Source organism: Argopecten irradians, chromosome 14 (genome assembly GCF_041381155.1).
Source record: "Argopecten irradians isolate NY chromosome 14, Ai_NY, whole genome shotgun sequence".
In the NCBI taxonomy this organism is placed as follows: Eukaryota; Metazoa; Mollusca; class Bivalvia; order Pectinida; family Pectinidae; genus Argopecten; species Argopecten irradians.
In genome coordinates, this window is record NC_091147.1 from 38,229,748 (window position 1) to 38,351,643 (window position 121,896).

Below are 121,896 nucleotides of genomic sequence, written 5' to 3' on the forward strand. Positions count from 1 at the left end.
ATGTTGTGTCTTCTTGTATAGTGGAACTGTTGCCTTTTTATAGTGCTATATCTTCAATGGGATAGCACTTTATTGTGTTTTCCGCGATATCACATCGACAGGGAACTTAACAGTTACCAAATTACGTGCAAAGAACTAGTGCATTTCGCATTGGTAGAGGGATTGCGTGGATGCAGTTTTAAATTAATATTGCCATTTAAACAAAATGTTGTTACAGCATTTTGTGACCCTCAGGTAGAATATCCCTTTCCTTCACACGAAAGAGTCTTAACTATAGTCTATACGCTGGACACAATCTTTATCTATTATAAACAAACGGTTTCTAGTTCTCAAATAATAAAAAGGCAAACTTTACTCATCACAAAAATGGAATTTATAAACATTGTCAACATATGGTGCCTTAAATGTTCGGGTATTGTTTCAGAGGTATTTATGGAACAGGTCCGGTAAGTACAAAAAGGTGACAATTAACATTTATGGTAGCGACAAACACTATAAGCTGATCACATCTTAATCCCATCAAACACGAGTTTCAGAGAGTACAATGCAGTTTCCGGGTTCAACAAGCTAGAGGACATTGTTTCCATATTTTTTTTAGAATTCGTGACTTAGAAAATGTCAAAGGGACTGATGAATACTTAGAATGTGTCACCAGTGTATTAGATATAATGACTTCATGATTTCATTTGTAACGCAATGGTTGTTCTATTTTCTACTCGTGTCAAAAATGAAAACAGGAGTTTCCACCCATTAGATAAATGACACCAAATTGTGTAACATAAACTATGATGAGCATATTTAAACATTGACAAGTGTGCTCTTGTTTGGTGTCTTTTGAAGCATGCGTCATTGAGATAGCACTAGGGGACAGGATTACAAGGAGATGGTAATATTTAAGCATTAAATTGCCTTCTTGGGGGATTTATGGTCCTACAATTCTCCCAGGATTGCAGACGATTTGAATAACGTGCGTTAGTGCGTTACGATTAATTTGTTATTCAGGTAGCGTACAAGTACGCACAAAAATGCGCATTTCGTCATGAAGTCGTTCAGAACGACGTCACATTACATATTAAACATATCACTACACCAATGGGAGTTATAGGAGAATTATGATCTCATAAATTCTCTTTTCGGTTGATAATGTTATATAGTGTCAGTCCCGAGCAAATGGAAATATTAATATACCAGTCTTCCAAAACATATAGACATTCACACACCGCAATATGTTGCTCACTTGGGACAGTATCCTTAAATAAACTTAAATAACTCTTATATCCCTTACATGACCCTTAAATGACCCTCAAAGGTTAATAGGCCATTTTACTAGCAAACCAAAGCAAACTCAACTACTGTATGTAACAAGCCTTATATATATATAACATTATCTCAATTTATTATATAATTCCCCTCCGTGCTTAGTTTAGTAATATATTTGAGGTATGCATATTTGAAATTGCAATACAGTATCACTTTGAATGGCAAAGACAAATTACAAATGCCAAGCTATTGCTTACAGATATAACTTATTGTTTATTGTTTGTTGTATGGATATCTGCGACATAGCAATTCTGAGCTGCACGTTTCGTGTGATATTTCCAATGAAGGAAGTCCACTTAACACATGAATCTTGTTAATATGAACATTCTCTGACATGAAAATAGCCCCGCAGCTACGCCAAACCATATGGTTGGCCTTTAACGAATCAAAAAAGTCTCCTCAATTGAAGCAAGTTGGCTCTTTGAGAGCAAGAAGCATGACAAATCCTTTCAGAATTACCAATTAGGAATAAGCCCAAGGTTCTTTATGAGCAGGCTCTTTGCAAACTGCTTCAAATTTAATCTATCAAATGTTGGCGACAAATTAGTTGCAACCTCAAGGACTATTAAGAACGTAACCTTTTGTATTAAGTAGTTATCTCGATATTCTGCTCATTCTAGCGAAATGAGAATGTCCATTATTCGACTTTTTGTCCACCCACGGCACATGACATCACCTTGTGTTTCAGTGACCTGCTTTGTGGTTATCTACGATATAGGGAACTTAGGGAACAACCAGCTAAATAAAAATTATATTTTCAGAATGGATCCTGTGTATAGTGGCTTTATATACAGAAGACTTAAGTAAAATTTTGACCCGGCAACTTGTTGGCTGATTAACTCTATTTCGTTTCATGGCATTTTTTATCCCTATATAACAATTATATGAAGTTGAAAATCCGGATTGAAATTTCGGTTGAAAATATTATTTTGGTAATGCATAGTAAAACCATTAGAATTTCAGGATTTTTCAGTACAAAATGCACCTTATTTTAAAATTGCTACCCTGGTTGGAATTTCAGCTGAATGATTTTGGTTTTAATAGTTTGACGTCAGGATTAAACAGCCAAGGTCATTTAAGGACATGTCAGATTTGTTGGTGAATAAAAACTACCGGCAAGTGGTCAAAATCTGACAAAAATTAACGTTCACATTAACGTAAATCTATTTTAATTATATAAGTCAGATATATATACATACTTTTCTGTCCTCTTATACCATGAAACAAATTATTTGTATCTGAGGTTAGGTATTTCATACTTCCGAAGTACATTGAGATGGCAATGTTTAGTCTCTCTCTCTCTATATATATACATATATGTGCATGTGTTCCTATCATAATCTATTTTTCAACCATTTTACTCGAAAATATACGCATATTTGGCACATTAAAAACTAATTTGAGCTTTATTGATAATATACAACGTCGAAGACTTTTTTTTTAATTTCAATTTCTCAAAATAGGGAAGAAACTTTTACTCCCCGCTATAGACTATCAGTGTGTTAATACGGCTATGCTGACCAATTATCTGTTATACAATTAATCCCGGGATTTCTACATGGTACATAGTACCATTTATTATGGAATATCGTCACCGACAGATACAGTTGACTACACACATATAAAATTATTGTACAAATAATGGTCTTGTGTAACATAACAACAAAAGAAAGACAATTGTAGGCCTTATTTAAACCATACAAAATCAAATTTTACTAACTGATATGGCGTGTGTCCATTACAATTTTGACTGAATAAGCATTACCAGTTTCGTTTATACTTTTAAACACAAAGCATTGTGATATGTATTCGCCATGGCTTTATCCTCTATATAGTCTATTAATCATAGTGCGATATGGAGTTTTTCTCTGCATCTTGGCTATGTTTTTTATAGTAACGTTCTATTGATAGCCAGGGTCATTTAAGGACGGCCTCTCATGTGTGTCAGTATAATGTGACTGGGTGGGGTGTGTTGCTTGGTGTCTTCGGCGGCATGCTTCAGGGATGTAGCACTATAAAAAGGGCATCAGTTCCACTTCCACAGAAGACACAACATGAATATACCGCAGTCTCCCAAAACACGCACCTCGCACAACACACCGCATACATGGGAGGCCGTCCTTACATGACCATAGCTGTTAATAGGACGTTAATTAATCAAACAAACAAACAAAAAGTGTGACGAGTGTGTTTTAGATATAGATATAGATATATAAGATTTCCAGTACAGGAACTACTAATAGTTCCTCTTCACCGGACCCAAAGTTTTTGTTATTAATTATATCACATTCCGGTTATAGAAGCCTTGTAGTTAAATAGGATATCTTGATTTTTCCACTTTTTATCCAGTCTGTTTTTTAAACAGTTAATGTTTGGAGCCGATACAACTTCCTCAGCAAGACTGTTCCATAGCTTTACTGTTCTCATAGCAAAAGTGTTCCTTCGTAGTAGTGTCCTCGATTGCTCTGGAAATATCATTCTTGTGTTCCCTATTCTACTATGTCTTGTTACAACATTATCCCACAATTTAAAAATGAGCATGCCTCTCCATCATAGATTCCGTTTGTTATTTTATATAACTCTTTCTGTGTATGGTAAATTATGTAATCCTTGAAGGCTTTTAGGTGCTCTTCGCTGTACCGCTTCGAGTCTATGTCCTTGATCTTGTTCGGAGTCCAAACCGAGCTTGCATAGTCTAATTGTGATCTCGCCAGACTTTTATCCAGTGGGATGGATGATTTTGAATTCATAAAATTAAAAGTTCTCCGTAATATACCGAAAATCTGATTGGCCTTCTTGATCTTTTCACTTATATAATAATCAAACGTTAGAGTGGAGTCAATAGATACACCGATATCTTTTTCCATGTCTGTACTTGCAAGGTCTTCACCATGAAGTTTTGGGAGACTGTGGTCCCCACAAGTAATGCACTGAGAAATAACTGACATTTGCGGTGTGTGTTTGTCTTTACCACTAGTATAAAACATTCCTATCACAGGGAACTGTCACATGTTTTTCTCTACAACAAATATCAGAGGGAACTGCTATTCATGATTGTCTGAACTCATGTGTGTGTGTTGAATCTTTGCATATTACAGAGTTAGCTCCCTTGCGGGTAGGTATCGATTGTTACGTCATTATTTCGTGAGCGCAATTCACGTCCTTTTCTCAGAAACATATGACGTTACGCTCCCAAACACATGACGTCACAATCAATACCTACCCGCAAGTGCAGATAACTCTGTAATATGCAAATTCGGAATAGCAACCACAAGGAAAGGTGACAAATCAATCTGGATTCTAGCCAGATTTTTTTACTGTTCATCAAATTATTGAATTTATTATCTCCATTTCATCTTGTTTTATATGATATTTATAAAGCGTGCGATAGTGTGTGGCACAGGGGACAATGTTAAAATATCAAATCATGGTACGCTGGGAAAAATTTTAAAACGTTATGTCTAAAATCGCCAACAACAAGCTTTTTGTGGTAGATATTTCTTTAAAAGTACAAATTCCGAAATTCCGCAAAGGTCAGTTTTAGGTCCATTTCTATTCATTCTGTATTATGTATAAAATCGCATCAATAAGTTTTTTGTGGTAGATCTTTCTTTAAAAGTACAAATGCTGGAATTCCACAAAGGTCAGTTTTAGGTCCATTTCTATTCATTCTGTATTATTTATATGACTGTTTTTATTCTTTTCGAGTGTGTGTGTGTTGAATATTTTCTCTATATAATAATTCTTATTTTGTTATCTGATGATAGTAGGCTTTTCAAATCGCCTTTCGTCTGTGGTCCATTCGTCTTTCCGTCCGTCAGTTAAAAACTCACATTACAGCTATTTCTCGAATTCCATATAAAGGTTCCCTTGGTAGTGCCCATTGCATTATGCGACTGACCAGTTAACAAGATGGCCGACTGAAACGGGACAAGTTTATACTTATAAGTCAAAAACTTGGTAATGAATTTTCGGTACTTTCGAATTTAAATTAATCAAATTTCAAATGATTTTTCATCTTTAGTGGTTGCAATGTATTTTTGAGTCTTCTACAACGTCATTTACACGCATTTTACTAGAGATCATTGATAAACCAGCTTGGTGACATCTTGCGTTATGTTATATATAGCTTCAACATTAAATTGTCAAAAATATCTGTACAATTTTGGTAAGAAATTCCAAAAATGAAAGATTATTATCAAACATATTTAATTGGATTAATTGCACTCCTAATACAGCCACAAACTTTTTAAGGATCAGCTGAACATTTTCTCAGTCCCATTTCTTATGTACTATGGGTTCAATTTCAGTTTTAAAATGATGACAATAGGAGCTAGCTACAAGACCTAATTCAAGCAGAACTGAATCTGTGGTTAAAATATATATTGATTTATTCTAAACCGAAGTCACTGTAATTTCGTGAGAAGAATGTCTCAATTTATGATTGTCAAATCCAAAAGTATCATTCCATTTTTTCTTCCAGAAGAAATACCATTATTCTGCCAAAAGCCTTTACAAATATGTATTTGCCCGTGAGGGAAGTTCTGAATTCTGTCCATTGGTCGAGACACACCATAGTCTATAAAAGTGTTAGTTTCTGCTCTCGTTTAGCGCTCAGCATTGTAACGATTGGTTACAGTGGTTTGCCTGTTCTCAGTACAATATTTTTATTTAGTTAGTGTCCTCAGTACGCTACAGGTAGGGCGTTAGAATTGTGTACCTACCTCCCATATTGCAGGATTCGTAAAAGACGACTGCATTTAGGATCTTGTCTTTTCTCTTCTACCTAACTGACTTTATTCTTCCTAACGCCTACGTTGACACCGCCTCACTTTTGGCATTTTGTCGAACGGTCGCCCCTGTGAGAAAGGCTCTGGGTTCTGTCCCCTGGCCGAGACACACCAAAGTCTATAAAAGTGGTAGTTTCTGCACCTGCTTAGCGCTCAGCATACAGGGAGTAGGATGACTGGTTCGCCCGTTGTCAGTATAATGTGACCGGATGGGATATGTTGCTTGGTATCTTCGGCGAAATGCTTCAGTGATATAGCACATAAAAAGGGCAACAGTTCCAATATACAAGAAGACACAACACGAACATACCGCAATCTCCCAAAAACGCACGTCGCACTACATACTCGCTACACTCCGCATACATAGGATGCCGTCATTACATGACACTGACTGTTAATCAATCAAACAAACAATCAAATGTTTCAGTGAGAAAACACTTTTAAAAGCCAAGAGTGCAAGGAGACAGAACACGACCTTACCACAGCCTCCTAAAATATAATGCAGCCATTTTTACAACACAACATAATTGAACATATGTGAGGCCGTCCTGGTATCACCCTGGCTGTTAATAGGACGTTATACATAATAAATTAAATAAAACCAAATCTAATTTTAATCAAAGTAGAGTATAGCACTTGTATAATATTTTGCTTTCTTCGTTGCCGCATTTTGTACTGAATCAAAAAATGGATTATTTTATCTGCTTGACTTGATTTTTTTATACAATAATCAGTGAACGCCTTATCCTGTGATATTTTAAGACTCTTTTATATGTTGATATAAAGGATAGGTATATTCTACCAGAGGGTCACAAAATGTTGTAAAACCCGAGACTTGCAGAGGGTTCTACAACATTTTGTGATTCCGAGGGTAGAATATCCCTATCCTTCACATCCACATATGAAAGAGTATTTATCTCTCATATCTCAACATTTTAATGCAATTTTATTACTACGATTTTCTGCCATTTTGAAATCAAGTACATAGAAAATGGGACCGCAAGTCAATTCTCGGTACATGAAAATTGCGTGATATTTTCAACTCAATTTCCGTTGTTTGTATCTTTTGAAGTAAATCCAACCTAGTTTCTGAAAATAATTGTTAAAATTGTACCCCAAAAATAGCTATATTGCTGACGCTGTGACGTCACAAAGCTTTATTGCATGGGTAGTCATGAGTGTATTGCCCTTGACCAGCCAGTATTACACGTGAAGGTATGAGAGAATATGAGTTATTGCATTTGTTGTTTTATTAACCGGGTCACAAGTACCTGTTTAGAACAATATTTTTCAGCCTTAATCATACCCATTGTGTAATCTGCACTTAAGGTGTAATAAAATTCCATGAAAAAATGACATTATCAAAAGTATTATCTCTCCAATTTGCGTTTATGTGACAGGAATGAGTCCCAAGTCGTATTAGGTCCGTGTGCCGGATATCAAACCAGCATAGCGAGGGATCAGTGGTTTTGACGGGGGATCTGATACCATACTTGAACCAGACTTGTTCAATTCCAACGTTATGTCACCCCGTCGACTGCAACGAAATGACGGAACTGTTTTGTGATGGAAGAAGTAAGCCATGTCCGCGTTGTTCAATTATTTAATCTGCATATTCCAGTATTTGTTATCGATTATGAGTTTGTACCAAACACCGCTAACTTTATTTCTGTCCTTTCAGTAGAAACATTTGCGCCGTTTCAGTATAATGTGACAGGGTGCGGTGTTTTTGATTGGTGTTATCGGCGGCATGCTTCAGTGAGATAGCACTATAAAAAAGATCGAAAGTTATTCTATCACAAGAAGACACAAAAGAGATACACCGCTAAAACACTAATCACAGATTTCACACGCTAAACGCACCATATACACGGGAAGTCCTCTTTCAGTGAAAATGACACTGCGTGTTAATAGGACGTTAATTTAATCAAACAAACCACACATGAAGCACGTTGCACGTTAAGTGACCGTAACTCATAACAGAACGTTTTACCCAACCACACATACACTAAGCTTTGCTCCGGAAGCTTGTCATCAATTTTGTTGTACTTACCATTTAGTTATAATATCATTATTTTTTATTATGTCTAAATGTCTAAAACACTATTATCGGTTTAAATGGAAAGATTAAAATAATAAAAGATTACGAGATCTGGATGATGGAGCATTTGCTGTATTCAATAAAGGATACTTCAAAAATTAAATTCGATACAAAATAGTTCAATCATATATGGAATTAACCCTTCATGGTACTTTTTAACACAGAACTATAACAACTTACAGGTAAAATTGAACTAGTATATATATCAAAATTACACTTTCGAATGATAATTCTATAATGTGGTTCTAACACAAATCAGCTAATCATTCAGATGCACAATATTTCGGATGTGGAAGGACGTTTCACTATATTACATTAATGAAATCTTTCCAATCCCCCGTCATATTAATGTTAATGAACCTGAGTTTGCTTGTTGTCGAAAAAATGATATTGGCTCGCAGGGAATCTTCCGAATTCTGCCTAGAAAGTCGAGCGGAAGCAGCTCTCCAGGAACATATAAAATGTTACAATTTCATCACGAACAAAAAACTAACCACATACATATATGTATATTCTTTAATTTGATACACGGTAGCGTGGTGAGAGTTTCTCTGGAGACGAACTATTTCTCCCTCTCATTTCCGCAGTTGTTAGGCAACGAGCAAAATCAGTCGATAAAATGAAATTAAGCCTTGTAAAAGAGTCAAAATGTCTTTGCATTTGAATCAAGGGATGCGACAACAGCGACTGGTTTTGTTCCGGAGTGTAGATTACGCTATGTACATAGTAAAATTTCAAATGACTCAACAAATCATGTGTGACAATGCTTGTGGAAGGATATAAAAAAAAATGTTTCGATATGCTGACGTTTTGTTTATGTCTTTTATGTATATTGCTCTGACAATAATGATGTATGATGTAGGCTTGGATTGCATGCGCCACTACATGCATATGTCTTGTAATCACGTTTAAAATACAATATTCGTTATCGTCATATTGGCGTATTGTGGCATAAGCATCCATAGAAAAACTAATCGAGCTAAGATGACTTTACGGAGACGCCGTCATGTCTTGTTATTTTCGAGTATATCTGCTGACAAAAACCCGACGTAAACATGTGTAATGCTATTTAAGAAAGGATTCATTTGTTAGTTTTGACATTTTCTATCTATAACACTATATCTACTTTAATTCTGTAAAAAAAACATCGTGTTTTTACAGACGTTTTAATGTCGTCTTATAATCCTACTCTGTTTCAAGTGCATTGTCTCCAAATGCGAAAATCAATCTAGTCATTGTCCCATCTATATGTTATGTAACTCAATTTAGGTTTTAATAATTTCTTATATAATTTGTTTGGTCTTCATACACAGATGCAAGAGCTTTGCAGACAAATTGCATAAAGCGCATTAGTGCACTATAAAATGATTGTCTAAAAAACTTTGACAGATCTTTGCAGACACTTTCTATATAGCGTGTTAGTGCACCATTAAATGATCTTCTACATAATGTACAAAACTGTGTCAGAGCTTTGCAGACAATGTCCCTATAGCGCGCTAGTGCACTATAAAATGGTTGTATACAAAACTATGGCAGACTGTTGCAGAATATTTACATATAGCACGCGAGTGCACTACAAAATGATTTTCTACAATACTATGGCAGAGCTTTGCATACAATTTCCATATAGCGCGCTAGTGCATTATAAAATGATTTTCTACAAAAGTATGGCAGACAGTTGCAGACAATTTTCATATTTGGTTTGGTTTGTTTAGTTTTACGTCCTATTAACAGCCAGGGTCATGTAAGGACGTGCCAGGTTTGTTGGTGGAGGAAAGCCGGAGTACCCGGAGAAAAACCACCGGCCAGCGGTCAGTACCTGGCAACTGCCCCACATGGGATTCGAACCCGCATCCCAGAGGTGGAGGGCTTGTGGTAATATGTCGGGACATCTTAACCACTCGGCCACCGCGGCCCTCCAATTTTCAAATAGCGCGCTAGTGCACAATAAAATGATTTTCTACAAAACTATGGCAGAGCTTTGCACATAATGTCCATATAGCCCACTAGTGCACCATGAAATAGTTGTCTACAAAACTGTCTGAACTTTGCAGATAATTTCCATATAGCGCGCTAGTGCACTATAAAATGAATGTCTAAAAAACTATGCCAGGGCTTCGTAGAGATTTTTTATATAGCGCCTATGCACTATGAAATGAACAAAACTATGGCAGATCTTTGCATACCATTTCTATATAGCGCCTATGCACTATGAAATGAACAAAACTATGGCAGATCTTTGCATACCATTTCTATATAGCGCGCAAGTGCACTATGAAATTATTTTCTACAAAACTATGGTAGACCGTTGCAGACAATTTTAATATAACGCTCTAGTGCATTATAAAACGATTATTTGTATAGTTTTGATGAGTGTGTCTTCTGTATGCTTGTACAATTCGGATCATTTGAGGACACTCCGCCTGTATGCTTGTACAACTTAGGTCATTTATGGACGGTCTCCCTGTATGCGTATACACTTCAGGTCATTTGAGGACGGTATCCCCTGTATGCGTGATTTTCCCTTAATGATCTTTGATTTGGTCGGGCCGTAATCAAAATAACATTCGAATAAAATCAAACCATGCCATGTTCCAAAAACAGATCGCATGTTAATTTTATTTGCATACCTAGACGAGGAAAATTGTCTGCGGGCGTATTACTGCTGGTGTCTATGTTATAAACCATACTTTACAAAGGATACCCTAACACATGTAGCGTGCATGGTATAAATATAGGTACAGTAGTTAAATCGTGTTAAATTACACGCGATGCTACCACGCATTGCTCTTTCTTTTGGCTTCTCGCATAACGCGAGGAGTATTTTATGTATAGGGTAGCGTTCGTGATGCGCTGAATTATTCAGAAGTGCTAGCAGAAATACAGACTGATAGCTCAATTTGTATGTAATGACAAGACACAAAATGTTAAGTGGTGTCGTTCTGCTGGCGCATTCCCACGGATTTAATAGATTTATGTCTCCGTAATGACGTCGTCGATATTTCTTGGCAGTTCGACAGCGACACTCCAAGACTTGATCAGTTTGAAAAAAAAAATCCGTTCACCCAATCAATAAATCAAGAAGCTTTGAAAAGTAACTTGCTTCCGAGACACCATAAAAATGGCCAAGCAATAGCCCATCAAGTGTTTTCTTACAATAAGCCATGTCGGGTCGGCTGTGAAGGCACTGACGAAGATGTCCTAATGATATTAATATCCTGCCCTTGCTTTTAGCGTCATGTCTTGCCAAGCACAACACTGACGGCAGTCATTACAGAAGCATACGTCTAACGTAATCTCCTTCGGACATTGAACTACGTCACATGTTGGCATCAAAGGCTTAATCATGTGTCCTGTGATTCCGGGGCGTTCAACAACCTCTGATTTCTGATGCTACAATTCCTAATAAATCGTCGTACAATGCCGGAAGTTTAAGACCTGTGTCATGATTACGGTTTTGACGTCAGCTGTATGAGAATGGCTTGATACAGAAATACGTTATATAAAATACGGGATTTCTAAGTATGAATAACACTTATTGTAGCAATAAATTCATTTTGATGTCATGACTTGACGTCAGCGAACAATGACGTAACGTCTGGATTCAAGGACATAAACTTGAATTTCGATTTATTTTGACACTAAACTTCTTCAAAATGTAAAATATCTTAAATTCATTAATTTTGCTATTTTATAAAAGTTTTTGAAGTTTTGATAGTTGGACACCAAGACTTGTAAAAACTTTTAAAAAAATCTCTTTGACACATTTCATTATATCTCATATGAACGCTTTCTAAGATCCTATATGTATATGTTGCTGTGTATATATACTCAAGAAGTTCCGATCACTTACGATGTAAAAAAAAAAACCCTGGACTATCTCACAGTTAAACTGGAGGCAACAGAACTGAACAGGTGATTTAGTCCTTTGATGTACACCAAAAGAGCCATATAACGGTACATTGTGGTTGACTGTGTGGCTTTGAAGTACGGCGTCACCCTCTCTATAGTCTTCAAAGGAAATCGTTGCAGGCCTGTGTTTAGTTCAGTTTTCCCCTGAGCTTTCTTCAGTTTTACTATGAAATAGTCCAGGGGTGTAGAGATCGTAAGTGATTAGAACCCCTGGAGTATCGAGGATGTTTCAATATATACGAAACCTTTAATGTCTTTAGATACAAGGCAAACGGTATAAATCAGTAAGACAGTAGCGACTGTAAAGAAATTTTATCATACAATTTGTTAGTGGACATTAATTTCGTGAACATCAAATAATTCATTAGATCAGATTTTCGTAAGTACAAAAGCATCTCCTGAATACATTGAAAGTCTATTGTTAAAACAGTTAGTGATAACTATTTCTAAATCTTATTCAGTTAAAGGCATTGTCAGAATTTATTTATTATGGATAGGCTACGTTGGCACAAGTTTTCAACCTCTGGTTCCGAGTTGCAAGGGTAATCTGGTTTTCCTCGAATAGCAAACATTATCTCCATGGCGACAACAACTGATGTTGAACAAAATGAAGCCTACTCTGTTAGCAACTCTAAGAACGGATAAAGCATACTATAGCCCAGCTTAGTGTAGTCATGTAATTAAATTCCACGTATTTCGTAAATCGCGGAACTTAATCGTCTTGAAACAATCTTAACAGCCGTTACTGGATTAATAGCAAGAATAAAACTTTTTAATTGTCGTTATCAAATGAAGTCGCAGTGAAAGTGGATTTATAGTATCAGTGGGGACAAACGGTGACGTAAAAAGTAGAAAATGTGCTATAACGAATGTAACTTATTTTGTGGTTTGGTGTTCTTATTGTAAAAACTTTTTTTTCAAAAGAGTGTAGGTCTTTTTTCAAAATCTACGCCGTGTATAACTGACATTCTTGAGCAGATTCTCAGTTTCCACGTTATCGAAGGTAGCCGAAAAAATGCACGTTTTTTAAAATAAATCGTCCTTCGATTATATAAAGAATACTAATGCGAGCTTAATTTAACCGCAAAATGGATAGGCGAACAAAAGTTAAAATACTATAAAAGGGTCAATTTCCAAATGTATTCTTAAAAGAACTGCCCTGCAGGTATGGCGTAAGATATCGTAAAAGGCGACTAAATTTAGAATCTTTTCTTTCTTCTAATGTCTTCCTTGTCGCTACCTCACTTTTAGCCTTCTGTTGAGCGTTCGCCCCTGTGAGGAAGGCTCTGGGTTCTGTCCCTTGGTCGAGACACACCAAAGTCTATAAAAGTGGTAGTTTATAATCCTGCTTAGTGCTCAGCATTAAGGGAGTGGGACGACTGGTTCGCCCGTTGTCAGTTTAATGTCACAAGGTAAGGTGTGTTCCTTAATGTCTTCGGTAACATGCTTCAATGATATAGCAGCATAAAAAGGGGCAAGAGTTTCACTTTACAAAATGACACAACTCTAATATACAACAGTCTCCCAAAATACGCACCACACACTTGGGAGGCCGTCCTTAAATGGCCGTGACTGTTAAACGGACGCTGATTTGATAAAATAAACAAACAAACAAATGTAAAAAAAAAGTTAAATTCGCTTTATTAAGCTTTTTAAAAGCCGTGATTTCAGTGATATATTTCCAGCGCAACTGATTAATTTGTATAAACGAATAGTAAAAAACTATTTGTTATCCGTGTTGTTTAATTTACTGCTGACATGTAAGGATCATATAAAGCGGGTTTACGACTTATTTGCGTAATTACGCCTTTATAACGAGCATTACGCGGTATAATGCGATTTTTTTTAGTCTTTCGTAAAAATACATCACATTTTCTTACATAATGCGGGGCTGAAATATCTCACGTGTTCGTGGATCACGTGACCATGAATCCCTTCAATGTTTATATAACACGGGCTTAATTACCGAAACATTAAAACATAGATTACATGTATATTACGTCTCGTATACTTTAATTTAAGTAGGTGAGGATATTGAAAATCTAATCATCGGTCTGAGAATTACTGGTTTATATCTGTCAAAAAAGAGGAAAATATGATGAACATTGAAATTGTGTTATCGTAATGATGTTTTTGTTATATTACAAAAGTATACTACTCTCAATACGTCTAAAAATAAGAATTTATTAGTTATTTTTATGACACATTTATATTGCTCTAGAAGATGAACTCCATACATGACATTATAAAATAATTCTTTGTTTCTCGCTGTCGAGTAAATAGGATTACATTTCTAAGAGGAGTAGTAATACGCTTTCAGCAACTCTGTATTAGGCACATAACGGCACAGTGTCTATAATACAGTCATATATCATCCCCATATAAATACAGACATGCAGGTCGATAGCACATTATTTTCATGCTTTATAATGACATAACAATAACCCATAGCATTTCCAAGCTTACGTAATTTTTTGTTATTCTATTTTTTTGTTTTATTCAATATTCCATTTCAGCTTAAGGAACAGAGAAGTCGCATGTAGTTATGTTGTATTAATAAAATTGGATATCTGGGAAAGCGCTATCAGAGACAGCCTATTATATGTATAGAAAGCATAGAGTAACTTGATGCATCAAATGAAAAGAGTTGTAATTAATTAATTAGCTAATAGTAATGTTCAGATACGTTCAGATACCTACAAAAATATGTGTGGTGTACGGCTGCCTGCGCAGAGGTTGACATTTGGTCAGTCCACCCATTAGCACAACTTTGAAGCCCAATCCCTTAAGAATGCTACAAACAAAATATGCTTGACATGCATTCATAACTTTTGGAGAATTCGTTTATAGCAATACAAACGAATTGGATCCTTTTCGACCTGCTCCGGGAAGCATTTCAACTCTGTGAACAATTTTGAAAAACTCTGTGAACAATTTTGAAAATGATCCCATAAGGTTGCTACCATCCTAATTCGGTCATATTCCGTCAAATTCCGACATGTGGTTTTAAATTTTAATTCAATTTTGTAAGTTGGTGACCAACGGAACGCCAGACGCCATGGTATGTCATATGCTCAGACACCTGTCACGATGGTTAAATCAACACGATATAAAACTATACTATGTCCCCACGGAAGGTTGGTCCCAGCAACTTCAAATTTTGCTCTTCTCAATCAAATTTTTCTTTTGTTTGATTGAAGTATATTGTAGTGAGATTCTATGCCAACTTGATGTTTTAGTGTATCGTCTGATACATATAATTCGTATTTTGATATAATGGTGTTAATGAAATGTTTCCAGGTTGAAGTGACCATTTATATGTATGAATATACAAGATTGAAAAAAGAACAAGAACCTATTGTTCTTTGTGTTGGCGGTAGCTAAACCCAATTCGAGTTTTGCAACATAGCGATGTTTCTCCAATTCACAGAAACTAAACAGAAGTTTTCTTCTAACTAGGAGTACAACATAATGCCGTCAGCTTGACCAGATGAGTTACCGTTCTCAGTTTCAAAGTTTTAAAACCAGAGATATTATTTTCTTGAAAAAATCTCTATTGCGTTACTTGTCTTTTATTTGATATTTAGATGTTGCCTTGTTGCATTTATCAAACCGTTCAATGACATATTTTATCTGAACCATATATGTGATATTTTTTACTATGGATATGCATGACTTAACGCTGGTGAAAAAGAAAAATGTAGATTTACATTCATATCACCTATTATCGGATATTGACGAAATACTTTTGTATAAATGAGTTTAATTCACGGTTCATCAGTTGCCTATCAAGCAGTCTTGGTAACGACCGTGACTTTACATTGTGTTTTGTGTATGCTACGACATTTGCTACAATAGTGTATAGGGCACGTGCGTTTGCGAGCACGAGGCGTGGCTACAGACTGCCTGGCGATCGGTCAATATATGCATGTATCTATAATAGAACTACAAATATCTTAATAACATCCACGTTTTATGCAGTATTACATATTACCAAATGCATGTGTAGAAACTGATGAATTTTTTTTTATCTTGAATAAAACCAGACAAAGCTAATAACATGTAAATACAACAGGAATACGGCTTTGGTCAACATTGAAGAGGAGGATGTTGAAGATAGTACGCGGTCTCTATAATACTCACGTCAACAGAACTTAATTTAAGTTAACCAAATTCATTGAGAGGTTGATATTACACGAAACGAATGGATATAGAAGTCAATCTGATAGGGTTAATTACGTTTTCAGGATTCCTGGATTTTCAGGCCCTGATAAAGAGGTCGTAAGATGAGAGAAGAAGAAAATACCAACTAATTAAAGTTTGCTGGGTTATCTAATGGGACAGTTGATTAGCTGGTATATTGTGCGAAGTATTGCTTTTTTGACTTTGAAACTGAGGTTTTATGGCTTAAATTGGAAAGTGTAGTATGCCATTAATATGAAAGACCAAACATACAAAAGTAATAAGAATGTCTTAGTGTGTTTAACGCTTGGTTTCCACGCATTTACGGTTAATGTGCATTATCTACAAAAGACAAAATATGCATTTTTTTCGGGTCGTATGAGTTTTGAGTTTTGCGTTAATATTAAATTAATCATTTCAAGTGACTCGAAGTTTCAGTTATTAAAAGATGCATCCCTTTCTGATTCGTATTTCAATCTAATAATTAATAATAAATACAAAATATATTTATAGTACATGTAATTTCTAACTTATACAGCAACTTGCTTCACAATTGTGAGTATTAGCGCAAATTTCATAAATTGATATCTAGTTCAGGGGACATTAACATTATATATTTTAGTTACGGAGAACGAAAACTGAAGCTGATTACGCATTTTTTATCTGAAAGCAAAACAGAAACCTGTATGGTATCGCTTTACTTGGTCAAATGTTGATTAATGGTCTATGTGATACATGCTTAATATATAAGGTTCTGATCTCTAGATTTTAAAAGAAGGAAACACATACTTAAAGCGCACGTTTTGTTATCAAAGACTGAAGAGAAATATTTGCATCAGTTTTCACAATAGGCACAATATATAAAAACACGCATACCCGATATATGCATGCACGACACATACAACATTTTATTCCGGCAGTCCGGTCGGTCTTTTTATCTATATCGCTATATCTATATGTCTTTTAGCAGCTAATTCTTTTTCAGACGACATTTCCTCTGTGTTATGTGGTTTTTGTGGTGTGATATTTTTTTGAGACTGCGGTACGTATCTCTGTGGAGTCTTCTATTAATGAAAGTCTTGCACAGTTTATACGCCCCTTTCATTCAATTAAACAACACTTAATCGACTGCTGAACGCTGATGATGTCTTTGTTTCGGAGGAGACGACGATATGTTGTTGTTTTTACCCCGGGCATCCTATGTAACTGTGGGACATTTGCCCTTTTAGAGTGGGAGTCGGACGACTGGTTTGCCCTCTTTCAGTATAATGAGAACGGGTTGAGTGTACTGGGTTGTTGTATCTGGGGACATGCTTCAGTTGGACTTATATAAAGGGCAAAAAGTCTCGCTATTATGAGATGACATAATACGAAATACCACAGCCTCTCAAATATTAATATATATTCCACACCTTAGACATTTCACACATGGGAGGCCGTCCTTAAATTATCCCGTTAATAGAACGCTATGTTAAAGCTTATCAGCCGAATAACCAATCAAATTAATCTTATCAGTGAATCAAAGAAACATTGTCAAGCCCTGTTCGTTTCGATATGGCCCTTAAACTTTTAAGTCATCGAAAAATAAAATTGCAAAAAATTTCACATCCACAAACTTGAACATTCACTATTTTTTCACAAACTTGAACATTCACTATTTTGGATGTGCTAAAATGTTTATTGCGTGTATTTTAAAATATGAATACTAATTCATTGATTTATTTTTGTTCCCTTGGCGACCCCATATAGATTGGTTTTCTTCACTAAATCAGTATAAAACCTTTGCGTGTATCTTGTTGTCCAGATGCTTCGCCTAAGGGAGAGCACACAAGATCATGTTTCTGTGAACATCTCTCCTTAATTGGATATACAATTGATATCAACTCAATTTAATGAGACAAACGCTAAATGAAAGATGTAGTGATTTTTCGATTTTGCCGCCACTAATGATAGAAAGTACAACTTTAAAAAAAAACCCAAATAACGGGTGTTGGTTGTAATCATTGATGTTGATTCAAACAGAAGAACCTGATTCATTGGTGAAGGTTGTTTGTTCGGAGAACACTCATTATCTGTGTAAAGGTTTATACCAAGTCATTTGGGCCATCAGGCTTTCCAATAGCTTTCTAGGAAATAGATATCGTACTCACTAATATTGTCCATCAGACACCTTAGGTCTTGTCGCTGTTAATGCTAAGGAATCGAGTCCATTTATCTAGCGATCCTATAGACCTGTCCAAAGTACACCACCCTCTAAATCACACGGCGGAGATATCAGAGAGGCCTGAATCAAGATATAAGGACATCCAAACTTGGCACTAACCATTCCTCAAAGTCGTTCTACGTCAAGACTCTGTCTAATTAAGCTTGGGTATGTGAAACAAACTTCCGCCCCATATTAGAATGGAAGAGGCATGGATGGTCACTTGTCTTCAACGACTGAATACCAGTTCTACTAAATACTGTCTTGTGCTTGAATTGAAGTCGAATGTGAGTTTATAAATAGTGTGTGTTCATACAGTGAGTATATGTAGTGTTGGATCACAAAATTGTTCTTTATAGTCCCTCTTGTATGTCAATTGAACAACTTCACGACTACGGCAGGATATGATATCGCCAAAAGGGAGCATTTCATCCATTATCGGGGTCATTCGGCGTTTCCAATATTCACACAGTACAGAGTTTCACTGCAATATGTGTGCTCATGACTCATTGATTGTTGGACTACCACTTACGTAGGCATTTCGTTGAAAGAGTCGTGTTTGTGCGGAGCAATGATGACAACACAGGAAGCATGGTCGCTCTCCGTCCTGGGTACTCTTGTTTTGTGTTTTGTCCTATGTGGAACTGTGGAGGGAACTACTTCCGATCTGTGTCCAGTTCCCTTGGGATGTACGATATGGGGAGAACTCCCTGGCACGACAGTTCAATTGGAACTACAACAAATATCTCATGTAAGTAAAGTTAATGTAAAATTAAATGTCATACTTGCATGACAACATATAACACACATGTATTTTGAGTTCATAGTGAAATTTGCATTTTGAGATATTTCTCAATTTTATGTATATTGAGTACATATAAGTAATATAACGAAACCGTAAAACGTTAACAGATGCTCATTGTATTTACAGTTTTAAAGATTCATAGAGAAATGTTAATTTTGAAATGTTTCGTAAGGAACACATATTTTAATATGTATGTATAATGAGTTGTTTTCTGATCTATAAACAAGTCTTTGAATTCTTGTCCGTGCTTCTGTAAGAGTAACTAAAAGGTAAACAAATAAACAGGAAATAAACAAATCTCAAAACATAAACACCGAAATTGCATTCGCCATCCAATCATGGTAATCGTGTTTGAATTACAGGTAAATATTTAAATTACTCAAAACCAATAATATTGCACTTTTGTCATTGAGTAAAACTAAAGTTTGCAATGATGCAATGAAATTTCCAAGACGTTTAACCATACTCAGAGGCGATTAATATAATGTTTTACTCTCTTTGGGGTGAGACAGGAGAATCTCAGCCCGAGGGATAATATTCTTAAGTTGTCACACACGAGGCTTTACCGAGTGTATGACAGCTTCAGAATCTTATCCCGAGCGTTGCGATCTCTTGTCTTATTCCAAATAGGCTAAATGATTCTTTTTTCTCCTATGTGAAGATATGTAATGATCTTGCTTAGCTTGTCTTTAACTTAGGGTAAGATCGAAAAACCTCACACTGGTAAATTTACGGATATCGCTGTCCGGGGTAAGAGAATAGAAAGTCCCTACCGTCCAAATTGCATGAGATCGAAAAGGCGCCTAAGTTTGAGATTTATTCTTACGCTGAAAGACGAATGATTATTATGGATATTCTTTCCTTAATTGAATCTGAAACCTTTCATTTGAAGGAAGTATCTGAGACCATAAGCAGTTATATAGCATCAGGCTTATTTTAAGGATACATGCTGCAGCAAAAAAAAAGTATTATATGATTTTCCGTTTTCTGAGAATTCTGTTTTAAATACCCATTTTGTGATATTTTCATCACATTAATCAAGTTCTATCCGGTTTTCTGTTGAAAGGGATTAAAAGCTAAACAAAATAAAATTCATTCTTAGAGACTTTAATGACCAATTTTATTGTGTTTCTTCCGTTTCAATGGTGTACATTATTGTTTTCAACACGGTATGTGAAAATCGTTTACGGTTTATTGTGGCATGGTGTTAGTACCATCAATTGATTGTATGTTTTGGGAGATCGTATCTAGAATATAAAACAACAACGAAAACTATAATAATATAACAAAACTGTTACCAAAGCAAATCATTTATTAAACTTGCCAGTCCGTATCTATAGTGGGATGATCTGATGCTTCATTGTTCTTTAAAACTTTCCACAGCATGGAATGTAAGTGTGAGAGATAATGTAAATGGATCTCCAATATCATTTCAATCCAAAAGTTATAACAATATAGCTATCCATCTTTTGTTAAGTTCAGATGTTTTTTAATCGAGAGTTAAAGACATTACGTGTAATCTAGCACTAAAGACGTAAAGTGCAGCATTACACATTTCTTAGAATGAAAACGCCAAAGTGTTCCAAATGAAACAATCGTTTTAGAATAAACAGAAACAATTTATGGAAAATCTTTGATTATATTCAAGATTCTTAGAAACGAATATGTTATTTTCATTTCCTCGTTTGACACAGTATCAAACTACTCTGAAAATGATTTTGGATTTCAAATCATATTTTACCGCCTTATCTATAGCTAGATGTTTTAAATAGATTCAAACAATAGCAACGATGTTTCCGAGAAGGGAAAATTATTCCTTATTTTTCAAATCATATGAACAAAAGAAATTAATACATTTTTATAATAAAATTTCAAATGCAATTACACCTAGGACCAGCAAATTCAACCAGCTTTGTAGAGTTTTCATGATAATAACATTAATTTCATTTTGTTTTTCAATTTTTTCTCTTTTCCTTCTATCATTCCATATGTTTTTCCTTTCTGCAATTTTCGTTTTTTCCCATAAAAACACAATACTAGTAAATGTAATTTTTATGCTCTATTATCAAGTATTTGAAAATGTACACATGTATCTTTACGCTTTTCTTAGAATCGAATAAAAATGTTTTCTGCTCTATGGAGATTTGTTTGCATAAATAGTTAAAGATGCTCCACCGCCGACAGATCATAAATGATATTCATTATTTGAACAATAATTGATGTTTAATCGTGCATATATATGCCTAATTAACACAAAAAATAACATAAAATAATTTATTTTGCCTTTGGTGCATGCGCAATCATTATTTCATTCTATATAAAATAACAAAAACCGAAATTCACCACGAAAATCGATAGCCAATTGTAAAACAATGTAACAAAGCAAAACTAGTTAAAATATGTAGTCCAACAAATGTATCCTGGGAGTATAGTCATGAAGTTTTACGATAATGGTATCTAACGGTTTCTTATATTTGGATATGGATACGGAGAATAACAAAATCCGAAAGGATCCGAGGGTTTCACAACATATTGTGATCCGATGATAGACTAAACGTACCCATATATATACAAACAATACTACAGCCTCCAAAAACATAGTCAAGGAGGCTGGTCTTAAATGGCCATAGCTGTTTATGACAAACCATATTCTATTATTTTGGCTCTTTCTTAGCGTTCAGAATTACGAGAGTAGGAAGACTGGTTCGCCCATTGTCAGTATAATGTGACCGGGTGGGATGTGTTGCTTAGCGTCTTCGATGCCGTGCTTCATATAGATCAACATAGCACTATAAAATGGCAAGAGTTCTACGAATATTCCGCAGTCTCCCAAAACACTCATCTTGCACTTCACACACGCAATGTACCTAATAGCACGAGAATCGTCCTTAAAGGCCCACTACCTTTCCGAAACGTTCACCCTAATGACTCATAGACTCCAAACATATAAAACATTTTATCACACATCTGATGGTGATATAATGAAATATTCCATATACTAGATATTGATATCTCTAGACAGCTTTAGGCATAGCTTGAAAACGACGTATACTATATGCGCTCTATCTATTTTTGTGACCTTTAGATATTGAATTCAGCAAAAATTCGGCGTCAAATACAATATGGAAACATTGCGTGCGAAACTCCATGATTCTTCCGCTGAAATCAATACGCCGCTTTATATACAATTGTGAATTTATGGCGGTATTCCTGTATTCCATGCTTTATTGTGTTGATTTCAGTATACATCAGAACAGCTGGTATATGTCTTTCAACTTTCAACATGTAACCGTGTTTGTATCCCCTAAATAACTCTGACAGAAGTAAGAATAAATTATAATTTTGAATTCATATGAATGAAAAATTATTACTGACAATAACTTTGTTAGACACCGTTGTATAAGCCGCAACATTTTACATTGTGCCATGGAACAGCGTCTTGCTCGCAAATTCGTAGCCTATATTAGTTGTGTAGGTCGGTGGTGTTTTCCGGGTACTCCGATATTCCGCCATTCGAAATACTGGACGGTCTTCGATAACCCTACCTCTTGATCGTATGTTTATAAATAAACCTCTATCTACTTTAAGTGACCTCTTTTAGTTTGTCGTTTTTGCTGTAGCTGTGCTCGTTTAGTTTATCATATTTCCTTTTTAACTTGGGTTACAATTATGTTCGCCTGCATCCTCGATATTCCAGGGCTTCCGATCACTTACGATCTCTTCACCCCTGGACTATCTCATAGTGAAATTGAAGGCAGTTTAGCGGAAAACATTTGACCAATCACAGGAAATCAAAAATTTCCTTTGAATACTATAGAGAGAGCAACGACTAACATCAAAGCCACGCAGTCAACCACAGTATACCGTTATACGGCTCTTTTGTTGTGATATACACATCCATCAGAATAAGTGTCTTATTGGAATACACAATTTGTGGATGGCGTCTTGATACCAGTCGGTTTTACTGTGATATGCCTGAAAAGCCCATGGTTGTGACATGTGTGTAGATGTTCAAACTTGATCGCTGTCCGCCATTACACATTGTGGTCGAACTTCTGATATGCCGAACCCTGTCCCTTGCTCGTAGAGTAATGTAGAGTAATGCAACTTTTGTCTAGAACTGCTCAAATCGCTCTGACAGCAGTGTGCTTACCTTATTAGGTGAATTGTCTTACCTAAAAATTATTCTTAGTGGTTATGTAGTTTTTTTGTTTAACGTGCGTAACTTTGGCTCTCGGGTACATCCATATTTTACCTGCTTAATCGTATTGATCAACGATTTGAGATTTCAACGATGTTAATTAAAATACTAAACAATGACGTGGAATTTGTCAATATCTTATGTTATATGTTTCATAAGAAATGTAGAACAATACATTTATGCCATATTTTGCTTCTTAGTTATGTAAAAGAATTAGCTTGAGTGAATTGTACCTTTAATACCTCAAAATCAAAATCATGGTTTTACATATTATAGCCTGTCGACTATATGACTCTTTCAAAGGCTACTAAGATAATTCGCGAAAACAAACCATCGCGAATAAAACTTACAAACAATTAACCGCGAAATTTTACATTCGCGAAATTTAACAACTACACAGTATCGCGTGTAAGCCATTAACTGAAGCAGTCACCAATTACATTGTACGTCTGTGTTAACAGTCTACCGGTTTTATGGTGGTGAATTACTGTTTAGGTGGTGTGAAAATTCACGATATAGTCATAATATATAGTATAGTCTGACTGCAAACCTTGGTCACATTGTATAGAATCGAAAAGTGTATTAATCAGACTATATCTTTATCTCGTTTTTGAACCTTTACTGAAAATCCGATTGTAAGAATAATTTCCTCTAAGTGCGTCATAATGTCTATGGTTTATGAATTAGTTGAACTTTTCATGACTTTCATGGGAAATCTAGCATAGATCAGCCAAATTATATCGTTAAATATTTTTAGACGCATATTTAGTCTTGGCTTTGCTAACCTCCCTATGCTGTCATACCGTCTAGAATGAAGTATGGTTCCTTGGGGGTAACTAGATCGTATTATGACTGTAGCTGATTATCATGTCCGATGTTGTATATAGCGCGTGGGTCAACTGGTTCATATTCCGGTTCGACAGGTTCGTTCTGTTTAATCCAGATCGTGTTTGTTTTATGGGGCGATGTCAAGTGAAACGGTAGGAAGAAAAAAGTAAGATAGGAAGAAAGGAAATGATAATATTCTAAATTTAGTCGTCTCTTACGATCATACAGTAGGGACAACAGGCACAATTCTAACACCCTACATGCAGGGAAGTTCTTATTAATGATGTGTTTCCTGTAATGTTTTTCATGTTTAACGCTGATTTTCGAGGAAAATAGCGGGTTGGTCCATCGACTGTAGTGTGTGAATAAACAAGATGCCTTTCTTTTAACATTAAAGAAGTATTTTGCAGTGACCCACTGCAGCGTCCTGGGATGTTCTTCTGCTACCGTCTCCATCATTTCGAGATTAGCAAGATATTGTGCTTTCTTCATACTTACAAATTATATGCTTGTTTTAGATAAACTTCAATGAAGGCTAGTCTTCATCATCATTAGTGGTTGACTCGAAAAATAGAAACATAATGATCATAGTTTTCTATCATAACCATACCAAACTGCTTTTATCAAATATTCCATTTTTAAGTAAAAATAAAATGTAACCTATTTCTTATTACTTGTCAACTTGTTCACAGGTTGTCGATGATTTCGCCAATACATTTCAGTAAGGTCGCTTATACACTTTAGTCGTTCGTTTCTGTTTGAAATAAAAACGAGTTCATCGCAGCCTTGGATATTATAATCACATGCACTACTTAATGGATAACTTCGCGAAAGAGTGTCATCATAAAATTAATAAAACTAAGCTGTCATAAAGCAGTTATCAGGCAGAAAATGGAATACTGCTCTACTTTCCCCTTGTAATCTCGTATTTTCATGACAGAAGTTCAATAATAATAAAAATGATGTGAGTTAAGATTGTAATCTAATTTTGAAATTTCGTTCAAACCTCACTATGTTGAAGGATGAAATAGATTATAAAAGCACATTAATCCCTAACGGCAAACATTTTTTCTAGGCAAAGCCGAAACGAAATAGACCTTTTTACGCCTACATTTACTTTGATAGAAAGTGCTTGCTAATCTCTTATAAAAAGCATCGATAGACATACATAGCTGAATTGCTTTGCTCTCTTGACATTATCGCATTTTTGCTTCCATATGAGAGTTCACTTCTTTCAGGAATAGACATAAGAGTAAATGAAATAAAAGAAAATAGTCTATAACTATATATGTTTTTGTATTCATCTGTTGTCTTATTTATGTCACCGTACTGGAATCAGCTTGTCTGTATGTGTCTGACTAAGGATATTTTATACGGACAACTCCTCCTCCTAAATTACTGGATTAATGTCAATTAAACTTGGCAGTAATAATGGCGACCATATACAGTGTGCATTGTTTTTTCAGATATATTTTTTTATATTTAGATTTCTTGCGAAATTATAGTTGTCATGACAACAAGATCACTATAGACAGTAGAAGAAATGTCCAGAAAACTCCTTCTAAACTACTGGGTAAATTTGAATAAATCTTGGAAGCAATATCTGGGAACATGTGTTTTAATCTGTTAATGAATTTTATTCAAACTTGGTCAATTGGTATAACATATGTCTCTAATTTGCCACATCATATACTTCAATAGCTGTTACATATCTGGGGAACATTTGGTTGCCTTGTTCTGAAATAAGGGGTAACGCGGAAATGGGTTGTAGTTATGGTTTGTTTTTTTGTGACAGGAAAACAATAAATGGTCACACAATTAGTTCAATGTATTTCTAAGTTTTGTTAATTTTCAAAATTTTAACCGCGGTAAAATTTGAGCTCGCAAAAGCTTGTATGTATGCAGTTAGAGGTGTAGATGTTAACTTTGACTGATGAGGACAAAGACTATATTTGCACCTCTCCTCGAAAAAGGAAATTGGTCCAGAGACCAATCAGTTTAAGTGGAACGTCTTGCCATAATAAATAGACTAGAGTCTTAAAGCTAATTAATTATGAGGAAAGGAAATCGACTTTTAAGTAAAACGTATCTACTGAAGAGAAAAACAAAACGAAAGATTGATAGTAAATCGACTTCTAAGCAAACATGCTAATTTACGAAAAGGAAATAAACATTGCTTCCTTTCTGTACAGAGCATGCTCACCATTGAGTCTACATGTAAATGCAAATACTTCTACAACGAATCTCTGGGGACAAAGACAATCACTTACTTCGTTATATACATAGGACAGACACATTACTACATTATAACCATGGATTCTTGTTCGTTATAAACGTGTTTTAATGTATTGTTTAAAGAAAACCCTGTGAAATTTACAATGGTTCTCACATTTACAGCACGAATATTATTCAAAAATATACTTTTCCCAGTTCGCATGAAGTATGAATTTTCACAGAGTTTATGTCTTATTGTGGCTGTAATAATTCAGTCCGAAGACTTGATGTTAGAATTGCGCTCGCTGCCTTACAACAAGAAGGCGGCTAAATTTGATATCTTATTTCTCCATCCTAACATCCCCGTAGCACCGCTTACGTTGAGCGCACCAAAGTCTATAAAAGTGGTAGTTATGCTCCTGCTTAGCACTCAAAGAGTGGGACGACTGGTTTGCCCGTTGCCAGTAAAATATGACTGGGTGGAGTGTGTTGTGTGTTGTCTTCGCGGGGATGCTTCATGGAGAAAGCATTGTAAAAAAAGTTCCACTAATACAAGACGACACAGCACGAATAATCATCACGGTCCCTCAAAACACATGTCTCCCGGAAGTTTACGAGGTTGTTTTATTATTTTTGCCGTAGGAACGTGTCTCTGTAGGTCTAACAATAAGTTTGTCTGAAATTTCAGGGATTTGGATTATTTTCTCAAGTTTATATATTATCACTTGGGTACCAATTTATTTCTCTGTATTTAACCGAATCCTTTGGTAGTTCCTGTCGCATCTGTTGAATCATTGGAAACAACAGCTACTAACGTATAAGCTTCTTCAACTGGCGTACAGTATATCTTTCAGCTAATTATCATTTAAATTGTCTCCAGCATGTCTCGTTCATTCAATCCAATTAGTCTGCTGGCGATAATTGAATTTTCTGTTTCAAAACGAATAAAGTCAAATTAATTCTCTAAAGCTTTGGAAACTTCGGTATACTTTGTAACCAAACAATCACCCCAAGACAAAATCAATATAAGAAACAAATATTTGACAATAAATTCAGCGTGTGTACGATTTCTAAAAATAAATAGCTTTCCACAAAAAGGTGTATGCTTGATAAAAATACGTGACTCTAGTAAACCAGGCGGCTTCGATTTGAAATAAATACAGCGAAGAAAATCGTAAGCATGATTAAATTTTGTTTGTTTGATTATTTAACGTCCTATTAACAGCTATGGTCATGTAAAGACGGCCTCCCATGTATGCTGTGTGTTGCGTGTATGTTGTGCGAGGTGCGTGTTTTGGGAGACTGCGGTATATTCGTGTTGTGTCTTCTTGTATAGTGGAACTGTTGCCGTTTCTGATCGTTAATCTAGTCCAGCAGCCAATTAGAATTTAGCGGGAGCCATAGTACATTTTATTACTTCACAATATGGTATCTGTGAACTCAATGGTCATGAATTTCGTGATAAATTGACTATTTACGGGCAGTTTATTTTATCTAGACATACCAAATAGAGATACTATTTTTTACCCTCAAAATGATCGCAAATGAAAAACAGTGTCATTAAGTAAGAAAGTACGCGACATTTATTATTTTGAAATGAATAGTCAAACATGTAAGGTGCGTGGCAGAAGTCTTTAAATAACTTCATCTTGTCCGTTTATCGTTTTAAGTCGAACCACAGTTATCTTTTTCAAGTTGAACCTAGTTTACTCGAAATCATATAGCTCAAAAACCATACTGATTATAAATATGTATTGCATCAAAACTAAACACGATATATATGAAGCATTTTTTAAACGTTGATATTTTATGGGATTTAATGTTGATTATTTATTTATTTTACAGGTATGTAACTCTACAAGTGAATGCGGTTCTGATGATGAGGCGGAAGTGAAATACATCGACATACCCGAAGGGGTGCCTATCAGGTAATAGAATGACGAACGAGAAGTTTAAATTTTAATTTAATGCTTTAGAATTATTTTCATACCGTTGGTTTGAACTGTTTTTAATCGGCGTCGAAACAAACAAGATTCAATTACGACCGTTCTGGTTTCGTTTAGCAATTATTAACGTTAACGTCCTTTTGATATTAACAGCCAAAGTCATGTAAGGACGTGCCGGAGAAAAACCACCGATCAGCACCTGGCAACTTCCCTACAAAAAATTCCAAGTTATTTGGTGTGGTTGAAGCTTTGTTTTGGGAGGCCGTCCTTAAATGACCCTGGTTCTTAAAGATGCTCCATCGCCGACAGAGCATAAATAATATTCATCACTTGAACAATAATTGGTGTTTAATCGTGTATACATGTGTCTAATTAATACAAAAAAAATAATATAGAATAATTTTTTTTTTTGGTGCATGCGCAATCAGTACTTCATTCCATATAGGATATAGTGCCACGTAATTTTTTCGGGTTGCAATTACTTTTTTAATTTTAACTTGAAGTAAAATTAGAAGCTCAAACTTTCCAATGGTGGTAATGGTGAGAAATAAGTAACTTTTGTAACTGAAGAAAAATATTTAAATCGTCTACTACTGTTTTTGATAGTGAAAAAATACCATTTGTCAGCGGTGGAGCATCTTTGATAAACCAAACCAAAGGTTGCTATTTGTTGTGATGTCATCACTTTGTAAGCTTATTTTACGTCGTTGTGCATACACAAAAGTTGCCGTTACACTCACAAAAAGATGACGTAACAATAAATACCTACCCGGAAGGACAAGAATCTCTGAGATATGCAAATGCATGGTATATAGATGAACAAAAGACCGTCATCCACTCTGCGGGAGTCGTCATTGACATTATTGTCCGATCTAGGCCAGTCTACTTTTCCATTCACTATAATTCCATTCAAGTGCCACATTTCTCTATCTATAGTGGTTCTTTGTTATGAAAATATGATGTCAATCGAGACATTCCGTTTTACCCCTATATAGACAAGAGAAAAATATGACTTTGCCAGTTTCATCTCGATAACAAGCGATGTGATCTGACTCGCAACATTCAACTCTGAATGAGGTTAAAAAGAGACACCGTGTCCCGCATCATGTATCGACCTCCAAGAATAGCATTATATGTGCTAGATTTTAATGCATATTTGGTATCAGAAGTCTTACGCAGGAATGTTATATGACCGGCCTCAATCTAAAGCATTAATGCATACCAGGTTTGAATTTCGCCTTTTACGCTAATAAAAATTTTCAAATGCATTTAAGCATTCAAGGTGGGTGTTCTCGGGGTTTACCAATTTCTAGTGTAATGCGAGAGAGTAGGTTTTCGTGTGAAATATCTATTTCAAACCAGACCAACAGACAATAAACGACATGTGATGGCTGACAACGACAAATTGAAACTTTTGTACCTTGTAGGGCTTACATGCAGTTTAGCTTTAATTTAAAGATGCTCCACCGCTGACAAATGGCATTTTTTCTCTATCAAAAACAGGACCAGACGATTTTTCTTCAGATACAAAAGTTACTTACTTCATACGATTATCACCATTAAAAAAGTTTTCAAATTTTACTTCAATATAAAAATATTAAAAATAATTAATTGCATCACGAAAAAAATCCGTGGCACTACTACATGTATGTCCTATATGGAATGCAGTAATGATTGCGTATGCACCGAAAGCAAAATAAATTATTTTAAATCATTTTTTATGTCAATTAGTCATAAATATACGATGAAACACCAATTATTGTTAAAATGATGGGTATCATTAATGCCCTGTCGGCGGTGGACCATCTTTGTTTAGTGATATGGAGACAAAATACAAAGATCAGAGTGCACTTACAATGAAGCTCTCAAGTTCTGAACGTTATATCTTCTTTTGTGTTAATGAAATTAATTAAAATCAACTATTATAAAAAAAGTTGATTGTAATTCAATCGAAAACTGTAATATTCACATCTTCTTGGTTTTTTGGGTTTTTTTTTTTCAAAGAAACTGTTACGCTGTTCTAAAAGCAAATTAGACCTAACGCTCCAAATTCGACAACACGTTCACACTATCACATGAAAACATACATTCTTAATCCAATGAATGTGGTTGATATGAACGTGGCAAATCAAATTTGTTGTTATCAATTTAAATACCCATTTCTGAGTTAGTAGGTAGTTACAATGGCTGACCATGATGTGTTTCTTTGACAATGTGTCAGTTATAAGTTAATTGGTAAATACAATGTATAGATAAAGTCTTTGTAACATGGCCCTGCAGGTAGGGCGTTAGAATTGTCCTTAATGTCCCATGATCGTTTTGCATGATTGGAAAAGGCGACCAAATTAAGTATTCTTATATTTTCTCTTGTTCCTAACTGAGTTTGCTCTTCTTAGCGTCTTCCTTGACACCTCCCCACTTTTGGCCTTCTGTTGAGCGCTCACCCCTATGAGGCAAGCTCTGTCCCCTGGCCGAGACACACCGAAGTCTATAAAAGTGGTAGTTTCTGCTCCTGCTTAGCGCTCAGCATACAGAAAGTTGGACGACTGGTTCGCTCATTTGTCAGTATAATGTGACCGGGTTTAGTGTGTTGCTTGGTGTCTTCGGCAAAAGGGCAACAGTTCCGCTATACAATAAGACACAACACAAATATACCACAGTCTCCAAAATCACGCAGCTTGCACCTCATACACACTACATACCGCAAACATGGAAGGCCGTCCTTATATAACCTGAGCTGTTAATTGGACGTTAATTAACCAAACAAATCTTAGAAATAAAAGCAAAATGGAATTCGGAAGAAAATTATTTAAGAATATACTTGCATATACCTGGTGGAGTGTTTTAGATTACGTTTGTTCCGATTTCTCTCTTTCCGTTGAGAGCCTAGCAGACATTCAGCTTCTCTTTCCGTTGAGAGCCAAGCAGACATTCAGCTTCTCTCTTTCCGTTGAGAGCCTAGCAGACAGTCAGCTTCTCTCTTTCCGTTGAGAGCCTAGCAGACAGTCAGCTTCTCTCTTTCCGTTGAGAGCCTAGCAGACATTCAGCTTCTCTCTTTCCGTTGAGAGCCTAGCAAACATCTAGCTTCTCTCTTTCCGTTGAGAGCCTAGCAGACAACAAGTTTCTCTGTTTTCGTTAAGAGATTAGCTTTCCCAAAACATTATATTCATTCGTCGGTAACATGAAAACTCAGTTCTTTTCTATGTCGACAGCGCTTGTAGTATAATACATGTATATTATTATTTGATATTTTAACAGTTTTCTCTTGTAAGTTGTATATTAATTGGCAAAATATTCTTAATTTTCATAATAAAAGGACATACTGATTAATTTAGAAAATTTTGGCATATATCAATCAAGCTTTCTTGAGCTAATTTCACTTTTCTGATACAGTTTTTATGTCAATGTTTCATTTTTCTTTTTCAGAATATATCGAAACGTGTCAGAAAATGACAACTTGGCACTGTGGGAAGTTCCAAAAGACGTATTCGATTCATGTGAAATACCTTCCAGCAAAAATACTAACGGAAGTACACAGTCCACAAATTATACGGCAATGAAATGGTCAGATGATTTCAACCTTGATATTGGAGCGCATTTCTTTATAGGTAATTTGTTTCTCGACAATGTTTTAAAATGTATTTTAGAATATAGAATGTGTTGAATGTTCAATAGCTGTTGATGTCAACTTCAATCAGAAGACAGACAGCATAACTAGATATGGACAAATAATAAAGAATGTGTTGAATATATATGAATGTGCTTCTAGCAACCTAGATATATGTACTTTGTGTCTTAGAATAATTGAACTAGCAGCCCGGCGTATTGGTTGTACTGTTCTTAAGTAAGTTCTGAATACTTCTCGCTTGATAAACTCATTACAATTCATAGATTTTATACGAATTTTCATTAATAAAATGGTAACATTCGGGAAAAATATTCGTTCTGTACTGGGACGCGGCCACTTACCGCGATGTACCAGTTATCGTGATTTCTGCTCACCTCGATCTACCGCACAATTTTTTGAAAATTTTTTAAAATGTTCATTTGCAACCGATATTGCAAATAAATCTACGTTTTCCTTTTGAAATCAAAGTTTGCAACACTCTAAAATAATGGCCTGAACCGGAGACTAAGATCGAAATCAAGACTTTCAATTATTTTTTCGCAGAAAAGTGGAAAAAAAATTAGGGTCGGAGGGGGGGAGGAATTAGGGTCGGTCGGGTAACCCTTAACAGGCATGTGTTTTGGCCTTTTCAAAAAGGCTAATCATTGAGGAAAAATATTCATACTGGAAATGCAATAAGACATCACCTTCCATACAAGGGCGTGTTTTTATTATCCTCTATTTTATTCATTGTCATTTAAAACCTAATAAATACCGTCGAGTTGGGTATTTTATCGAATATGATGTTTTCGCAATTTTGCAGGGATATCATCGCGAAAATTCCATCCGCGAATTATTTGGAAATTGTTGAACGATACATATCCTGAAAGTCAGATTGCAAAAATGAAGTTCTCATTTTATTATTAAATCGCAAACATTGGTATAAATGATAGACTATATGATATGAAATAGAAATATACATCACATGTATACTCACCGAAACACTGACTTTTTCAATGTACACAATGTATAGTGATTTTAAGATAACACAGGGCGTCACATCCTCGAAACTCAAGAATATACCAGCTATCTTATAGTAATAATGGCCGGAAGGGCGTTAGAATTGCACCTGCTGGGCTATTGCATGATCGTAAAAGGCGACTAAATTTAGGATCTTATCTTTTCTCTTCTTCCTAACTGACTTTACCTTTCCTAATGCCTCCCTTGGCACCGCCTCACTTTTGGCCTTGAGTTGAGCGTTCGCTCCTGTGAGAAAGGCTCTGGGTTCTGTCCACTGGCCTTGACACAAAGTCTATAAAAGTGGTAGTTTCTGCTCCTGCTTAGCTCCCAGCATACAGGGAGTGGGACGACTGGTTCGCCCGTTGTCAGTATAATGTGACGGGGTAGGATGTATTGCTTGTTGTCTTCGGCGGCATACTTCAGTGATATAGCGCTATAAAAGGGCAACAGTTTTACTATACAATAAGACACAACATGAATATACCACATCCTCCCAAAACACGCATCTCGCACAACATACACGCAACGCACTGCATACATGGGAGACCGTCCTTGCATGACCATAGCTGTTAATAGGACGTTAATTAATCAAACAAACAAACAAACAAATAAAGTAATAATGGAGGCAACAGAACAGAACAAGTCGTTTAGTAATTTGATGTACATCAAAGGAGCCGCATAACGGTACTATGTAGTTGACTGTGTGGTTTTGAAGTTGGGCTTCGCTCTCTCTGCAGTCTTCAAAGGAAATTTTTACAGGCCTGTGACTGGTTCAAATTTGTTCTCCTGAGCTGCCTTCAATTTTACTAGCAGATCGCCCAGGGGTGGATATAAGTTATAGTAACCGAGGATGGGGGTTTTATTGGTTTCAGTAAAACAACAAGACCCTCATTTAAACTCTTACTCAACCCCATTCATCTTCCTGGGATCTTTGATCTGCTTCTTTCCCTTTTCTTTCAATGTGCTTCCCATTTTAACGACCTGGTCGAGACCAAAGCAACAGTCACACGACGACTGTTCAACTTCCCTAATGCAGTAGAATTATCAATTTAGACTCCGTTACGTTTAAGCCTAGCAAAACCAAACAAATAAAAAGACTTCCTGCTTGTAGTTTCACAATGTACTTAAAGTTAGATTTATTTCTCTGTTTTCTGTCTCTCTCACCATTTTGTCTGTGCTTACAAATTTACTGACTGGTTTGAAGTCTGAATAGCCATTCTGTGATCAATATAACCGTTTGAAAGACGCCACCAATAGTTTGTAGATTCGTCTTGTACTACTTAAATTAAATGTGATGGAAAATTCAACTTTATTTTGCCTTTGAAAAAATTTCCATCGATGATCAACTAATGAGTCACTTGTTCTGACATAAAGACTTCTATATCCATGAAAATGTCTCCATGCTTAAGAGCTAGTGTTCCAATGATATAAATAAACCCCATTTATATAGTCTTAATATTCCACTGGGCTTATTTTGCCTGAGTGTTCATAACTGCTTCAATAAAGACATTATTTCATTATATATGTAACGGAATGAAACTTTATTCAATGGACATATAAAAGTTTTCCTTTCACAGAAGGACTCTCACGTCAATTTACATTGATTATTCTAATTTTGTACACAACATTTCACCACTTTCACATTAATTTCAGATATATTCATCATTTAGTCTTTGTTACATTTCATCCATTCATATCCTTTCAAAATAGATTGATATATAATGACTTTAATTACTGTATAATTAATTTCCAAATTTTCCACTAAATACGTCAAGGGAGACAACTCTCATATAAAATGACTAAAAGGAAGACTACTTAGTTCCACATATTAAGTTACACAATGGAATGAAACTCATACAATTTTATTTCACAGCCTCCATTATTGATTAAAACTCCGAACCTCTGAGCGTTAGACTAGCAAGCACGCGCAATGTTTTCCATAAGCATTGCCTCTTGTAGGGTTCGAACTCGGGACCGTTTGCTTATTAGTGCAATCTACTGACTCTTTACAACGGTTCCAGGCTCTCTCTCCAGGAACGACCACATCCTAGAGATCCCAGATGTTAATAGCAATGGAGGCAAAACTGTGCATCATCCTCGAGCTCTTATGTAGCTGCCAATATAATAAAGCACAGGAGTAATTATTCATTAAGATTTACGAGTCGCATGCAGAAATGATCCTGTTCTAGCTGACAGATAGGCTTATGTTGCGTTTAGTATTCACAAAGGTTTCCCTTTTCCACTCTGTTGGTATTTTTCTGATTAACCTAACCTTACTTTACTAGTAAGCCTGAAAGATGGCGCCCTCGAACTCGAAACACAGAGGTGAAAGTTCACTCGGTCACCATGATCACCTGTCTGTGGTGAACGATAACATGTGTTAATAAAACAACTGTTAATGTCAACTTTAATTTTAAAACAGACAGCATAACTACATTTGTGTGAATGATGAAGTGTTATGATACCACAAGACATGTATAAACAAAAATAATAATGGTGCTCTAAAAAATCACCAAATAGGAAGGCTCTGTGTGCGGAAACAGATGAGATAGAAAGTTTCGTACATCAGAAGAATCGATTAACTTTGAAGATGGACGTCGACCTCTACATAATCTTTTAAAGGAATTCATGTAGGCCTGTGATTAATCTTTTTTCCCCTGTGATGCCTTCAGTTTTGCTATGGCAGTCCAGGGGTGGATATTACGACGGTGATAGTAGCCACTAGAATATCGGGGATGCCCGAAACATTTTGAAACTGTTAGTAGAACAAAAAAGATACATGGTAACCAACAGGAATATACGAATTTTTAGTCTTTTCACGAACCGCATTTGTTTGTATTATACACTAGGGAATAAACAAATATCTTCATTACCCAGGGGTACAATATAGTTACTCTAATTGAACGAAAATCAAAAGTGGAGAATCGGAGCTAAATATTGTTTTCATGCACGAAACATGTTTATTGCTAAAATTACTACGCCTACCATTCAAATAAAAACTTTAAGGTATATCTGTTTTGACATTTCGTGTTTGTGTCAATTACCATAATACCATAGACATTGCCATTCCCACTGTTCATCCTTCGTTGGCCGTTAGTTATCACTTTCCTTGTTAACACAAGAATCATTTTGATTTTTAAAACATGTAGCCTTAAAATTGCTATTTGAAATTTGCATCTGTGCTTTTATTGCCATCTGCCATTCGTTTTCAATCACCATTTCAATCGGTCGGCCATAATACATAGGCAATTAGCCACTAATAACCCTTGTGATAATCTCTCGATAATCTCACGAGGCTATCGGAAGGTAAAGCATTGACTGATATATGCGAGATCTCGAATGTAATTTCAAGTCTATATAGCATTATATATATATATATCAAAAGTGTCATGAATTGAACTAGTGTCTAAGTTAAACTGGCATACTATACAACCTTTGGTTTTCGGAGGAGAGGGGGGTATTTTCTCGATTCCGCGGAAATTCGATCAGTAAAAAGATGGGAAATATGTAATTGTATAAATCTATATTGCTTAATTATATGTTTCTTCTTTTATATATTTTTTCATTAAATTGAAAAAAAAAATTCTTGCTCTAGGTGGAACTGCGAAGTCTTTAGACAAGGAATAGCTGACGCTACTGCTGTAAAATTAGTCCGATGAACTGGTAAAATATAAAATTATGGCATATAACAAAATTTGTCTATCTGATGCCGTTAATACATATCCGACATTAGTAGCTATATAGTTAATGCTGGTGCCTTCACACAATGGAAATGAAGATGATAGCAGTCTCCGTTTTATAACTCAATACGCAGTCTTTAAGATCTGCCTTTACGGTGGCAACATCTACTCTTTCCAAAAGGTTTTTCGTGTTATTGACGTCGTAATATGTTTAGCAGTATGCCGGAAATCAATGTAGTCTATTAGTATATTAGGATTTCCATAGAATATTGACTGATATTAAGGCCAACAATATTATTATGATTAATTTAATCTTATACTTAGGCCTGACAAATAGACAGGGATATCCAAACCCGAGGGCTTGCAGAATGTTAACGGCCAAAAACCTTTTTTATGAATGTGGAGATATACATGTAATTTCCAAATTTTTCACCAATGCTTAATAGAAAAACATGAGATTTCTGTTGCTTTCCAGCATCATACCATCATCAGATGAACGTCGTTTTGCGTCGAAATCGACAATGCACGCCGCGATTAAGCCATCTGTATTGATGGCGTCATGTAATTGCTCACAATATAATTTCTAGTGCGTGTGAACTGTCTAACACACCATGTGCTTTTCTCTAGCAACCACGGAATATCCTTGTGATGTATGGGAGAAATAAACGTCCTCAGTGTAGTTAACATTTTCCATTCTCTAGAAAGCTCTGGATTTTGTGGGGGAACATCCAGATTCTAACATAAAACCCAGAGGTTGATGATTATGCAGGCTAGTGATAATGTGTCGGAATATGTATTTTTTGTGCAAAAATATGTTTATTTCCAAGACATATCTTTAAAGAAATAACTGTCAGGGGTGGAACCCAGAATTCAGTAATCGTACAAAATTATGTTTATCATTCACTCATTCTTTCTGTCCTCCATATATCTTATTTGTCGCTGTACTATCTTCTTGTGCTATCGAGATAAGTTATAACGTTAAAATTTTACACAAAACTTTTTGCGTCGGAAGCGAATTGTGGCTTTAATGAGGTAACATTATAAAGAAGTTCACATTATCACAACGAGATAAATCAAATATACTGCAGTCTCACAAAACACGGACCCACAACACTCTTTAATATCACAAATAGGGGAGACACAACTTTCCTTGAATTAATTTCCTGAATTAATAGTAAAACCTTAAATAAAATGAAAACCTTCATCTTTAAGTTATGTCACATAAGTACAAAATGGCCTTTTTTATGAAAGGATAAATACTAAAAGAACACTAGAACATGAGCATTTTCTTGTTTCTGCTTTATGGTAGGGGAAATACTTCTTCAGTTCCCTTTGATGGAACACTTGCACGTGAAAATTCTCTTGTTTCTGCTCTTGCGGCATTTCTTTCATATGTTTTATAATCTTTATCGATTGAAGATATATATAAGCTACGAATTATGTGCTTCAACTGTATTTGAGGACATATGGAACCATGCACATGCCACTAAGTATGTGTTTGAGATATTGATTCTATGAAGCTAACGAACTTTGACTAGATCTTCAGACTAATTGCAGACACCCAGTCACGGTGATATCATTACACGAACAATCGGATGTCTATAACTCTCCATATGTTTTTACAGTCAAGACGAGATGACTTTAAGTCTACCATATCTTGGTCCGGAGCATCTGATATCGATATCTTTAATGAAAGAAATATCATCAACCCTACGTCAATACAGAAATACAGACGCCAGACGGATGTTAAGCTGCTTGTTTAGAGGAGCAACACTTTACTTTACTACATTCTTTCAACTACATTGTCGTCTTATCGTGACATTTTTTAAAATCCTGATATGTTTTCCTCTAGCAAAAGATTTTTTTTTCTTTTCAAACTAAATCTGGCTTTCTGATTGGCCAACCTATGAAAGTAAAATCCGAGAATAGCACATAAAAACGGCGTTATCGTGACGTTATAATGGAGACAATTATCCTTTGGAAAACCAATGGATTATACGTTTAAACGTATTTTATTTTATCATAGGGTTTTGAATAATATTTATATGTACTGAAGTCACTATTGTAGCGGTTTCACAAAGTTTGCAAACAAAATTTCTATCATACCTTGATGAAATTTAAAGATAGTGGCATCCATGCTAAAATACATTATTATTCATATACTTCAATCTTCCTTCCTCTTGCCTGACCATGCCATCCTACATACTTTTAACAAAATATGCTAAATGTAAAAAAACTGTATAATATTCTACCACTCTGACTATTTTCTTCCTTCGTTCCTCTCGCCTAACCATGTCATCCTATTTCATAAAGGCAATCTTTACGTATCCTCTTTCACTCTGTTCTGTCAATCTTACCCTCTTCTACAGACCATTTTCCCTAAGGCTTTTCTTACTTTTTTATCCTATCTTACTGTCGTCCAAATCACCCTTCATCTTCCACTCTCTTCTGGCTATGCTCACTCTTTTTTTAGGAGTTTCCATCATCTTCCATTTTCTACGAACTGGTTCCTTTTCGTCTGAGAATTTCTATCCACTTGTTCTTTTTCCCACCTTTAAGTCTCGTCTGTCATTTCCACTCTCTTCTGACCTTTTTCCTTCTGATCTTCCGATATATACATCCTTCATCTTCCAGTCTCTTCTAACCATTTCCATCCTCATCTTTTCTTGCCATTTTCATTATCTTCCACTTTTAATGGATCATTTCATTCTCTTCTACAACACTCTCTTCCGAGCATTTCTATCCTCTTCCACTTTGCCTGACCATTTTTTACCACCAAGTTTTGTCATTTTCACTCTCTTCTGGCCCTTCCCATTATCTTCTTGTGATCTTTAAACATATCTTAGTCTTTTTCTATTGTTAGTAGTGTATCTTTGATGTCCGTTGACCAAACAGATATGTCAGAAAATGACGTGTGATTACAATAATTAGATCATTTGAGAAAGTCTGCCTCCTAAAGTACAACCTAGTTAATTCCTATCAGTGTCTTTATTGGAAAACCATTGAAAACACCAAAACACATTAATTGTTTTTTTCAATAACAACATTATCAAGTAATTGTGGTGTGTTTTCTCCTTTCGAAAGAGGTTTACTTGTCATCTCATATGAAATGTTCAATCTTGCATTAAAACAACCAGTGAAGACGTTAAATCTGATCAAAATACATATATGTAGATTGAATGTCATTTGATTGAAAAATTTAGGAAGTCAAGGGTACAGATAAAAAAGATTTTGCGGTCCTCTACTCTAATAAATTTCCTTAATCAACAACAGTACTTTTGTACTATTATCACCGCAGTCGGGAAGAGATATCTGACTACGAGTTCCAAAATGATGTACTTAGTATCAGTTATGAATATTAATATTTCGTACTTCATAACCATCCTCTAGGTGTCTTAGTTTTCAGCACGATTTGAATTATTATCATCATAATGTAATTATGTAACACTCCAGACTGGTATCCCCACTCTCTGTTCTATTACTATGTAAATCCACGTTAGGTTTGTACAGTACTGTTTTCTCATTTATGAACTGCTATGTTTATACTGAAGGAAATGTATAACACTAATTCAATTGCCACCAAAATTCAATTATCAGCGGAGCATTAATATATAAGGGAAACATGTACTGCAAATGGTAAGCATGACTCATGAGACTCCGGCAGAGAGATCATGAAGTGCAGTATGAAAAGTATATCCATTTTCATCGAATATATTAGCGTTAGGTTAATAGACACCAAAGAAAGTGGAGAGTAATCTTGAGAAAAATACTGACATATGAACCACAACTTCTCAGAACCGATACACCGTTGTATAAATTCTATTTGGAATCGTAGTTGGTTGGAAATATAATACGACGGATAACGAAATCAGATGTGTAGGTGTACTTCTACCATTATCCCTCAATTAAACCATGTAACCACTTTCTTTAAGCCAAGAGCCAAAGCGAAGACTCTGACAACGGAAAAGCAAACACAGCCAAACACAGCTACACGAGATAAAACATTTAGTGCAAGAATATTTTGGAAATAAAACTTTATGGCAATTGCAAACCATTAGGGCTTTTGCAGAATTGTTTTCCATTTCAAAAGCGGAAATTTACACAAGGGAGGATATACGCGAAGGCGCATGGTTGCGAAAATTGCCCTCCGCGCGTAATATTTTGTGATGTGTTTAAAAACTTTACGAAGGAAGTCGGACTAGTTACACCTTCAGATTTATTTTATTCGGCAATCAAGCACGCATCCTCGATACTCCAGGGGTTACTACTATCTCATAGCAAAACTGGAGACAGCAGAACATAACCAGTGTTCAATCTACAATTATTTTTCGTTGGCCCTTTTCAATGGTTTTTGTGAAAACAATGGGTCCCACAGTGTTATAGATACCCATTCCCAGATATTTCATGGGTCCTTTTAAAATTCTGTGAGTCCAGATCTCGGGATGCGCACGTAGATTTATCACTGCATAACAGGTTGTTTAGTGATTTGGTATACATCAGAAGAATCATAAAACGGCACACTGTAGTTGACTTTGTGGCTTTGAAGTAGGGCGTCGGTCTCTTTGTAGTCTTCAAAGGAAATCTTTGCACGCCTTCGATTGGTCAGAATTTTTCTCCTGGACTGATTTTAGGTTTACTATGATATAGTCTAGGGGTGGATATAACGTCAGTAATAGTAACCCCTGGAGTATCGCGGATGTCAATCACGTAACATCAAAATAAATTATTATTTACAAAATGTTCTAACATAATCATAATAAATATTAAAATTAAAATAATAACTGATATATGTATATTTAATGAGACACCAACTTGTACTTATAAAGCAAACTGTTTTGTAATCTGAACTATATTCCGGCCTATATTAGATTCCAATGTTTATCGACAACAAGCTTCTAAATGCATCACCTAATGCAATTGTTTTTAATCCACGTTGACTAAAATCCATTACTGAAATGCGATTGCTTATAATCAACGTCAACGTTTAATGCAGCTTCCCAGACGGGACCATTTTCATACACTGTAATCAAATTGTAAAGCGTGCTGTTGAATTGTTTAGCAGATGTATACATACGTAGATGTATCGTATTCGTCGCGATGTTCTTAATCTCTTTAAGACACGAGAGCTTTTCTTAACATTAGAGATGACATCCGCTCCCTGTTACTACCAGTAAACACACCAGAACAGGCCACGTAATGATGGTATCAGTGTGTTAAATGTTGATAAAATATATGGGAGAGAACGATCAAAGTCTCAACTCGATGTGCATCCGTTAGAAACCGTCTTTGTAATTCAATGCTGATTAGCACGAAAAGACGCCATAAAATAAATAACAACTCTGCAACTCTGAGAAAATCCCATTCACATTTTCCCCTACACTATCAATATAACGTAACTTATAAGGTAAATTTTATGTTAAATTCCGTGTTAATGACGATTTCAAATGCTCTTGATTCATGGAAATAAGCTCATGAAAAATTTCCAAAGAGCAAATATTGCACCCGAAAAATTTAGCAATTGCACAGTAAACAAATCAATTGTGTTGATGTGGAAATGTACCACAGAGGGACTAACAACCCTAGTTTTTCTAAATAATATCAATTTGAATATCAATTTCTAAATATGTTTATTGATAAAAAATAGGATTAGACATCAGGCATAGTCTATCTTAGTCTTCTCCTAGGTGGTACAAACAAAACAGATATGAAACATATATACATGATATGGTTTACGAAAATAGGGGAAGGTGACTCCCTAATAAAGTTGGGTATAATAATCAATTATATCTATTCCGTCTTTGCATATTACAGAGTTAGCTCCCTGGCGGGTAGGTATCGATTGTTACGTCATTATTATTTTGTGAGCGCAATTTACGTCGTTTTCGCCGAAACGTATGGCGTTACGCTCCCAAACACATGACGTCACAATCAATACCTACCCGCAAGGACAGATAATTCTGTAATATGCGAATACAGAATTGTAACTCTATAAATCAGCATTTTATTATGTCACCTGAGACGAAATCTCAAGTGACCTATTCTAATCGCCTTTTGTCCGTCGTCGTGCGTCCGTGCGTCGTGCGTCGTATGTCCGTAAACAATTTACATTTTCGACTTCTTCTCCAAAACTGCAGAAGCAATTTCAATTAAATTTTGCACAAACCTTCTAAGGCATAAGGCCAATCAAAATTGTGAATTATATGGTCCCCACCCTCCCAGGGGGCTGTGGGAGGGGCCAAAAGGGGTAAAATTGAGTAAAATTTCAAAAATCTTCTTCTCTACTCACAGATATTGTAGAATCAAATACTCTTCATAGATAGAAAGGTCTTAAGGTCCTTTACAAAAATTGTGAACTATATGACCCTGGGGTCTCTAGTTTCCCCCTGGGGAGGGGGTTAAGTTTACTATAGTTTATATTGGGAAAACACATTTTTGCGCATTATTTGGTCATTTGTAATAGGAAATGAGTCAAATGTTGTCAGAATTATCAGTATGAGATGGCCATGTAATCCTATTAATTAATTATCTATGACTGACCCCTAAGGGCCTTAGGGACGGGGTCAAAAGGGGTCAAATACATTGTAGGCTAAAACTTCAAAAATCTTCTTCTGAAATTCTGGAAATGGTAGAATAAAATACTTTTCATAAATAGAAAGGTCTTAAGGTCCTTTACAAAAATTGTGAATTATATGACCCTGGGGTCTCACGTTTCCCCCTGGGGAGGGGGTCAAGTTTACTATAGTTTATATAGGGAAAACACATTTCTGAGCATTTTTTGCTCAATTTTCATTGGAAACGAGTCAAACTTGGTTAGAATTATTAGCCAGAGATAGCATTTTAACATCATATCCATATTGGTCCAGGCCGACCCCCTGGGGGCAGAGGGGCGGGGCCAAAAAGGGACAAATAGGCTAAAACTTCAAAAATCTTCTAAAATTCTGGATATAGTAGAATCAAATAATTATAGATGGAAAGGTCTTAAAGTGTTTTATAAAAATTGTGAATTATATGACCTTGGGGTCTCACGTTACCCCCTGGGGTTTGGTTTGTTTATTTTTACGTCCTATTAACAGCCAGGGTCATGTAAGGACGTGCCAGGTTTGTTGGTGGAGGAAAGCCGGAGTACCCGGAGAAAAACCACCGGCCAGCGGTCAGTACCTGGCAACTGCCCCACATGGGATTCGAACCCGCTTCCCAGAGATGGAGGGATTGTGTGGTAATATGTCGGGACATCTTAACCACTTGGCCACCCTGGGGAGGGGTCAAGTTTACTTTAGTTTATATAGGAAAAACATATTTGTGAACATTATTTGCCCAAATTTCGTAGGAAATTAGTCAAACTTGATTAGAATTATTAGCCTAAGATATAGCATTTTAACATCCATATCCGTCCTTAAAATTTCAAAAGATACCTCTAAGTTCACAGGTTTGATGGACGCAAATACTCTTCATAGTCTAAAAAGTCAAATTTATAAATCACTGACCAACTTCAAGGCCCAGCATATAGTGTTTATATGTCTTTAATTTGTTTCATTATTTGTTTCATTATATATTCTAACTCAGGTGACCGTTAAGGCCCATGGGCCTCTTGTTTTTATTTAATATGTCAACCGAATTATAGTGCCATGATTCTAAATACTGTATACTTGATAGTATGTCTATTTCGTGATTTTGTTACTGTTCGCCACAACAGACTGTGGCAATCTCAGTGATAGTAGGATTTATGTTGCATTGCTACCCATTATTTAGAAACATCTGCCATACTGAAATACAGCCCAAAACAGTAGTTGTATTACTAGAAAGTGCCGGAATGCTAAACTGTGAAAACTGATAGAGGTTTGCGCAAAAGGATATTTCTGTGCCTGTAAATGTCGTTTTTTTATTTAAACATATTTTATTGTGTAATATTTTTATACAATGGGATTGGGCACAAATTTTCCAACTTATATGAAGCCCTCTCCCTACAGAATTATAATTAATTATATAACAAAGAATACAAAAATCGTAAAAATATACATATTTACATATTTACAAGATTTTAGAGAGAGAGAGAGAGAGAGAGAGAGAGAGAGAGAGAGAGAGAGAGAGAGAGAGAGAGAGTTTATTTTAATAATTGTATATAATTACTTAAAATAAACTATCCCTCTCTCTCTCTCCCTCTCTCTCTCTCTCTCTCTAAAATATTGTAAATATGTATAAAAATGTCATTGAGGCTGTTCATAACGCTTAAGGATAATTACATTTCAAAGTGTTTCTCATTGTGTTGGTTTTATTTGTGCAAGCGTTGAAGGTATAATGTTACAAGATGATGAAAAGATGCAGTACATACTCAACGTCTTCTCTGAAACCTCATAAGTCCTGTAATTGAACTCTGAAAATTAAAAATTTATCTCCATAAAGAACACTTGTGGGAATTGCCTGAGGCTTCATGTCTTTTAATTACATTTTAATTTTTTTCTTTCTTTCGATATATTTTTTTTATTTTTATTTTTCTTTAAGAAATCAAACAAATGATTGTTGATGAGGGAGTATTCTGTTTTCTTGGTTATTTAAAGAATATGGATTAATTAAAGCAAATATGCCGTATATTCTTCAGTTATTTTCTAATTAAAAAAGTACTACTTTTGTCACACTAGTAATTGTGCATGTTTCAGTTGTAATTTAATCAATTGAAAGTGCTTTTGTAATCTAAAATAAAAAAAAATGTATCGTTTTTATTAATTTCTGAATGTAGTTTATATTGCAATAATAAGAGTGTGGTTAAATTAGGCCTATTTGTTCGCGAATTGTTCACGCTAGAAATTGAACGAACCAAATAAGTGCTGAGAGTAACGTAACCTTGAGTTACAAAAACATAAGGCCTTCTTTAAAACACTGACCACACTATAAATTTAGATAAATTTGTTGATTTCTTATCAAGGTAGGTATAGGAGGCATCGTTTTGACGACGGGTTAATCTTAATACATTTCAATCCTCGTCACGACTCTTTTCCAATAAGGGTTTAGTTTTGTTTTCCCACTCATAAGATTACCCACAATTCCCTGCACTGTAAAGATTCCTAGAACCGTTAATTACCACAAGGTTTTTTTCTCCTGGCAGCAGACCTTGTTTCAATTTCCTATTACGGATTCTTGTCGCGAAAATTTCTCATCAACTCCAATTCCATTTTGTAGTTGACAAATACCTTCTTTTTTCAGTTCATTCGACAGATAATTGCTTTAGAGGGATGCGTATAGCTGTGACGATAAAAACAAATCTTTGCTGGTCGTTACCCGGGAATCATTCCAGACTTTGTGGTGGAAATGGCAACTGCGTCATCGATTCGTCAGAGGTAATGTAATTGACATATGTTTCCGGTTTTAACGTCCTGAATGTTTCGGAAACGGATTCATCGTCGACGTGACCGCTGAATCGCATTTCTGCAATAGACAACCTAACGTTATTTCACTTTCTAAAAAGTTGTTTTGTTTATTCAAGTAGGATAATTGAGACAAATATGAGACGACCTACCTTGTGAAATAATTAAAGGTTATCGTTCGATTTAACATAGAACTTACCATTACGTGATTAAGATTTGATTATCTAATTATCTTAACCCATTGGCGGTAACAAATTTAGACGGATCGATCAGCTGCAACGAACTAATGGGAATAAATGTTGGCATGTAGACGTAAGCGAAAAGAAAGAAGCGTAAATGGCGCAGCCAGATTACGAAATCAATCAATGAACTAAAAAATACTTCCACCTTTAAAATATCTCCATCTGCCAAATATTCGAAGTCGATATAGAATGCGGTATTTGCGTATTCATGTTACGGTGACCTTATATGCAGTGGCCACAATCACCAACAAAATACAGAATAAAACAATGTCTCTAAGTCACAAAAGTTCGAGTTAAAGAAGTCGACTCTCTTTATGCTGTTTATTACTTTAGATTTGAAAACAGAAGCAAATCGTTATGTATTTTTTTTCAGCCACTCAGAGAAGGCGTAACAAACGGTGACGTCATTATGAGATGATAACATGATTGGTTATGCTATTGAAAAGGCTTGAACCAAGAAAGATTAAATTAATACTTTAGTATTTATATTTTTATTTTGTTAGCACATGGTACATTGGTTGAATTTCTTGATGTATTCTATATCTGATCAATGTCCTGTTTTACATTTATCAGGAGACCTTTACATGTGTGTGCTGTCCTGGATACACCTCCACCTACTGTGATAAAACATACCAAGGTAATGTCATCTCTTTAGCAATCCAAAAACACGCAGACGTCCACGCACTTTTGCAGTTTACACACACTGTTGGCCATCCTTAAATAACCCTGACTATTAATAGGACGTTTATTTACTAAAACATACCGCTACACGTTGCACACTTGGGAGTCCATCCTTAAATAACACTGGCCGTCAATAGCGGCCATACTAAACCAAACTTTAAAGATGCTCTACCACCGACAGAGCATAAATGATATCAATCATTTGAACAATAATTGGTGTTTAATCGTGTATATATATGTCTAATTAACACAAAAAATAATATGAAATAATTTATTTTGACTTTGGTGCATGAGCAATCAGTACTTTTTAGTAGTGAAAAAATACCATTTGTCAGCGGTGGAGCATCTTTAACAATAATTCTGGCACACTATTTTTACTATACCCGGTAATTTACTCTTGTTGCCAAGAGGAGGTGTCTTTGATGTAATAGAAACCATGAATGCGTTATGAAAACACAAGTGATTTAGCGTTTGACTCAAGACATCATTTTATCATTTGTTAAAGGAAGCCCGCATGTCGATTTTTGCCATGGACTATTAAGTTAGTATAATAAAAAAAATTGACAAAGATGTGTTTCAACAATCGTTATTTAATCCAAAGTAGTTAAAAGTCTCAGGCGATTTAAATTATAACAAAGTGTGTTACGGGGAAATCAGGATGCCAACAATAAAAGAATATTAAACCACAACACACCAAAAACATGTTTGTTACCCAGCACAACACACCAAAAACATGTTTGTTACCCACAAACACCAAAAACATGTTTGTTACCCCACAACACACCAAAAACATGTTTGTTACCCACAACACACCAAAAACATGTTTGTTACCCACAACACACCAAAAACATGTTTGTTACCCAGCAATACTTTATCAACACAGGAAACAGGCGAATGTACTTACATGCATGGTATTTAGTTTGTTTGTTTGATTAATTATTGTCCTATTAACAGCCAGGGCCATGTAACGACGGCCTTTTATTTATGCAGTGCGTAGTGTGTATGAAGTGCGGGATACGTGTTTTGGGAGACTGTGGTATATTCACGTTATGTCTTCTTGTATAATGGCATTTAGAATCGAGACAAAACAAAACATGTTATTGCCTTGAAAGGTTATCTGTGTAAATCTGTGGATTTTTAAAACTATTTTTGCAAATTAAATTGTGGATTTTATCTTTTCTTTTCATCGTAACTAACTTAAGGTGTCTTTCACACCGCCTCACTTTTGGCTTTCTGTTGAGCGCTCGCCCCTGAGAGGTTAGTTCTAGGTTCAATTGATTTAGACGACTAGTTTACCCATTGTCAGTATAATGTGACCGGATTTGGTGTGTTCGGCAGCATGCTTAGCACTATAAAAAGGCAAAGGGTTCCACTATACAAGAAGACACAACACGGATATATCACAGTCTCCCCCAAAACACGCACCGTACACTATATACACACTTCACACCACATGCATGGGAGTCCTTCTTTTCATTGCCCTAACTGTTAATAGGGTCGTTAATTAATCAAACAAACAAATCTAAATCTTCTTAAAAAGTTTTCATTTATATTTGAGCTTATCGTCTCCCTTTCACAAGTTTAACTATCAAAATGCTCGTCATTTGTTTCTCTCCGTGTTCAAACATAATCGTTATTTCATATGGTATTTCTTATGAAAAAACACACATGTTATAATTCATCTCTAGCTGTTACGGTTAATCTTACAGCATCGCGTGATGAATGCTCGTGAATGCGTTCTACATACCAAAGTCTTGGCCTGATTTTTGATAAGCCTGAAGTGCGGTCCTGAAGTAGACCAATCGATAGCCCGGAAGTGGTGTTCTGGTTGGTATTTTATCGGCGGTGTAGATTGTTGTAATCATTCATCTCTTGAATGATGATCTGAACAGCGAAAATAAGTTAATAATGACACGCAATCCACAGAGGCCAAGTCATGAAGTACGCGTCGGATTATATAGTAAGTGTTTAGTTATGTTCAGGGCGCATTCGATTGACCCCAGACAATCACACTGATCATGATTCATTTATTTTCGTAGAAGAAATAGTCGGTCACATGAAAAATGGCGAATTCGTTTTACTCTGATTTCTTTACAGTATCATTAAAGAAACCTTTCTAGATACATAAATTCGCATTTGTTAACGTTTATAGTTGTCTTTTGACGCCTGTTATCATTTGATCCTATCTGTTTGTATTTAGTTACCATCTGTCTGTCCTTGACCCTCGCTGTTGGAGTGTCCTTGACATTTCTTCTCAAAACTCTTCGCATCGTTTGGGTAATCGTCCTCGTATAGTATATAGTAATTACATTACGCGAGGAGAATGTTTTGAGATCTTTTCTTTATTATGAAATATAGGAACGTAAATCCATCGCGAATAAAATTCTTTATACAGTAACTCGGGTGATAGATGTCTGTGATCCCATGCCTACGATGATTTTGACTATCGGTAATTGCTATGCATTTGGACTCTGAAGGTTATGGCTGTTGTTGATCTTTTGGTTCTGCTATGGATGTATTCCTGAAACAGGTTCTTTGATAATACTTCCTTTATCTGTCCTCAAATAGAGCTAGCTGTTAAGTTATTAGAAGGAAACAATCCCTGAAATTCCCGCTCTTTTTCACGTGAGGAATTTTCAAGTCTTCTTTAGAATGTAAGAAAATATATTAAGGTCAAAAATTAAATAAACGTTTTTGTAATATTTTTATTCATCGCGACAGTATTTAAACAACTATTTAGTATCTTTTATTTATTTAGGTATCATTTTGTTTTTGTTGGGTTTTTTCCCTAAAAGACATATATAAATGTACTTAAATGAACAACAAAGCAAACAAAACCATTTAACTCTTATTGCTTCAGCGATCATTAAAATCAAAAGTTACTTTTGAACGTCAGAGTTACGCCATCTTCTATTTTGTTTGTATTACAGAGGTGATTAACTCGACGATTGATGAACAACCAACGAGCATATGTCAGACATCACCGTGTTCGAATAACGGCACGTGCGTGGAAGTAGATAAATCCATCTACATTTGTATATGCGCGGAAGGATATACTGGTGCAAAGTGTCAGAATATAGACCTCTGTACACCGAATCCTTGTGCATCTGGTATCTGCCAGACAAACAACGGCACAAGACAATGCTATTGTACCCCAGGTATGTATAGAACACAAGACAAATACAATAAATAATTTGTGATTTATTGGGTAAAATGTCCCTTTTCTCAGAAAACGCAACTTATATTCTTATTTATTTTACACCTGCGCTTAACATATCAAGACGTAGCTTGGCATATATCAATTATATTTTAATTGAGAAACAAGGTAACGATGTGGTTTGAATCATACAGTTATGGTATAACACACATCTTTAAAGAAGCACAGTATTAAGTTTTTACAATTACATTTAATCCTAACACGCTTCGAAATTATCAGAAAAAATTAGATAAAAAGATAGATTTTCCTTAAACAAAACGAACATAATCAAGAACGTTTGGCACAAAACAATTTACAATACTGTATACTATACTATATTTAGAATGACAAATATGCTAGAAATATAACAGAAGCAACTTGCGTTTATAGCAACTGTTAATTTAACATTTTTCACAAACCATCAATGCGTATGTCTTTTCATTTTAAAGGTTATCATGGTGAATTGTGTGAGAAAGATTACAATGAATGTCAGTGTAAACCCTGTCAACATGGCGGACACTGCGTCGATAAACAGGACAAATATGAATGTGTATGTCCAAGAGGTTACACGGGCACAAACTGTTCTCAGAAGGTGAGTTAACATAAGGATAATCTGATAGTATCGAAGGCTTGAGATATGTTGAACTTACCCACCTGACAACTAACGGATAATATGATATAACCCAAAGATTAGGAGGAGTTTCTAGAGCTTATATTGGATCTTATTTCAAATGGAAATTACTTAAAATTGAACAAAGGAGGCCTTATTTATAAAAGAAATATTTCAAGTTGTAGCTGAACTCCCTCAGTTTACGCCTAAAAATTGCCGTCAGAGATGAAGCCACAGAGCCCTGGTGTCTGTTCGTGAAACCCAGGAATAATCCAACAGGGGGAATTCCAACGGTTACTAGTATTTATAACCATTTCACGTAACAAAGTTTAATGGAATCCTCTTGCCTGCCTGTCTGTCCATAGAAAACAATTGTCAATTCAACTCCTCTTTAACTACTGGGCCCAGATTCAGTAACATTCCTTAACTTCAAGGAACTCCTTAACTTATGAAGAATTTTTAGTTGAAAGTTCCTTAAAATTAAGGAATATTCATGAAACTGGGACAAGGATTAATTTCAATGAAACATGGCAATGTAGAGGACCATGTATATTTGTTTGGTTTTTGTTGTTGTAGTTAGGGTTGTAATGGAAACCAGGTCACTATAAACAGGTTTTGAAAACTGACCAATAACGTCTGATCTCCTCGATCAATTTTGTTCAAACTTGCTCAATTGGTGCAACATATGAATGTCTATAATTTTACACATCACATGCTTCAATAACGGTTACGAAGGAAACATAATGGAGCGTTTGTAGTGTTTGAAACATTTGATTGATATTGTCTTAAATAAGGGGTAACAGGGTATTACTTAACTGTTAGCTTACAGATTCAATTATCCACAGTTGCTGAATAGGTGGTTTTATTAAATTTCTCCCAACAATTGACTTATCAACCCAAAGCTTCTCAAAGTTTAGACTATGGGAAAGGATAAGTCGAAACATTTACCTAGCGAAGACAAAATCGCTTGAGAGAACCTCTGTCAGAATTGTTTAGTCTAGATTCGTTCGCTCTTTTTCAATTCTGCAAATTGGACATTGCAATTTGAAAATACCATAATGTTCGCAGACAATTTAGGAAAATTAGAATAAGTGGTTGGAAAAATGGCACAATATCACACAAGGCTATTGAAAGTAAACCGTAGTAAATAGAGATTCATCGGGTCATCCATTCTCAAGGGACGGTAAAGCCAATTAGAACCACTTAGTTAGAGAATTTTGTCTAGACCTGTACCAGAATAGCTCTCTCCCCACTTTGGATTGCAAAGGGTGTGCTATAACGATACGGGGAAGGTCATACAATCAAATATATAAAGCTTAAGGATATTTTCATCAGGTTTTCAGTCCCTTGCCGGTGACTATAGTGTTTGTGTCCATCTGCCTATCTTTCTGGCTCTCTGTGTCTATCTGTCCATCCGGATTTTGGTTTTCAGACGGTAACTTGAGAACTAAGGGAAGGATTTTTAAGAAACTTCATACAATGGTACTTTAAGAGGTAACGCAGGTTGGGCTTGTATTTTGGGTCAAAAGGTCAATAAGAAAAGTACTATTACTAAAACAAAGTTAAAATCTCACTTAACTAGCTCGCGGGGTAAATGTATTACTTCATCAATGCTCAGAGTGTTTGTTCTTAAACTTTTTCTCTCATTGTGGATTTTCATCATTGCTCAATAAGATATTGTATTTCAAATCTAGGTAAACCTCTGTGCCCACAACCCATGTAGAAACAATTCAGCCTGTATAGACCTCGGGACCAGTATCAGATGTCTGTGTCGTCCAGGGTATACAGGTAAGAAAAAATACTGTGTGAGGCCCCCTCGATACTCCATGGGTTACTATCACTGCCGTCATTTTCACCCCCTAAATTCAGTCATAACAAAAATCAAAGCAGTTCAGGGGGGGGGGGGGGGATTACCAATCAATGACCTGCATAGATTCCACGTGAAGATTTTTCATCATGAGGGACGACGCCTAACAACACTCAGTCAACAACAGTGTACCATTATTGAATTATTTTGATTACATCAAATGATTAATCTATCTGCTCGTCTGTTGTGACACACATGACCTTCAGTTTTTGATTGTATTCCCTATAGTATCGAGGTTGTTTGTTTAGCGACGTACCTGTGAAATACCGATGATATTTTCTTCTGTTAAAGATAAGTTCCTGCGTATTTGCGCTCAAATTTGCATTCTCCGTTTACTGTTACACAAACATGATATGAGTATATAAATACTATGAAGCAATATGTTCAGATAAAAAAAAATCGGATATTAGTAATTACATATCAATTATGGACCATTGTTCAGATCCACATTATGGTGTTATATCGCCAGTGCAGAATAAGTATTTATTATTTTAAATTCAACAAGGGATATATAACAACATAAAGACCGAAACAAAGGTCCTTAATTTATATATATTACATATGATTTTTCTTTAACAAATGTCAAAAATAATCTGTTTATACAAGAAAAGTATTGTTTAAAGAACGCCACCCTGAAGAATGCAGCGTTTGGGCAACGACGTTCGCAAAGGAATATTGACCCAGTGTTATAAAAATGGTATCACCGAGTCAGTATGCTATAAATTGAACTTAGTATAGTGAAAAATCATAGCATATCTTTTCATGTATCAATATTTCCAGGTCACAACTGTGATATTAACATCAATGACTGTTCGTCAAATCCATGTCTTCACATGGGCACGTGCCATGATCGTGTAAATGGGTACTGGTGCGCGTGCACGGAACCACACGCCGGCTTCAGCTGTGAATTCACGTGTAAGTTACCAAGATTCAACCTAACAAAGGTAGTAAATGCATGGTTAGTATTTTACAATACAAGAATTATTTTGGTGCGAGACATGCGAAAGCCGAGATGACGAAGCTCTGACGAGTCATCTTGGTTTTCATTTCGATCACCAGAACATTGCATTGTAAGATACTGACCGTGTATTCTGTTTATCCTGCAACCATTTCATTTTAGGCGATGTTCAAAACGAAGGCAAATTGCCGTTTTTGCATTGTTTCATTTGCAGCTAGAAGCTACTTTGTCACTATTCCGTCTATGTATATTGCAGAGTTAGCCCCCTTGCGGGTAGGTATTGACTGTTACGTTATATTTTGTGAGCGCAATTCACGTCGTTTTCTCCGAAACGTATGACGTTATACTCGCAAATACATGACGTCACAATCAATACCTACCTGCAAGGGCAAATAACTCCTTTTTACTGCCACGGGAAATATATAAGCTTTATTGCAAACGTTCCAGTAACTCTGTTTTAAATGTTCATAGTGTAATAAAGCTGAAACATTGGAATACTAAAAAGCAATAATTTCCCAAACAAAGTTACAATACAAACCTTTGTTGTAAGCCAAGAAAAAGATGATACCTCATTACGGTCGTTTGATACGGTAAAAAAATGCCATCCCGGTGAATGTGACGTCACGTTTTCACGGGACTGAATAACGTTACAATCACGAAATAGTAAACGTGCGGGGTCAAGTCACAAAAAAGCGTTCCGTCAGATGTGAACAAATTATTGGCGGATGAAACCTTTCGTATTGATGGAAAAGCACAACTTTGTCCGACCAACGTTTTGGTCAGTATTTGCGGGAAATTGCATGATAAAAATGACCATTGTGTTTGCCCTGTGCAACAAGCAAATAGATGTATAATATTATGTCTTAACTTTTTTAGTTTACTTGTCATTTTTATTAACATAACCAACGTTTACAATATATTATTTGTCTAATAAACTAAAGTCCCGTTTTATTTATGACTTCAAAAAAGCTCTTCACGCTTCAACAACTAGTCTTTATTTAATCTTTACAAATCTTCACCTTGCCTAGAATGTAATTGAGGCACATGAAAAAGGATTTCATGACAGAAAACGAAGGTCTGAAATTCCCATTCTCAATATTGTTGTGTTATCAGATATCGGCATTAATTAGGTTATAAACTCTATCATTATATGGATTTTTCTTTTGGAAATACAATCTAGTATTATTATATAACTAAAAAGCATCGTGGAACTAATATGTTATTAATTTGCTTCGAAACGTTGAGTGCTGAACATCAAAGATTTAATGTTTTTCGTAACCCTGCTATTCACTCAGATAATATTTTATTTGCAGTCGATGTTTTCGCACCTCCTATGGAAACTGAAATCACAGAGGAAGCCAGCAAAAGTTATCTCCATAACTTATACATAGTGGCCGGAACGTTAATGGGCGCCATTTGTATTGTGGTTACCGTGGTAACCACGTGTTATTGTCGTCTGCACGAGCCCTACAAGAAGATCAGATGGAAGAGATTAAGGTATGACCAACAATAGTATTCCATCTTTTTATATAACAGAGTTACTTCCCTTGCGGGTAAGTATCCATTGTGGCGTCATTATTTTTTCAAAAAAACTTATGTCGTTTTCTCTGAAAACTATGACGTTTTCAACAACAAAAAACTCATCAACTCAAAAAATTGACATCACAATCAATACCACCCAGAAGAGCAAATAGCTCTGTAATATGCAAATTTAGAGGTACTAGTAGCTGCAAAATTTTCAATTTAAAATTATAATTTGATTTTTGTCGAAAGAAATTTTCAAACTTTAAAAATGAATAACGAACACAATTTGTGGATGGAAAATTTTCATAAATACACCAATGTCATACAACTGCAATATATGTTTTTCTTTCATACCTATGGGTGTAATACTGGCTGGTCTAGGGCAATACACTCATGCCGCCTGAGGCTGTATTGCATGGCTACCCATGCAATAAAGCCTCGTGACATCACGGCGTCAACAAAAATTCTACTTCTTCGGTAAAATTTTAACATTTTTTCACCATCTTGACTGGTTTTACTATAAAAGATGCAAACAGCGGAATTTTTGTTGAAAATATCACGAAAAATTGTTTTTCAGCCGTGGATTTCTTCGAATTTATTTCAAAATGGCGAGATATTATAGTTGTAAAATTGCAATAAAACGTCGAGGTATGAAAGAAAAATACTCTTTCATAAGTGGATATGAAGGATAGGGATATTCTACCCTCGGGATCACAAAATGTTGCAAAACCCTCGGCAAGCCTCGGGTTTTACTACATTTTGTGACCCTCGGGTAGAATATCCCTATCCTTTATATCCACATATGAAAGAGTCTTATAATATAGTATATGGTTCTGTACTATATACAGGCATGTGTTTTGGAAGACGGTGGTATGTTCATGTTGTGTCTCCATGTAATAGAAGAATCTGTTATCGTTGTATAGTGCTATTTCATCGCTGATTTTGTTGGAATATTTACATTGCAGATCGTTCGAGTTTAAAGCGCCTAAAGGAAGTCTAGAAGTATCCAGCCTAAACAAGCCTCGCCTGTCATGTGACGCCATCATGGAAGCCACGTCGTTAACGAGAGACATGCATCCTAGTTCATCTTATAGTGAGACACTTTCTACAAAACTGGTGTAGGACAGAGGTTATAGTCAATATCCACGCCGTGGAAGTGAGAAAAGTGCAATACTTCCCACCAAAAATGGTGTATGCATGCGGCCATACATGATACCCATCATATCGGAGATTAAATTTATCTTTGAGACAAATAGTCATCTTGCCAGAGAAGAAGTCTATCTTTCAGTGACACTTTCCCAAACATTGGTGTCGACTCGGGATCATAGAAAATATCAACTGAGTGAATTCAGCTGAGACATTTCACAAGACTCAATAGACACTGGGACTTCCAAAATGTAATATCCGCCATTTTGGAGGGTATATTCATCATAAACTATTAAAGTGAGACACTATTCAAAACACTTGGCATGATGCCATGGAAAATATTCAATGTTTGCATATTACAGAGTTATCTGTCTTTGCTGTTTGATATCGATTGTGTCGTCATTATTTTGTGAGCAAAAGTCAGGTCGTTTCTCTGAAAAATATGACGTTGTGCTCATAAGCACACGACATCACAACCAATACCAACTTGCAACAGCAGATATGCAAATAGGATATGTTCGACTCGCCACAAGACTGTTGTAAACAAGGGTACCTCATTGATAACCAACTAGTGGCAGAGTAACGTAATATTTTTCGTAAAATTCCTACAGAGTTATCTGTTCTTGTGTATAGATATATTGATTACTTTGTATGTTTGTAAGCGTAAAGTCATAACTTTACGAGAGAAAACGAGGTAATATTTCGTATAAAACCTAGATACGTAAAATGTCTACTTGCTAGAGTAAAAAAACAGAAATGTGTAAAGGAATAGCGGAGAATCTTCACAGAATTGGTGTTAGCCCGACTTCACAACATATATTTTGTAAGTGTAACGTCATATGTTTAAGAGAAAACGTAATTTATCTTCCAAATAGAAAAAAAAAAATGTGAATTATTATCTAACTAGAGTAGAAAACTCTGCAATTGGCAAAGGAATGGCGGACACTATTTATAAAATTGGTGTTAACATGATAAAAGTACCGTGGCCCATATCGGCCGTAAAATTATTTTACCCGCTTGAAGTAGTTGTACACTTTATCATTATCCATTTAGGGTGAGCAGAGCAAGACATCGTCGTGAATTAATGAAAGAAATTTCAGACCGTTTTGTATCTGTAATAGTATAAAGGATGTGTGACATGTATGCAAATTTTAGATATGTTCTTATTTTACATTATTCTCATTAGCTAATACATGTTCATGTCAGGTTCGATCTAGACGGAACGTTGAGTCAATATTCCTTTGTGAACATCGTTGCCAAAACGTGGAGATCTTCAGGGTGGCGCCCTATGGCCATCGTTTTTCTTGTAACTAACATGCTTTATACAATCGGATCATAATTTTGAACATTTTCAAAGAAACTACATATCAACGCCACCTGTAATTTTTTTTTTTATAATACCATGGCAATTTAACACCATACCGATCTCAGCAAAGGCCCAAAATTGATAAAAAATCAACTAATTGTCCGAGCCAGCCTTCTTTCCCTCAATAACTACCAACCCACCCAACCTTAGTTTCCCTCACAACCGCATTCAAAAACTCCCTGTCTCACCCTCATCGATACTCCTGGGGTGGATATAACGTCAGAGATAGTAACCACTGCAGTATAGAGGACACACACTCTCCCACTCCATAATTTGGGGCCCCAACGAAACAACTATTACCGACAGGTGTAACATATTAAATATAAATATTAACTTAATTTTTTTAAAAATACCTACAAAAGTGGGAATTTCAAATGTACAGACACACCTATCAAGTTGGAGTACCCAGAGGAAAGTTTACAAATATACTAGATGTAAGTGTAGTACAATATGCACACTGTATCAATCTACATTTTAAGCAGAGTGAAGATGCGAGAAGGCCAATCAGGATTAGGGGAGCGTTGATTACACGTTGGCGCATATCATACCTGTGTTTGGTTACATTTAAAGAATACAACTTCCCATTTCAGGATATTATTTTATAATAAAAACCGTCGATCTCACTAAATATTCATATTTTTCAATATTGTCCTCTTGAAGTGTTTTCTAATTGGTTAAACCATGTTTGTATAAATTGGTCGTGTTTTTTTAGTAATAGTTAAATGTAGATATTTAATATTAGGTAAACAATTTCTCTGATGTATCCAAACAAAACTTAATCCAACACTGTCTAAAATATTTTTAACATATTTCATCCATTTAAACTCAATCTGACCAGTTACATGGAGAGTATACATCAATTTGTACATAAAACTTGACAGTTTGCTTTCATTGGATAGAAGAGTATACCAAAATTTTATCATTCTTAGTTTGATATTGACAGTAATAGGATACCTGCCAGTTTCTCCGTAAATCATGAAATTAGAGGTATTTTTTCGTAGACCAAGAATTCTTTTACAGAACTGCAGATGTATTTTTTCCAACAACCTTGTATTTTCGTACCCCCATATTTCACATGAAAATAATAATATTGGGGTAACTAATGAATCGAATAACTTAAGTTGTATATCAACAGGTAAATTAATAGTTCTTATCTTACGGTAAAGAGCAAAAAGTGTTTTATTGGCTTGAATACACAATTGTTTTTGGCAGCCATAAAGCTTCCATTATAGTTAAATAGTACACCTAAGTATGTTGAATATCTCGTTGCTTATTGAACACCAAAAATCGCTTTCTTCCTGTCGGCTTTCGTTTTGCAAAAATTACGACTTATGTTTTCTTTGTGTTAACCTCAATTTTCCATTTTTGACAATATTCTTCAAACATATTTAATATATGTTGTATATTACAGTTAATCCGCCTATCACTAAGTACTGATTTCTTCATATGGTCACTATCGAAGTCGACAGTGGCAGTACAGGTACGTGTAGAATAGCTCAACTAATCAACTAGCGTTCAAATTTTACAAAATATTAACATAAGTTTATCGTTTTATTATCTATTTAATCTAATCTAACAATTAATCAAACAATTCACTAGTCAGTTATCTTTTTTTTTCTTCAAAATATGTATTAATTGTATTTTAATATCACACAATACACTATATATATATATACAGTCACTGCAATAGCAATCAAACTCTATCTTAAAGTCAATGACCAGTCTCCCATTTATGAACGACGATATCTTACGCTGCTCACAGGTTTACGACGCGCAAAAAAAAAGAAAATTAAAAAAAAAGTACTATTTTTTTTATTTTTTTTTTTTTGCGCGCGTCGTAAACCTGTGCGCTGCCCACCCTAAAAAGTCATGTACACTTTGTCAATTTATAAAATATACGAATGTTTCGTTTACTTGGAGTAAAGTGATATGTACAATTTGAGTACGAAGTGTACAACTACTTACTAAGAGTAACAACTTGACAGCTGGTATGGGCACTATAGCTAGTTTGTCTACTCTGTCAGAGAATGAATTCATCTTTTCGCGAGAAGCTCTTAACAAAACCTGTCCTAGGCAGATGTGGGGACAAAATTGAATATCCGCTATGTATAAATTATATAGTACAATGAAATCTGGCATCTTTTTTCACAAGAAGACATACATAAATGTACCAATGCCATCCATAACTACATGACAGACTACGTGTATGTTATCATCGTTAACCCATGGGTTACTACCACTGTCGCTATACCCACCCCTGTAACTAAAATTATTCATGCCACATACACTGGATCCGTTCGATCAATGGATATCGGCGCTGAATGCTAGCACAAAAGCATTTAATTAGAAAATTACACTTCGGCTACCTGTCGTGTTTTTTTGACTGTAAACAAACGTATCGCGCCTTTCATTAAAAGGGAATGTTTAAATCGTACACATAAGCTTAAGTTTACCTTATTTTAAATGTGACAGACGATATCACCTTATCACCTGAAATAACGTCCATGTTTCATCATATTGTTATCATACATCGGTACCTGAACGAGTGTTGTCTGAAAATTATAAAGCATGTAGGTGAACGTTTAATCAAATCACAAATTGAAAAAAAAATCGTGAAGTTAAAATGCAACTTAACGACGTATCAGAAACAATTGAATATGACTTATATTGCAAAAGTAAACAGGGTTTCGACCTTGAAATTTTCTCACAGTATTCATTCTACTGCATCTCGCACCAGCTTATCATTTAATTTCTTCGCCATCACGAAGCATCTATCATAAAAACGTTTGTGATTGGAGCAAGGCATTGAGTCATGTACATACATTCTACGTTTGAGATGCATGGACGTTACTATCTAGAAACAGAACATTCATGGAGATGTAAAACCCGTCAAATGACGCAAAACTGTAATCTGCTTTCAGTGGCTTTTTGCGCTCAACAAATGCTTATTCGAATGCAGCACTGTATATCCACAAACCCCTCCCTATTTTTGTGATATACACAACAAAAAAAGAGATTAAATTATATATCTGTTCCATTAATGAAATTAAACAACACCAATTGACTTAAAACACAATCAAAGCACAATTCCCAAGAATGAATTAATTTGTGTACAATGTGTATGTGTAATTAAAACGTGAAAGGGTTGCACTGATTTATATGGAAACGGCTAACATGTCGGAGTTTCTTAACTTATTTTCTTTTTTGATGTTCCGAATTGACAAATGATCGACCATTCCATCAAAACTTCTATTTTTATTATTACTATTCTGATGTTTAATAATTTCACACGAATCACAATTTGAATTTGAAATGAATGTGACTTATATTGTGTAAATATACACTGCGACTCTGTACAAAATCACTTGAAATGTAAATAAACAGATTTGTTCAAAATGCTGCGTGTTGTGTTTTACTGTATTCGGAGATCTTGGTTTAAATGCTTGCATAACATTCACGCAGACAGTATTATTATACACGAAAACGCAGTTCTGTTAGACCCTAGAGGCAACGAGGTGTCAAATTTAATTGTTATCTGATATTATTTTATTGATTCTATATATACCACAAGCCTCGAAGTTTAGTCATAAACTTATTTCTTGAATATGTATTCCCACTTTTGACATAAATACCACCTTTAGCAAAATAACGTCTTCAGTTTTAATACCAACTTCAGTTAAAATGTCAAACAGATAGCAATCTTCCAAAAACGACAAACCTAGGGAAACATTTTATACTGAAAGTTATTGCCGAACATTTCGGAAGTAAACCGAGTTTTAGTATTTCGAGTGTGAATACCACCTTAAGAAAACAAAATCGACACAAAATGTTTGTTTTTTTTCATTGAAGTATGTCGTTGCTCAGTAATACCAATTAAAAGGTTATAATGACAATGTCCAACTCGTATCAGATGCAAATATTAACAAACCCAAAGAATAAAAACCAGAGATCCTAAATGACCTTGAAAAAAGAGCAGGGTCAAGGACAAAACGCTAAAGGATCTTGTGCAAAAAGCTTATTTAATAAGGTGACTAAGGCAAAGAGCTTTAGGAGCATAGGGTAAAAACTAATAGTACAAATAAGTAAGGATGAGGGGCCTAGAATAATGAGCTTCAATTAGAAAAAAAAAAGACGAAAAGCGCTAATTACAGAAAACTTAAAAAGATATCAGGGAAAGAAATTGCACAACTGATGAGACGAGGCGACCAATTTTTATACTTATAAGCACAAAAGTGTGTAAATAATGTTCAATACTTGTAAATACCTTCCATTTTTTAAGTAAAATAGCATTTTCATGCGAGCAAAAACCCAAGAATTTTCTTCGTTTCTTTTGTAACTTTCTCTAATCAGCATTTGTCATCATTCTTACTCAAAGTAAGGTTTAGAAGTACGGTTCTAATGCAAAGAACTTATTCCCAAAACCAAGTCAATAACACTATTCAAACTCACACCGACAATTTCTAGTCATCTGGTTTGGTTTTTAGGGTCCTATTAACAGCCAGCGTCATCTAAGGAGGCCTCTTATGTAGGCATGCTTCAGTGTAATAGCACTATAAAAAGAGTAAGAGATCCACTATACAAAAAGACACAACACGAATATATCACAGTCTCCCCGAAACACGTACCGTGCACTTTATAGACGCTATACGCCGCATACATGGGAGGCCGTCCTTACATGACCCTAGCTGTTAATAGGACGGACGTAAATTTAAACATACAAGTATACAATGTTTTGTGGTGTGTAAATGGTTTGGGAGGCTGTGGTATAATACTGTTGTGTCTCCTTGTAATAATAGAACTCCTGTCCTTTTTATAGTGCTATCTAACTGAAATAGCAAACACCTGGGTTAATGGGAGGATGGCTAATTTCAAGACTAAACATATTACAGAATGTCGTATCATGGTGTTCTATTCATACAAATAAATGGAACATTATTCGAACCCAAAATTGATGAAGTTAATTAATTTGAACAAGTTAACACAAAAAAGAGATACACGTTATCTGGAAATAAAGCATTTCATGAAATTTCACCGAGAATTGTTTCCCATCCTCTTTGTATATGATAGCTTTAATTCATTTTGGAATATAGCGTTAAATTGAATTATCCGAAATTAAATACGATATATCTAATGCGTTACGATTCACCACCTTACTGATTGAATTGAAACCGTGCCCCATTGGTGATTAACTTATTGATTCAGTCTTAAACATCAATGAAGCTGGAAAATTGTCTGCTTTAAATGTCGAACAGCTGAACAAAGTACACACTAGAGAAAAGCAATATCGAATGATAATTTAGTTATGGACATATTATATATCATATTATGAATTTGCTATCTCACAGTTGTTGCCATCATAGCATTAGTCTAAAACTACTATTGACATAATACTGAATAAGTCTTTTAGTTTGTTTATTTACTTTTTTCTTTTACATTTTATTATTATATATTTTGTCTCTTCACAAACGATTTGCTTAATAAAAAGGCAAAGTATGTTAATTTTGTATGAGATTAGTTTTCTTTTTTTCCCCTTTAACTTTGAGCTGAAAGCCTTACTATAACCAAATGTAATTTATGTATTGTTAGACGATATTGAAATAGCAGGTTGAAACACTTTTAAACCACTGTCGGGTAACTGAAAAAATAACAGCTTACGAGGTAATATTTATTCTCCTTGTTTATTATAAAGCTGTTTTTCTTTCATTTAATTTATTAATGACGCTACTATGTACAAACATTTACATAAACAATATCATTATAATATACAATACATACTCTTTATATAAAAAATCTGTCTTAAAATGCTGAAACACGGAATTCATTCAGCATAATACCACGACAAATCATCGAAATCAAATACATATACTGTAAACGTTAGCGATAATCATATTAATTTAAGTTTTTCAAACGAATTACGCGTGCACTAAATAAAATGAAATAAACTAAATAACACTGTTTGTATACAGTAGGTCTCACAACATTCCGCAAATTTCTCCAAACAACCAATTTATCGCTTATATTTCATTGCGAACAAAATCCAATTTATTATGTTTTATTTATTATTTATTATTTTTTATTAATTCAAATTGCGAACAAAATCCAATTTATTATGTTTTATTTATTATTTATTATTTTTTATTAATTCAAATTCTTATTTAAGTCAATTTCGCTGCATCATATATTCAAACAAACAATTTAACAGAAATGATACGAATACGTTGCAGTAGTAATATAAAAATATGACGTGAACATGTAATTGACTGACTCACTCAGAGAATGCATTAAAATGAGAAAACATTAGAATCATACAATAGCGCCCTAGCACAACTATCAATATCTACCAGATGCACGCTGCATGCATAACACGATAATTTTAGTTATTATTATTAGAAATAAATGGTTTAAGAATTTAATGACTATTGATAAGGACATGAAAGCAGAAATATGTTTTATGAAGAATGAATATTCAGTCGATAATGAAATAAAGTCGATAATGAAATAAAACGAAACTATTTTAAACATAAATTACCACAATCACTTGCATAATTAATTGTTATATTTAGATTCCAAAGTTTAGAATGCAAAAAAAGCAGCAACATGAAAGCAGCTTCATGTTTTCTTCATTTAAAAAAACCTTTCTCGTAGAAATAAATATGACGTAGAAATCCTACTTTCTCAGGCTATTCGTTTTTTATCCATAACCAACTACATGTACGAAGGAATATCCTCTAAAAATGTAAAAAAAAATTTGCAGATGAAATAAAATGAAAGCAGATGAAGAAATTCTTGAAAGATTATTATTTGCTTGTGTTTATACATTCAAACATCTTAGATAGCATGATAAAGTTTAATGCTAATTAAATCAAATCGATACTAACGATGGGGAAAATCCGTCTTATTTTTCAAACTTGATGCGTGCTACCATGACATGTCGCCACAAACACCAACATCTGAGTGAAGCACGCGGATATAAATTGGTGAGTAGATTAAACGGACCTTTAGCATTAGATATAAGAATATTATCTACATTGTCAGATCTTTACCATATGGTTTGACAAACTCTTAATAAAATGTTCTGTGTTCATAAGGTAAAGCACTATAGATTTGGCAAACTGATGAAAACTATTTTTCGAAATTGAAAGGTCATTAAATCTACATTATACAATAGATGTTGTTTCTTGCATTGTATATCAAAACTAGTTGACATCTAATAATCTTAAATCAAATATAGCTCAGTATCTTCAAGGCCCATGTATATCATGTTACCCTGTAACTGTATATGGATGTTAGCTCCTACTAAAGCAATAAAATTGTACACGGATCATGACACAGCTACAATTTGACATACAGCTGTATATCCGCTATTACAATGGTGATGTGTTGTATAGTTGTTCAATTTCGCGAATGTTGGAATTTTCGCGAATCTTTTTTTGTAGCCTTTAAAAGTCATATCACTGGGATATAGTTTGAAATGTAAAACCACGCTTTTTGAAAACATCGCGAGGTAATAAATTTCGAAAATTTTGCGAAGTTGAAATCCTTGCTAATATTAGCAACTATACTTTATTGCATTGTATTCTTCTCTTTAGTCCATTTTACGGGGGTGTCGATGAAATTCTATTTTTAGACTACACGCTTTGATTTTCGTTTCGGCGTTGATACGTTCCTTTTTATAAAGATTCCTTCATCTCCATGGCTCTTCTTGCTTTTTGCTGTTTTCTTTGAGCGTCTCTGTCTTGCCATGTACTCGCTGTCGGCGTCACTGGACTGCAATACAAAGTATAAAGCTATTTTATTTCGTTACTTCTTGATTTCTTTCTTAAAATAATACTGACTCAACGGTTAAGCATAGTTTACACTTGAATCACAAATTATATCAGAACGTGGCTAAAATAATCTGAAATATACCGGACAAGGTAAAATGATTAAATGAATAAATGCTCCAAAAGAACAGATATCTAGTGTTTCCTTTCATCAACTAAACCAGATATAAAACTATATTGCAAATGTTATGACTGTACCAAATTGTTTAAGGTTGACGACTTGTAAATGTAACAATGTTCAATGAGCAAAGGATATACGAGTTGGGAGTTTATGGTGTGGCGTGAAAACTAAATACTTTTGGCTTTGAGATAATGAATTGCCACCGTGAAGAAGATTTCCCTGGAATGTTGGTAAACGGTAACAAACATAACAATGTGTGACAAGAAACTGTTATTAAAGGCCCATTACCCTTCCGGAGCAAAATATAAAGGTTTCTTTAAAAACATTAATAACACCAGAAAATGCATACCGATGACCTAAAATAGGGTTACGACACCAAACATATGCAAGATTTCCTGCGTAATATATGAAAACAGTGGAGAGTCAATTCGCTGTTTTGCCGTCTGGCGCAATGATAATCAACTACAGCGCGGTACTTAGGACGACGGCGGGAAACATAATACGACCCGCTTTATGAAAATAAACATTTTATTTATTCTAATCAAATCGTTCAGAAGGTGATGATAAATGTAGTATTAACGGTAAGCTAATAACTTTTGCAACTCTACAAAATTATCGATCTTGTTTTACATTCCCATTTTAAAAATTAAAAGCCGTTTCGGAAAGGTAGTGGGCCTATAAAGGCCCATTGCCCTTCCGGAGCAAAACATAAAGGTTTCTTAAAAGACATTAATAACATCAGAAAATGCATACCGATGACCTAAAATAAGGTTAAGACACCAAACATATGCAAGATTTCCTGCGTAATATATGAAAACAGTGGAGAGTCAATTCGCTGTTTTGCCGTCTGGCGCAATGATAATCAACTACAGCGCGGTACTTAGGACGACGGCGGGAAACATAATACGACCCGCTTTATGAAAATAAACATTTTATTTATTCTAATCAAATCGTTCAGAAGGTGATGATAAATGTAGTATTAACGGTAAGCTAATAACTTTTGCAACTCTACAAAATTATCGATCTTGTTTTACATTCCCATTTTAAAAATTAAAAGCCGTTTCGGAAAGGCAGTGGGCCTTTAAATGTCGACAGGAAAGACATCAATTAAGCATTACAGATATCGTTGCCAAACAAAAAATCTGTCAAAAAAGTACTGGTGATATGAATAAACAGAAAGCTGTCAATCTTTGCTGCAGCCCTAGTTTCAACAGCAGATTGAACCATAAAAACCTTCACCACGACCCCCAATACATTATTTTCTCCATTACTATGCTCGATGTTCCGCATCAATCCACAGATAAGTCTCAAAAACGTTTTTTACTATTATCACTTGATTTTGAGAATGTAATGTGGGGAAACCTAGATGTTTTTAACGTCTTGGTTTTGTGGCCGAGCTTTGGTAAACCCTATTAATGCTTTTCTTTATTTTACAAAGTGTCTCTTTTGTTTGATATATATAATGCTATGCCTTAGTAATATCAAATGTCACCATCCGGTGGCCATTTCACACAAATCTATTTTTGTTGTTTATATGACAAGATGGAGGATGCACAAAGCCAGTTGCTTTCGAGGTAAGGATGCTTTCACGAATTTACTGGACATTGGTATAAACGCAAAAATGTATTCACTTGTTGGGGAACCTCTATGTAGCAAGTGAGCAATATTTAATTTTGTAAAAGATATCCTAAATTAAAGAGACAAAAAAACTTTTTCCAGCCAAAAAAAAAAACAAAAAACTGGCTATGTGTTATTGATGATATTTTCTTTTTCTATTCAGTGGTTTGAGATATAGAATTCATTCCATTGATATAATTATGATTGTTTCAAGAAAAAAATCAATATCATTTATGAATTTAAGAAATACATGTATGCCAAAACAATAAGACAATCATGCTGAGCCATAGATAAATACTGAAGACGAACAAAACAGGTAACTGTTAATCTAATAAGAATACAACAGTAATAGAAAAAAAAACAATAATCAAGCAGGTCGATCAGTGATTGAAAAAGAAACTAAGAAAATTTGAAACAAAAGGTGTGCACTGAAAAGCAAGTGAAACTGCATAATATATGCTCAAGGATAGAATAAAAAAGCAAATACATTAAGAAGTAAAAGAAATCTTAATAATCATAAGCAACTAATGAATTTCGCAAGAGCAATTGATGAATTTTATGCATTGACGTAAATCTCTTAAAAGGTCGAAAGATAGATAAAAAATAATGATAACCTCATCTTTTGAAATCGCTCCCATATTCTATTTATCATATTATGTATTTGTATATTACAGAGTTATCTGCCCTTGCGGGTAGGTATCGATTGTGACGTCACGTGTTCGCGAGTGTAACGTCATACTTTTTGGAGAAAACGACGTGAATTGCGCTCACAAAATAATGACGTAACAATTAATACCTACCCGCAAGGGAGCTAACTCTGTAATATGCAAAGACGGAATATATTGTTATAACCAGAGATTTTTTTGTTTTCATAAAACATTGTAAGATAGTATAATGTTGATTTTGTGTTCATCAAAGGTTCTCTTATATAAGAATACCACAAGCCATTATATCATTTTTTTCTGAAACAGCTGGTGAATTTCCATTAATAACAGAAATGGATTGTGAAATCTATTGACGGAGAAGATTAATCAATATGGACAATACATCATCTGGGCCTTAATTAATGAAAACATGTTTAATCTTCAATCTTTAATTCGTAATTAATAATTCGCCATCACGAAGGAACTTTGTGAAATTTCTAAATAAATATGCATTGGTTTTTAATCTAAAGTGGTATTTTTTGTTAAAAATTTGAATTATGTTGATGGTATTGGTGATTAAACAACTTTGATAGTGTGATAAACCTTAATCAATCATGCTTGAGATGTAATTGATACTAACGATGAGAAAATCAGTCTCCTTTTTAACAGATAATCTGTTGCTATCAATAATTAGTCTTTGTTTATTAATCACTTAATTTGGGCTCAGATGTGTAAAAGGAATTAGCTTAATCCCTTGATTAGTGGAAATTTTAATTGCTCATTGGCTGCAAAACTATGGGTGTTAACTAGTCTTCCCTTAAAATGGGTAGAAAATAGCATGCATCAATTTCTTTCTGACATCCAATTTAATTGGTCAGAATTTTAGGGAATTTAATCAGTAAACTATCTTCAGCCTAATCACCTTTTTAAACAACTTGGTCTTTATGAAAATTTTATTAACCTAGTGGTGTACTTTTTTACTGTCAATTATGAATTATGAAAGATACCTGTATGTTCTGAAATTAGTGCCCTATATTTGCTGTGTGTAAAGACAATCTGCGGTCGAGGATAAAAGAAATTTATAGTTTGGTGCTTTGATGTGAATTTTTATGGGTAATTTATCTATTAAAAGAATTCACAGAAATTACAATTACCTAGACTAAAAACCTATCAGATCTACTTTAAATTATACTGTAAAAATGGAAGTAATTGAGGCGTGGAAATTTTCATTCATTTTGCTTTCGTTTATTTTCCGCGAATTTTCCATACACAAACATACCAACGGTACAAATCTTGACATGTGAATAATTAGATGATGTATTGACAGCAAAGTTTGAAAGCTGACTATGTGTCTTCACACAGAAATATCTATGTGCACAGTAACCAATACTAAATTGTTTCATTGTTTCATGTAATCCTTGTCCTCATCACAAGATATTGTTAATAGAATCAAGTGTGCGGCAGTCATAGATTTGTGCTGAAGGATAACAAACTGTTAAAATTCAGGAAGAGTCGGTTTACAACATTTTAAAGAAAACATTTCAGGAACAGAAAGAGTTCTTTACTGAGGAAAGAAAGGGAAGTAACTCTGTTTTCACAATTCTACATAAGAAGGTTTAACCTATGACCTCTCACCTCCTGATCAACATATGTCCTTGAACTGTGTATGTTGGTAGCCACATTTTCCTTTTAATTAATACAAAAGAAAATGTAGAATTTTTGTCTAAGTTTCCCTCATTAACAGAAGCCTAAATAACTTAATCTAAATGCTCATTTTTTTATTTGTGGTTTTGGTTTTTTTTTCTGTCAGTTTACAAAAATGAGGATGAGTTTTTTAAAAATATCAATTTAATTATGTGTTAGAAAGATTTTACTGAAGATAAAAAATCTGTCCTATGACGTCTACCAATCTTCCTTAAATACATATGACATTTGTAAAACCTCTCTTACCTGACTTCTGTAAAACCTCTCTAACCTGATTTGTGTAAAACCTGTCTAACCTGACTTGTGTAAAACCTGTCTAACCTGACCTGTGTAAAACCTGTCTAACCTGACTTCTGTAAAACCTGTCTAACCTGACTTGTGTAAAACCTCTCTAACCTGACTTGTGTAAAACCTGTCTAACCTGACTTCTGTAAAACCTGTCTAACCTGACTTCTGTAAAACCTGTCTAACCTGACTTCTGTAAAACCTCTCTTACCTGACTTCTGTAAAACCTGTCTAACCTGACTTCTGTAAAACCTGTCTAACCTGACTTCTGTAAAACCTCTCTAACCTGACTTCTGTAAAACCTCTCTAACCTGACTTCTGTAAAACCTCTCTAACCTGACTTCTGTAAAACCTGTCTAACCTGACTTCTGTAAAACCTCTCTTACCTGACTTCTGTAAAACCTCTCTAACCTGACTTCTGTAAAACCTCTCTAACCTGACTTCTGTAAAAACCTCTAACCTGACTTCTGTAAAACCTCTCTAACCTGACTTCTGTAAAACCTGTCTAACCTGACTTCTGTAAAACCTGTCTAACCTGACTTCTGTAAAACCTCTCTTACCTGACTTCTGTAAAACCTCTATTACCTGACTTCTGTAAAACCTCTCTAACCTTACTTCTGTAAAACCTGTCTAACCTGACTTCTGTAAAACCTGTCTAACCTTACTTCTTGTAAACCTGTCTAACTACTGTAAAACTGTAAAACCTGTCTAACTGACTTTGTAAAACCTGTCTCTAACCTGTAAAACCTCTCTAACTACTGACTGTCTGTAAAACCTCTCTAACTGACTTCTGTAAAAACCTACTTCTGTCTAACCTGACTGTAAAACCTGTCTAACCTGACTTCTGTAAAACCTTAACCTGACTTCTGTAAAACCGTCTAACCTGACTTCTGTAAAACTCTAACACTTGTACCTCTCTAAACCTGACTTCTGTAAAACCTGTCTAACCTGACTTCTGTAAAACCTCTCTAACCTGACTTCTGTAAAAACCTGACTCTGTCTAACCTGACTTCTGTAAAACCTGTCTAACCTGACTTCTGTAAAACCTGTCTAACCTGACTTCTGTAAAACCTGTCTAACCTGACTTCTGTAAAACCTGTCTAACCTGACTTCTGTAAAACCTCTCTAACCTGACTTCTGTAAAACCTGTCTAACCTGACTTCTGTAAAACCTGTCTAACCTGACTTACGTAAAACCTGTCTAACCTGACTTCTGTAAAACCTGTCTAACCTGACTTCTGTAAAACCTCTCTAACCTGACTTACCTAAAACCTCTCTTACCTGACTTCTGTAAAACCACCTGACTTCTGTAAAACCTGTCTAACCTGACTTCTGTAAAACCTGTCTAACCTGTACCTTAATAATGAATATTATGACATCTTTATTAAAATATATCAAACCTACACACAGTCCCTTGAGTATTACAAGTTACATGAAATAGTCGGTTTTTGGTCCCCAATTACGAGATGTGATATAAGACACAGTCTTGTGGCATCTAGCATGCTCTATTATATCACATGCAATTTTTATGTGTAAACTATAATATTGTGATATTCCAATTGTCAACTGAAGCTACCAAATTGAATTAAGTAGGTTTTAGGTATCATAATAACTGACTTAGTACTAGATATCTACAGAAAAAATCTTACGACATGATGTAGTTCACACGGATATATCAAATCACATTGTAAAACCCTCTCTGAAAATTCCTAAAATGAAAATTATACACACAATGGGAACTGCAACATACTCTTGACATGTTCTTTCCACTTTACTGAAATTTTCATTCAGAAAATGTCGCATGATTTTAAATGTACCTGTCAAATATGTATTCTGATTTACAATTTTTTTAATTGTTTTTATTTTTTGAGAAAATTACCTTTGTTCCTAGTATGCTTATATTTCAACTGGTTAATATGCTCAATTAATAAGTTTTCACAAATCGAAATGGCTACAAAATTTTGTATTGTTACATGTATTTCAGGTTACAAAATTATGGATGGGTATATTTTCAAGTACCAGGTTTAAACTACATCTTGAGAATATAACATTATAGCCTTACCCCGGAGTTGTAGTCTCGGCTCTGGAGTTGATACTTCAGGTCGGCTATCTCACGTCTGTATTGGTCGAGTTGTGCCTCCAGCTTCTCGCGCCTCAATCTCTCATAGTCAAGCTGGGCCTCTAGTTCACTGATAGTTCTGTAATGAAATATACCAGTGATGTTTTATTATACTAATCTAGAACTAAATCTGTGTCTTTTACTACATGTAACTCTACTTACATTACCAAGGATGTGATTAATTCTGTCAGCGAAAGTGGAAACCTTTTAACTAATAAGAGGAAACCCTATGTGTTTAAAAAGGTCATTTTATGATGTGTCGAATCAAATCTGATATGATTTGTTTCTCATAGATATTGTTAAATCACAGGAAATTCTCTGAATAGAGGAAGAATTACATCCCTACATTACAGAATTCATACCAAACAATTTTCTATCTACTTTATGCTATTATATATACACCACCTGAAAGCATGTCAGCCTTTGCAGCCTTGCAACATTGTCATTTAGCATATATATTCTTCTTATGCATCCAACCAATGCCATCACTAACCATTACCCTGTGGTACCATAACAACCATGTGGTGCCCGGCTGGCAGTGGGACATCTAATGCCACTACTTAACACCATAACAATCACTAACCATTACCCTGTGGTACCATAACAACCATGTGGTGCCCGGCTGGCAGTGGGACATCTAATGCCACTACTTAACACCATAACAATCACTAACCATTACCCTGTGGTACCATAAACAACATGTGGTGCCCGGCTGGCAGTGGGACATCTAATGCCACTACTTAACACCATAACAATCACTAACCATTACCCTGTGGTACCATAACAACCATGTGGTGCCCGGCTGGCAGTGGGACATCTAATGCCACTACTTAACACCATAACAATCACTAACCATTACCCTGTGGTACCATAACAAACATGTGGTGCCCGGCTGGCAGTGGGACATCTAATGCCACTACTTAACACCATAACAATCACTAACCATTACCCTGTGGTACCATAACAAACATGTGGTGCCCGGCTGGCAGTGGGACATCTAATGCCACTACTTAACACCATAACAATCACTAACCATTACCTGTGGTACCATAACAACCATGTGGTGCCCGGCTGGCAGTGGGACATCTAATGCCACTACTTAACACCATAACAATCACTAACCATTACCCTGTGGTACCATAACAACCATGTGGTGCCTGGCTGGCAGTGGGACATCTAATACCACTACTTAACACCATAACAATCACTAACCATTACCCTGTGGTACCATAACAACCATGTGGTGCCCCGGCTGGCAGTGGGACATCTAATGCCACTACTTAACACCATAACAATCACTAACCATTACCCTGTGGTACCATAACAATATGTGGTGCCGTGCCCGGCTGGCAGTGGGACATCTAATGCCACTACTTAACACCATAACAATCACTAACCATTACCCTGTGGTACCATAACAACCATGTGGTGCCCGGCTGGCAGTGGGACATCTAATGCCACTACTTAACACCATAACAATCACTAACCATTACCCTGTGGTACCATAACAACCATGTGGTGCCCGGCTGGCAGTGGGACATCTAATGCCACTACTTAACACCATAACAATCACTAACCATTACCCTGTGGTACCATAACAACCATGTGGTGCCCGGCTGGTAGTGGGACATCTAATGCCACTACTTAACACCATAACAATCACTAACCATTACCCTGTGGTACCATAACAAACATGTGGTGCCCGGCTGGCAGTGGGACATCTAATGCCACTACTTAACACCATAACAATCACTAACCATTACCCTGTGGTACCATAACAACCATGTGGTGCCCGGCTGGCGGTGGGACATCTAATGCCACTACTTAACACCATAACAATCACTAACCATTACCCTGTGGTACCATAACAACCATGTGGTGCCCGGCTGGCAGTGGGACATCTAATGCCACTACTTAACACCATAACAATCAAGCACCACTCTATGTTATCCAATAACCTTCCAAAATGGCCAACCCCAATTATATCATTGCATGTTGTGATGTGAGAGCTAAACACCTTGCCATTATTTATTATAAAGTGGATGACATTTATGCTAAAAATGCAGGTTTTCATAACTGTGATATCCAGTTTGAAACTATGCACCTTCGCCAAATGTGTTAACGTTTGTCTCTTTTTTTCCCCCCTTGTTTCAAGGTTAAAGGTCAACTTACTTATCCTTGTCCCGGATTTCTTGGTTACGTTTGCGGTCCTCTAAGAGACGTCCACCCAACTGTGTGTAGTTCTTCTTGGCAACCTCTAGTAGTCTCTCTAGTTCCTCATATTTTTGTCGGGCTCGGCCTGTAAAGATAAAAGTCATTCAAAGGTCAAAGTTAATCAAAAGAGGGTAAAGTTCATGTTCAAAGGTCAAGTTCAGACCAAGGAAAAAGACACATTTTGTAGATCCATATTTTGATATGGGGAAGTTTCATGTAAATTTCCAAAATCCTTATTAGCTTAGTTTTTTAACAAGAAAGCACAGATTATTGTAAAGTTTAGAAAAATGTGAAAGTAAAAGGAAATTGTTGTTGTTTACCTCGTGATTCTTTGCGTTGTTTATCTGTAAGTAAAACTGAACGCCCCTCTGTGTTACCATCCGTAACGTCATCCTCATCTTCATCTTCCCCAACAACGATTGTTGTTTCCTCCTCTGTTCAACAAAACGTTTGTAATCAATGCAATGGTATATGGATAATCAGTATAATTTGTCAAAACCAGCTCTTGTAAAATCCTAACACTAGTGTATTTCTGTGTACAATGTAATTGTATGGCATTTTCCTATAGTAATTAAAAAACCTTATAATGCTGAAGCCTGTCTATACCAGACAAAGATGATGGCCCTGCCTAGTGACATCTGGTTTAGACAAGTCGTATTAAATCTTTTTACAAATTTTTTCCTAATCATCTCCCATATTCTCTTGATATAGTTATACGTATTTTCCTACCTGGATCTCCCCCGAGTAACTTCACACAGGCCAGCTGTGAGAATCTCCTGGCTACATCCCTAGGTGTTTCTCCGGCTTGGTTTGTGATGGTCATGTTTGCTCCCATCTCTATCAACCACTGTAGAATGTGTAGATGGCCATTTCCAGCAGCTGCAACATTCAAAAACTCATTGTATTAAGAAAACTTTTCATATTTTAAATAAACGTATATTTACTAATTTCATAGTTATCTGCCCTTGCATCTAGGATTTGTTTATAAATCGAGTTGATAGGTGAACAAAAGATGCTTCCAAACACATTTTTTTTAGAACTTCTTCAACTTTACATTTTGAGATAAACAAATTAAATAGTTGCATTTTTGAGACTGTACTCTAAATATATTGAGAGGCTAAACAGCTCTGATTCATTTTGAGAATTGATGTTCCACTGCATTTTGAATATTTATAGAAACACTAAACACATAATTGGGATACATTACAGTACATACAAGTATACATATTTGATCTTTTCATTGGAGTTATGCAAGGATCCCTAATTTTGGCCATGTTGTTATTTTCTTACTTTTTCTTTATGTTATTCTGTTGCTATTTATTTCGTACAGTCTTGCTGTTGTTTGTTTTCTTTTTTGTGCATAATTATTTTCTTTATATGTTGTATTAAATTGTTTTTTATAAAAAAAAATTTCTCACCACCCCCTTTTTCATCGCATCTTCATTTAATTCTTTGAATGTGCTCATTATCTCTGATAGACAAATTTACCTACCTTTATGAGCAGGTGTGGATCCTTTGTCATCTCTCTCATTAATATTCACGACTCCATTCTCCACCAACATCCGTAAATGATCAAGTTCACCACCGTAGGCAGCAACATGGGCTGGGAAGGAGAGATCTAAAACAGAGCAACTCAATGTAAAATTCCTGGACTTCTGTCAGAGACATGGATATGAAAAAAACATCATTGCCACTACATGGATTTGGATCATATGAATTTAGGCATCCAGCTGGGTCTGGAGTTTTCACTATTTTAAATGTAAAGATACATAACTTCAACTCAAAAATCAAGATTTTTTCTCTTGAATTTCAAAGTCTATTGAATTTACATTTGAGCATCATGCAAGGATACTTCTTAAATCATTCTTTCTTTTTATGATACATTTTAGTAAATAAAGCCTTATAAATGATGATACATTTTAGTAAATAAAGCCTTATAAATGAATTTTAAAATTTTAAAAAGTTTCATAAATCATCATGCTTAAAGAGAGAAATCAGAAATATTTAGTTACATCCTTTTCAAACTTAACCATTCTATATCTGATTTCAATATTATAATGATTAACTCATTAAACCCTGAATATTCATGATTAACTCATTAAACCCTGAATATTCATAATGATTAACTCATTAAACCCTGAATATTCATAATGAACTCTTCTAGCCTTTAAATTAGAAGAGGTCAAATATGTCTTCAGGTGTGAATAAGTTTAAAATTATTCAGATTTCACAACTAAAGTGACTTCATTTTTTTTACATTAATCCCATATCAATCAAACAAAAAAATCTTTCTTTCCAATAAACTTACTTTCGGCTTCATCAGGATGATCTCTCTCCCATTCAATTCCATTGATATATTCTACAATGTATTCTTTATAAAACTGTTGAGCTAGATCCTTCGGTGTTTCACCTTGGTCATTCCTCGCACCAAGGACGTGCATGGGACTGACGCCAGAACTGACAAGGTATTTTAGACATGGAAGGTGTCCCTCTGAGGCAGCCAGATGCGCTGTATGAATTGAAGATTACATTTAAATTAAAAAATTGCCTGGTATAGACATTAATTATGCATTACAAATGTACATATTTCAGCAGTAAAAACTCATGGTTATCAATTATTTTAGCCCTTTTTGCAACAGACATAAAGCACTGAAAATATGAGTGCATTGGTAACTTTTTCTTGAATATGGCAATTATCACGAATAAGCAAATTCATCGAGGAGGTATATTGTTCAATATAAATTTTGCTCTAAAATTTTGTTTACAATAGGCACCAACAATTCAGAGCAAATCATCTATTAATCAAATTACCTTCACTTTTAATGAATCAAGATTTTAATAAAATCACATGTATGAGGAAATTTGTTTTATCTTCTAAACAGTATCTTAACGAAAAATGCCTAGTCTGTGTTTGTACGTTGCATAGTTATCTGCCCTTGCAAGGAGGTGCTGATTCACTTGTATGAGGTAATACCGACTTAGCTATGTCGTTATATAGTTATGTCATGTGTTAACAAGCGTATCGTCATACTTTTCAGAGAAAACGATGGGAGTTTCGCTCACAAAATAATGACGTCACTGCAAGGGAGGTAACTCTTTGAAAGGCAAAGACGGAATAGTATCTACATCTATAAGTACACCAAATTGTAAAAATGTAACCAAGAAATGAACAATAAATAAGTATTTTTTTAAGTTATTTTCATCCCGTTAACTTACCTGGTGTGTTTCCTGTGTCGTCTGCATCCTCAGGGTTACCTCCCCATTTACATAACAACTGAAGACAACCTAGGCGTCCATGGTAACAAGCAGAGTGGATAGGTGTCCATCCATTTTTATCTGTTGATCCAACATCCTGAGGAAAAATGCATTATATTTACATGTAATAATTATTTAAAAATCTACATTTATAAGAGATATTTGATAATTAATAGTTTCAGTTATGAAGGCTTGTCAACATGAAATATGTACAGTAGGAATGTTGTTGAGATTACAAAAACATTTTGATGAATGTGTCCTATTTGAGGAATACACATTTTTGTAAGAGATATTTTTAAACCTCGATTTTTTAAAAGTTTGAGATTCTAATTTTACTTCAATTCATAAGTTAAAAATATGAAAAATAATTAATTGCATCCAAAAAAAATTCCGTGGCACTATATCTTATATGGAATGAAGTAATGATTGCGCATGCACCAAAGGCAAAATAAATTATTTTATGTAATTTTTTGTGTTAATTAGGCATATATATACACGATTAAACACCAATTATTGTTCAAATAATGAATATCACTCATGATCTGTCGGCAGTGGAGCATCTTTAAACATAACAGGTAAAGCACATCACATATTTGAATAGTTCTAATTACTGAAGTAAACAGAGGAAAAAAGTGAAAGAAGAAGAAAAGGAAAGAAATGGAAAAGGGAGAAAGATGATAAAGACAGAAGTTAATACTAGGGCAAGATTAATGGAGAACAAACAAGAATAGAAGATTGAGAAGATGAGGAATTGAACATATATATGATACCCAAGGCTGCTAATTAGGGCCACTGGGGTGTGGGTCAGGGGGTCAGGGAGTGGTCACACCTTTTTCGTTTACTTAATTATCAAGCCACTGCCTGGTATTTTGGTAGTTTAGTAAAAGTGTACTAGGGACAAACAGGGCACGGCGTTAGGTTATAGGGGCATTGCGTCAGGTAAAAAGGGCACGGCGCGGCGCCATGCTAATCAGGGCTGTGGAAAACACTAATATCAAGAGTGTTCCAGAATAGAGACCAGAGAGCTGGGATAAGCCACATATGGTAATCAAATTTTTAAAAAATTTATTAACTTATTATAGATACTCACCACACCGGATCTGAGGATGGTGTTGAGAGTAAAGGAGTTACCATGAGCGGCACTCAGATGAGCCGGTGTACTACCTCTGGCATCTTTTGTGGACATACTCACACCGTTATTTACCAGGGCCTGCAAAAACAAACAATTACTGATCTTTAGACATCATAACGATACCACAAAATATTGATAGGGAAACTGATTTTTGGTAAGAATAATTGTCCATGGAACAAAATTAAATGTACATGAAGGAGATCCAGTTTTTAAATATAATCTAGATCGTAATTATACCAGAGTATTTGTTGTACGCGATAGGTTAATTTGCATGAATGTTCCTATTTCCAATTCAATGTAAGAAACTTATTCCTGTCACTTCCATAGTTTTTTTCCAAAATTACATTCTATTTTGTTCTATGAATGTCTTATATTCCCCTTCTACATCATAAAAATCAACAGACTTTTTTAAATTTAATTTTCAAAGATACAACATTTAGGAGTCTGTTCATAAAATTACTTTTTTCTAGTAAGTAGCTACACTTACTGTATATAAAACATAGTGCAAATGTAACTACAGTGTATATATAAGATAACTTACCTGCATACAAGCATCCTGTCCCCTGATAGAGGCTATGTGGGCGGGGCTCCAGCCCTTAGGGGTTACTACGGTAGCATCTGCACCATGCCATAACAGCCAGTGAAGACACTGTCAAAGGGAGATAACTCAAAATTTAAGACATTGGTCAAAAAGTAGAGCACCGAAAATATCTTCAATATCAATACATAGAAATCCTTATCAATACTAACAATTTGTAACTCATTCATCCAGGGATCAATCAAGGTTTTGGGGAAAACTACCCTTTTTCAAAATAGGGCAAAAGTTTGGCGAAATAAAGGGGAATTTGAATCTTCTTATTTTGGTCCAAAATATAGATAGATATTACTACACCAAGTTTACACTGCATTTATTGGCTCATAATGCAGATCACGATTATCATTAGCTAGAGTAATGGAGACGTTGTGGCAAAATGTGAAAATAAGGGGTGAATGAGGTTTAACTCATTCATCCCTGAAAATTTATAATGGACTGTTCCAGCTTTTGAATAAGAAGTCTCCAAATGGGTTATAAGGGGTGAAGGACCAGTTTATGATGCTTTTTAGTTACCTCCAGAGCTCCACTGTTACATGCAGCATGAAGAGGGGTGAATTTGTCCTTCTCCTCGACTTCGTTTATACTGGCACCATTCTTAACCATAGACTCCATCTCCATGACGTCACCATGCTTAACAGCATCGTGGATGGTAGCGTAACCTTTCCGTGTTCCTGAAATAGTTATTATTATTGTTAGATATTAAATATGATCTGTCACTTTTCACTTACATATATATCAGTGGTTTATAGATTCTACATGGTCATGTGGAGTTCAATATATTACATATTGACTTTTTTTCATTTTAAGAAACATTAAGTTAACATTCTTTAATGAACTCCATTGAGTTATTCTGGGTTTTCTTGCACTTCAAACAACTCTTTTGACATTTGTCAAAGAAACTTAATTTATATCTAATATAAAAAAATGTGGTGCTTTGTTTTCGTCCATATGGTGTCTTACTGGCTGCCGTGGTAGCCAATTGGGTTGATTTTATATTTATATTTGGCTGTGTTTGCATGATAATTCTTCCACTTATTAATAATTTACAAGAGTTATCTCCCCTCCCATCAATTATTACCACAAATTATTATATTACTTAATTATCTAATCATCAGAACTATTGTCAGATATGCCGATAGAATATTTATGCATATAAATGTCTTTATTTTAAAATATTACGTAGAAAAACCTTAATTTCAAAACAGAATTAACGATTTAAATTCGAATAATTGCACAAAAGCCAAATACAATAATGTAAGAGCCCCTACAATTGTTTTGATTTATTTAATTAGTAAACGGATGTTTACGACCACTTAATCTGATAAAGTTCACGAAGCTACGAAAAGATCATGAAAATTGACGTGGTAAACAGACATTTAAATGTTATTACAACATGCTGACATGGATTCATCAGTTTGCTCGAAATCCAGAAAGCATTGATAGAATATTAATAAACAGAGGCTAGATTTATAATGTAATGAAAATTTATTTTCAAGAATGTTAAACGTGAACAAGTTACATGAAATATATCCAAAATATCACATTTAAGACAAGTTATTTAGAGAAATATTTGCTTTACTTACCTGGCATTTTGGTTGCCAACACTGCTTCTAAATTTGTTTACACTAATTTGCAGGACCGCACTGGCACTTCCAAAGGAATTTTATTGGCTTAAAATATGTCAGTAATATAGAAATAAATAGTCAAAAATATTTGAAACAGTACGCTATGATTATTTTTATTAATATGAATCTTGTGAGACAATCAAAGCATGTTGAAATTAATAATATGAATTAATGAGTAATAGCAGGTGCGCGCTCGAGAAGCCGCAATGACCTTGACCTTAGACAGCCATCGGAGATCCATAAAACACGTGTTTATGTTTTGACTGGCAGAACAGAAAATAAATCTATGTAATGAGGTAGGTTCTGTAACTTGAATACCTCAGTTGATGAATATGTATGTCAATTTCATATCGTTAGTTAAAATGTTAATTCTTAGATACAATGCATGAACTGTAAAGACTTCAATATGTAAAAATAAAAATCTCGGATAAGTTGGAAAGTTCATCGCATGTTTTATCATTGGATCTATTTTGCATGTAATTATTGTACTCGATCTACGCTTTATTTCTATCTTTCATAATATACATCCAATTTATTGTCAATATTGATGATATATAATTATAAAAAAAAACAAGTTTGAAATGAAACTGTACAGATCAGCTGCAGATCATATATTAATTTGTAATGTAGGCCTAGAACATTTTACAGTTGTAGGCCTACTACTTACAATTCTATGTATATGTACTGTACAATGTACAATTTATATAAAACTGCATTAAGAATATTAAGTTTAAACTCACTGTAAACTGACTTCAGAACTACAATTAAAACCACAATGTATTTGTATATGTCTGCAAAAAAAATCCAGAAATAGATTCACAAAATATCAAAATATTGATTAACTAAATACAATAAAGAAGATTTCACAATTTGTTGCAGGCTTCTGCTGAACTAAGATGTCTGGACCTCGTTTACCTTGGAGAGGAAATAACCCTTGGGGGATGGGTCGGTTTTCTGCCCCGCCCCCAGGGCCACGACCTCCAATGATGCGTGGACAGCAGCCCAACAACTGGCGAAGCCCCAACAGTCGATCTATTATTCGCTACGATATGGGACCATTTGATACGGCACCAAGAGGGATGAGACCAGGATTCTTCCCAAATTCTGGGCCTCGTATGATGAATATGTCCGGCTGCAGACCGCCAAATCCAAATAATTTTCAGCAAAAACCTCCAGATCGAAACGATTTTGGAAATCACAAAATAAACTCTCAATCCTCAAATTACACAGACAATTGTACTGGAAATATGAACAAACAGTCAGATAATCATCAAAGAGGAAACTTTAAAAATGGTGAAAATTTTGGTGATAAAAGATTTCCTGGAAATGGACAATTTAAACAACATAATGGTGGCCAATCAAGCAACTTTCAAAAAAACAAAGGATTCCAAGGAAACTGGAATCAAAACAAGAAGGTAAAAAATCTTCATTAGATTATAAGTGGCCATCTATACTGTATAATTGTTAAATCTTATGTTGTAAACTTTTTGGATTAATGGATGAAAATTATTCGCTTGGAATCATTTTCGAGATTTTTTTTTTTGCCTTTGAAAGCATCATTCACTGATAAAGTTTGACATGTAAATATCATGCTGTTTGGAAAGCTTCTTGAGGTATTAATTGAATTTCGTGAATATGTCTCGATTTACAAATTTTGTGAAACTAACGCCCCAGTGAATAATGGCATTTTCATACATACCAGGTATGGCCACAAGTCTTTATCCTTTTTATTGTCTTTATTGTGTAGTTCCAGACAAACAATCTACAAGACAGGAATACCTTTAATCTTTTTATATACAATCAGTTTTTATTAAATCAAATTACATAAAAAGGTATTCAATTAAAAAAAAAACATTGCTTACACTATTTTCAATATCTAACTGAAATGTTATTTGATTGATTTGTTCTACAATCTTAGCCAAAGAAGCAGAAGATTGACAAGAGAGAGTTACCAGAAAATAACAAGTTTTCCTGTGATATTTGTGAAAGAGGTTTCAAAACAGAGGAGAAATACAAAGAACACACGGATGGTCATGTGAAGGTATACCTGTTATAAAGTAAATTAGGATGTTAAATAGATCTATACGCATTGTCTAAAATAAATATCAATATATTGATGTGTAAATATAGCAAGTTTTAATTGTAAATACTACTACAAGCCTTTAGCTCAGACAGTAGAGTGGTGGACCAGTAATTATAAGTCCGTGGGAACGGGTTCGAGTCTAATTGTCTTCTCACCACTTACACCCTGTTTCATAACTACAATAATAAGGTAATCTGTTTCATGTAACGGATCAATTGCACGCCTATACATCGTTTCAAGCTCCAGACAATCTTAATTTAGCCATTTAGATTTGGAGATACCATACTGAAAATTCATGAACGTATTATGTGTCCGGTTATGAACACATGTACTCCCAAAACGGACTTTCAAGGAATTAAAGGCAGGGATTTTCCTACAGTTTTTTTACAGGGTTCAGGCTCCATCGAATTGGGAAATTTTACGTGGCATAACATGAAATTGGGAAAAATGGCTAAATAAAGAAAAACACAATTTTATGATTTAACTGTTTATTTATTGTACATCTGAAATATTTCAAGTTGACTGTAGTGTTCATTCAATCATTGTAGTCGACTTTTATTTGGTTTTTAGTATTCAACATATCATGACAATTTCATACCAAGAATGACATTACTCAGACTTTCAATTTTAGATTCCGATTGGGAATTTTTAGCTACAAATTGGGAATTTTAGCTAATTTTTCAGAGAGGAATGGGTCCCTTATTCGGCCCCAGATTCTACTGTAGGAAAATCCCTGTAAAGGATATAAATTTCAAGTGATGTTTTTGGATATATGCATTGAATATTGACTTAAAGATCCAAGTATTTAATCATACCTAACCGTATCACGACAACATGTACAAAATGTTACTGCACACTTTAGCCAGGACCTGCTGGTCAGTGATCATGATTCATGACCCAGGGCCTGGGAATGCCTTGTACCTGGGTATAGTGTGCACCCCAACTTTTCACTAGATAATCTATGAAAAAAAAGTGTGCACCATATGTGCAAAAATACAGTATCTATCATACAAAATATGTTTTGGGTAAACGTTTTACTAAATACTGAAAAATCTTTAATCTAATATAAATTAATTATGATTTGGTGTTGCCTTAGTCGGACAAAGAAAACCAGTCTAAATGCGTTCATTGGCCTTCCAAAAGTTCTCACATAGTAATACGACAGTCAAGTTCTGCTAACGTTTCCCAGTTCTGACCATTGAAATTAAGAAAAATTGAAAGCGAGGCTGCGTGGAAATGTAACCACAGACATAGTCAGCCGGGAGGATGTTTTATGATTCCTATACTTTAAATTAATTTCTTTGTACGCAGACAGATTTTGGCGAGAGATTTTATTTTTCCATTTCATAAGAAATTATACTGGATACATTCACACCATTTTTACCGACTTTAGCCATCCTTGCCCGTCTATTCACTTTAATGTGTAACATCATATAAATTGAGGTAAAATGAAATTTTTGCTGTCATTTTTTCCAGTGTACATATAAAGATTGCACCTATGTAGCTGCTCCTAAACTGGTACAACTACACGTCAGAATGGTAAAATAAAATATTCCATGTGTACATTTTCTTAACGAGACAATCCCGATCTTATAAAATCTAACTCTGGTCAAATTCTGCATGTTTCATGTACATTTCTAAACTTGCATCATTTAAAATTGATATTATCATAACCAATGTTCATAATTATTGACATGTAAGCCTATATGTCATATAGACGGGTCAATATTTAGCTAAATTTAGCTTTCTGGAAACTTTTGGAAAGAAAAATCACCTTTGAAATCTATTTTACTTTTTACCGAATAAAAATATTCCCTTTCAGCAACATTACTCTGGTCTTGCAAAGAAAATTTGGTCCCTAGAATCTCAAGAGGACATTGAAAAATGGCGAGCTGAGAGACGAAAGTAGGTATATATACGGTGTGACATGGTTCTTTGTTGAAAAGGAGAGTATAAAATTGAGCATTATTGGCAGGCAATTAGACGATAGTGACTATAATACAGGTATTGTGAAATTGCTAATTAGTCCAAGCATACTTTTGTTTTAACTTGATCAAATTAGGTTCGTCCTATAATATTATTTGCTATTATTTGATACATCACGTTTCCAGGGAAACAGTTGATGCTACTGATTTGTCAAAAATAAAATATTGTCAATTAAGCTTAAAATTGTTTTATCGGGTTGAAGAATGACAAAAGCTATAGTTATAAAACAATAATTTAAAACAAAACATCAAATGTCATTTTTTAAATAATTTGTTACTAATTTGATGTTTTCTTCCATAGAAATTTCCCTACAGCAGAAAACATTGAAAAGAAACGAGCACTGGGTGCAGAAAAGAGGGCTAGGGGAGAGGTTTTGGAGACAAAAGAGTTTGGGTAAATAGTGAATTCAATTTAACAATATCTTACCTTGTCAAAATTGTTGAAGATGTTTCCACAAAACTTGCATGAAATTAAAATGTGTGAAAGTTATTGCTTGTAGCTATATATAGGTGACTGTGACTTTGAAGTGAAGATCAAAAATAAAGATATTTCCTGATATTTTGTCAGGATTTTAAAGATGAATGAAGTTTTACTAAATATAAACAACATAATTTTATAAAAGAAAATGTTATGTGCAATATATTATATTTTCATAAAAATCTGGAGCCAAAGGTCAAAAGTCAACTTCTGATCATCCTTAGGTGTGTACCAGGGTGATGTGATTTGTCCCTTTATTTTCATTGTTAAAATGAAATTAAACTTTTTACAGTTCTGATGTTGTCTGTGTTATTTGACAGTAAAATGAATGAACAGAAGAACAGACGAAACAGAAGGAAGAGAAAAGGTCAGGGGTCAGAAGATCAGAGGTCAGAGGACAAAAATGAGGCAAAGAAGGCTAAAGTTGATTGCACAAAGGTAAGAATTCTCTTCAATAATCAATAGGAAGAAGAATTAATTTGTGTGATGCACATTTCATTTTCTATTGTTCCAGCTGCTAGATTTTCTATTCTTTATAGTGTTTGTATTTGTGATAAAAGCATATCAAATTTCTCATTTTTCTTATTTCTTTAGGGTGAGATATCTACAGAAAATGGACCGGTGAAAGCAAAGTCTGGCAGTAATACTACTACTGCAGGGAATTCAATGGACATTGGAATGGAGAAAAGACAAGCTGATCTTAAGACGTCCACTACAGCGGATCCTTTGTCTGTCCTTCTAACAGATTCAGATTCTGGTAAGTATTTAGTTGTGATTAAATCATGGCTCTCTCATTTCAAGATTTTAAAGATCAACTTGTCTGGTAAAAAGATGTCGTACATGGTAATTATATAATAAAGTAATGTCTAAAAAATCACTTACAGCATAGAAAAAATACAATGTATGTTTATGGACCAGGCTCCGATTTCTCGAAACAAAAGTGCAGACTTAAGTCAAAACTTAAGTTTTTCGCCTTAAGTAACTTATATGAAAACTTTAGACTTAAGTCGGTTTTGGACTTAAGTATGTTTCGAGAAATCAGGGCCAAGTCCAGATAAATGTTGACCTTCATTAATTACGTATATGACTTCTTCTCTATAACCTAAAGACAAAGGGAGATATTTGATCTGTTGCATGCAATTGATCACTCGGTAGCAGCATAGTAATAAAAGTACTTTAAGGCCACAAAAGAATTATTAGCCTGAGATAGTATTTTAACATCATAGCCATATTGGTCCTGGCCGACCCCTGGGGCAGAGGATGGGGCCAAAAGGGGGTCAATTAGGCAAAAACTTGAAAAATCGCCTTTTAAAATTCTGGAAATGATAGAATAAAATACTTTTTTTAGACGGAAAGGTCTTAAGGTGTTTTATAAAAAGTGTGGTTGAATTATATGACCCTGGGGTCTCACATATCCCCCTGGGGAGGGGGTCAAGTTTATTTTAGCTTATATAGGAAAAACAGATTTATGAACATTATTTGCTCAATTTTTGTAGGAAATGAGTCAAACTTGATGATAATTATTAGCCTGAGATATAGCTTTTTAACATCCATATTGGTCATCACTGGGGGACCAGATCTAGAGGGGCCGGGCCAATTCAAATAGGGTCAAAATGACAAGATTTTCAAAAAATCTTCTTCTGAGTTCTCAGCTTTGATGGAAGCAAATGCTCTTCAAAGATCAAAAAGTAAAATCTAAAATATCACTGACTGATTCAAGGATCATTATGTAGTGTTTATATATCTTTGTTTCACTCTATATTTGAACTCTGGTGACCGTTAAGGCCCATGGGCCTCTTTAAGCTTGTTAGTTAATATGAAGAGAAAAAAGATTTTGAAAAAATACTTACTGACCCTTCTGTTATAAAGGTTGTAACCAGAAACACACATGTAATTTTACTTGGCCTAATGATTATATCTTGCGTTACAGACAGTGGTGATGATGGTGAGACTAAGTCTGCAGGGGAGACAACTGGACTCCAGGGAGGATTAGGTATGATTCTGGCCTCGTACAGTAACGACCAGGACACAAATACTGACAACATGGACAAAAAGGACGAGAACATGGATGACGGTCAAGTTGCAGACACAAATAATGAAAGCAAGGTCAACGGTAAGTATCTTTTAATTTCTGCTGCCAATGAAAAGGGATATACTCTTACTGTGAATGTATCTGGCTCTGTTTCATCCAATTCTTGACCGGGCTATACTTAAAAAAAAAAACTAATTTGATTTCCGTATGCATTTAATATTGAGGGTGACAAGAAATCCTGAAAATAAATCACCGCAAAATTGTTTAAAATAAAAATAAAGTAGAAGGCATCAGTTTAGATCATGAAACTAAAATCTAGGTATAAAAAAAACATGTGAAATTAAGATGCTGTGAAAATATATTGTTTACAGTAACCTCTAAATTGTTGATGAAATCTTGATTAAATTTTATATATACATGGATTACCTTTTACCCTTTATGCATTACAGGCATCCTTGATATGAAAAGTCAAAATAAGCATATGTTGTTATGAAAATTTAAAGTAAACTGAAATCACACATATACAATGAAAAAAGTTACATCTTCTTTGAAGCAATCAATATTATTCCTAGCTATTTGATCAATATTGTCCCTACAGTATATGAGTTTGGATACAAAAGTTGTACAAATGTTCAGACTGGCGACATAGAGCTATGATTGAAATATTTTGTTATTTTGCTCAGACAGTAAATGTGAACAAATTCAACAAAGATTTCTTGAGAAATACCAATATGTTTTAGACTTATGTACAATTTCACAGTGTAGTCAGGTATCAAACTGGAAATTGTTTGTTAAATAATATGCTAAAAATATGGTCTTGCTATGTTACTGAAATGTTCAAGTGAGTTATACAGGCCCATAAGGACTTTTTAATATTCCTTTTATTGACTTTTGGTTTATTTTAGATCTGGATGGAATCAATGATAGCAAGCCCAGTGAGAAACATAGCCCTAAAAGGAACAGGAGAAGAGGAGGAGGCAAAGTACGAGGGAAAAACTCCAAAGTTGAGAAGAAGAAGTGGAAGCATAATAAATTGTTTAATAATACGAAATCATCCCTACTTGAGAAGGTGAGAATCTAATCATATTGCTTTGTCACTAAATCAAGATTAATTCATAAATTTTATTGTTTGAAGTAAAATTTATGAATTTTTCTACCTGGAAAAACAGTCTACTACATTTTGTGCCAGATATTTAAATGTAAATATGGTGAAAACTACTGAATATCTAATAGTATAACTGTCAAGTTGAGACCTGACGACAGAATCATACAGCGTTTTTCAGACCAATATTTTTACAGAAAAAAAATCACCTTTACAGTTTGTGTAGACTAAAGTAGGAGCATGGTGAATTGGCGTTGGTGCTGAATGTCTGAAAACTAGAATTAGAACTGTGCAATAGTACAGTCAAACGTGTCTTTAAAAAAGCTCAAGGTACAGTCATAACAGACAAACTTGTCTATAAAGACCACTCTAGTTACAGTCAAACCTGTCTATAAAGACCACTCAAGGTACAGGCGAACCTGTCTATAAAGTCAATTCAAGGTACAGACAACCCTGTCTATAAAGACAACTTCAAAGGAAAGAAAAAGGTCTTAATTGCCAAATGGACTTTATACAAAAATTATTCTGATATTGACTGTTTGGAATCCCTAGCCTAACTCGATTTGCCCTCTTCTACTTCTAGAATATAACTTCAGGACACTTGATTTGTAGCTCTTCTGCTTCAGGAAGCTTTTCCGTCTACATGTATGATTTGGAAGATCTTCCGAGAAGACTTCTTTTCTTAGAAGAGCGCAAATCGAGTTGAGCTCTGAGAAAGTGACCTTATAAAGCAGGTAGTCTTTATACAGAGTTAGTCACTAAGGCAGGCTTTACATGTATTAAGTATAATGTACTTATTTTCCCTTACATTATCATTTCAGTTGCTGGCCAAAGAAATCCGACATGAAAGGAATGTGATTCTCCAGTGCGTTTATTACATTGTGAAAAACAATTTCTTTGGAGCTGGCAAGTCCACCTCCTCTAAGGATGTTAAGAAAGACAAGTTTGTTGGTAAAGCTTCGAGTGTAAACTTTGCTATTGACGACACAGCTTGTATGTGATGTAACGGTTCAAATTTGTAGTGTTTTAGCTTCATATTAGAACAGATTAAAAAAGGAACCCGGTCACCACGCAGATTGCTATTAGTAAAAAGTGTTGTTAGAACTACACCTTGCTTATAAATTTTGTGCGCTGGTAGTTTTCTCAAAGATTACTCAAATTCTGCTAGGGTTGAGACACTCGGCTTTCAAATGAAACTCTTACAGAGAATTTAAACACAGGTATCCATATTGCAGATTTTTCCAGTTAAAATTTTAGATTTACCTGTACAGTGGACCGACCCCCAATAATCCGGACACTGATGATTTTGGAAACTCGCAGTCGAAATGGAACTGTCAGGGACTGAATTACCATACTGTTATATATTGACTAAGATCACAAAATTTGGCAGTCCAGAAAATTTGTAATCCAGACGGTTTAAGCTGGGATCGAAGGTGTCCACATTATCAAGGGTTCCTGGTATAGGTGTACCCAGGTGTATACTAAATTGGTTGTATGAAGAAGTAACATGTCTCGTAGTTCTCAGATTTCCCTATGGCTACCGCCTTTGTGAATGAATGTTTATTGTTTCACTGTTTAGCAGTGAAAAGTTCAACCTTGTTGAGTATAATCTGATGTCTAGACTTCATCATACAAATTATAAAGTGTTTTGTCTGAGTGAAGTTACATTTATGTCTTCAGTGCCAAGCAATAGATACTTGTTATAATTGCATTAGCTTTATGCTATTTGAAGTAATGAAGTCCAAGTTTCTTTTGACCCTGATACCAGGTTTAGACTTGTATGAACATCTAACCCAGAAAATCTGGCTTCAGGGCTGGAGAAAGTCATTACTATGATAATGTACCTTGTATATCTTATCAGTAGGTTATGCCTTGCATATGTATGTGGTTTTAAATGTGGATATATCTACAGTGTTCTGATCAAGTCTTCTCAACCACATGGGCGTTACACACAGATACCGAATCTGTATTTACATGTTAGAGTTATTTGCCCTTGTGGATATGTATTGATTGTGACATGATCAGTTTGCGAGCGAGAAAATAAATTATGCGAGTTTTGCTTGCAAAATAATGACATCACAATGGATACCTACTCGCAAGGGAGGTACCTCTGTAATATGCAGACGGAATATCTATCGTGAAAAAGGTTAGAGAGTCCAAATGGAGTGCAAAAGTAAATTGAGAAAAATAACGAAATTGAGACATTTCTTACAAGCACTCTCACCCTTTTGTAAGGTTAAAAAGAACATATAAAAATTGTCCGAGGAGCCCACAGGAGGGTTAAAAATTCTTGCAAAAAATTATGTTATTTTTTCCCATATCTATGGATATATAGTTTTGACTTGGGAAGGATTTAAAGACAAAATTTGATAAAGCTTCTGTAGCAATGTGTAAGTTTAATATTGAAATACAGAATCTAGATATTGTATCACTTTTAAATTTCTAGATATTATTTTTCATATCCATACAGACTTACCTGTTTGGAAGGGAAGATGATGTCCATAGCAATAGAACACTATATTGTATAATGTTTAAAGATCTGCTTTATGTATATGTATGGTATATATATAGAGAGAGCATGTTATAGACACTGTTATCATTGTTACAGCTTTTCAGTAATAAAGCATTTGAAAGAAATTTGACTTTTAACTCATTTATTAAAGATGCTCCACCGCCGACAAAGCATAAATGATATCCCTCAGTTGATTAATAATTGGTGTTTGTTCGTGTATATTATATCTAATTTACACAAAAATTAATATATAATAATTTATTTCGCCTTTAGTGCATGCGCAATCAGTACTTCCTTCCATATAGGATATAGTGACACGGAATTTTTTCGGGATGTAATTAATTATTTTTCATATTTTATACTTGAAGAAAAATTAGAAGCTCAAACTTTTCAATGGTTGTAATGGTGTAAAGTAAGTAACTTTTGTAACTGATAAAAAATACTAAATTAACTGATAAAAAATACTAAATCGTCTGCTCCTGTTTTTGATAGTGAAAAAATACCATTTGTCAGCGGTGGAGCATCTTTAAGGTCTATATTCGTGTAAAAGTCACACGTTGGTAAAGATGCTCCACCGCCCACAAAGGGTATTTTTTGTCTATCAAAAACAGGAGCAGATGAATTAGTATTTTTCTTCAGTTACAAAAGTATTTTACTTTACACCATTACCACCATTGAAAAAGTTTGAGCATCTAATTTTACTTCAAGATAAAAATTAAATATTACAAATAATTAATTGTGTCCCGAAAAAATTCTGTGGCACTATCTCCTATTTGGAATGAAGTACTGATTGTTCTTGCACCAAAGGCAAAATAAATTATTTTATATTATTTCATGTGTTAATAAGACATATATATACAGTATATATACGATTAAATTTCAATAATTGTTCAAATGATGCGCATTGTTTATGCTCTCTCGACGGTGGAGCATCTTTAAAAGATTTTAAGTGAAAATCCAACCATTATACCAAATTATTTTTGAGTTGGATAGACATTTTACAGAAATAGCCCTCATAAGGTACACAGTTTATTGATTCATTTTGTACTAGATTAGAATTTTCACTATTGTTAGTAAAAAGGAGAGAATCAAATTCTAGCGGTCTTGATTTTTCCTGATCTGGCTTTCAGAATATGCGATTTAAACTTTTCTCAATATTTCGAGGTTCAATCTATTGTAAACTTGATTTCCTAAGCCTAACTCGATTTGCACTCTTCTACTTCTACAATATGACTTCTGGGCATTCCATTTGTAGCTCTTCTTTTTCTGGAAGCTCTTCTATTTATGAGATCTTCTGAGCGCAAATCAAATTGATCTTTAGAGATGCAAATTATTCAAGTAAGAACCCAAGACATTTTATTGTTTCTACATTTTATTTCTGTATTTTTTGTATACACAAAATTAATCTCCATCAAAATGAAAGACATCAAAGGATATTTGAACATCAAAAGAAGCCAAATGAACATATAACAATGACTGAACATTACCAAGCTTTCTACCATTTAAAGGTGGAACGAAGTCTTCTACAACAGTATTACAAATTCCCATCTTCGCTAACCAAGGATAATTCTGGTTCGTGGTGTGAGACATAATCAGAAGTTGTGGCTAGCGAAGATGCAATTTATATGCATAACCGGCCCGCAGTTAAGTTTAGATAAATTTCACTTAATTACATTAAACAGCATTGAATTTCAAGAGCTTTTTAAAATTAATGAAGACAAATGAAGATAATTAAAATGCTTTCATAACTTTTGGTTAAAATGATTCTTTTTTTTTTTTGGTAAGAAGCTATTTCATGAGGACGCCTCATAAAACTTGATAAATCTTATTGTGCGAAATATTTAGAAACAATTACCCTGTTTAGTCATCCGGTACATTGAAATAAGAATTAACAGAAAAATCTCATAAACATACAAGTGGTACTGCAGTAATTATATTCGCATTCACCTACTGCCCAAACAAAACACTATTTCCAAAGCCTTAAAATCAATGAATTGCATTAGGCCAGAGATATAAAAGCATTGCAATACTACAGGAGATATAATGAACAATGTGAGACGTTTCAGCACATTTAAACCATAAAAAAACAATGTTAAATCATATTCTTACAACTACTGCAACACTCAATACAAAATTCAAAGGTGGGATTTAATACAACAATGTAATTACAAAAATAAGAAACCAAATTGTCAAATTGCATCGCAAAAAAAAAAGAGGGGGACAAAAACGTAAGAAAAAAACATTGTTAGGTTAAGAAATATCTCCCTATTTTATACTCGATGGACCATTTCACACAATTCCATCCTCGATACTTCAGAGTTTACTTAGACCATTTCACACAATTCCATCCTCGTTACTTCAGAGGTTACTCTCGCTGTAGTTATATCCACCCCTAGACTATCTCATAATAAAACTGGAAGCAGTTCAGAAGAAAAACTGAATAATCACAGACCTGTAGATATTTCCTTTGAACAATTCTCAGCTTCAAAGAAACAAAGTCAACATTCCACAATGTAACATTATTTGATTTTTTTGATATACGGTACATCAAAGGACCAAACTATCTGTCTCATTTGTTGTCACACACAGAGCCTTGAGTTTTGCTATGACATAGTCCAGGAGTAGATATAATGTCTATGATAGTAACCCCTGGAATATTGCGGATTACAAAATGTTGGACAAAAAAATGACCAAGTATTAATAGAATAAGTTTGTAACACATTTAAAACTACCTATAGTTCTCGAAACAAGCGTGCACATAAAATGTTAATAATGGGTTGCTTATTTTGCAAAAGAAAAAAATACTGTAGATCAACATGTACATATGTTATGATAAAGTGAAGGTATATTTTGTTTCACATTGCAGTCTCTCAGATTTTAAATAATGATGATTGTGACAAATGAATGTTGTGACCTGAACCTTACTAGATTTTAAGTACTTTAATATACACATATATGTAACTGTATGGTTGACTGGGCTTAACATTGACCTATTAACAGCCAGCGTCATTCGAGAAATGCCTCTTGTGTATGCTACAGTGTATGTGGTGCTGTGTTTTGGGAGGCTGCAGTAAGGTATATTTGTGTTGTTTCCATGTAATAGTTGACCAGTAAGTGGAACACTTGTCCTTTTTCTAGTACTATCCCACTGAAACATGCCGCCAATAAAACCAAACAGCACACCTCACCTGGTCACATTTTATCAACAACGGGCCAGTCAGTTGCCCTAAGCTCTAGGTTTAGTTAAGTTTTACTGCCAAAACAGCACAGTACTTAATACAATTACATTTAAACCTGTATTTAAAGACCATCCACGGGATAGAAAGTAATGATCTTATCAGCGCATTGTCTTTAAACACATCTACTGGTCAAATTGGTTAAGACTGACCATCTTTAAATACATCTACTGGTCAAATTGTGTTAAGATTGACCGTCTTTTAAACACATCTACTGGTCAAAGTTGTGTTAAGATTGACTGTCTTAAAACACATCTACTGGTCAAGTTGTGTTAAGATTGACCATTTGGGACCCAAAGAGAGAGGTCTCTATAAGCAGGTACATGGTATAGTCTTTATACAGATGGGACCCAAAGAGAGAGGTCTCTATAAGCAGGTACATGGTATAGTCTTTATACAGATGGGACCCAAAGAGAGAGGTCTCTATAAGCAGGTACATAGTCTTTGTACAGAGTTGGTTGCTAAAACAGGTTTTAATGTAATTGGCTTCTTTACAAATGGGTAGAATGTTGTAGACTCATTTTTATACAATTATCTAATTCATACTTTATGTAGAATAGACCTACTAAGAACTACAACACAAATCTATACAACAACTAATATAAGCATTATGTTTATCACAGTATAAACAAAATAGAAATCACAGTTTATTGTTCTACATGAAAAGTTGTTATTTATCCCTGTCTGATGTAGTCTGAAATTCATCTGTACCCTACACCAAACCTCGACATTCTAACCACTGTCCTGTATATAGGCCCCCTGCAATCTTCGGGGTTCGCGTTTCAACGTTAGGTGACGTCACGGCAGCGGGGTAGAGGGTTCGAGCCACACTTTTGGCATTTTTTTGTTTTTGTTTATTCTGAGTTTCCTCTGACCCTACACCAAACCTCGACATTCTAAACACTATCCTGTATATTCTGAGTTTCCTCTGACCCTAACACCAGACTAAGACAATCTAACACCTGTACAGTATATTCCAAGTTTCCACTGACCTGACACCAGACTTGGACACTAATCTGGTGATGATAAACTTCATCTTATCCTGACATCACTTTTACAAAATAGCTAAATACAAACTTTGTTGTATAACTGCCGTAATGAAAGATAGCATCCTCTTAATCCACATTACTGGTCTCAAAATATAGAGGTGAGATCAAGATGAACACACAACTAGACGAAGTTTGAAAAGTAATCCTGACAAATTCTCCATCTATAACTTTTATAATGTTTAAACTTATACCAGTATCTATAAAATTGGAGATCAAATCATTCCATGCAACAATGAAGTGTTCAAGGATATTCAATACTATTAACAATGAAGCTGGACAAAATTTGTAATTTAATGAAATTTTAATTATACAGGTTGCCAGTTTATAATTATCTTACCGTGTAGTGGAATATTTTCACTATGATTGAAATGTTTCACAGGTAATCAACATGATCACGGAATTTTGTTCTGTGAAATATTAACATATTGTTGAATTACCTATAACCTTGAAGCCAAATCACGAAAACTTTATTAGCTGAAATTGAATTTTCCAATCTTTCTCGTCAACATCATGAAAATAACAGGCAACACAGTACCACAATCATTAACGAGTATTTACTTAATATCATTCAACCATGTCTTTGATACTAGTGAATTAAGGGATAAGTCAAGGATTTATAAGTGAGAAGGATTTGTCTCTCAGGTTTTTGGATGAATACGTTGCTAGCACTTTTGTGTTTGTGGACTGGAACCATGACGTTGGGCGACAACTGATTTTCCTTCGATAACAAAATAGAAATCACAGTTTATTGCACATTTATCCCTGTTTAGTCTGAAAATTCATTGCAGCATTCTAACCACTGTCCTGTATATAGGTCCCCTGCAATCTTCGGGGTTCGCGTTTCAACTTTGGGTGACGTCACGACAGCGGGGTAGAGGGTTCGAGCCACACTTTTGGCATTTTTTTGTTTTTGTTTATTCTGAGTTTCCTCTGACCCTACACCAAACCTCGACATTCTAAACACTATCCTGTATATTCTGAGTTTCCATCTGACCCTAACACCAGACTAAGACATTTTAACACATGTACGGTATATTCCAAGTTTCCACTGACCTAACACCAGACTTGGACACTAATCTGGTGATGATAAACTTCATCTTGTCGTGGCATCACTTTTACCAAATAGCTAAATACAAACTTTGTTGTATAACTGCCGTAATGAAAGATAGCAGTCTCTTAATCCACATTACTGGTCTCAAAATATAGAGGCGAGATCAAGACGAACACACAACTAGACAAAGTTTGAAAAGTAATCCTGACAAATTCTCCATCTATAACTTTTATAATGTTTAAACTTATACCAGTATCTATAAAATTGGAGATCAAATCATTCAATGCAACAATGAAGTGTTCAAGGATATTCTATACAATTAACAATGAAGCTGGACAAAATTTGTGATTTAATGAAATCTTAATTGTACAGGTTGCCAGTTTATAATTATCTTACTGTGTAGCGGAATATTTTCACTATGATTGAAATGTTTCACAGGTAATCAACATGATCACGGAATTTTGTTCTGTGAAATATTAACATATTGTTGAATTACCTATAACCTTGAAGCCAAATCACGAAAACTTTATTAGCTGAAATTGAATTTTCCAATCTTTCTCGTCAACATCATGAAAATAACAGGCAACACAGTACCACAATCATTAACGAGTATTTACTTAATATCATTCAACCATGTCTTTGATACTAGTGAATTAAGGGATAAGTCAAGGATTTATAAGTGAGAAGGATTTGTCTCTCAGGTTTTTGGATGAATACGTTGCTAGCACTTTTGTGTTTGTGGACTGACCATGACGTTGGGCGACAACTGATTTTCCTTCGATATCTGCAGGCACAACTTTTGTTGCAGCTTGCGTGTACGAGGATTACCGTCTTACTTCCTTCAAATCCTTCTCACTTATAAATCCTTGGATAAATGTACTTAACAAATATCAGTGTACTATAACATTGTCAACTTATAGACGGTTATTCTAATCATAGCAATATCCTAGAAAATTGCGAAAATATCACCGCAGCAAAAATAAATGGCTAATTTGAAAGTTCTATCTTTTTGTAATGACAAAAAACAATCACAGCTTTGTAACTCATGTTATTCTTAATCTGATTCAACAGAGTTGTTAAGATATGATATCATAACAACTCAATTAAAAAATAACAAAAGTGATATTCTAAATATCAAATATATATAACAAAATGCATCTAGAAATACCGAAGTTGAAACAATTTTTTTTAAGCTCTTATTGACATATTTTCCTAGTTCTTCAGAGTTTAAATCAACATTCTATACCAAATTATTTAATTTAAAAGTTCAAATTAAAACAAACTCTTCTGATTCTCACAGTTTAACAAATTTACATGCTCTAAGATATTGGCACTCAAAAAAATCATCTTACATAGAACGTTATGTTAACTGGTTCTAATAGATCTTAGAAGTTTATGTATATATTAGATTTTTCTGTTTCAAACTTTTTTACAGGGTTTAAATGAACAAAGAAATAAACTTTAATTCTTTGATCTTCAAAGTTCAGATTCTTCCGCTTCAAACAGATTCTAACAGGGTTTTAATTAATGAAGAAATACATTTTTTGTAATATGCGATTACTGTAAACCAATTTATTTTCGCTGCAAGTTAATTTTGCATTTTCATGTCCATTTACATTTTCACACCAATATAACTCCATGAGATACTGGCAGATAACATTTTTGTACAAAGAGTCGAATATTTTCTGCCGCAATTTATTTTTAAAACTTGTGATCGAAAATAATTACAAATAGCACACAAAAATGACTTATTTTACAATACCATATACATGTGCTTTCTTTAGCGGCTACTAAATTTCGCAATTTCCGTGATTCCGTCAATTTACATGAATTTAACTTAGTCATGAATTTCGCGAAAATAAATCACACACGAAAATAAGTTGTTTTACAGTACTAGGACTAGCAGACACACCAAATATACAACCATACAAGTACAATTCTGTATAAAAGGGTTTATGAAGCTACGGCTATATCCCCTGACTGTTCCTCCACACAGCTGCCTTGTGAAGTGATTGGTCCACCTTGAGGGAGAGGGCCAATGAAGACCGGGTCTACAGAACTGTCCGGCACCATTAGGCCCTCAATTTTGTGACGAGTGAGAAATTCCTGGAAGTCAAACTGCACCTCTGTTCCTGTAAATTATAAAACATCAACATTTTTAAACATCTTCTTAAGGTTGCATAACCAGGGACCTAGAGGAACCTGCAAATGAAATTTGAGACAGATCTAGGACCCTAGGGGAACCTATATATGAAATTTGAGAAAGATCCCTTCAGTACTTTTTGAGAAATAGTGGTAACAAACTTTAACTATCAAAATCCAAGATGGCCGCCTGTCGGCCATCTTGTTCATCGATCAGTCCCAAAATGCAATATGCACAACTAGGGTCCTAGGGGAACCTGTATATGAGATTTGAGAAAGATCCCTTCAGCACTTTTTGAGAAATAGCAGTAACAAACTTTAACTATCAAAATCCAAGATGGCCGACAGGCGGCCATCTTGTTCATCGATCGGTCCCAAAATGCAATATGCACAACTTGGGTCGTAGAGGAACCTGTATATGAAATTTGAGAAAGATCCCTTCAGCACTTTTTGAGAAATAGCGGTAACAAACTTTAACTATCAAAATCCAAGATGGCCGCCTGTCGGCCATCTTGTTGGCCGATCGGTCCCAAAATGCAATATGCACAACTAGGGTCCTAGGGGAATTGACATATGCAATATGAGAAAGATCCCTTCAGTACTTTCTGAGAAATAGCGGTAACAAGAATTGTTAACGGACGGACGGACGGAAGGATGGCAGACGACGGACCACGGACGAAAGGCGATTTGAATAGCCCACCATCTGATGATGGTGGGCTAATAACAGACTTTGAAAGATAGCGGACAGAGCCAAAATTTATACAATCTCTGTTCCCCTTCCCCCAAGGATGTTTCTGGCCAAATTTTGTTAGAATCCATGCAGAACTCTATGACTATCAGCGATGTAAAGGAAATGTTGACGGACGGATGGACGACGGACGCCGCACCATAACATAAGCTCACCAGCCCTTCGAGGCAGGTGAGCGAAAAAAAGAAAACTGTTTTTGATTTTAAAAAGCCATATTTCTTCGAATTGTAAATACATGTACCACTGTAAATGTAATTTTGGGTAACTGGTAAGACCTGTACTTGCCAGTCCCGATTTTAATCAAAGCTTGATTTTAAATTAAATTTCCTTAGTATCATACCAACACAAATCTCAAGTTTGATTATTTATGAAGATCTGGGTGATACCTTACCTTGTCTCTGGTAGAAGAGGATGTAGGCATTACTGAAGTCATTAGAGTTTGGATTCTGTTGACTGATTGTCTCGTCATTGTAGTAATACCACACACGGTCCTGAGGATGCTGGGCGTATGCTGTGTAATGGCCAGCATTTGCTCCTATTTGTCAAACAAAAACTTTACAATACAATTTGCTTTTGCACAAGCATTGGTTTTAAATCTTATAGACTCAATCAGTTCCTAACTTTGATTTTGTATATGCTTCAAGAATCTTGCACCCAATAATGCTATATTGCCCTCCTTTCATAGCAAGGATACAACACTTTTTCATGACATGTACAGATGAATTTGGTTACAATTTTTCTTTCTTACAAACATTATCTTAACTTCTAGATGCTCAATTCCTATCTTATGTCTTTTGTGTTGATAAATTTCCCCAAAAAGTTTCCAGGAAGTGTCAGTAATGAAATAGAATAATTAGTGAAACAAATTTGAACAAATTAGTAACCACTGTGTTTAACCAATTAATTACCTGGTGGTTTGATAACAAAGTAACCACTGTGTTTAACCAATTACCTGGTGGTTTAATTACAAAGTAACCACTGTGTTTAACCAATTACCTGGTGGTTTGATAACAAAGTAACCACTGTGTTTAACCAATTACCTGGTGGTTTGATAACAAAGTAACCACTGTGTTTAACCAATTACCTGGTGGTTTGATAACAAAGTAACCACTGTGTTTAACCAATTACCTGGTGGTTTGATAACAAAGTAACCACTGTGTTTAACCAATTATCTGGTGGTTTGATAACAAAGTAACCACTGTGTTTAACCAATTACCTGGTGGTTTGATAACAAAGTAACCACTGTGTTTAACCAATTATCTGGTGGTTTGATAACAAAGTAACCACAGTGTTTAACCAATTACCTGGTGGTTTGATAACAAAGTAACCACTGTGTTTAACCAATTACCTGGTGGTTTGATAACAAAGTAACCACTGTGTTTAACCAATTACCTGGTGGTTTGATAACAAAGTAACCACTGTGTTTAACCAATTACCTGGTGGTTTGATAACAAAGTAACCACTGTGTTTAACCAATTACCTGGTGGTTTGATAACAAAGTAACCACTGTGTTTAACCAATTACCTGGTGGTTTGATAACAAAGTAACCACTGTGTTTAACCAATTACCTGGTGGTTTGATAACAAAGTAACCACTGTGTTTAACCAATTACCTGGTGGTTTGATAACAAAGTAACCACAGTGTTTAACCAATTACCTGGTGGTTTGATAACAAAGTAACCACTGTGTTTAACCAATTACCTGGTGGTTTGATAACAAAGTGTCAATACTGACCTCCAAAATGACACACGATTCCATAGAGGTCATACAGAGGACATTTGGTGTTTGGTCCCGAGATCATCTGGGTTAAGTCGAGGCCCTCCAAGGGGAAAACAACATTGTTATCAACCTTTGTACTGGACAGCTCATGGAACATAAATCTGAAATTTAAATGTTCAATATTGAACACATAAGTTCAATAAATTAAAAGCTTCTAATGTTCACTATATAATATTTTAACGATATTGACAAAACAAAATGATACAGTCAATCTTCGTAAACTTTGAACATAAATATTACATGAACTCAAGTGAAATACAGTATAACTTGTCAAAACTGCCCCTTGTGTAATCCAAACCACTGTCTATTCCAGCGTAATTGTATGATTTATAGAAATAACAACCTGTATAATCCAGACCCTGTATATACTGACCAAATATACTCGTACTGGGGACATCCAGTTTAGACAACAATAAAACAACACCCTCCTTCCTTCCTCAATTGTAATTGAAGGCAAAATAACAAAAGGGCCTGAGGGCCTGTATCGCTCACCTGTTATTTTTTTTTAATAATTATCACAAAGACTTTTACAATTAGAAAAATTAGCAAAATTGACCCCATAATTTGTTTAATTTTGAATCCCAACCATATAATGATGCTATAGAGAAGTTGGTTGTTGACGGACCAGGTGCGCTAAAAATAATGTTTAATTTAAGGTGTGGGCTTTTAACATTAATGTTGATGCTGCTGTTCGACAGCAGTGAAACAACACCTTTTTGCCTTCCTTAAATTGTAATCAAAGGCAAGATAAAAATACTTTACCTTTTAAGGTGGATGATGAGTCTGTCTGGGTACTGCCATACTGTCATCGTTTTCTTGGCACACTGATTCCTCTCACAGCGAGGACAGAACCACGGATTGTGTTCATCTAGTACTTCACTAAAATAACCAAATCATGTTGTACTTCAATACCACATCACATTTTTACAAATTTTAACACAATCTACAAGAACTAGTTGTTACCATAAAATGTCAAATATATTTTCTTATAACAATATCATTTCAGTAGAACCTTGTTAATCCAAATCTATCACATAACTGGCCCGTCCAGCCATGTCATACGGCCATTTCATAAATATCAAAATACACATGTGTAATAACACTATTATGACGTCACATGCAGTTTTGATGTCATAATCTATATATGACGTCGCATGTTGTCCCAGTAGAAGGAACGTCACATCCCAGCCAGATATCAACTGTTTTATATTGAGATGAAATTTAAAGTTTTACTTATATTTCTATCAATAAAAAGTATGTGATGAATATAATCTTACACTCGTGACTATATGATATATATTAATCAAACTTGTTAAATAATTGAATATGCCATTTGCCTTGTGGCTTATCAAATTAATGAACTTGTTTGATAAATTTCATATCACATAGCCACTTATGTAAGATCCTCTAATAATGTATCATATTTTTTTCAAAGAGTATTATAAGTGATTCTGAACAAATTGAAACAATATATACAAGGTAATACAGTATACTAAACTTAACTGTCAATAACATTTATTGCACTCTACCCACCAAGGTAATACAGCATACTAAACTTAACTGTCAATAACATTTATTGCACTCTACCCACCAAGGTAATACAGCATACTAAACTTAACTGTCAATAACATTTATTGCACTCTACCCACCAAGGTAATACAGCATACTAAACTTAACTGTCAATAACATTTATTGCACTCTACCCACCAAGGTAATACAGCATACTAAACTTAACTGTCAATAACATTTATTGCACTCTACCCACCAAGGTAATACAGCATACTAAACTTAACTGTCAATAACATTTATTGCACTCTACCCACCAAATTCAAGTTAAAGAAATTTGAAGTTTGAGTGTATATAATAAAACTCAAATCTCCTTCATCTAAAGTTGGCTTCAATTTGGTAAAACCAAGTATTCTCTGAATATTCAAATCAAGTTCATTTGAAATGTTCAGTAATGCCCATTAAAACATTTTGAGAAAAAAAAGGTAATCTGGATATACATCAGCTATTTTACCTCTCAGTGAAAGCCTCCAGGCAGTCATTGATATGTAGAGGTTTGTCGGGCCGGAGAAGTTCCATTGATTTGTCTGTGTGATACGCCTCTACGCTAGATAGCTGGTCCGGGGTTAATTCACCATAACACACAGCCAAATTATCTCCGGGACGAAACAAAACATTGCCGTCACGAGTCAACAGGCATCCCTGACACTTGGACGAGAAGTCACAGCGTGAGCAGTGCAGGCCCTGTAAAAATTGAAACCAGGATCACACAATTTTAAAAATAATTGTACAGTGAAATCTGCCTTAGCGACCACCTCTGTCTAAAGACCGTCTGCTTGTTAGGATCACTTTCTTAGGATACCAAATTGTCAATTTCAACACAATTTGACCTGTGTATAAAAACCATCTGACTCAAGGGACCTCCTGAACTTTGGGTGGCCTTTACATAAATCAAGTTTGTTATCAATACGCAATGATATCCTAATAATGACAGGATTATAAAATCAATAATTGATAATATCAATACATTTTCATAATTTGATTTTGATATAATTTGCACTAGTTTATAACTCTCAACATGTGAGAAGTTGGACAACTGATTTATATGTTGTTAGTGTGTGACTCAAGTGTGAAGTCCTCATTAATGTCTTCAATAGTATGTTTCAGTGGGATCACACTAGTGTCAGTATAATGTGACAATGTGTGGGTTCAGTGGGATCACACTATAGTGTCAGTATAATGTGACAATGTGTAGGTTCAGTGGGATCACACTATAGTGTCAGTATAATGTGACAATGTGTAGGTTCAGTGGGATCACACTATAGTGTCCGTATAATGTGACAATGTGTAGGTTCAGTGGGATCACACTATAGTGTCAGTATAATGTGACAATGTGTAGGTTCAGTGGGATCACACTATAGTGTCAGTATAATGTGACAATATGTAGGTTCAGTGGGATTATACTATAGTGTCAGTATAATGTGACAATGTGTAGGTTCAGTGGGATCACGCTATAGTGTCAGTGTAATGTGACAATGTGTAGGTTCTGTGGGATCACACTATAGTGTCAGTATAATGTGACAATGTGTAGGTTCAGTGGGATCACACTATATTGTCAGTATAATGTGACAATGTGTAGGTTCAGTGGGATCACACTAAAGTGTCAGTATAATGTGACAATGTGTAGGTTCAATGGGATTACACTATAGTGTCAGTGTAATGTGACAATGTGTAGGTTCAGTGGGATCAAGCTATATTGTCAGTGTAATGTGACAATGTGTAGGTTCAGTGGGATCACACTAAAGTGTCAGTGTAATGTGACAATGTGTAGGTTCAGTGGGATCACGCTATAGTGTCAGTGTAATGTGACAATGTGTAGGTTCAGTGGGATCACACTATAGTGTCAGTATAATGTGACAATGTGTAGGTTCAGTGGGATCACACTATAGTGTCAGTGTAATGTGACAATGTGTAGGTTCAGTGGGATCACACTATAGTGTCGGTATAATGTGACAATGTGTAGGTTCAGTGTGATCAAGCTATATTGTCAGTATAATGTAGCAATGTGTAGGTTCAGTGGGATCACACTATAATGTCAGTATAATGTGACAATGTGTAGGTTCAGTGGGATCACAATATAGTGTCAGTATAATGTGACAATGTGTAGGTTCAGTGGGATCACACTATAGTGTCAGTATAATGTGACAATGTGTAGGTTCAGTGGGATCACACTATAGTGTCAGTATAATGTGACAATGTGTAGGTTCAGTGGGATCACACTATATTGTCAGTATAATGTGACAATGTGTAGTTTCAGTGGGATCACAATATAGTGTCAGTATAATGTGACAATGTGTAGGTTCAGCGGGATCAAGCTATAGTGTCAGTATAATGTGACAATGTGTAGGTTCAGTGGGATAACAATATAGTGTCAGTATAATGTGACAATGTGTAGGTTCAGTGGGATCACACTATAATGTCAGTATAATGTGACAATGTGTAGGTTCAGTGGGATCACACTATAGTGTCAGTATAATGTGACAATGTGTAGGTTCAGTGGGATCACACTACAATGTCAATATAATGTGACAAGGTGTAAGTTCAGTGGGATCACACTAAAGTGTCAGTATAATGTGACAATGTGTAGGTTCAGTGGGATCACACTATAGTGTCAGTATAATGTGACAATGTGTAGGTTCAGTGGGATCACACTATAGTGTCAGTATAATGTGACAATGTGTAGGTTCAGTGGGATCACACTATATTGTCAGTGTAATGTGACAATGTGTAGGTTCAGTGGGATCACACTATAGTGTCAGTGTAATGTGACAATGTGTAGGTTCAGTGGGATCACACTATAGTGTCAGTGTAATGTGACAATGTGTAGGTTCAGTGGGATCACACTATAGTGTCAGTATAATGTGACAATGTGTAGGTTCAGTGGGATCACACTATAGTGTCAGTGTAATGTGACAATGTGTAGGTTCAGTGGGATCACACTATAGTGTCAGTATAATGTGACAATGTGTAGGTTCAGTGTGATCAAGCTATATTGTCAGTATAATGTAGCAATGTGTAGGTTCAGTGGGATCACACTATAATGTCAGTATAATGTGACAATGTGTAGGTTCAGTGGGATCACAATATAGTGTCAGTATAATGTGACAATGTGTAGGTTCAGTGGGATCACACTATAGTGTCAGTATAATGTGACAATGTGTAGGTTCAGTGGGATCACACTACAGTGTCAGTATAATGTGACAATGTGTAGGTTCAGTGGGATCACACTATATTGTCAGTATAATGTGACAATGTGTAGTTTCAGTGGGATCACAATATAGTGTCAGTATAATGTGACAATGTGTAGGTTCAGCGGGATCAAGCTATAGTGTCAGTATAATGTGACAATGTGTAGGTTCAGTGGGATAACAATATAGTGTCAGTATAATGTGACAATGTGTAGGTTCAGTGGGATCACACTATAATGTCAGTATAATGTGACAATGTGTAGGTTCAGTGGCATCAGACTATAATGTCAGTATAATGTGACAATGTGTAGGTTCAGTGGGATCACAATATAGTGTCAGTATAATGTGACAATGTGTAGGTTCAGTGGGATCACACTATAATGTCAGTATAATGTGACATGGTGTAAGTTCAGTGGGATCACACTAAAGTGTCAGTATAATGTGACAATGTGTAGGTTCAGTGGGATCACACTATAGTGTCAGTGTAATGTGACAATGTGTAGGTTCAGTGGGATCACACTATAGTGTCAGTGTAATGTGACAATGTGTAGGTTCAGTGGGATCACACTATAGTGTCAGTATAATGTGACAATGTGTAGGTTCAGTGGGATCACACTATAGTGTCAGTATAATGTGACAATGTGTAGGTTCAGTGGGATCACACTATAGTGTCAGTATAATGTGACAATGTGTAGGTTCAGTGGGATCACACTATAGTGTCAGTATAATGTGACAATGTGTAGGTTCAGTGGGATTACACTATAGTGTCAGTATAATGTGACAATGTGTAGGTTCAGTGGGATCACACTATAGTGTCAGTATAATGTGACAATGTGTAGGTTCAGTGGGATCACACTATAGTGTCAGTATAATGTGACAATGTGTAGGTTCAGTGGGATCACACTATAGTGTCAGTATAATGTGACAATGTGTAGGTTCAGTGGGATCACACTATAGTGTCAGTATAATGTGACAATGTGTAGGTTCAGTGGGATCACACTATAGTGTCAGTATAATGTGACAATGTGTAGGTTCAGTGGGATCACACTATAGTGTCAGTATAATGTGACAATGTGTAGGTTCAGTGGGATCACACTATAGTGTCAGTATAATGTGACAATGTGTAGGTTCAGTGGGATCAAGCTATAGTGTCAGTATAATGTGACAATGTGTAGGTTCAGTGGGATCACACTATATTGTCAGTTATAATGTGACAATGTGTAGGTTCAGTGGGATCACAATATAGTGTCAGTATAATGTGACAATGTGTAGGTTCAGCGGGATCAAGCTATAGTGTCAGTATAATGTGACAATGCGTAGGTTCAGTGGGATCACAATATAGTGTCAGTATAATGTGACAATGTGTAGGTTCAGTGGGATCACAATATAGTGTCAGTATAATGTGACAATGTGTAGGTTCAGTGGGATCAAGCTATAGTGTCAGTATAATGTGACAATGTGTAGGTTCAGTGGGATCACACTATAGTGTCAGTATAATGTGACAATGTGTAGGTTCAGTGGGATCACACTATAATGTCAGTATAATGTGACAATGTGTAGGTTCAGTGGGATCACAATATAGTGTCAGTATAATGTGACAATGTGTAGGTTCAGTGGGATCACACTACAATGTCAGTATAATGTGACAATGTGTAGGTTCAGTGGGATCACACTAAAGTGTCAGTATAATGTGACAATGTGTAGGTTCAGTTGGATTACACTATAGTGTCAGTATAATGTGACAATGTGTAGGTTCAGTGGGATCACACTATAGTGTCAGTATAATGTGACAATGTGTAGGTTCAGTGGGATCATGCTATAGTGTCAGTATAATGTGACAATGTGTAGGTTCAGTGGGATCACACTATAGTGTCAGTATAATGTGACAATGTGTAGGTTCAGTGGGATCACACTATAGTGTCAGTATAATGTGACAATGTGTAGGTTCAGTGGGATCACACTATAGTGTCAGTATAATGTGACAATGTGTAGGTTCAGTGCGATCACACTACAGTGTCAGTATAAAGTGACAGTGTCAGTATAAAGTGACAATGTGTAGGTTCAGTGGGATCACACTATAGTGTCAGTATAATGTGACAATGTGTAGGTTCAGTGGGATCACACTATAGTGTCAGTATAATGTGACAATGTGTAGGTTCAGTGGGATCACACTATAGTGTCAGTATAATGTGACAATGTGTAGGTTCAGTGGGATCACACTATAGTGTCAGTATAATGTGACAATGTGTAGGTTCAGTGGGATCACACTACAGTGTCAGTATAATGTGACAATGTGTAGGTTCAGTGGGATCACACTACAGTGTCAGTATAAAGTGACAGTGTCAGTATAAAGTGACAATGTGTAGGTTCAGTGGGATCACACTATAGTGTCAGTATAATGTGACAATGTGTAGGTTCAGTGGGATCACACTATAGTGTCAGTATAATGTGACAATGTGTAGGTTCAGTGGGATCACACTATAGTGTCAGTATAATGTGACAATGTGTAGGTTCAGTGGGATCACACTATAGTGTCAGTATAATGTGACAATGTGTAGGTTCAGTGGGATCACACTATAGTGTCAGTATAATGTGACAATGTGTAGGTTCAGTGGGATCACACTACAGTGTCAGTATAATGTGACAATGTGTAGGTTCAGTGGGATCACACTATAGTGTCAGTATAATGTGACAATGTGTAGGTTCAGTGGGATCACACTATAGTGTCAGTATAATGTGACAATGTGTAGGTTCAGTGGGATCACACTATAGTGTCAGTATAATGTGACAATGTGTAGGTTCAGTGGCATCACACTATAGTGTCAGTATAATGTGACAATGTGTGTTCAGTGGCATCACACTATAGTGTCAGTATAATGTGACAATGTGTAGGGGTTCAGTGGGATCACACTATAGTGTCAGTATAATGTGACAATGTGTAGGTTCAGTGGGATCACACTATAGTGTCAGTATAATGTGACAATGTGTAGGTTCAGTGGGATCACACTATAGTGTCAGTATAATGTGACAATGTGTAGGTTCAGTGGGATCACACTATAGTGTCAGTATAATGTGACAATGTGTATGTTCCTGTTCACTATCCACAGCAATAGTTTCTAGTGGTATCAAAAGATGACATTTAGGTGCTGCAAGCATTGCAGACACAAAGCCACTCATCAGAAGCAGAAGACAATCTAATTAAAATTAGACTTGTAATTCTGCTCCACTATGATGCTCAACAAAACGCTCCAATACAAGATCTAACAACATCCCATTAGGGTCACCTCAGCATGACCTTTGTTGTTAGCCAATCACCATGTTGCTACAGAATCATCACTGTGGTTGATTCTCTCAGAAGTATAAAACACTAACTACATCCCACAGTGTTGATTCTAGGCCAGGTGTCATGCTGAGGTGACCCCAAACAGGGCGTTGTTAGATCTTGTAGTGGAGCGTGGTAACATTGAGCATCGTTATGAAACGGAATTAAAAGTCTAATTTTAATAAGACTGAAGCATAGGAATTATACAATTGACTGTCCTCAAAATGATCTAAGCTGCGCATGCTGATACAATACAATAACAATGACGTTTGTATACCAACCTGTCCATCAGTGACTGCCAGAGTATAGTCCACACTGATCGGACAATGTCTGTCTATGTAGTCATACAGTTCGCGTCCGGACATCGTATTGGTCAAGTAAAGTGGACGAGGGTGACCGATGAGTCGACGATCTCCAGACGCCGTACAGATATTAAACGATACTGGTACAGATACAACCCTAAACAAAACATAGAAGGATTCAGTGAGGAAGACTTACTTTTCTACAAATTTTTCTCAGCTAAGTGACAGACAGATTCATTCAATCATGAAGACGATCTTTACACTGTCTATTTACTGTTAACCAATTTTCTTTCGCGGCTATTAAATTTCCATTTCAAAACAAGTCTTTGAAGAAAATTGAGTGGATTTTTCAATCAATATAAATCAATGATGCAGCTATTAATTTGCGGTGATAAACTTTTGTGAATTTACTTAGATTGAGAAGTTCGCGAAAGCAAATCACCCACGAAAGAAAGTAGTAGTACAGTACTTCTAATTAAGATTTGTTTATCAACTTGATTGCCCCTTCTAATTAAACATTTACCATTGGTACAGAAGTTGATTTCTGAATCAATTACCCAAATAATGAAACTCTTTTTACAACAGTAACTATATGCATATAATAAAATAAGCTTACCTTATTTTAACAGGTTGGTCTGAGTTGTCTGCTCCTAGCGAAATAAAATCCTCTGTTAAAACAGCAGGTGCCGAGCAAACCTGCAACATCAAATGAAAGGAAGAATTGATAGGCTATAGTACGGCGGAGGGTATCTTTAGCAGAAAAAGGATATGAAGATATCAGAATACAAGGGTTTTGAGATCTCAAAACGACTTGGGTAAAGTACTGTTTATCGTCGATTAGTTCCACCTTCCAGTGCTTATAACGTCACAAAAATCACGTCAAATGACAACATCATAATCACCAGAAAGTGGAACTAATCGACAGTATATAGTAGTTTACCTACGTTGTTTTGGGATCTGGAAACCCCCATATTACAGATATCTTCATATCCTTTTTCTGTTAAAGATGCTCCACCGCCAACAGAGCATAAATGATTTTCATCATTTGAGCAATAATTGGTGTTTAATCGTGTATATATATATATATGTCTAATTAATAAAGAAATAATATAAAATAATATATTTTGCCTGTGGTACATGCTGCAATCAGTACTTCATTCCATATTGGGTATAGTGTCATGGAATTTTTTCACGATGCAATGAATTATTTTTTTATAATTTTTAACTTAAAGTAAAATAAGAGGCTCAAACTTTTCAATGGTGGTACAAAGACACAAATATGATTTATACTGGATAACTTATGAATATAAATGAAACACTCACAGGACAGGTGTAACTATCTTCTCCATAATGTCTTACGGACATCTGAAATATAAAAGCATAGTTAAGTGTTGATGCACATGATGCTCAAATTTTACAATGGTGTAAAGGATACTAATTTGACCTATAGATTTGATAATATTTGGAATCAGGTCAACATTTTCTCTGTCAAACCCTTCTCAGTCAAACCCTTCTCAGAGCTTGGGCTTAGAGAGTTACCCTTAGGCTTGAGGATTTCTCTTTCATCATCTTAATGTAGCGGAGATAATTTTGATTAAGGAAGATAACTTTGTTAAGGGGAATAATTTTGATAAGGGGAGATAATTCTGATGGTTATGTTGACCTACCTCCAGACATGTCTGACAGAAAGTGCCTCCACACTGCTGGTGGACCATCAGCTCAATATCCATCAAATCTTCGAGGCAGATTGCACAGGACTTCCACTGGTCTGGGGTCACAACAGAGGGCGCTACTGTCAATCCAGATCCCCCTGTTCCATTTATATTATCTGTGATCCACGAATCGATAGATCCCTGTATCGCAGAAGATTGGAAAGTCTCTGATGTGCCTGGATTTTCTGGAGAAGTAGGATGATAACTCCAGTTAGCTGCCAAATTTTTTTCATCGTCCCACGTGCTTGTGAAGTCAGACTTAAGTTGGGTAGTCTCTGCATCGTAAGGATTTTCATCCAACAGAGATAGATCTGTTCGTAGCTGGGGAGTTTCTTCTGCATCATCTACTACCATCTCAACCGTCATGACTGAAGACGGATCATACTCCTCTTGTCCCGAAACAACATTACCTATCACAGTAGCTTCCTCTATTTGATTATCAACAATTTCAGAAGTATTTCTCCCTGAGTCTTCTGCCTTTGATTTGTTCGTGTCATCAGCGTTGTTCTCAGGTGTATAAACAACTGCGCTTTTGTCCTCCAACTGCGATACACCAGGTACGAAAGTGTCCATCTTACTGAAGATGTCTGCCTGATTTTGACTCGTGTTAGATTGTGCTGCACTTTCAGGAGGAGGTGGCATTTGGTACGCAAACACCAGTCGTGTAGAGTCGTTCACGAATCGTAACGCTACATTGTCATCCTAAAATAAAAAACAAATTCAGATGTCAACGTCTTCTTAAGAATTACTGACCTTGGGGACATGTCTTGATTATATCAATAGGACTGCCTCATTATGATGAAACATGATGATAGAGGCATGGGTTACAATGTTATGCCTTACTAATTCTTCCATCCACCGCAGACCAACCAATATGGTACCCAATATCATGACAGGGACATTATTGAAATATGTATTAAAGTAATTTTGTGTTAAAATCAATTAACTAGATCATCTACATTTCTAAAGAAATAGAATTTTTGTCTTTAAAAGAAAGCAAGTTATCTCTTTAATTCAAACAAATATTGAATAATTGTCATCCCGGTACTTTATAATGCAATTTTATAAATAAAACATGATTTTTAGTATGACAAAAATACACCCAGTTAAACATAATGGACCAAGTTCTAACTCACCAGTGTCTTGGCTATGTGACCTTCCAACACCTCAGCCAGGACCAGATCCTGCTCCCCAGTCAGGGCCTTGAGCTGTTGTTTAATGGTTAGTATCTTGTCGTTTTTGTGTAGCGTCACTAGGTACTTGGTTGGGCGGCCGTTGGCAGGCATCAGCCAAACACCTTCAGATATACAATAGGTACAATGTATATCAGGGTTCTCGTTAAAAGCCGGTTGCCAGCAAAAACAGCTGTCTTATTTCCTTGTTTACAACCGGCTATTTTTGTCAGAAATAAATATTAGCCACCATATATGGGCCTGCTGCCCCCAACCACCTATTTTGAATTCTCAACCGTCTTTTAAAAAACTTAGTGAGAACCCTGTATATACTTTTTTTTAATTACATATCATGCAGGTGTTAACATATACTTTATAATATCATACAACTTTAACTATCAGGTAGATAATCTTAGCAGACAGGTGTAGTATACCTTGGCTTGTCTAATCTGGATAACTGTCTATTCCAGCACAATTGTATGGCATTTTCCTATTTAATTTATAGTAATTTAAAACCTGTATAGTCCAAGACCTTGTATATTAGGGGTGTAACAATACATCAGTCTATCGATATATTGCAATTGTATGCCTCTCAACTCGATCAATCAATGGCAATTTTAACAAGAGATCCCAGAGGGATCTTGGCGCCCACCAAAGAATGATCTATATCTGACAAAGGAAAGATGGATCTTTTTTCTACTTTTTAAACTTTTTCAAACATACTACATATAAAATTTGAGACAGATTGCTTCAGTACCTTTTGAGAAATAGCGGTAACAAACTTCAGCTATCAAAATCCAAGATGACTCCTTGGCAGCCATCTTGTTGATGAATCGGTCCCAAATTACAATATGCACAACTAGGGCCCTAGGGGAACCTACATGTGAAATTTGAGAAAGATCCATTCAATACTTTCTGAGAAATAGCGATAACAAACTTTGAATATAAAAATCCAAGATGGCTGCCTGGCAGCAATTTTGTTGACCGATCGGTCCCAAATCACAATATGCACAACTAGGGCCCTAGGGGAACCTACATATGAATTTTGAGACAGATCCCTTCAATACTTTCTGAGAAATAGCGATAACAAACTTTGAATAACAAAATCCAAGATGGCCGCCTGGCGGCCATCTTGTTTTTCCTATCAGCCTCAAAATCTGTATGGCACAAATAGGGACCAAGGGTAACCTCCATGTGAAGTTTGAACAAAATCCCTTCAGTAGTTCTCAAGAAATATCGATAACAAACTTCAACTGCCAAAATCAAAGATGGCTGCCTGGCGGCCATCTTGTTTTTCCGATCAGCCTCAAAATCTGTATGGCACAACTAGGGACCAAGGGTAACCTCCATGTGAAGTTTGAACAAAATCCCTTCAGTAGTTCTCAAGAAATATTGATAACAAACTTCAACTGCCAAAATCAAAGATGGCTGCCTGGCAGCCATCTTGTTTTTCCGATCAGCCTCAAAATCTGTATGGCACAACTAGGTACCAAGGGTAACCTCCATGTGAAGTTTGAACAAAATCCCTTCAGTAGTTCTCAAGAAATATTGATAACAAACTTCAACTGCCAAAATCAAAGATGGCTGCCTGGCGGCCATCTTGTTTTTCCGATCAGCCTCAAAATCTGTAAGGCACAAATATGGACCAAGGGGACCCTCCATGTGAAGTTTGAACAAAATCCCTGCAGCAGTTTTTAAGAAATAGTGATAACAAGCATTGTTTACGGACGGACGACGGACGGCGGACGACGGACCACGGACGCAGGGCGATTTGAATAGCCCACCATCTGATGATGGTGGGCTAAAAAGTCGATAACAATCGCCGATACTACGCCAAATTATCGATAGTTTCAATAGTCAGATATTTTTCTGTAACTTGGGCTAAACTCATGTACTCACAGACGTTTCATACAGTAACAGACTAACAGTCGCGATAAAATGTCACTTTTCCATGCTATTCAATCCAAACGCAAACACCGACAATGTTCTCAATCACGATCTTCATTGCGTTTGATCAGTTGCTACTGACGCTAGCAGGTAAAGGGAAGTAACTCTAAACCAATACTGCACTAGATGTACATCATGCCGGCCAATCCATCGACCGGATTGTAATTGAATTCAGAGTGCAATACTATCACAATACTATTGCAATTGTATTCTGCAATATTAAACTATCGCAATAGTGTTTCCCTCGATAGCAATAGTATTGCAATAGTTAAAATTGTAAGCGATAGTCACCCCTACTGTATATACTGACCAAACATACTGGTCCTTGGGATATCCAGTTTAGACAAGTAACACTGTACCTTTTCTCATGAATTCTACAATATTTTCCTATTTAATGCATTTTCCTTCAATGTTTTCCTTTTAAATGCATTTTTCCAGTTACATGGAATCTTGGATATTTACTTTTATACATTTTCTACTCATTTTACCATTAAAACTGTTTCTTAGGTATCCTTTCTTATATATCGAAATGCATTTTCTCCATTAACAGACATTCAGGTATTTTGTATTTTAATTATATAAGAGAAGAAATGTTTTCTATATTTGATACACCACCTCACATTTTTATTCCCCCACCCCCCAGTACTGAGAAACTTACATATTTGTCTCTCCATGCTGTGCGGCAGAGGTATGGACAAGTACATAAAAGGTTCAAAGGTCACAGAGATATGGCTACAGTCCGAACAAACCACCTAAAACAAAGACACAATTGATGATAGAGAAACATTCAAATATATATGTACAAAGTAGAATCAAGCCCTACATAATACACTTATATGTGCTAATGTTTCTTCCTTGTGAACTCAGCTGAAGTTTATATTTTTATATTCCATGACCCTGAAACTGTTCATAGGACTGATTCTTGTTTGATGTTGTAAATGTAAATTTATCAAAAATATTTAAATGGCTATTAGCAGAAACTTACTCAGTATTTATAATCTATAGCTTATTTTAGCTTATAGGCTATAATTTTCTCACTCGCTTCATACAAAACTTTCACATGTACCGTACAATGTTGTGTACGGTATGTAAGACGCACATACCAAACAGTACATATTGTGTGCTTTCAACAACTGGAATATGTATATAAGAAATCATGTGGGTCTGCACACAATGAGACATAAAGAAATTATCCTGAGCAACACTTCCTCCACCTAAACAGCCCCTGATACATTGTTGTGAAAATCAAACTCACCGTAGACTTAAACATGCCTTGAAATGTTGACACCACAATGCTGTTATGCTTTTTGATGTAGGAATCCCAAGCCTGATCTGCTGCATCACATAAAACATCTTCCTCGTCTTCATCTTCATCCTCATCATCTTCGTCTTCCTCTAACTGCTGGGCCCCAACAGACTCAGAGAGACCAAGAATTGAATTGGACTCCACGTCGTCAAGTTTAGTTTCAGTGTCTGTTGATTTCGGACTATCGGGGACGCTATCATGCCGCTTTTGGAAATCCTGCAAAACAGCGCCACACAAACCTTCAGTGTCTATTGAACTCTTGTTAAGTTTACTAAATGCTTGATGCTGAAAATTTTTCTCAGTGCTTTCAAATTTCATTCGTTTCACGCTATCCACGTCAGGATGGAAACACATGGAGTCACCGTCTGTGTTTTTCTTGGATGTCTGGCTAGACATACGATCTGGCTCCCCAAAACACAGCGCCATACCGATAGACGCTTTTTTACATTTGTCCGCTTGGATATTGGTATCTTTGAGACCTTTTGGGTGGTCATTTTTGTCTACTTCCATGGGAGCTACGTCCTGTAATAAATTCACTTCATTTGACCGCCGAGGGCTGTCGTTGTCTTGTTTGGCAAATTTGTGTGAGTCCGTGTTCAGAGAATCTCCCCCACTCTCCTTTTCAAGGAGAACATTAGTATTGAGAGTCTTGGACTCTTTGGCGTAAAACTGATGCAAGGATGGGAGTGTTTGTTTAAACTCTGTTGAGTTGTTAAGGAGAGGACGAAAGGTCGACATATTCATGTCTAAATTCTGCTGACCAGATAAACTCAAATCATTTCTGGAATCTGTTGCTCCTTCAACAAGGGGAGATAACTGTTCTTTAACATTTTGTTTTTGGACCATTGTGCTTATCTCCCCTGTTTTCGCTGCCTCACAGGCAGGCAAGGCTTCAGCTGCATCTAATCTTTTCCTTTCAAGAGAATTATTTAATTGCTCTGAAGAATTGGATTCCGAAGTATTTTGAAAGCACTGTTCATGAGAGTTGTTCAGTGTGTCATTACTTGGTACGCTGGAAATTTCTGTAGCAGACGACGTTATCTGTTCTAGAGAATTATTGAGTAGGTCATTATTCCCAGGTGTTGTGGTCACTTCTAAGTTTGGTGCCTCGTTAATGTCCAGCGAGTTGTTAAGTTGGTCCCGTTCTGATTTTGGAGTATCAGTACATGCCAGAGATCCTTGTCGCTCCATATAGATCACATTACTCTTGTTGGTCTCCTCATGTAATGTGTCCAGCATCAGAGCCAAGAATTCTTGACAGTCATGCTGCAATTTAAAATAAATATCAGCAAATTCATATTATCAGAAGATATTTATCATTTTTGAAAATCATAATATGAGCATAAATGCATAAAAATTTTAAGATATCTTTTATTTTAGGTAGGATTTTTTTCCAATTACTTTAACTTCTGTTACAATAATCAAAGGGGTATATGGTCAATGGGAAATAACTCCAGATCAAATACCATAATCATGTTACAATAATCAAAGGGGTATATGGTCAATGGGAAATAACTCCAGATCAAATACCATAATCATGTTACAATAATCTAGGGGCATATGGTCAATGGGAAATAACTCCAGATCAAATACCAAAATCATGAATAATCAAAACCTTTATCTCCTGATAAAATTATCAAGATCTACAACTACCGATAGATTATGTTAAAGGAGCATAACTCTGATAGAATGACCTGGATGTAACTCTTGATCAAATGATCAAGGACCATAATTCTGAATAATCAAGGAAGTAATGCAGCTCGATTTAAAATATCAAGGGGCATATCTCTGGTCAAATAATGTGGAGACATTACTTTTGATCAAGGGCCATAATTTTATCCTGAAAGATCAAAGTTACTCTTTAAAGATTGGTAAAGGGACATAACTCCTGATAGATAGCCAACGGGTATTGATGGGAAATAGCTCTTGATCAAATGTTCACATGATCAATGGCCATCATCCTGAACGATCTAGGGCTACAACTCCTAATAGATATGTCAAGGGGCATAACTCTTGATCAAACTAGTGTACCACTGTACCTGTCTGTAGTCCTCAAACTGGCTATGAAATGTCCCCAAACAAGTTTTAAAGTCACCAGGATGTATGATACTGTAACTTCCACTCCAGTATTTACAGGCTAGCCAGTAGAAGTGGGCAGCAAGGGACGGTCCGAACTTTGTGTCGCAGGAATACTGGTCAAGGAAATACTTGATGATAGGGGCGGTGTTCATCAGACAGTGAAGACCAGCATTCATAAAACAGGTATTCCCTAGATTGTAGATTCCACATTGGCCGGGTTTGGCTGAAGGGTCTATTAATTAGAAGGATTTTTTAAGCTTCATGATTTTTATAGAATAGTAAAGCTGAAAGAGCTTTACACCGAAGATTTTTATCAAATCAGACTGTTAAAGAAACTGGTGTTGAGCTGTTCACATCAATATTCCTGTTGTTGTGTGAATTGTCAGACACTTGTAAATCAAAATCATGAGGTCTTGAAACTTGAATTCAAAGAAATTCAGTTTACACTATTATTCTTTCTTGTGTTAATAACTATAATTTGAACATATAGTACTGCAAACCTCAAATTCTGTTAGTTCTATGTCTGTCTGTATTATATATTTATCAGGTTTTTTTATGAACTTCCTGCAATAATTTACTTCAATCTCCTACTGGTAGTCTAAATCTTTTCCATTTCCTTATTTTTATTGTATCATGTGCTGTTGACCACAGAACAAGAGCAGTGTCAATTTTACCCTGATCAAATCTAAATAATATTCTAGGAAAATAAACCAATATGTATATTTAATTTCTTACCAATTTGATCTTTGCTATAATTGGCAACCGAAACAGTCATGTTGTTGTTAGCTGAAAGGAAGAAAATTAAACAAATGAAAATAGCGTTAGTCTTTTATATTTCAGGTAAAATTCTGGAGTAACTTGACATATATACTTACTTTTTTTTCTACCTCAAGAAATGACCAAATTTAAAAGAAAAGAAAAAAAGATATGATATATAGTATTTGCGAGAAAGAGTTGAATCATTTTTAGTAGAAGTAGAAATCAAAATAATTATCAATTACATAATTACCAGGTTTTGCATTGCCATCTGTATCTGAGGTGGCCGGACCAACAAGCCCCATAGGTATAGCCTCAGGAGAGCTTTCCATGACTATTATATATGTGGCTCACTGCAAATACAAAAAAGATCTTATATTTATTTATTCATCAGCTTTCAAGAAGATAAACAATAAATCTATAACTTTAACAACCTAACATAAAGTTGAATTTTTCTTTTCATTTTGTAAACATTATGATTTTCATTAATAAATTTTTAAACCTTAACTCATTCACCCCCCAAAATTCCATAATGAACGATTCTAGTCTTATATTATTTTAGGTTGAACGGGTTCAAGTATTTTCATCATTGATAACAATGATGCACATTCAGTGTATATGGCATATAATTATGCAATCAACATAATGCAGTTCAAAAACATTATCTGTATAATCATGTACAATCTCAACTAAACTAAAATTTTGATAATAATGTTAACAAAGAAAATTTATTTTTAAAAGATTATGCATAGATTTCAGCAAATACTCAAGTCATCATGTTTGATATTTAGATTTCAAATATCCCTTATATTCTATGTTATAGGAATTATTTCCTTGAAATCTAATTATAAGTACAAGTAATTAACTTCCTGTTATATATATTTTATTACATGGGTTTATAACATATTATCATCTGATTATATTTTTTGTTTTTTTTTAACTAAGTAACTGTAATGTAGTTTTACGAATAGGGAAAATTTGACAATTTTTAATTCAATAAACTTTGAATAACATCAAAGAGACTTTAACCTTTATTCATCATGTGGGAGAATCTATTTTCTTTTAATTGCAGGAACGATAAAGTGGATTAATTACTTATATATGTATTAATTAAAAAAATAATCTTTGATGACTTTATTTAATACAAATGCAAATTCTTCAGCTTATTTATATAAATCATCAAAACTAAAAGTTATTTCATTTCTCAAACTTGACAATTCTGCAGACCAGCTGGCGATAAATGAACTTCCGGTATAAAACCTATTGTAATTTTGCTCTGGATACTCAAATGAAAACACAACGTCTACTTACTTCAAATGTACACTGTTCAGACTAATCAAATGAAGGTGGAATAGCTTGAATAGTTTTCATTTAGAAAAGAAAACGGAAATACATGCGGTTGTTGATGTTCAGATTTTTCTTTCATTGCGACACGATTTCACAACAGAATGACGTATTGGTTTTTAGCAATAATACGGACAAACTTATTCCCTTTTGTTCAACGAATAAAACAGTTTGAAAAGACCTACATTCCTGCTCTTCTCGAAATTACGATAGACGGTAAATATCATAACATTTTTCTTTCCATTCTGGCTCGACTTTTTGGGATTTCCCCTCCGGTGCATCAAAGGGAGGTCACTCCAAATACACTGGCGATATTAGTCATAGTATAGGTATCACTCCACCATATCATTTCAACCACACGTGACATTGATATATTGCACAATTATTGTTATTAATGCTTTTTTGCTTATGATTATGAAATAATTTTGATTTTAATAAATCCATTTGAAAGAAAATTCAAAAGTTAAAATAAATATTGTACGGCAAATAGGCCTCATTCTTATTTTTCTTATATTCTACATGATATACATAATTTTATTTCCCCACAACATCCCATAGATCGATATAAATTTCCACGTTTTCATGAATAGACTAAGAGATAGCAACAATGAGTTAACATTGCTACGAATATCAGTTTAGATGTTTAAAGATGCCCCACCGCTGACAAATGGTATTTTTTCACTATCAAAAACAGGAGCAGACGAGTTCGTATTTTTCTTCAGTTACTGATTTTACACCATTACCACCATTGAAAAGTTTGAGCTTCTAATCTTACTTCAAGTTAAAAGTATGAAAAGATAATTAATTGCATCCCGAAAAAATTCTATGGCACTATATTCTATATGGAATGAAGTACTGATTGCGCATGCATCAAAGGAGAAACAAATTAATTTATGTTATTTTTTGTCTTAATTTTGCATATATGTACACGATTAAACACCAATTATTATTCAAATGATGAATATCATTTATGCTTTCTCGGCGGTGGAGCATCTTTAAACAACACAAATAACAAAGATTATAGAGTCAGTAAAGTAGGCTTGGCGCGAATAATTTAAACCTGATATTTTATGGGCTCGAGTTCACACATACCTTTCATTTGATGGGGGCATCTGAAGAGTTTTGTATTATGCTTTCCTATACATGTACTGTAAATGAGCACACGCACTTTCAATTAAAAGTTTATAACTTTTAAATGAAAGGCCCATTACCTTTCTGAAACACAGGGACCTGGCAGGAATTTTTTAACCAACAGTATATAAATATATATTATAGACCTACTGTTAGTTAAAAAATCGTGCCAGATCCCTGTGTTCTGAAACGGCTTTTATTTTTTTTAAAGGGCCACTACCTTTCCGAAACGGCTTTTATTTTTTAAAATGGGAATGAAAAACGAGATCGATATTTTTGTAGAGTCGCAAAAGTTATTAACTTGCCGATAATACTACACGTATCATCACCTTCTGAACAATTTTATTAAAATAAATAAAATGTTGATTTTCATAACGCGGGTCGTTTTATGTTTCCCGCCGTCGTCCTAAATACCGCGCGGTAGTTGACTATCTCTGCGCCAGACGGCAAAACGGCGAAATGACTCTCCACTGTTATCATATATTACGCAGGAAATCTTGCATATGTTTGGTGTTGTTACCTCATCTTAGGCCATCGGTATATATTTTCTGATGTTATTTATGTTTTTTAAGAAACCTTTATGTTTTGCTGCGGAAAGGTAGTGGGCCTTTAATATTACAGCCAACGATAACTTACTAACTCATGATTAGCTCTCATTCTAAATGATGTTGATCTACACTTTTGTAGAAGTCAAATTTATTTGTACGAAAGTCGATTGGGTTCATTTTTGGTAGAAGAAAAAAGATCGCGTTATTATGTAAAACCTTGGCGTTATTACTCAAAATTTTGGCGTTATTACCCGTAACTATCGCGTTAAGGATGTACTCCTCTGAGAAGTCAAAATTTTCTTGTATTAAACTTTTTTTCTCATATAGATTTTTGGAAAGAGGAGTTCATACCATGAAAGAAAATGAAAGAAAAAACGTATGTCCGTGTGCTCGTTTTTGAGCTACTGTCACTCAAAGATACCTAGTTGACAAAATA

The 121,896-nt window shown here is 35.2% G+C and overlaps 4 protein-coding genes and 1 long non-coding RNA gene across 8 annotated transcripts; 3 read left to right on the forward strand and 2 right to left on the reverse strand.

The window, feature by feature from the left end:
• Positions 1 to 46,012: 46,012 nt before the first annotated feature.
• On the forward strand, positions 46,013 to 50,243 carry LOC138307410 (uncharacterized). Its single transcript, XR_011205985.1, has 3 exons — positions 46,013 to 46,141; positions 46,984 to 47,047; positions 50,022 to 50,243. It is a non-coding gene; the product is annotated as an uncharacterized lncRNA (long non-coding RNA).
• A 507-nt stretch (positions 50,244 to 50,750) lies between these two features.
• On the forward strand, positions 50,751 to 57,044 carry LOC138308282 (uncharacterized). Its single transcript, XM_069249274.1, has 5 exons — positions 50,751 to 50,879; positions 52,592 to 52,685; positions 53,545 to 53,679; positions 55,036 to 55,219; positions 56,212 to 57,044. Exons 3-5 carry the CDS (start codon positions 53,598 to 53,600, stop codon positions 56,366 to 56,368), a joined length of 423 nt encoding a protein of 140 aa, XP_069105375.1. The 5' UTR covers positions 50,751 to 50,879; positions 52,592 to 52,685; positions 53,545 to 53,597; the 3' UTR covers positions 56,369 to 57,044.
• A 7,198-nt stretch (positions 57,045 to 64,242) lies between these two features.
• LOC138308117 (ankyrin repeat domain-containing protein 42-like) lies at positions 64,243 to 80,935 on the reverse strand. Of its 3 annotated transcripts, none has more exons than XM_069249060.1 (13): positions 80,850 to 80,935; positions 79,780 to 79,937; positions 79,213 to 79,320; positions 78,630 to 78,749; positions 77,501 to 77,636; positions 76,593 to 76,793; positions 75,777 to 75,902; positions 75,014 to 75,163; positions 74,605 to 74,718; positions 74,243 to 74,369; positions 72,014 to 72,149; positions 71,601 to 71,660; positions 64,243 to 65,525 (listed from the first exon to the last, which is right to left on the reverse strand). In XM_069249060.1, exons 1-13 carry the CDS (start codon positions 80,854 to 80,856, stop codon positions 65,382 to 65,384), a joined length of 1,587 nt encoding a protein of 528 aa, XP_069105161.1. In that variant the 5' UTR covers positions 80,857 to 80,935; the 3' UTR covers positions 64,243 to 65,381. The 3 variants fall into 3 exon arrangements, with proteins under 3 accessions (XP_069105161.1, XP_069105162.1, XP_069105163.1); XM_069249061.1 differs by lacking the exon at positions 71,601 to 71,660 and adding an exon at positions 69,599 to 69,649 and having other exon boundaries at positions 80,850 to 80,934; XM_069249062.1 differs by lacking the exon at positions 71,601 to 71,660 and having other exon boundaries at positions 80,850 to 80,934.
• A 131-nt stretch (positions 80,936 to 81,066) lies between these two features.
• Positions 81,067 to 91,208, forward strand: LOC138308116 (FMR1-interacting protein NUFIP1-like). The gene is made up of 11 exons (XM_069249059.1): positions 81,067 to 81,187; positions 81,771 to 82,306; positions 82,810 to 82,932; positions 84,451 to 84,513; positions 84,797 to 84,879; positions 85,261 to 85,353; positions 85,758 to 85,875; positions 86,032 to 86,194; positions 87,368 to 87,550; positions 88,375 to 88,538; positions 89,393 to 91,208. Exons 2-11 carry the CDS (start codon positions 81,788 to 81,790, stop codon positions 89,570 to 89,572), a joined length of 1,689 nt encoding a protein of 562 aa, XP_069105160.1. The 5' UTR covers positions 81,067 to 81,187; positions 81,771 to 81,787; the 3' UTR covers positions 89,573 to 91,208.
• A 6,244-nt stretch (positions 91,209 to 97,452) lies between these two features.
• LOC138306823 (uncharacterized) lies at positions 97,453 to 120,073 on the reverse strand. 2 transcript variants are annotated; one of them, XM_069247300.1, is made up of 16 exons: positions 119,967 to 120,073; positions 118,691 to 118,790; positions 118,417 to 118,467; positions 117,642 to 117,913; positions 115,552 to 116,868; positions 114,955 to 115,048; positions 112,314 to 112,474; positions 111,133 to 111,879; positions 110,789 to 110,830; positions 110,082 to 110,161; positions 109,445 to 109,622; positions 103,108 to 103,337; positions 101,850 to 101,966; positions 101,043 to 101,188; positions 99,701 to 99,844; positions 97,453 to 98,551 (listed from the first exon to the last, which is right to left on the reverse strand). In XM_069247300.1, exons 2-16 carry the CDS (start codon positions 118,767 to 118,769, stop codon positions 98,373 to 98,375), a joined length of 3,837 nt encoding a protein of 1,278 aa, XP_069103401.1. In that variant the 5' UTR covers positions 118,770 to 118,790; positions 119,967 to 120,073; the 3' UTR covers positions 97,453 to 98,372. The 2 variants fall into 2 exon arrangements, with proteins under 2 accessions (XP_069103401.1, XP_069103402.1); XM_069247301.1 differs by lacking the exon at positions 119,967 to 120,073 and adding an exon at positions 119,749 to 119,944.
• Positions 120,074 to 121,896: the final 1,823 nt, after the last annotated feature.

What these genes read in the sequence shown, in the direction of transcription:
- LOC138308282 (XM_069249274.1), top strand. Translation starts at nt 53,598, where the DNA reads ATGGGCACGTGCCATGATCGTGTAAATGGGTACTGGTGCGCGTGCACG. An exon ending in CTTCAGCTGTGAATTCACGT is followed by an intron (nt 53,680 to 55,035) that starts GTAAGTTACCAA and finishes TTTTATTTGCAG; the next exon opens with TCGATGTTTTCGCACCTCCT. An exon ending in ATCAGATGGAAGAGATTAAG is followed by an intron (nt 55,220 to 56,211) that starts GTATGACCAACA and finishes TTTACATTGCAG; the next exon opens with ATCGTTCGAGTTTAAAGCGC.
- LOC138308116 (XM_069249059.1), top strand. Translation starts at nt 81,788, where the DNA reads ATGTCTGGACCTCGTTTACCTTGGAGAGGAAATAACCCTTGGGGGATG. An exon ending in ACTGGAATCAAAACAAGAAG is followed by an intron (nt 82,307 to 82,809) that starts GTAAAAAATCTT and finishes CTACAATCTTAG; the next exon opens with CCAAAGAAGCAGAAGATTGA. An exon ending in TAATGAAAGCAAGGTCAACG is followed by an intron (nt 87,551 to 88,374) that starts GTAAGTATCTTT and finishes GGTTTATTTTAG; the next exon opens with ATCTGGATGGAATCAATGAT.
- LOC138308117 (XM_069249060.1), bottom strand. An exon ending in GAAATCCGGGACAAGGATAA is followed by an intron (nt 72,150 to 74,242) that starts GTAAGTTGACCT and finishes ATTTCATTACAG; the next exon opens with AACTATCAGTGAACTAGAGG. An exon ending in GCCGAGACTACAACTCCGGG is followed by an intron (nt 71,661 to 72,013) that starts GTAAGGCTATAA and finishes TTTTCATTTTAG; the next exon opens with GAATTTTCAGAGAGGGTTTT.
- LOC138306823 (XM_069247300.1), bottom strand. Translation starts at nt 118,769, where the DNA reads ATGGAAAGCTCTCCTGAGGCTATACCTATGGGGCTTGTTGGTCCGGCC. An exon ending in AGATGGCAATGCAAAACCTG is followed by an intron (nt 118,468 to 118,690) that starts GTAATTATGTAA and finishes TCTTCCTTTCAG; the next exon opens with CTAACAACAACATGACTGTT. An exon ending in TCTGTCAGACATGTCTGGAG is followed by an intron (nt 110,831 to 111,132) that starts GTAGGTCAACAT and finishes TTTATATTTCAG; the next exon opens with ATGTCCGTAAGACATTATGG.